General features: G+C 47.4%; 1 protein-coding gene across 1 annotated transcript; it reads right to left on the minus strand.

Annotated features, from left to right (window-relative positions):
• Positions 1-3116: 3116 nt before the first annotated feature.
• On the minus strand, positions 3117-65506 carry TPRG1 (tumor protein p63 regulated 1). The gene is made up of 6 exons (XM_063131411.1): positions 65419-65506; positions 50491-50700; positions 48240-48331; positions 42818-42994; positions 14237-14390; positions 3117-3322 (listed from the first exon to the last, which is right to left on the minus strand). The coding sequence occupies exons 2-6, from the start codon at positions 50689-50691 to the stop codon at positions 3128-3130; spliced, it is 819 nt and encodes a 272-aa protein (XP_062987481.1). The 5' UTR covers positions 50692-50700; positions 65419-65506; the 3' UTR covers positions 3117-3127.
• Positions 65507-144179: the final 78673 nt, after the last annotated feature.

The raw sequence follows: 144179 nt of genomic DNA on the forward strand, positions 1-144179 counted from the left end.
TCCAACTCTGCTATTCTGTGATTCTATGGTTCTATGATTCTTCCCAAATTAAGGGCAATTGCTGTTGTTTTTTACTACCACCCCCACACTTCTTATTAAGAAACCCAGGTCCCACCCTTGAATTCAAATTTCCCTCTTGGGACAGCGTCCTTGGAGCAAAGGACAAACAAGTGAAACTCACGGGACTATGAGAATTCACAACCCATGAGTTGTGTAAATTTACAGTTAACAATGGTTTGAGGATATTTGGGGACTTGAGTCGTGTTATCATTAACAACAAATAATGGCTTCACACGGCCATCGTCCAATATGAGGCCGTCAAGTGATCGCTCCAACGTAGCTTGCGTGTGTGTGTCTTAACTTGGCCACATCATGATTGTGCAAGTCAAAAAACAGTCTTCCCCAAGCGTGGTCCAGTTCCACCTGCAGGGATGAGATGGGGAAAATTATCACTCGCCTAACAAAAAGAAAGAAAGGAAAAGCACCCTTAATGCATGTATATGTTTCTGATTTGAATAATTGTCTCAAGGAATCATCATATTTAGCAGAGCACTTAATACAAGAGGCTCTAAGGTCAACATCGTTTAATGGCATTGACTCTTCTGCACACATTTTTATGCCTCCAAACTCCAATTTTAGGGCCAAAGGCAAGTGATCACTCTTCTGGGCGACACTCAACCCAAAAGTCAGACACCATAGTTAACAGATTGTAAGAGATCATAATATAGTCAATAGTAGATACTCCAAAATTAGATAAAAATGTAAATTCTCCAGGACTGCTTAATGCATGTAGGAAAAAAACTATATATGAACTACTTTTCTACGTGCAGAGAAAGGGCATGTCTACATCGGGCGATATCCCTGGGATTGTCCCTTTGCATCCACATGACGCAGAGGGGATCCCAGGAGCAGGGAGGAATCATCTCTCCATTTCCCCAGGATATTGCCATACCCTTTCTTCGTGGCTTTTCCTGTGGTCCTGGGACAATCCTGAGGATCGCGAGTGGTGTGGCTGGCCACCCTGGCTTCTTCCCTCTTCCCCATGAGTAGCGGGGGGTCATCACTCGATCCTCCCAGAGTGCAGGACATGAAATAATGGGCTCAAGTTACAGGAAGCCAGTTTCCGGCTGGACATCAGGAAAAACTTCCTGACTGTTAGAGCAGTACAACAATGGAACCAGTTACCTAGGGAGGTTGTGGGCTCTCCCGCACTTGAGGCCTTCAAGAGGCAGCTGGACAACCCTCTGTCAGGGATGCTTTAGGGTGGATTCCTGCATTGAGCAGGGATTTGGACTCGATGGCCTTGTAGGCCCCTTCCAACTCCGCTATTCTATGATTCTATGATTCTATGACATGAGGGAAGGAGACGGGATGGGAAGAGTCCTGGGCCATTGGGGGGGAGCAGAGTCTTTTTCTTCTTCTTTTACTTACTTTTTCACTGGAGCACAGGTGCACTCCAGCTCCTGTATTCTTAAAAAAAAAAAAAAAAAGGCAGGCGCGACGTCCTCCTCCCTCCCTGGATGTCACACGCTGCATGTGAATGCAGGGGGAGGATCTCGTGATCAGCATATCATGAGATCCTCCCCGCTCCCTCCCAGGACGTCGGGAGGTGTAGACATGCCCAAAGGTTCAAACAGGCAACTCTAAACTCAAGGTAGCCTGATGTGGTGAAGTTCAAGAAAAGTTTTACTTACTACATATGCTTGGCTGGACCTAGAACTGATTCCATATTCCTTTTAGTATACCAGAGTGTTTTCGGGGGGGGGGGGGGGATTTGCAGAAACAGAGAAATTTACGATTTCAAGTGAACTTGAAATTGACTGGAAAATCATTCTGTGAGCCCCTGCAGAAGGAATGGCAGCGGCCCAGCTTCATCATAGGCACCATTCATGTCAGCCGGGGAGTATCAGTGTTGCCATCATGTTTATTTGCATGACGGATTTCCAAACGACGCATAAAAGCACTGAGCCTAAGTGGTTCATTCCTTCATATCTCTTAAATCAAGGGAACCTGTGGCCCTGCTATAACACCCCTCACCCCTGACCTTTGCTAATGGGAGTTGGAATCTGACAACTAGCTTTATCACACCTGTGTTATACTGTGCAATCACTGCGAATTGCGTACAAAGGACTCCGAAGTTTTCCAGCTTCTAATCTGCTTTGATTGTGAAGTACTCCCATGCATCCTGCTTTAATTGTGTTATAAAGGCAAAAGAATTTATCTATTTTGCTACTAGTTTAGGAGTGAATATTTTGTTGTTCTCCGAGTGGCCACTGGGGGCGCAGGAGCAGAATTTGATATGTTTAAAGAAAATTAAACAAGTGCTTACATCTGCGTACGTTTTAAAGATAAAGACATCAAAATTGGCACAGTAATAGATATTAAGGAGGGCTTTAAGCATACCAAATTTGAATCGGATTGGGTGATCTGTTGATTTTTTAATGATTTTTTTACATTTCCCCCCTTAAACCCATTTCCTGGTATGCAAAGGATCTTAGGAGTGCTGCCGCCTGGGGTGTGATTTAGCTAACAACAACAACAATGGCGACAGCTTAGCGCTGTAGGGGATAATTCGAGGGAAACAGGTACGTGGGATGAAGCTAAACATCTGCAGGTTCCTCCACACCTGCCTTCAACCCTCAGAAAGAGGTCTGGCCAATCATAGAATCATAGAATAGCAGAGTTGGAAGGGTCCTCTTAAGGCCATCGAGCCCAACCCCCTGCTCAATGCAGGAATCCACCCTAAAGCATCCCTGACAGATGGTTGTCCAGTTGGCTCTTGAAGGCCTCTAGTGTGAGAGAGCCTCTGGGAGGATCGAGACGAGATCCTGGCCCTCGCCTGGGTGACAACCATCCAAGTATTTGAAGAATGCTATCACGTCTCCCCTCCATCTTCTCTTCTCCAGGCTAAACAGGCCCAGTTCTTTCTGTCTCTCTTCATAGGGCTTTGTTTCCAGACCCCTGATCATCCTGGTTGCCCTCAAGGAGGTGCAGGGAGCCTCTCGGCCATGAATTAATATGCCTCCATCCTGTTTAGCAAGATTTCAAGCTCTGTGTGTGTCTGTGTGTGTGGGGAGAGTGGAGAAACAAATCACACACACCCCAAAAGACCCCATCATGCCATACTTCAAAAGCCAAAACTCCCCCGAGCGAGGGAATAACCCAGCTTGTTTCGGTTGCCGAGGAAAGACATCAGCCCCGTGTAGGTCTGGATAGGGATGGGCTCGTTCACCACCGCAACTCCGTTGGTTTTGCCAGACGCAGGAGCCTTCCTTTGGGCGTTCTGAACAGCTTGCACCAACTGAGCCATGAACGTGGGTATCTGGAGGAGAGCAAGAGCAGCGATCAGCCAGAGTAGCCTTCCCCCCCACCCGCCGCCACCACCACCACCAACACCGAAGCAAAGGACAGGTTTGTGATTACTTTAGCATCAAGTCGCATCATTCATTATTATGCACGTCACCCTTTCCCAACTTGGCGCTGTCCAGATGCATTAGGTTACAACTTCCATCACCCACCAGGACCTCGCTGACCTCCTGTTCGAACTGTATTTTAGCGCCTTAACCCCCCCCCCCCCGATGAGATTCCCAAAACGGTGCGGAACACCGTAGTGCTTCTTCAGCGCAAGGAACCTGAGCAGGGTTGGAATTCTTGGGGAACCACTTTGGGAAATGGGGAGCAGGAGGCCCAAAAAAGGGAGAGTGTTTCCCCCCCCCTCCTCTGGTTCTCAAGGGTTAGAGGATGCCCACCTCCCACGGTATAAATTACGCCGGGAGGAATGGTGAAATCCAGCCAGCTGCTTGGAGCCGTCTGTGCGTCACACGCGCTCCACGACCAGACGAGGAAAAGAAAATAACAACCTGTCTCGGAGAGCTAGCACATGCTTGACCATCCACAGCAAATAACACCGGTAACCGAATCCCTGTAATCTCTCTGCTGGTGGCTAGGAACTGGCCTCTTTCTCTTGTCCAAAGCACCCTTTCTTTCCCCTCCCCAAAAAACATTACTCCCTCCCCCACTTGAAATACAACACAGAGACTCAGGAGGGGAGGGGGGATTTAAAGATTTTTTCATTCCAGTTCTGGGGGTCTCAAGAGTTGCCAGAAGCTCTCGAGATCCATTTCTTACACATGCGAAAGATGCCAGCACTTTATGTACCCGTTCAGAGATCAGGGATTAAAAGCAGTCCCGGGAGTGACTTCTAACACACCGAGGCGTTCTCAGAATGCCAGGAACACAAAAGGGTTGTGTTACACCACAGGCAGACGGACAGACCCCGGGGAATGCTGCCAAGATCTCGAGGATAAACAGAGAGAGACACAAACCGGGCAGAAGAGGTTGGATTGTCTTTTGATGGAGACAGAGCAAAGTTGCTCACAAATAAACTACTATTAAGGTTGCCTCTTCACATACACAGAAAAAGATCCCCACAAAGTCTAAATGGAAATTGCAAATGTGGGGACCTCTAAACAAATAATACTGTATGCCTGACACTAGAGATATTTTCACATGTGAGTCTTAAAGATGCTTGTATTTAAATCAAACTGTACAGCAAAGATACATTCTGCATTGAAATTATACGTTCAAGTTCTTAAAGAAAAAGAAAGAAGGACCCTTGGTCTGATCCAGCATGGCACTTCTTATTAGGGATGTGCACGGACCCCCCCATCCTCTTCGCGGCCGATCCGCAAATTGTTTACCTGGTCCTGTGGCGGCAGCGGCAGGGCCAGGTAAACCCCCCTCCCTCCTCTCCCTTACCTCCATCTGTCCGCAGACTCGCGGCTGCTTCAACGGAGCCCGAGAACTCAAACAGTCCTCAGGCTCCATTGAAGCAGCCATGGCACCGCGGACGGATGCAGGTAAGACCCCCCTCCCCCTTGCCCCCTTACCTGGCTCTGCCGCTGTCACCCCCCACAGGCGGCCGCGACAGCAGCAGGGCCAAGTAAACCCCCCTTACCTTTTTTGCGGAGCTCCGGATTGAGGCGAAGGATCTGCCTTCACCTCGATCCGCTCTGCAACGCTCCGTGGCTCCCCCGATCCTCTTCGCCTCCGCCTTAAGCGGAGGCGAAGCCCCCGATCCACTCCTGCTTCTCCGGTCCGAGGAGAAGCGGAGCACATCCCTACTTCTTATGTTCTTATGTTCTGATCTATGCGGGACACTTAGCTCCTATCTCACATTTGTGACGTGCCCAGAGAGCTTCGGCTGTCGGGTGGTATAGAAATGCAATAAATAAATAAATACCCCTTGAGGGAAGGGCTGTAGCTCAGTGGAATAAGAGCCCCTTTTCTACCTGCAGAAGGTCCCGGGTTCAATCCTCAGTAGCGTCTCCAGGGGGCTACCTAGACGGACTGAAAGCCCCAAGCTGGGTGCATGGTGGCGCTGCGTAAGTTATATGATGCGGCATTGTGACAGTCACCTCGCACCCATCGCGGGGCTTTCCCGCGAAGATGCGCCCTCCCCTAACTGTGACGCGAGTACGGCACATCCGCCGTCTGTCCTTGCTCCGACGTTGCAGCGGAGGCATTCAGGTGGATGGTGACCCCTGATTGGTTGCTGTCTTCCTGGGCAGAAGGGTAAGGAAAAACCCTGCCTGGCGCCCTGTAGAGACACTGACAATACTGAGCCAATACCTTCCTCTTCCCAATCTCCTGGGCCCTCTTCTTAACCCTCAGGCTGCCTCACAAAACCACTCCTGCCTCTAAAGCCTTTGTGAGGTTTTAATCCCAGCAGCCACTTTCCCTTCCCTCACAGAAGATGGACTGCAAACATTCTGAAAGGTTTGCTCCCTGAGCAGCTAGAAGGCCATGAACCTCCTGTGACCAGCTGGACCTATTGGAATCAGAGGCTTCACTGCCACACGTACAATGCAATGTCAGGCCAATAAATGCCAGAGGGACCCTGCACAAGCAACAGACATTCACAAATGCAAAACCGCGTGGAAAGGTGTGAACAAATTGGCCAACGCGTCCCGCGAATGAGAAAGTAGGTCACCCTTTTAATATATGCTGTCATCACAGAGACGTCATGGATTCATCATTGGCAGATGCAAATCTTTGGAGACAGGTGTGTCGACAGATTATCCTGAATGGAACTTGGGATTTTCCTCAGCAATGCCAGCCACCAGGATATGAGGCAGGCAGACGCACTCCAGAATGTAGAGAGTGCTTTGAATTTCAGCCCCCACGTTGCCTCTTCACAGCCCACAGTTCCAGTCACATCCTGCTCTCTGCCTTTTCAGCACATTCCCCCAACTCCTACATCCTATGAGCCTTGGCGCCTGAACCCTTCCTTCTCTCAGTCCTCTTCATCCTCCAATCCTCCTTTTCCATGTCTTTATTCTCTCATGTTTTCCTTCTCTTAAGCCTCTGTTCTGTCTAAGCCCCTCGTCTATACAATGGGATTGATCCTCATTAAATATAAACCTCATTTTTCATTGATTAGAATATAGCTAAAGAGCGTCACACGGCAGCGGCAACAGCGATTTATGTATTGAATTTTTTTTGTATTGTAGTTATAAATGCGCACATGCGCATTTACGCACATACGAAGCTACGGAGGAGAGAGGAGCGAAGCTATAAATTGTATATGCGGAGCTCTGCAGATTCATATGTAGACGGGGCAGACAAACTGGGAGCAGGGGGGGAAGGAACAAGGCAGCAGAGGGGAAGGAACAAGGCAGCAGAGGACAGGAACAAGGCAGCAGAACATGCCTCCTTCGTCTGGCTGCCCGTTTTCCCCTTTCTTTTTGTGAACCGCCCAGAAAGCTTCGCATATTGGGCGGTACAGAAATGCAATAAATATATAAATACAGAAATAAATTTGTTTTAAGAAGCTTTCTCCGCAGAGCTCCGCAGAGAGACTTCAAACTAAAATCAACGCGAACAAACGAGGTAGCCGATGGGTGCGAAATCAGGAAATCGGCCAATCACATTGTTCTACCCTCAAAGCTCCATCCACATGTCAAAATCCAATTTAACTCCTCCAAAGACACATAGCCATAACACGGTGCAAACTCGGACGTGATCTAAAAGTCGCGGTAAATTGTGAATGTGATGATGCGCATTATTGGGTTAAAAACCCGGTAGTGCAGCGAGTGGACGGCTGCGTCATGTAACCTAAAATGCGAATATACGCATTTAGATTGGGGTAAACAAGGTGTATAGACAAGCCCCCAGCATAGAATGGATCTCTTAAAGAACTTGGAGGACACTTTTGAAACACACACACACACACACACACACACACACACACACACACACATGCGCCTTCAGATACTTTCTAAATCACAGAAAGGAAGGACAGAGGGCCTTCCTAGACGAGGGTTTAGCCTGGTGCGAGGCCCGGGCTCTCTGCTGTGCATGCAGATGACGCACAGGGGATCCCGGGGTCAGGCCGGGGTAAACCCTCCCTTGAACCGGGATAACCGGATCCACTTGTGGCCCAATTTTTCTGCAGCCCCGGGATGGTCTAGCTGGTTCCGCAGCTTTTCCCGGCTGCTTGTTTACTCACAAGTAGCCGGGAGAAGCCGAGCGCTGTGCCCATCGGGCCGGGGGTGAGCAAATCGTGGGGTGGGGGAAGTGATGGGGGCCAGGGGGGAAAGAGCGGACCCGGCAGGAGAGATGGGGGGAAGAGCGGAGCCAGGGTGGGGAGATCATGGCCGAGGTGGTGGTGGAGGGGGCATCGGGCATGGCGAGCAGGGGCGGCGAGCGGACGGGCGAGCTGAGGGGGAGAGCAAGCGAGCGGGGGGTAAGTGGGGGAGCATCAGACATTGTGGGGGGAATCGGGGGCAAGGGGGAGTGGGGAACCCTTTATTTTTTAAAAAAACTTACCTTTTTGTTGGTGCGCCCCTATGCACATGGCCCCTTTAACTGTTTTTAAAAAATGGAGGACACGACAGGGCTTTCCTTTCCCCGTCGCGTCTGACGTCTGGATAGGCGTGACGGCCCGTGCTAATTGTAGCACCGCGCCTGAAGGCTGGATTCAAAGGTAGGTTTAGCAAGGCCCAGAGACAGATCTCCTTTGGAGTAGTGAGTTCTGAACCAAGGGCCTCGCCACTTGTCCTGTGCAGACACCTCAGATCTCACTGATCAGAATCCAGTTTACTTTCTTTGAAATGAGCCTCCAAATTCACCTTGAAGTTTCGCTTTAGGTGGAAATCCGGTGGTTGTTCTACTCTTGACCACAGGCAGTTATGAGTCACAGCCTGGGCATGAGCCAAAGCCACCCACCGAGTTGTCATTTCAAGGCCTCGTTAATGGGTAAAACTCCGAGCCGCGCCGGATCCTGCCTGGAACTGGGGAAGGCTGCCATGACCGAAGGAGTGGGGCACCTTTCCCACCCCAAGGGCCGAGTAAGCTATAGGCAAGCAGGATGGTGAGCGCATGCTAGCGGCGGGGAGAGACACAGCCCAGGGTGGGTGTGGCTAGGAAACAGTCATGGAGGTGTCTACGCGATGCCGCTCTGGCTGCTCGTTCCCTCTAAAGCCTGCAACATTGCAGCCGGTGGGCCAGAATGCCAGATCTCGAGGGCAGGAGGGAGCAAGGGCTTTTCAGCTAACCCGCAGCACAGCATGGCCATTTGGCTCATCAAGCCCACTCCCTGCCTTCCTGTGTTTCCAGTGACCTGCCCTGGACCTTGATCCATCCCCGGGAACAGCCCCAGCTTGAAACTGAAGCAAGGTCACCACTGACGGATGGAGGAGAGAAGGTGATGACCTCGGAGCAAAGGGAAAAAGCCACAGTAAGTTGGCAACTTTTAAAGTGCGCAGTTTCAGGGGGAAAGCCTGTGGCGGCTATGAGTTGGGGGCTGCATTGTATTAACAACGCAGCACCGCTGCACAGCCTCCATCAGGGATACAGGGCATATCAGCCCTTTCTGCACCTAAGGGTTATCCCAGGAAAATGGAGGGATCATCCCTGCCTCCACCTGGGATCCCCTGTGTGGCATTTGGATACACAGGAACGATCCTGAGATGATCCCGGGATATAGGGCTGGTGTAGACATGCCCACGGTGACAAAAATTAGGGAATAGGCACATGGGGGGGGGCAGGAGGAATGCTGTGGAGCAGAAATGGAGAGACGTGGGCCATAACTCAACGGTTGACCACCTCCTTTGCTTGCACATGGTCTCAGGTTCAATCCCTGGCATCTTTAAATAGGTCTAGGAAGGAATCATACCTGGAACCCTGGAGAGCCGCTTACAGTCAGTGTCAACAGTACTAGGCTAGGAGGACCCATTGTGTGACTCAGTATGACAGCTTCCTATGATGCTCAGGGCCTTGCTAGACCTACCTGATAATCTGGTGGGGAGTAGGGGCGATGCCGCACTACAGCTAGCGCGGCCCGTCGCACTTTTCTACACGTAACACGCGACGGGGTAAGGGAAAGCCCCATCGCGTTCTCCATTTTTTTTTGGACTTAAAGGGCCATGTGCGCAGGAGCGCCCCAACAGAAAAGGAAGTCTGGTTTTTTTTAAAAAATAAAGGGTTCCCCGCTCCCCCTGCCCCTGATTTCCCCCCCCCCCGCAATGTCTGATGCCCCCCTGCCCGCTCGCTCATCCGTCCTCCCCCCCGCTCGCCATGTCCAGCCCCCGCTCGCTCGTCTGTCCCCGCTCACCATGTCCGGCCCCTGCTCGCTCGCCCGTCCCCGCTCACCATGTCCGGCCCCCCGCTCGCTCGCCCGTCCCTGCTCGCCATGTCCATCCCCTGCCCACTCGCCCGTCCCTGCTCGCCATGCCCACCCGATCACCCACCTGCCATGTCCAATGCCCCCTCCGCGCCCCCCATCTGTGATCTCCCCACCCTGGCTCCGCTCTTCCCCCCCATCTCTCCTGCCGGGTCCGCTCTTTCCCCCGGCCCCATCTCCCCCACCCTGTGATCCCCCCCTGGCCCGATGGGCACAGCGCTCCTACGGAGTGCTGTGCCCAGTGCGTGGCTTCTCCCGGCTACTTGCGAGTAAGTGAGCAGCCGGGGAAAGCCACGGAAGTCGCTAGACCTTCCGCAGCCCCGGCCTCAGCCTGGGGCTGCGGAAAAGCCGGGCCATAACCGCGTCCGCTTATCCCAGGTCAATGGAGAACTTAGCCCAGCCTGACCCCGGAATCCCCTGTGCGTCATCTGGATGCACAGGAGGGAGACCGGGCCTCACACCGGGCTAAGTCCTCGTCTATCAATGGCCTCAGTATGACAATGCAGATAAAGACAGCCGCTTGCTTGCACATGGCTCCAGTGTGCCTGCCTGGAGCCTTTTCACACACACCATGCGCAAACCCCTGTCTCTCACATGTCGATGCTACGTGTTCCACTGGTGGACGAGACAAGGGTATAGGGAGGATTTGTTAGGCACAGGGAACTCTCTGAGACCAGCTGGGCCTGTTCAAAAGGACAGACTCCAAATGAACCAGAATGGAATCAGACAGTTGATGCTCAGCATTTCAAAATAGTGGGCAGAGCAGCTTTTGAACTGAAAGCTGAGTAGGGATGAGAGACCTTGTCGAGGCTTTCAGCTTTCTTGGCTTTCTTGTAGATCGCAAGCTGAATATGAGCCAACAGTGCGATATGGCTGCAAGAAAGGCCAATGCAATTTTGGGCAGCATTAATAGAAGTATAGCTTCCAAATCACATGAGGTACTGGCTCCTCTCTATTCGGCCCTGGTTAGGCCTCATCTAGAGTATTGTGTCCAGTTCTGGGCTCCACAATTCAAGAAGGACGCAGACAAGCTGGAGTGTGTTCAGAGGAGGGCAACCAGGATGATCAGGGGTCTGGAAACAAAGCCCTATGAAGAGAGACTGAAAGAACTGGGCATGTTTAGCCTGGAGAAGAGAAGATGGAGGGGAGACATGAGAGCACTCTTCAAATACTTAAAAGGTTGTCACACAGAGGAGGGCCAGGATCTCTTCTCGATCCTCCCAGAGTGCAGGACATGGAATAACAGGCTCAAGTTACAGGAAGCCAGATTCTGGCTAGACATCAGGAAAAACTTCCCTACTGTTAGAGCGGTATGACAATGGAGCCAGTTACCTAGGGAGGTTGTGGGCTCTCCCACACAAGAGGCCTTCAAGAGACAGCTGGACAACCCTCTGTCAGGGATGCTTTAGGGTGGATTCCTGCATTGAGCAGGGGGTTGGATTCAATGGCCTTGTAGGCCCCTTCCAACTCTGCTGTTCTATGATTCTATGATTCATTGCTCATCTCACCTTGTTTTCCCTTCCGGAGATGAGCATCTTTTCTTTCTCCCCCACCCAACAGGAAAAGTGCACATTTTTGAAGGTGGGGGGGAGGGAAGGATTAGGTAGCAGGTAATTTGGGAAATCCATCCCCTCTGCTAGAGATCTCGGAGTATCACTGAAAGTTACAGTTAAACTATGTTATTCTCTACCACAGGATGTGGTGATGGCCACCAATTTGGATGGCTTTAAAAGGGGGTTGGATCAATTCCTGGAGGAGGAGAAGGCTCTCAATGGCTACTAGTCCTGATCGTTGTGCGCTGTCTTCAGTATCTGAGGCAGTCAGCCTGTGTGCACTGGTTGCTGGGGAACATGGGTGGGAGGGTGCTGTTGCACCATGTCCTGCTTTGTTGGTCCCTGGCCGATGGCTGCTTGGCCACTGTGTGAACCGAGTGCTGGACTAGATGGACTCTTGGTCTGATCCAGCATCAGGGCTCTTGTTATGCATTTTACGAGTTATTAAAAAGAGTAGCTCTTCAAGTTAATGGAAATAAAAAGTTTGGGGACAATCTCACAAGCCGGGAGCTCCAATGAGATTCATCTATTCGTCTCCCAAGGAGCACTGCCCATAATCTACCTCCCAGCTTGCCCTTAAATTCTGCTAGATCCTTAACAGTTGCTTCATCACTTGAAGCACAGATGCCATTTCATTCTTTCTGAATCGGATGTTTTGTTGGAAATCACTTGTGCGAAAAATCCATCCCTTCCCGTTAAAGCAAATGAAACTCTTCTCCTTCCCCCACCAAGACACCTCACACCACCACTACTATATACAAACAGGGCCCCACCCTCCAATGTTCTCCGGAGCTCAATGAAAGGGCTTTGAGACGAACGAACGGATGAACGAATGAAGGGACGGACGGGCGGACAACACCCTCTCTTGCTCAGATTGTATTTTCCACAAGGGGATCCAGTTACTAACATTTTTATAAACAGGAGGGCAGATGGGAAGATAATCTGGGGAGGAGAGAATATTGTTTATGACCTGAATAAGTGTGGTTTGAAATCCTCAGCTGCGGAATTCATGCTTCACTGCACAGGGAGAGGAAAAGCACTTACTGCTCACTTCCTGTTTACATTAAAGGATAAGGAATCAGTATTGAATAATCTCAGTTTTACACCATGATACTTGCCTGATACTGAGCACCAATCCTGCTGGCCCCTCCATCTCCACCACAATTCTCCATTTTTGAATTTTTTTGGGGGTGGGGTGGGGGGAGTGGGGGGGTTGTCATATGTGTGTGTGTGTGTGTGAGTGTGTGCGTGCGTGCCCCTTTCTACACCATTGTTTTCCCCCGGGGTCGTCCCAGGGTAGTCCCTGTGTGTCCAAATGCTGCCCAGGGAATCCTGAGGTCAAGTAGAGATGAACCCGGGGAAACCCCGGGGAAATGGAAAACGGGTATTTTCCAGGTTTTCTGTGCTCCTGGGACCATCCTGGGACCACGGGAGATGCATGGGTGCTTGCCCCTGCTTCGTCCTGCTTCCTCACAAATAAACACGAGGAGGTGGGAAATGGGCACAGAGCACAGAGCTCTTCAGATGCACCGTGCGCATCGGGGGGTTGGGGGGCGGAGTCGGGTGTTTGGTTTTTTTAAAAGTTCAGTTTTTGTTGGAAGCACAATTGTGCTCATCTCCCGTTTCTTTTTTTAAAAAAATGGTGGGTGCAACAGCATCCCTCTTTCCTCCTGGGATGTTGCGTGTTGTGTGTGAATCCAGGGGGAGGATCTCATGAGCAGAATATTGCGAGATCCTCCCCACTCCCTCCTGGAAGGCCAGGAGGTGTATAAAGGGCCTGTGTCTTCTCTGCCCTGGATTTAACTACAGGCCAAAAGGATGGCCATGTGTCTGCTTTTACAGAAGACAGTCCTCTATTTGAAGGGGTCCTTTATTCATTCATTCATTCATTCATTCATTCATTCATTCCAAAAACAGAAGCTCTCTGGGCAGTTGTAAAGATTAAAAACCATGAAAAAATATATTATACATAGTATGAAAACTCATTTACATATAAGCATACACAGAAAACACACACACACAGAGACACGCAAATATCTAAATATTTGCGTTTCATTAAGGAAGATCGAAGATGAGAGATGTCTGTTACCAGGAAATCTGGCCCCTTTTGCACTCACTGGAGTTCCATGACATGCCTGACTTGGGAATTTTTTGCTTTGTGTATGCGTGTGTGCGTGCTGTATTTGCACAAAAATTTGCATTGCTTGAGGTTTCACTCCCTCTGAAAGATCAGGTTCATAGTCTGGGGGTACTCTTAGATCCATCACTGTCACCTCTCCTGGATAGGGATATTTTGGGCACAGTGGTACAGGCACCAGTAATCTCAAAACTGGATTACCAGAAGCTGGAGCTAGTGCAAAATGCAGCAGCTCAGCGGTTATCGGGAACTGCCCCTTTTCAGCACGCAACTCCTTTGCTAAAGGAACTGCACTGGCTGCCTATTCACTACTGGGTCATGTTTAAGGTTTTGGTACCAGTGTACAAAGCACGAAACAACTTGGGACCAGTCTGCCTTCTCCTTTACCAATCTGCCCGGTCACTGAAGCCATCATCAGAGGGCGCATGGTCTGACTGGAGTCTACCTGGAGAAGAGCCTTCCGTGTGGCGGCCCCCTTCCTATGGAACTCTTTGCCTCTGGATGTCAGGCAAGCACCAACACTGTAGTTTTTGGCACCTCCTGAAACCAACTCTTTGGCACTTAGTTTTTTTAAAAAAGTATAACTATAATATTGAGTTTTATTCTTTTCATCTTTGTATCATTTTATCTTTCATGGTTCACCTCTCCAGAATCTGTTTAGATGTGGAGTGGTATACAGATGTTGTAAATAATAAATAAATAAACCCAGGCGATAAGCCCAAAGTCCATTGGTATAACCAAATTAATATCTTTCTTTGGGGTAACCATGGGGTTTTTAAAAAACGTTTATGTATACCTTCCTACTCTGCCAGCATCCAACATCCGACCATCGTCTTTTTAATTTGCCCTCCTAGAGCCTACCTGACAGATGGTGCTCAGCCGCTGGCTGATGTTCTTCACTGGATGTTCTGTGAACGTTGTGTAAGGAACATCCGTGGACCAGGGATTCCATCGTGACAAGAAATTTGGCTCTCGCTGTTCATCCCAGAAGATACGCAGGCCTTCTCCTTCTCTCCTAGAAAGCAAAACATTTTGAGAGGTGAGAGATTTTGGGGGGGCAGCCAGCCACAGGTAGGGATTCTGCTGGTGAAACATGGACCCAAGGGGTGTGGGACTGCAGAGAAGCCATGAAATGAGGACAGGGCCTTTTTGGTGGTGGCCCCCAGACTATGGAATGATCTCCCTGATGAGGCTTGCCTGGCGCCAACGTGGCTATATTTCTGGCGCCAGGTTAAGACTTTCCTCTTTGCTCAGGCATATGGCAGCACATCTTAATCACCCACATGTTTAGTTTTTACAGCTTTTAATGCTTTATGTGTGTATGTTCTGTGTTTTAGAATTTTAAATTTTGTATACTTGTTTTTATCTTAATTGTTTTAGAATTTCTGTAAACCGCCCAGAGAGTCCTTGCTATGGGGGCGGTATATAAGTGTAATAAATAATAATAATAATAATAATAATAATAATGAGGAGGAGGAGGAGGAGGAGGAGGAGGAGGAGGAGGAGGAGGAGGAAATGGAATTTGGGCAGAAATGCCCCACAGATGGCAGAAGGCGATAGCCTCGGGTCCCAGGCCAGTCATGTTGTGAGCCCATTGGGGAACATGTCCACCTCTTGACGGAGGTTCTGTGCAAGACGCCTTCACTCACTGCTCTACTTCAGAGCTGCACCAGTAAAGAGGAGTTGCAGGAGGGAGCAGAGTAAGGGTGGCCTTGTGTCCTCTTTTATAGAGGGACAGGCGTCTATTTGAAGGGCAGCCAGGGGACCAACCTCTGTTTTGATGGTGTCCTCTGCAGCTCGGCTGTTGTCTGGAGCTGCCCCTTTCCAGCATGTAACTTCTCTGCTGAGGGAGCTGCACTGGCTGCCTATTCGCTACCAGGCCAGGTTTAAGGTTCTTGTACTTGTGTACGAAGCCCTAAACAACTTGGGACCAGGATACCTGAGAGAGCGCCTTCTCCCTTACCAACCTGCCCGGTCACTGAGGTCATCCGAGGGCCTGCTCCTGGTGGTTCCACATAGACCCATCCTCCGATTGGAATCCACCAGAGGAAGAGCCTTCAGCGTGGTGGCCCCCCTCCTGTGGAATTCCCTGCCTCTGGAGGTCAGGCAGGCGCCAACTTTGTATTCCTTTTGGCGCCTCCTGAAAACCTCATTGTTCCAGGAAGACTTTCCTGAATGACCACCCACGGTTCACTTTTTATTTTGCTTCTTTTAAAATCTATTTTAAGGTGTTTTACTCTGCTTTCAATTTTATTTCATCTTGTACACCGCTCCGAAATTTTGAGTGGGGAGTGGTATATAAATATTATAAAATAAATAAATAAATAAATAAATACATAAATAAAATAAAGGGCTGTCCAGTTCAAGTCCAGTTTAAAGAGAACGAGCCATCAGATGGAAGAGCTAGAGGGCTTTGAAGCTGCCCACCCACAGCATCTCGACAACAGACTGAGCAAGCAAGGCACATAGGTCACCTGCTGGTCACACGATGGTGAGAGATGCTATATTTCTATTTACAGCTGGCTAAGGAATGCTGGGAGTTGTGGGATCCCCCCCCTATATAAATGTGCATAGAATTGCGCCCTTATGTGCAACATATGCCAATCATTGTCCCCTTTTTCACAAGCATCCATCCTGCTTCTATTACCCTTCCCACAAAATGCAGATGAGTTGGCTACTCTGCAAAATTACATTCATCGTCACCATCTTCACCATCCATGCAGGATAGAGTAGGAGCCCTCCGCTCCCACCCAGGTAATGTATGTCCATGGTGGCTAGGGACAATAGGAAGACCCCGGGATGTTCAGCTCTCTTGGAGGCACCACAAATACATGGGAGAATTGGAGCGCCCCATCTCTGCTAAGTGGAGACCCACCCACCCCAATCCATGTAAGGATGTGCACAGCAAGGTTGGACGTATCATGAAGCTGTCAGTGACATTACTGGGCCACACTGGGAGAACCTGAAGGTCCCACATCCAAGCATTTCGTAGGACTCTCAAAATGGGCCCAAAAAGAGATCTTCCCCAAACTGACAGCTGGACCCACGCCAGGCACCATCTTGAGATGAAGGAGCTGTGAAGTCACAAGTAGTAATTGGATAAACTGGATATGTGAGCTGTTCGTGTTACCCCTATGGAGTAGATGGTTTAGAGCAGTACGACAATGGGACCAGTGGCCTAGGGAGGTGGTGGGCTCTCCCACACTAGAGGCCTTCAAGAGGCAGCTGGACAACCATCTGTCAGGGATGCTTTAGGGTGGATTCCTGCATTGAGCAGGGGGTTGGGCTCGATGGCCTTGTAGGCCCCTTCCAACTCTGCTATTCTATGATTCTATGATTCCTTCTCTAGTGGGGCTCTAGAAAAGAAACAACTAAAAAGGAGAACCAGTTGTTCCGCTGAAAGCTTCATGTTAGAAGATTGCTATTTAATTATGGGCTCTTATCACCTTGTATAAGGTAAATTGAACTGTTAATTGTGTACAGTAGAATTTCAAGGGGATGAGGAATCATATTTTTGCATCCCTGATATTTGTCCTAATTATATTATTGCAAGGCTAATATTTTGAACTCCGATGTTGAGTTACTGATTGGAGATTGTCCTGTGAAATTAAAGTTAAGAAAAATCTGCAAAAGAGACTTCTGAAATACTCCGTGCCTGGAGATACAGAACCACGTAAGGCTGGGTTATAAGCAAGAGATACGTATTTTTTAGGGGTGTGCACGGACCCCCCACTCCGCTTCACTTTAAGACCCGCCATTTTCAGATCGGCCCGCTCCGCCCCGCCCCCACTCCGCCTGTGCCCACTCCGCTCCGCTCGGAGCTCCGGATCCGGATCGGAGCTCCGGTCCCCCTCCATGGGGGGGTTACCGGGCCCTGCCGCCATCGCCGCCCATGCGATAAGGAGGAAGGGGGCCTTACTTGCCTCCGTCCGTGGTCCGTCGCCGTCTTCAATTGAGCCCGTGGTTCCACCAGGACTTCCTGCTGGAACCACGGGCTCAATTGGAGACGCTGACGGACCGCGGACGGAGGCAGGTAAGGGAGAGGAGGGCGGGGGGGTTACCGGGCCCTGCTGCCGTCGCCGCATGGGCGACAGCGACAGCGGCAGGGCCCGGTAAACCCCACTTACCTTTCCGGCGGAGCTCCGGATCGAGGCGAAGGATCCGCCTTCACCTCGATCCTCTTCGCCACGCTCCGCCGGCCCCCCAATCCTCTTCGCCTCCGCCTTAAGGGCAGGCGAAGCCCCCCGCTCCGCTACTGCTTCTCCGGTCCGATTAGAAGCGGAGCACATCCCTAGTATTTTTCGCTTGTTTGTTTGCACATGGAAGGACAATTTGTGGCACATTTCTGTGAACTGATGTTTACTAAAGACATATTTTGTTCAAGTTATTATTATTTTTTGCAAGTTTATTCTACTTAAGCCCCATAGAACCCACACGAGTAGAAGTTACACTGGCATTTGAGAAGACATTATAGCACTTACAATTTTAAAGGAACCAGGATCAATTGTTGGTTTAAAGTGTTTATTGTGGGGGGGGGGGAGAGATTGCCTATTTTTAATAAAATAAAATAAAATGTATTGGTAGGTACACTTTGAAAACAATTGCTGCTGCTTTTTACATTTTCTCTTTAGGACATTCTAATCTTTAAAAAGAGACAGATTAGATGTATAGTTGGGACACACACACGCAAAAAGATCAGGTTTCTCTTTTCAAATATAATTACTGAAAGCCTCCTAAACACTTCTGCTCTGGGTGCCAAAACTCTGGCTTGAGTTGGTATTGTCTGTGAAAATTAAATAAATCCCTACTTCTCCCTCCCTGCAGTGATCACATAAACACACGACTCCCCCGTGGCAGGGTCCCAACTTCTAAAACAGGGAAAGCAAAGGCATTGCAGGGACAAAGAATGTTCAAGGGCCGGCTTTTCTGTTCAGAAAGCACCTGGCTCTAGAGAGAGATGAAAAACAAAACGGGGAGGGGAGACAGAGAGAAAGGGAGAATGAGAGAGCGTCTCCGGCATTCTTGCTAGCTACCAATATGGAGCATTTCAGGGACATGTCTACACCATGCCTTATCCCAAGGATCGCTCCGGGATCATCCCTGTGCATCCACATGACGCACAGGGGATCCCAGGGTCAGGAAGGGATGATCCCTCCATTTCCCCGGGATAACCGGGATGGCTTTTAGCCCGATTTTCCCCGCTGTCTCGGGATCGTCCCGAGACCACGGGAGGTGTGGGCAGCCGTCCCGGTTTCGTCCCGGCTCCTCATGAGTAAACGTGAGGAGCTGGGAACCCGGCACAGAGCACTTCAGGCGCTCCGTGCCCATTGGAGGTGGGGAGGGAAGCGGGAGCGGGGTTTGGGGGTTGTTGTTTTCACCTTGTAATTCTCCCTGGAGGGCGAGGGCGCGCGTTTGTTTTAAAAATGGCCATCGTGATGGGTGTGATGCCCGTCCACATGGGACGTTGCGCGGCCCATGTGGACAGAGGGGGAGGATCTTGTGATTAGCATATCAAGAGGTCCTCCCCCTTCCCTCCTCTGGTGTAGACATGCCCCAAGACTCAAGCCACACTCCTTTGGTATGATCTGCAGTTTATCCCAAGTCGGTGCTCTCTAGGTATGTTGGACTATAACCCCCATCCCTCCCAAATAATGGGAACTGTTTTCCATCACATCTAGAGGACACCAGGTTGGGGTACAACAGGGATGAAGAAATATTAGGCCCTTTCTAGACCGTGGATATTCCCTGGGGTCGTCCCTGTGCGTTCAAATGACGCACAGGGGGCAGGCAGGGATGACCCTTCCATTTCCCCAGGATAACCGAGACCTTGGTGATCCCAATTTTACCCACAGTCCCAGGACGATACCGAGGACCGAGGATGGTTTGAGCACCTGTCCTGGCTTCTTCCCTCCTCCCCGCGTGTAGCAGGAGTCGGCAAAGGGAAGGAGCCGGGCCGGGATTGTCCAGGGACATCGAAGAGGGGGAGTAGGGTTGGGGGTTTTCTTGATTTTTAGTTTTTTTTACTCGTGTTTTGAAGGAGCGCAATTGTGCTCCCGGCTCCTCTCTCTCTCTCTCTCTCTCTCTCTTTTTTTTTAAATGGCGGGTGTGAATGGGTGTGATGTCCCTCTTCCCTTCCAGGATGTCGTGCTTCTGTTTGGATGCCCAGGGAAGATCGGTGAAGCAAGTAAAACTGTGATCCTCCCTCCTGCTACACCCTTAGGTGTAGAGAGGGCCTTAAAAGACCTGCATGCTGGATTTGGCCCACGGGCCTGAGGTTCAACACTCTTGCTAAAGGTACCTTGAACTGGGCCTAGAAGTGAAAAGGCAACCAATGTAGGCCTTTTAAGACTGGAGTCATGTGCCTCATGCATGGTATCTGTGGCAGAAAAAGGCCTCGTCTACACCAGGCCGGATATAGCACTATGAAAGCAGTATGAAAGTGGTATATCAAAGGCAGGAGCCACACGACTGCTTGGTAGCAGTATTGAAGTGCACTGACAACCGTTGGGGCCCATTGACACGTACCCATATACCGCTTTCATACCGATATATCCCGCTTGGTGTGGCTCCTGTCTTTTATATACTGTTTTCATACCACTTTCATAGTGCTATATCCTGCTTGGTGTAGATTAGGCCCAAGGATCTTTCTACATGAATCACAGTTCAGTGGTGGAGCACAAGCTTCGGATATGCCTTACGCCTGGAACGCTCTTCCAGAACATTTGAGAACTACAAGTTCAATCGCAGCTTTTAAAGCTCAGCTAAAAACTTTTCTTTTTCCTAAAGCTTTTAAAACTTGATTTTGTTCTGACTTTTATACTGCCTGTTTGGTGCATTCTCTTCCCCTCCTTATTGTTTTATTATGATTTTATTAGAACGTAAGCCTATGCGGCAGGGTCTTGCTATTTATTGTTTTACTCTGTACAGCACCATGTACATTGATGGTGCTATATAAATAAATAAATAAATAAATAAATAAATAAATAAATAAATAATAATAATAATATGGAAAGACGTTGTTGCTTGTGGGTTGCCCAGGGGCAGCTGCTCGGTCGCTGTGTGAACAAAATGCAGGACTAGATGGACTCCTGGGGCTTTGCTAGACCTACCCTAAAATCTGGTGGTGAGGAGGGGCTAGAAGTAGCGCGGGCTGTCACTCCTTTCCACACATTAGATGCGACGGGGTAAAGGAAAGCCCCGTCCCGTCTTCCATTTTGTTCGAGCCTTAAAGGGCTGGGTGCACAGGAGTGCACCAGCGGCAAAGGTACGTTTTTTAAAAATTAAAAACAGGGTGTGACGTTACACCCCACAAGTCAGTTCCCAAATGTGTGTCTGCGGTTTGTAAGTCTGTGGGTTTTAGAATGTTGGCCTGAGTGGGCGGAGTTAGAATGTCTTGGGAGGGGGAGGAGTCATATATAAGGGAAGGACGGAGGGGATTGAGGGGGACTTTTTAGGTCCTCTTAGAGCAGCCTTCCTCAACCTGGGGCACTCCAGATGTGTTGGACTACAACTCCCAGAATGCCCCAGGCTGGCTGGGGAATTCTGGGAGTTGTAGTCCAACACATCTGGAGTGCCCCAGGTTGAGGAAGGCTGTCTTAGAGTCTTTAGTGCTCCCTGTGTTTAGAGTACTTAAGTTCTGGGAAATTTGAGGGTCAGTGTAGAGAGTGGTGTCTTTAGGGTGTGGTGTGCACATAGCGGAAGTATATTAATCAATACTGATAATAAAGAACGTTCAAGAGTGATTGTATGAGAAAAAGGAAAGCGCGTATGTGAATGAGTGGAAGGATTGTATGACAGGTTTCAAAAAGGTTTTTAAATGGTTTATTTGAAACAAAGCTTGTGTACTTTTGAAAATAAATTTTGATTGTTTTGTTTTTAAACTACCACAAAAATCCCACGTGTCTGTTTGGCATTTATCATCTGAAGTTTACTTATTTAACACCCACTCTGACAACCATTCACCTCAGCAGCTATAACTCACAGTGTTTTATTTTATATATATTAAAATCCTTCTCCATTTAAACCCCTTTCTCCACATAGTTTGGAGGAAGGTGGGTTTTGCCCCTTGCCTCAGGCGTATCAAGCGGTGGTGCTTGGCTTGAGCAGGGAGTAGCTGCGGCCGGGCTTGGTGTTCAGAGCCTGTGTCGTGGCACAGGGTTCCCCGCCCCCGATTTCCCCACCCTGGCCATGACTCCGCCCCCCTGCAATCTCCAGTTCCCCCCTCATGATCTCTGATTCCCCCCCATCCCCCATGGCTCCGATTCCCCCCCCCCAATCTCCCCCCCGTCCTGATGGCTGCAGCACTACTGTGGAGCGCTGCACGCCATCCACCACTTTTCCCGGCTACTCGCGAGTAATTGCAGTAGCCAGGAAAATCGGCAGACCGGTCTACACGCCTGCGGTCTCAGCCCAAGACTGTGGGAAATACCGGGCCACAAACGGTGCAGGTTACCCCGAGGCCAGGGAGGTTTGACCCCTGCCTGAGCCTGGGATCCCCTGTGCGTCATCTGGACACACAGGGACGAGCCCGGGCCTCGCACCGGGCTAACCCCTCATCTAGGAAAGGCCCTGGTCTGACCCAGCTGGGCTCTTCTTGCGTTCTTAGGGCCTTAAAGTCTACCGCCTCCCCTCCCCACCTAAATCCACCCAAGTTCACTTCCTCATCTCTTCAGGCCGCAGGACTGGAAAGCGCTCTGGCTGCTTTCTTGGGAGTCACACAGCTGGGGCAAATCTACACAGAGTCTTCGGGGCGCCTGGAGTGCGCTTGCAGTGTGCCCCGAAATCAATGATGTAGACAGTACCTTAAGCGTTCCAAAAAGAGGAGGAGGAGGAGGAGGAGGAGGAGGAGGAGGAGGAGGAGGAGGAGGAGGCCCCACATCGCCCCTCGCGGGGACGGGGTGAAGAGTTGCCGGGCCCGGCGGCTTTGCCGGGGAATCGGCTGCGTCCTTGGCGCCGCCCACCTGCCCGCCGGCCTCCTGTTGCTGGCGAAAGAGCCACCCGGGTCATAGAGCTCGGCGGAAGAAACCGGCGGCGGCTTCTTCCGCCGAGCTCTCCGACCCGGGTGGGCCCGGGTGGCTCTTTCGCTGGCAACAGGAGGCCGGCGGGCAGGTGGCCGGCGCCAAGGACGCAGCTGATTCCCCGGCAAAGCCGCCGGGCCCGGCAACTCTTCACCCCGTCCCCGCGAGGGGCGATGCGGGGCCGCCTCCTCCTCCTCCTCCGCCGCCTCTTCTTGGAACGCTTAAGGTACTGTCTACATCATCGATTTCGGGGCGCACTGCAGGCGCACTCCAGGTGTCCCGAAGTCTCTGTAGATTTTCCCCTGGTCAGTATGGACCCTACTGGGCTAGATAGACCAATGGCCTGGCTCAGCAGTTAGGGCATTGCATGGGATCAGCCACTAAGCTCTGTCCTCTCAGGACCTGAACTCAAGACCTTTGACGTTGACACCACAACAGAGGCATGAACAGATGCCACGGAGAGTAATAATGCCCCACAGAAGAGAACTCATGCAACTGGAAATTAAAGTGGAATAGACACATCAGAGAAACAGGGTTACCAAGGACACATTTCTTTCTCTGCTTTCTCTCTCTCGCCAGAGATCCTTCCTTCGTGAGTCATCCCTAATAATAATAATAATAATAATAATAATAATAATAATAATAATAATTTATTTCTTACCCGCCTCTCCACTTGGATCAAAGCGGGGAACAACAGTGAATATAAAACACATAAAAAGCTGATCAAAAACATAGTATACATGATTCAAACATCCTTAAAACATCCTAAAAACATCCTAAAATCCCACTGGATAGGCCTGCCGGAATAGACCAGTCTTTATTGCTTTTTTAAATGCTAAAAGACTGTCAAGTTGACGAATCTCCATGTTCTGCATAATATTGCTGCAAACATTTATTCCCAGCCTAGAGCTACCAGAGGCCCAAGGAAGCTACCGGAGGCCCAAGGAAGCAGTCCCGCTGACGAAGGAAGGCCAACCATGGCTTCCATCCTCTTTGTCTACTTGAGTCTCTCCTCCTCCTCCTCCTCCTCCTCTCAAACCTCAGAGAGCGAATTAAAAACGTAGCCCGAGGCGGCACGCCAAGATTTACAAGGAAACACAGACACTTGTTCTTGCTCAGGAGGCTGGGCGTGTAAGTACACCAAAGAGAAAAGGAGAGCAAACAGGGAGGCAGAGTAGAAATTGACACAGGGCAGGCCTTTGAAAAGACAGAGGAACGGAAAGCCCCAGCCCCTTTTTGTCAGAGAAAAACACAAAAACACAAAGGGCTGTCCCCGCAAGACAGACCTCTGCTCTCCACACTTGTTTATGTACTGGTGACACAAAGGAAGGGGAAAGTTGGCACCTTGGTGGGCAAAGGAGTACTGGTGGGTTTTGCTGATCGAATGACATCAGGTGGCGCTTTTTCCATAATGGCAAGCCAGTCCCCTTAGACGCTGGCACCGACTCAGGCAAAAAGAGGTGTGCTTTCCCCCTTCTTTTCTGAGCATGTTTACCCTTCTCTCCATGGCCTCAAGCCGTTCCAAAACCCAAAAGCAGGTGCTGCCTTTATACGTTCCAGGGAGTCACCTGGCTCCCAACCAAAACCTTCCCCAAAGCATTGGGCTCAACAAGGTTAACTGTTTGTTCTTGGTTCTGCACTTGGAAAACAAAATGGCCAAACTCGTAGGACCACGCTCCGCCCTGCACCGCCTGCGTCAAGGCAAGAGCTGCTGGCAAAACTGGCAAAGGAGCTCAGCCATGTTGCTGTTGTAGAATACTGGGGAACCTGAAATATGCTTCTCTATGTCCCAGAAGCTCCACAATCAGGATTTCCACGTGCGCACTGCGTATGGAAAAGCAACAACAAGCTACTTGGGAGTGTAATCATCCATGGACATATTACATTTTAATAGGGATTCTAATCCCAGAATCCAAAAAGTGAAATCCACAGAATTGGGATCAGCACTAAATGCCGCAATTACAGTTTTCATGGTTTTGACTTGAGTCTCTTTTGGTTAATAAGTGCTATTTCTTAAATTTTGCTTGCTTCTCTCCCACCCCACCCCCACCCCCACCCCCCTTTTCTCATGCAGAGATTCCACCTTCTGGGGCGATAAAACTCTCAGAGATGCTACAGAGGTTCCACCCGCCAAGCGACGCAGCCAGAAAAAATGATAATTACAGTGCTTAGTGGCCCAGTTTACAAGGCAACATAAGTACCATCACAAAATCAAAGTGGGAAATGAAGAGAGAGCTTTACTAGCGACTTAGTGAGATGTTATTCATGCTTTTGAAGAGTGTATTTTCCTCCCTCAGAGAGAGAGAGAGACAAAGCTAGAATTAATGAAGCCCGGGGGACTCACAAGCCCCACGTATCCTGGGCAGGCCTAACTTCCCCTCCACAACCTCCCTCCCCTCCTACTACTGGAACTGACTCCGCCTCCATCTAAGTGTTGGGTCGATAATCCGAGGATACGCTCTCCATTCTCCATATTCATACATGCCAACAACTAGAAACATTGGTCTTAGCCATCCACAGGAGCCCAATGGGCTAAAACATGGTCTACAAAGGCATAGTTGGAAGCGGGTTGTTATCCCAGCTCCCCAGATCTCTTCTCTAGAAATCCCCATTTCTTTTTAGGTAGGGAACAAGTATCTCATAGAATCATAGAATAGCAGAGTTGGAAGGGGCCTACGAGGCCATCGAGTCCAACCCCCTGCTCAATGCAGGAATCCACCCTAAAGCATCCCTGACAGATGGTTGTCCAGCTGCCCCTTGAAGGCCCCCAGTGTGGCACAGCCCACCACCTCCCTAGGTAACTGATTCCATTGTTGTACTGCTCCAACAGTCAGGAAGTTTTTCCTGATGTCCAGCTGGAATCTGGCTTCCTGCAACTTGAGCCCGTTATCCTGTGTCCTGCACTCTGGGATGATTGAGAAGAGATCCCGGCCCTCCTCTGTGTGACAACCTTTTAAGTATTTGAAGAGTGCTATCATGTCTCCCCTCCATCTTCTCTTCTCCAGGCTAAACATGCCCAGTTCTTTCAGTCTCTTTTCCTAGGGCTTTGTTTCCAGACCCCTGATCATCCTGGTTGCCCTCCTCTGAACACGCTCCAGCTTGTCTGCATCCTTCTTGAAGTGTGGAACCCAGAACTGGACACAATACTCTAGATGAGGCCTAACCAGGGCCGAATAGAGAGGAACCAGTACCTCACGCGATTTGGAAGCTATACTTCTATTAATGCAGCCCAAAATAGCATTTGCCTTTCTTGCAGCCATATTGCACTGTTGCCTCATATTCAGCTTGCGACAATTCCAAGATCCTTCTTGTTTGTAGTATTGCTGTGCCAAGTATCCCCCATCTTGTAACTGTGCTTTTGGTTTCTATTTCCTAAATGTAGAACTTGGCATTTATCCCTATTAAATTTCATCCTGTTGTTTTCAGCCCAGCACTCCAGCCTATCAAGATCCCTTTGAAGTTTGTTTCTGTCTACTAGGGTATTAGCTATCCCACCCAATTTGGTGTCATCTGCAAATTTGATAAGCGTTCCCTGCATCCCAATAGCTTCGGCTATTGGGCGGTATAAAAATGTAATAAATAAATAAATAAATAAATAAATAAATCCTTTCATTTGTGCATCCTCAACATAGTTATGGGGAAACCGACAACTAGCTTGGGCCTGACTGTGGCCATAGCTAGACCTAAGGTTTATCCCTGGATCTTCCAGGGGTCAAACCTGTCCATCTAGGTGACACACAGGGGATCCAGTGCTCAGGCAGGGGCGAACCCTGGATGATCCCAGGATAAACCTTAGGTCTAGCTGTGGCCTGTGTCTAGGTAACTCTCCAAGTTTGATGTTCCCTCTCCTAATGAGGAGCCATGAGCATAATTGCTGCCATGGGCTCTGTTGCTACTGATGCTGTTGTCAACCCTAAAGGCAGCACTGCAGACAATGCCCTGCTGGTGCTCGTGATAATCCCGTCAGGATTTTCGAGTCTCTCCTTTGTCTCTTAATTACTCACATGATTTCAGGAGATAAATCACTTAGGGAAAGCATTTCAGGCTGGGGGAGCGCGGTGGGGGGGGGGGCAGCGGTTGCTGAGTATCTTGTGCTTAGCATATGTATATTCCTATGACTCCAAGATACTTTAGGAGGCTATTCTAACATGCAACGATAAACAAACAAACAAATGAATATCAACAGCTATGATTAACATGGCTTTGCTAGATTATTGGGGAGGGAATTCTAGAGTTCTAAGACCATGAAGAATCGTTCTGTGGCTGATGTCTCTCTGTGTTTGTGTGTATTTGCTATCTGGCCATTGTACAAGACCAGGATTGTTCAAATAAGGCACTCATTAGCAATCTTAGCAAATCTCCCCCATTCTGTTGCCCTATTGTTGCATGGGTTTACTGTTGCCCTCATTCCCTTCTGTTTCTTTCCAATTGGACTTGGAAAGGGGTTGTGGGCTCTTCTACCACACTAGAGGCCTTCAAGAGGCAGCTGGACAACCATCTGTCAGGGATGCTTTAGGGTGGCTTCCTGCATTGAGCAGGGGGTTGGACTCGATGGCCTTGTAGGCCCCTTCCAACTCTGCTATTCTATGATTCTATGATTCATTGCTCATCTCACCTTGTTTTCCCTACCAGAGATGAGCATCTTTTCTTTCTCCCCCACCCAACAGGAAAAGTGCACATTTTTGAAGGTGGGGGGGAGGGAAGGTTGTTGGTTGTTTTATTATGGTTTTAATTTTTGTGAACCGCCCAGAGAGCTTCAGCTATTGGGCGGTATAAAAATGTAATAAATAAATAAATAAATAGTTTCAAATACAGCAAGACTTGAAGAGGGCTTTGCGGAAGACAGCCACTTCTCTATGCAGAAGTTCCCAAGCACAACGCATAGCATCTCCAGTTCAACGGGGATTTTAGGTCCTGGGGTTGAGAAAGCCCCTCCCCATTTTGTAGCTGGTCTAGCCTTCCTCAAACTGCTGCCTTCTTCCATATGTTGGACTGCAACTCCCAGTATCCCCCTGCCTGACCCAGCAGCAGAGAGCTTCCCCATGTGCAAGAGGCATGGAGCGTGCTGAAAGGTTGCCCAATAACAACTCTGCCAAAGCTGCCCGGGCATCTTTCGCAAGCCCTGTGCGGTTGGAGGGAGGGGCCTTCCGCAGGGGTGGGGCGGAGAGGGTTAGAAGGGCTGATTGTCAGATCCCCACCTGATTAAAACACCACAGCAGCAACGATGACAGCTTCCCCCTCCAGGCTGAGCTGGCCAGAGCTCAGGCCATTTGCATTGAGGCAAAAGGCCACCTCCTGCACCAGGTGGGGGGGATGCCCGTGCCCCCTGCCCAGTATAAAGGGAAGAGACGTGTAGTCAGACGTCCCGGGGGGACGGATTTGACATTTCTTCTGCCTGGGCTGGGTTGCTAGGAACACACCAATCCCCTGAAGGCACAGAATGCACACCCTCAATAATCAACGTGACTCATGTGCTGCCTGGAACAGCATGGAGGGTATTTAACTAGATCATCGTTTGAGATCTTGGTTTGGAGTTTTTTTATTCCTTGTTTTTAATTTGCAATCAGGAAGAAGAAGAAGAAGAAGAAGAAGAAGAAGAAGAAGAAGAAGAAGAAGAAGAAGAAGAAGAAGAAGAAGAAGACCCTATGCGGCAGGGTCTTGCTATTTACTGTTTTACTCTGTACAGCACCATGTACATTGATGGTGCTATATAAATAAATAAATAATAATAATAATAATAATGAAGATACCATCCATCCAGCACCAACCCACAAAATTGGCTCCCAAATGTGTTTTCCCTTTCAATGTGACATCAGCTCCCTCCGCTTGGAGATTTACGTTGACTTGACAATCAAGACCAAACATGCTTAGAAGGGCACAGCCAATCCAGAACTGCCCAGCTCCACCTACACCCCCCCCCCCCGCCAGTGCCACAACTAACAGAAGAGCAGATCCTTGGATCATCATAAAGTTGGATCATCATCAAATGCTGCCCTCTCCCCCTTCCCACGAACTCCGGCTCCTTCGTCACCCACCACCCCTGCAACAAAACACCGATCAAAAATGTCCTAAGCAAAGAGACCACCTCAAGGGAGCCCTGGCATTGATTGACAGTAAGGTAGAGAGGAAGTTTGGCTACAGCTGACGTGGAAACACACAGCGTTTTGGAGAATTGAGATCTCTCCCTTTCCCTCTCTCTCTCTTTTAGGACATGTCTCAAACCTCTCGCAGACAAGATTCACTACTGGTTTGCTTACTGCATAAGAGAGACTCTAGGGCCACAGCTAGACCTAAGGTTTATCCTGGGATCATCCGGGGTTCACCCCTGCTTGAGCACTGGATCCCCAGTGTGTCACCTAGATGAACAGGTTTGACCCCTGGACGATCCAGGGATAAACCTTAGGTCTAGCTATGGCCTGGGTCCATCTAGCCCAGTATTGCTGACACTGAGGGAAGTTCTACACCATGCCTATATCCCAGGGTAGGCCTTGGATCGTCCCTGGGGCAACCCAGGACTAGCAAGGACTTATCCTGGGATATCAGGAACTGTGGAAAATCTGACTTTTCTGTGGTTCCAGGACCATCCCACAGAGGTGGCCGTGTGGCCTCTGCTCCCGGGTTGTCCTGTCCTCCCCGTGAGTAGCGGGGACCATAAAATTAGCATGGAGCTGCACGGCGGCAGTCCGTGCCCATTGGGAGTGGGGGCTGGGGAGCAGGGTCGAGGGATTTTTTCTTACCTTTTGCAGTGGAGTGCAAGTGAGCTCCTCTCGTTGTTGTTGTTGTTGTTGTTGTTGTTGTTTTTAAAAATGGCGGCCGCAACATCCTTCTGGGATGTCACCCGGCCATCTAGACAACCAGGAAGGATCACAGCCGGTAAGTCTGCGAACCTCCCCCCTACACCTTTGTGGTGTAGACATAGAATCATAGAATCATAGAATAGCAGAGCTGGAAGGGGCCTACAAGGACATGGAGTCCAACCCCCTGCTCAATGCAGGAATCCACCCTAAAGCATCCCTGACAGACGGTTGTCCAGCTGCCTCTTTAATGGCTCTAGTGTGGGAAAGCCCACAACCTCCCTAACTGGTTCCATTGTCGTACTGCTCTAACAGTCAGGAAGTTTTTCCTGATGTCCAGCCGGAATCTGGCTTCCTTTAACTTGAGCCCGTTATTCCGTGTCCTGCACTCTGGGAGGATTGAGAAGAGATCCTGGCCCTCCTCTGTGTGACAACCTTTTAAGTATTTGAAGAGTGCTCTCATGTCTCCCTGACTGGCAGAAAGGGCTATCCAGGGTTTCATGCAGGAAGTTTCTTTTCCCAAACTCTACCTGAAGATGCCACTTCTCTTCTGAATATGTGAACATATTAGGGATGTATGAGACTTTAAATTTTGCTCGCAAAATGCCCCATTCAAAGGTCTGGATGCGAGCACAAGAATGTGTCTGCCAAAAATATCGGTAGATTGTCAAAAAGGTGCAGATGTTCCTCTCGTCCCTGATTCCTAGTTTGATTTGTGCACATTTCCTAATTTTTGGGGAGATTTGCTCTGTAGATTGAATCAGCCCTTTCTTTAGTCTATGGGTCAAAAAAGTTGCGCAAATTAGAAAATTTGCTGCAATTTGGGAGACTTGTGCAAATTGCCTGCTGCTGCTCAGTTCGTGCTGGTTTCCTGTGCTCAGAGTGAGCAACAATCACAAATTTATTTATTTATTTCATTTCATTTCTATACTGCCCAATAGCCGAAGCTCTCTGCAAATGGGAATCAGGCACAAAACAAGCAGTGAGACAATCTAAAATCAGACTGTTGTCCTGGCAAACCTAGCAAAGACTACTCTGCCTGTACGGGCATTGGCGGCCTGTACGTTTCCAAGCCCAATTCAAGGTGCTGAATTTAACCTATAAGGCCTTACATGGCTCGGGACGGCAATGCCTGATGGAATGACTCTCACGACCTGAACATACCTGGACACTACAATCAATAGCTGGGGGCAACCTTCAAGTGCCACCTCCGAAGGTGGCTCGGAAGGTGACAACAAAGGAGAGGGCCTTCTCAGTGGTGGCCCCCTGACTGCAGAATGAGCTCTGAGCTCCCCACTGAGGCCTGCCTGGTGCTGGCATTGTCATCTTTCCAGCGCCAGGCACCCCCTACTCCCAAGCATTTAATGGTATATGATGCAGCATTTATATTTCCTGTTGTTGAAAAGGTCTATTAGGAAAAACTTTGTTTATTTTAATGGTTTTTTTTAGGTGTTTACATTATTTTAATTTTTCTATGTTCTATTTCTTTAATGTTGTATTTTGCATTTTAATGAATTGTTGTAAACAACCCAGAGAACTTCAGCTATGGGACGGTATAGAAAATATACTTGGACTGGCAGCAGGTGACAAGGTCAGAAGTGGCCATCGTGTAATCATCCAGATTACATCTAGGAAATAGAAACCAAATGCACAGTTACAAGATGGGGGATACTTGGCTCAGCAATACTACGAACGAGAAGGATCTTGGAATGGTTGTAGATCGCAAGCTGAATATGAGCCAACAGTGCGATATGGCTGCAAGAAAGGCAAATGCTATTTTGGGCTGCATTAATAGAAGTATAGCTTCCAAATCACGTGAGGTCCTGGTTCCTCTCTATTCGGCCCTGGTTAGGCCTCATCTAGAGTATTGCGTCCAGTTCTGGGCTCCACAATTCAAGAAGGATGCAGACAAGCTGGAGCGTGTTCAGAGGAGGGCAACTAGGATGATCAGGGGTCTGGAAACAAAGCCCTATGAAGAGAGACTGAAAGAACTGGGCATGTTTAGCCTGGAGAAGAGAAGATGGAGGGGAGACATGAGAGCACTCTTCAAATACTTAAAAGGTTGCCACACAGAGGAGGGACAGGATCTCTTCTCGATCATCCCAGAGTGCTGAACACGGAATAACGGGCTCAAGTTACAGGAAGCCAGATTCCAGCTGCACATCAGGAAAAACTTCCTGACTGTTAGAGCAGTATGACAATGGAACCAGTTACCTAGGGAGGTTGTGGGCTCTCCCACACTGGAGGCATTCAAAAGGCAGCTGGACAGCCATCTGTCAGGGATGCTTTAGGGTGGATTCCTGCATTGAGCAGGGGGTTGGACTTGATGGCCTTATAGGCCCCTTCCAACTCTACTATTCTACGATTCTATGATTCTATGAGATGTCGTTGGACTGCACCTCCAATCCTCCCTCACCATTGGCTCTGCCTGTTAGGACTGCTGGCGATTGCATTCCAACAATTTCTGGAGGACCACATCTGGCTCTAAGGTCTCGGGCAGAATGTGGTCTTCCCCAGCCCTGCTCCCTGGGCTGCTTTTGATGAGAGTATCTGGGGACTGAAGCTGGGGGTGCCCGGGGGACAAAAGCATCTGCTCTACCACACAGCTGTGTCCCCTTCCCAGTCCTTAGGGGACAGAAAATAGGGTTCAATCTGAAGGTTGCCACCCTCCTCGACTGCAGCCATCTTCAACTTGGTGTCCTCCAGATGTGTTGGACTGCAGCTCCCATAATCCCCAGCCAGGCATCAGTCCAGCTGGCTGGGGCAGTCTGGGAGTTGCAGTCCAACACATCTAGAGGGCGCCAGGTTCAGGAAGGCTTGGGGCATGCAGGCGAGGACTCTTGGGTTTTACATTCGGGATTCCGGTGGGTGGCTGCGTAAAGGCAACCTTACAGGATTGGGTTGCCTAAGGATAGGAATCCTGCAGCCCTTCCAACATGCAGAAGGATCCCAGCCAGCAAATGCTACCCAGGTTTAGAATTTATACTCTCCGTCTCTGGAGTGAATATTTAGAGCCGTACAATCCTCAAGGGCAAATCAAGGGGGAACGGGTTGGACGCGCTGCGTGGAAGGAAGCCTCTCGAGCACCATCAGTCTCTACCAGGGGAGTTCCCCTTTGGGACATCCATCCCAACTCTCTCCAGAGGAAAGGGCGCCACCTGCTGAATAAGGGAGTGAAACTCAGCAGTGGCAACAAGAAGCTGCCTTGCCAAACGGCCTGTCCAAAAATCAGATTGGGAGGCTCACCCAGCTCTTCCTTAAGCACATGAGCTCATGGCCCCGTGGTGTAATGGCTCTTCTGAAATACCATTGCATCATCCGTGGAATAATGGGTGGGACCAAACTCCCCCTACCTTTTGACTTGCAAACCAATCCAATTACTTTTAATAGCTAATTCTCAATTTTCATAGGCGATTCCCATTCGTGATCTGCCTGCGGCAAACACTCTTTTGCCAAGGCGGCGGGCGTTTCCCTCTCAGCTACGACACAGAAAACAGCCAATTCCCCGGCTCCGATACCCAGGTAGAGACCTCTCCTCCTTCGGAGAGTGGTCCAAAACTCTGCCACAACATCCGCAGCATTGCAACTAGGGATGTGCTCCGCTTCTCCTCGGACCGGAGAAGCAGGAGCGGATCGGGGGGCTTCGCCTCCGCTTAAGGAGGAGGCGAAGACGATTGGGGGAGCCGTGCAGCATTGCGGAGCGGATCGAGGTGAAGGCGGATCCTTCGCCTCGATCCGGAGCTCTGCAAAAAAGGTAAGGGGGTTTTACTTGGCCCTACCACTGTTGCTGTCGCCTGTGCGGCGACGGCGGCAGAGCCAGGTAAGGGGGCAAGGGGGAGGGGGGTCTTACCTGCATCCATCCGCGGTCCCACGGCTGCTTCAACAGAGCCCGAAGACTCGGCTCCGTTGAAGCAGCCTTGGGTCCGCGGATGGATGGAGGTAAGGGAGAGGAGGGAGGGGGGTTTACCTGGCCCTGCCACCACTGCCGCCGCCTGTGCAGCGACGGTGGCAGAGCCAGGTAAGGGGGAGGGGGTCTTACCTGCGCCCGTCGCGGCCCATCCCACCTTCACTAGAGCCCGCGGCTCAACCAGGAAGTGTAGGCCGCAATCGGGGCCTTCAGTTCCTGGTAGAGCCGCGGGCTCTAGTGAAGCTGGGATGGGCTGCGACGGACACAGGTAAGGGGGAGGAGGGAGGGGTGGCTTACCTGGCACCACTCCCCGCCACTACAGAGCTCTGATTTGGATCCGGAGCTCAGCAGTGGAGCGGAGCGGTCCCTAGGCAGATCGAGGCGGGGCGGAGCGGGCCCAATCCGCAATTTGCGGAGCGGGCCCAATCCGCAATTTGCGGATCGGGCGTGAAGAGGATCGGGGGTCCGTGCACACCCCTAATTGCAACTGAGGGCAGAGCTGGGACAGAGACAAAAACCCATTCTCCTGATTCAAGCCCCAGGTGATAAAACTGAACCTGTTGATGAATTCTAACTCAGCAGTCTCTCGTCCTAATCTCTGGCCGTTTTTAGTGAGCCACTGTGCGCTACTTAGGGCAACCTGGTTTGTCTCTATGAAAAATGGACACAAATCTCAAATCAGAGATGGCAATATTCAAAAATGGGTGGGAGAACTTCCGTCTGCTAAGATACTCTGTACAGACCTTAAAGTGGCCATCATGGAGCAAAGAAACTTCAAAGAGAGTGTAGAGCGAGAGACGGCAGAGTTAGAATTCATCAACTGGTTTAATTCTACCACCAGAGGCTTGAATCAGGATGAAGGTGTTGTTGTTGCTTAAATCAAAATGCATTCAGTTTCCTTCGGATTCATTCTTTACAGTTCCTCCACACCACCACCACCACCACCATCACCATATGTACTGCACATAAACCTGAAACTCTCCATAATACCCTATGTATTTGATGGAAGCAGTCTATAGTCCATGAAAGTCTTTAAGGTGACGCAAGACACTTTGATAAATTACTCTAACTGGTTATGTAGGCCTTACCTGGCCAGGAGGCGTGGAAATCAGGACAGGTTCTTTGCTGTGGCACTTTGATGGTGCGGCTAGTGAAAACAGGTCCTATTTTAGCTCTTCAGCTTGCTCTAGTGATCTTGTGGTGGTAACTCCAAGGCAGAAGACACCAAGAAACACAAGATGTTGGAGGACAGAGCTGTGAGTCATGAAGGCTGCCCTGCACTCCCTGGGGATGATGGGAGCAGGGCTGGTGCTACCATAGAGGCCACTCAGGCGGCATTGTTGGCTGTGAGCTGGACCCTGCACCCGCCCAGCCGAAGCGAAGCCAGGGACACTGGGGTGGGGTGGGGGGCTCCACGTTCGGACTTCCACCCAGAAGCCACCCTCCCAGAGCCGCTCTAGCTGCCCGGAAGCCGCTCTCCCAGAGCCGGGAGGCCAGCGTCACCAGAAGAAGAAAAAGCACGTGGCAAACTCGACCCTGGCCCAAGCCAGCCTCTGCCTTACTCCCGAGGAAAGGGCACCAGGTCGCCTCGCCTCTCTCCTCAAACAGGCCGCGATGTCCAGGCAGGCGGGCAAACGGGACTCCCTCTCCCTTACCCCAGGAAAGCGAGGGACTTGTGGACTCCTCGCAAGGCAAACTCTCCTGCTTCCGGATCTTGCGCGCGTGGATCAACGGGACTTGCATCCGAGAAAGCCTTGCACCAGGAAGCACCAGTGCAGCCCGATCCACCTATGCCTCCTTACTCGGAGGCTTTATTCCCCCGAGTAAACGTGCGGAGGGGATTGGGACGCCAGGCTGCATAGCGGGTTGCGTTCACATGGAAGTAAGTCCCGGTGAATTCCAGACGGCTCGGTCCCAAATCGAAGTGAGCCAGTCCCAGCTCTCCACTCGGCACACGCGTTCGGACTTCCGCGCAATTTTGGGGGGGGGAGGGGCAAGTAGCTTGACTTGCCTAGGGCGCAAAATAGTCTGGCACCGGCCCTGGATGGGTGTTGCAGTCCAACACATCTGTGAGGCACCAGGTTGGGCAAAGCTGCCATGCCATCTAATGACACCCATTGTCATGACCAAGAAAGGCCAAACAAGGACAGTTCAGTGCATCCATGGCCTAGATCACATCTGAACCCAGGTCTTCTATAGCAAGGAGGTCCAGGTCTCAAAGTCACCAGTTAGAAAGGTGACTTTTAGACCTCTCCGTTTTGAGCCCATTTCAAAGGCAGAAGAGGTCAGGCGAAGGCCACCCTCCAAGATGAGGTGAAGTGTTTAAATAAGCTAATCTCCCCTACCACACTCCAGGCAGGTGTGCAAAACGGAACACTTCCTGTACCTGATACAGACCGGGTGCCCTTCGTTCCCTCTCGCCTTAGCACAACACGGCCACAACCATTCCACCAGCTTGGCCTCAGTCCTCGAGAGCCAGCGTGGGCATGTCCCGAGGAAAGTCAACAACGACAGACCGGTTTTTGGCACAAGATGGGCAGAGCTGTTGGGGAAATATGACCTTTCACAAACTGCCTTTGGATCTGTCACTAACCTCCGGCTCTCCTTCCCATCTAGCAAAGGGAGCAAGAGTTGTATGGCATCACAGTCCGACTATTTTGTAGCGTGCGCGGGAGGGAAAAGGAGGCTTTGTGGAGCCTCCAGGTCCAGGGGCAGTATGCCAGCAATGCTGGCAGCAGTGCAGGAGAGCAGCTTTCCCATTGCAGCTCCAAGCTTGTGGAGTTCTCTGCCCTGGGAGATCAGACTGGCCTGCTCCCTCATGGCGGCATTTAAGATGCCCTTATTTTGCTGTGCTGATGGCCTGGTTGACTCTGAAATTGACTAGGCAGAATCACTTGAGCAGGGGGTTGGACTCGATGGCCTTATAGGTCCCTTCCAACTCTACTATTCTATGATTCTATGACTTATAACTTATTTTGTCACAGGATCAATTGCTGTGATATTTGTGTGTGTGTGTGTTTAAGTTTATGTAAGACAAGCTGGAGGAGCTTCAGAGGAGGGCAGCCAGGATGATCAGGGGTCTGGAAACAAAGCCCTGTGAAGAGAGACTGAAAGAACTGGGCATGTTTAGCCTGGAGAAGAGAAGATGGAGGGGAGACATGAGAACACTCTTCAAATACTTAAAAGGTTGTCACACAGAGGAGGGCCAGGATCTCTTCTTGACCATCCCAGAGTGCAGGACGCGGAATCATGGGCTCAGCTTACAGGAAGCTAGACTCCGGTGGGATATTAGGAAAAAATTCCTGACTGTTAGAGCAGCACGAAAATGGAACCAATTCCCTAGGGAGGTTGTGGGCTCCCCCACCCTAGAGGCCTTCAAGAGGCAGCTGGACAACCCTCTGTCAGGGATGCTTTAAGGTGGATTCCTGCATTGAGCAGGGGGTTGGACTCGATGGCCTTGTAGGGCCAACTCTACTATTCTATGATTTTATTGCCTTTTCAAACTTATATTCTTATTAACAGTTTTGAGTGGCTCCTTATAATCTAGAAATTGCTCCCGCGCTCAGTTCAAGGTGACTGGGGCCACAGCTAGACCTAAGGTTTATCTTGGGATCATCCAGGGTTCGCCCCTGCCTGAGCACTGGATCCCTGTTTGTCACCTAGATGAACAGGTTTGACCCCTGGACAATCCAGGGATAAACCTTAGGTCTAGCTATGGCCTGGGAGTTCATAGCTGGAGATGGACCTCTCTTACGTCCTACCTTTGGGTTCTCCAATGGGGTGCCCATCTCAGCACCCATATTCCTAGGGACACTTCCCTTGGCACCCAGCAGTCTCTTTGCTGCTCCTGATTTTTAACTTATTTTTTAAGATTTTTTTATTTTATTTTTAAAAAAGTTCAATTTTAATTCTTTTTTTTTAAAATTGAAAATTCTAGCTGGGAATTTGGCATCCTGCAAAGCAAAGTGCTTTCCTTCATTTCCATCTTTATTTTGAGTTCAAAATGATGTTTTGGAGATCATACACACACACACACACACACATCCCATAGGCATGCACAATGTGCACCCAGGGAATTTTATTTATTTATTTATTTATTTATTTATGGTGAACTCAATCATAAAGGACATTATTTTTTATTCATTTATTTCTTAAGCACTATAGACACTGATGCCCTACTATGCGTTCAGCTTGCCAGACCATGGGAGGCCCATTGCAGGTGAAGGGAGGATTGAGGAGACACTGGCCGGAGGAGGGTCTTACGGGGTGATATTAACCTTCAGGACCCCTTCCTCCTGACCTCTTTAAACATCGCTCCCGGCAGGCAGTTCTCCCAGAAGAACAATTCCTTTTTGCTCTTGCTCCCGGAAACAACAGTGTTCTCTCTCTCGGCCTCATCTAGAGTATTGCATCCAGTTCTGGGCTCCACAATTCAAGAAGGACGCAGACAAGCTGGAGCGTGTTCAGAGGAGGGCAACCAGGATGATCAGGGGTCTGGAAATAAAGCCCTATGAAGAGAGACTGAAAGAACTGGGCATGTTTAGCCTGGAGAAGAGAAGATGGAGGGGAGACATGATAGCACTCTTCAAATACTTGAAAGGTTGTCACACAGAGGAGCGCCAGGATCTCTTCTCGATCCTCCCAGAGTGCAGGACACGGAATAATGGGCTCAAGTTAAAGGAAGCCAGATTCCGGCTGGACATCAGGAAAAACTTCGTGACTGTTAGAGCAGTACGACAATGGAACCAGTTACCTAGGGAGGTGGTGGGCTCTCTCACCCTAGAGGCCTTCAAGAGGCAGCTGGACAAGCATCTGTCAGGGATGCTTTAGGGTGGATTCCTGCATTGAGCAGGGGGTTGGACTCAATGGCCTTGTAGGCCCCTTCCAACTCTGCTATTCTATGATTCTATGATTCTCTCAGAGGCAGTTGTTCTTTGGTACGGTGATGGAGCAACTGGAGGGCAGCCGGAGGACTGTTCCTGCTGCATCTGGATCTCCGTCTGGATCCCTACTCAACACCCCCCCTCAATTTGGCACTTATTGCTTGAGACATTAGGGTGTGCCTGGGCACACCCGGCACACCCCTTCCACATGCCTATGGACCCCCATCCCTCTGCCTTCTACTTAGGATTCTTGGGCAAGTATCTTCCAATCTTTTTCTTTTTAGTTTCACCAGTTTGCCTTTTGGGAAAAGGGTGATTTGTGACTGTGCCCACTGCAGCAGTCATTTTATGAATGGGCAAGTCCCCCCCCCCACACAGTGGCCATTTTGTGAGAGTGCCCACACCATTTTTTCAAAATCCCAAATGTGATTACAAACGCAAAAAGTTTGGGGAGCCCTGTTTTCCTGTGTATTACTCAAAGCAGAGTACACGGGTCCCCTGATGGTGGTCTCCCACCCACGCACACGCCAGGCCCAAACCTACTTAGCTTCAGCAAAGTTGTTGCATTGTGCGCCTTCGAACCAAGTCCTGAGAACAGGAGCCCTTGTGGTTGCTGAGGAATCTCACTCCCCTGCTGTAGGAAGAGCTCAGAGCTTGGAGAGGTTGACATGTTTCCACTTCTCCAAGAGCTGTGATGGGTGTTGGTAGGGCCTGATCCAGGTTTTGTGGGTCCTTGGGCAAGACACACTCAGTGGGCCCTCTCCCCCAGTGAGTCTCCCTTGTCACCACCATTGTCGGGGATTTATGCCCTGCCCTTGGGATCTCCAATGGCGTGCCCATCTCAGCACCAATATTCCTGCGGAGACTTCTTATGGCCCCCAGCAGGCTCTTTGCCAGTCCTGATTTTTCTCTGATCTCTTACCATTTTTTATTTGTGTGGGCTCTCGCCATGTGCTCAACCATGTCTCCCCTTGGTGCCACCTCTGGGCCTTGAATTCCAAAAACTGGGATGAGAGATTCCTTGGCTTTTGAGAAGACGTCTGTTCTCAGGGGAGATGTCAACATACATTTTGTACCTATAAGGTCACACACACACACACACACACACACACACACACACACAGTCTTCTGTGCTCTCTCACCCAAAGGAAACTGGACTCTATAGTGCTACCCATGGAACGCACCACTGCTCAGGAGAATGGTGGGTGTGTTCCATCCTCAACTGATCTCCCACAACAGCAAACCAGGAAGAGTTCGAACTCTGCCCCAGCCATTAAAATATCCCCTCACCTGGTACTCTCCAGTTGTGTCGGACTGCAACTCCCATCATTCCCGACCACAATGGCCCCGGTGGGGAAGTCTGGGTTAGGCAATTGCTGAAGCCGGCCCCTCTTCCACTCCTGGTCCCACTCATAGGAACTGGATGTACTGAGTCAGACCTCTGGTCTATCAAGCCCACTGTTGATGACACACTGACGGGAAGCCATGGCTCTCCAGGGTTCTGGGTAAGATTCTTTCCTCGCCCTACCTGGAGATGCCGCTGAGGATTGAACCTGGAAGGGCTCAATCACACTGAACCCCAGCTTCTCCCCCATCTTGGGAAAGTGAGACATTTCTTGAGGGTAACTCTTCGGAGGACCCTGCACACTTTGCCTCTATGTGCTGCCAGACCCACAAAACCAGGTGCTACCATCAATCTTGTTTGCCTTTCCATAGCCACAAGACTCTTGGTGGCTTTGGGTTGTTGTGATGGATTTATTTATTTATTTATTTATTTATTGCATTCCTATACCGCCCAATAGCCGAAGCTCTCACACAGCCACTCCACTAGAGAGCAGGCGCTGTTTCGTATCCCAGTCCAGCTGCCAAGCAGCGTGGTTCAGAGAGGAGACTCCCCACATGAACACCATTGAAATTGGGGACCCTCTGCGTGTGGGTCTGCTGAATCCCTGTTTGCAATCCAGGCGAAGGATTGTAGCGAGATACATAAAAATACATAAAAATCTAAGGCAGTCTGGCCTTTAAAAGGAAGAAGGAGGAGGAGGAGGAGGAGGAGGAGGAGGAGGAGGAGGAGGAGGAAGAAGAAGAAGAAGAAGAAGAAGAAGAAGAAGAAGAAGAAGAAGAAGAAGAAGAAGAAGAAGAAGAAGAGGGGGAGGAGGAGGAGGAGGAGGAGGAGGAGGAGGAAGAAGAAGAAGAAGAAGAAGAAGAAGAAGAAGAGGAAGAGGAGGAGGAGGAAGAAGAAGAAGAAGAAGAAGAAGAGGGGAGGAGGGAGGAGGTGGAGGAGGAGGAGGAAGAAGAAGAAGAAGAGGGGGAGGAAGAAGAGGAGGATGAGGAGGAGGAAGAGGAGGAGGAGGAGGAGGAGGGACACAAAAGCATGAGGTCCTGGATGTTGGAAACAAACACAAGGAAGGTTCTTCAACGATTGGAATGTGAGATGTGTTCAAACTTGTCAGCCCCATTCACATGCAGCCATTCAGAAGATCCTTAGTAATTATTTTCTTAAGGAGCGTGTATTATGATTTAGAGAGAGAGAGAGAGACAGAGACAGAGACAGAGAGACAGAGAGAGAGTCTTGTGATACCTCAAACAGGATATAATTACTGCAGATAAATCCAGAAAACATTGGGAATGGAATCTGGGAGAGGCTACCCAACCGCCTGGGAACCCTCAGGCCTCCTGGCTCGCTGGACTCACTGGAGCATAACAGAGGGCCACTTTAACAAGGGGCAGGTGGGCCAAAGCACCATGACACACACACCCCACGCACACACTAAACCCCATTGTCACAGAGGCTGTTTACGCGCACACCCATTTTCCACACTCTAAGACTGGCAATTAAGGGGCCAAATGGCATCACTCGGGGGGGGGGAGGTGTCAGATTTTGTTGAAGGGCCCCCAGTTGCTGCCCCCTGTACAGTGGCTGATCCTGCCAGGACATTCGCCTTGTCCTCATGGTTAAGCCCAGGGCTTAAGAGCCGAATCTCAGAATTGAGGGTCTCTTGCAGAGCTGCAAGCAGCCTTACCGTTCACACCTGCACACACCCACACCCCAGCTGCTAACATCAGAAAGCCAACGCCAGGCCTGCAGAACTGAACGTGGCAGCCACAGCAACAGGTGAGCCAAGGGAGAGAACCGATGTTTAGTGCTGAGCTTCTTTTAGCTCGAGGGCTGGATTCGATTTCAGGGAAGCCCTCGGAGGCCACATTCCAGCGGCTGACAGGGCCAATGACAAAATGAGTACGGCCATAAATACAAAAAATGCCAGCCCCTCTTAGCTGAAAGCACTTATTACTAGGCCTTAGGGGCGGCATTTCACATGTTTACAATGGGGGAAAACAGGAAATGCCAGAAGGCCACGAAGAATCAGCAGTTGGAGGAGAAGGTAGTGGCCTCCTGGGGCTGGATTAAGGCCCCACATGGGCCGGGTTTGGCTTGCGGGCCTGAGGTTCAACACCCTTGGGTAGACCTTCCAATCCATCCATCCATCCATCAATTTATCTCTCCATTGTATCCAAAGTGCTTTGACCAGCACACAAGAGATTACCTAGGGAAGCCATGGCAAGACAGCAGGTTCAGGTTCAGTTTCCAAAGTGGATATTGCAGCTCCGCAAGTATGAACCCACGTCCCAAATGCACCTTCTGTTGGACGCCATCGCATTTACTTGTCTATAGAACTACAGCTGTCTCTCTGTGTGCACATGCAATTAGGAACGGGGATGCATTTCCAAAACCAAAAAGAGTTTCCATGTATATATTGCATGAGACGAAGTTGTGAGGGTGTGAAAGCAGAAGGTCCCTTTGTTTCTGCGGAACACGTTGGGAATAGCACTAAGTTTAAACCATTTTATGCCAACAGGAGCCCAATGAGATAGGCTAGACTTCTCCCCCAAACTCTGAGTCAACAAGCCCTCTTTGTATGCCACCCACCTCTTCTAGATTTAAGCATTCTTCTTTCTTCTAGAATCATAGAATAGCAGAGTTAGAAGGGGCCTACAAGGCCATTGAGTCCAACCCCCTGCTCAATGCAGGAATCCACCCTAAAGCATCCCTGACAGATGCTTGTCCAGCTGCCTCTTGAAGGCCTTTAGTGTGGGAGAGCCCACAACCTCATCAGGCAACTGATTCCATTGTCGTACTGCTCTAACAGTCAGGAAGTTTTTCCTGATGTCCAGCTGGAATCTGGCTTCCTTTAACTTGAGCCCGTTATTCCGTGTCCTGCACTCTGGGAGGATCGAGAAGAGATCCTGGCTCTCCTCTGTGTGACAACCTTTTAAGTATTTGAAGAGTGCTCTCATGTCTCCCCTCAATCTTCTCTTCTCCAAGCTAAACATGCCCAGTTCTTTCTAGTCAGTTGGACCCTGATGCTGCATCCACCCTCAGGGACAGGTTGATTTGACTTCATCTGGAGATACCTGGGAGAAGCATAGAGAAGGAGAGAAAATGCTTTTTGCTGGCCCAATGGGTCATGTGAATATGGGACAGACAGTGACAGCACCATGAGGGATCTTATGCAAAGAATCTGGTTTCTTGCACTCATCATTCATTATGATATACTCTTGATAGCAGCCCACAATATATTTAGCTTTCACTCCATGAAAGAACATCTGAATTGCATTGCTAGCTCAGAGCAAGTTCCATCTAATCCAGCATTCTACTACTTTCCAAAAGTAGCCAGTTTGATGCCTCTGGATACAGGCAGGGTATGAAGGTACCCATGTCACTTGTCCCCACCATCTAGCACTCAGAGATAGACTGCCCCAAGGCATGGAGGTTCATGCACCAGAAGCAGGTTGATACCACCACAATCCTCCATCAGAAACATGCAGCAACCATGTCTCACCTGTCCAATGACTTCTCTGGAAAGGAGAAGGAACCCTGGCAGATGCGGTCGATGTAATTCAGGGGGATTCTCTGCAGCTGAAGGCACTTTAACATGATGAAGTCATATTTGCAGACCAAGATGGCGGAGTCTGTGATCACAACCACACGCTCCTTCTCGTTGTTCCAATGGTCGATCCTGCAATGGGGCAGGGAGAGGTCACTCAGAGGTCAGAACTTTGGCAGGCCAAGGCAAGAATGGGCTGGACATGGGCTGGAGATCTCGGAAGGGTGAGTAAGAATTGCATCTCATGTCATGTTCTGTGACAATTTACTAACATTCACGAACTTCATGATATTCGGCATGGAAAGGATTTGAAACTTTAAAAACTTGAAACGTGGGAGAAAGTGACAGGTCGATCCAACCAGGCCCAGTGATTCGAAGGCTTCATTCTTCAAAGTCTGTGTATTCAATGACTATTCATGTGTTCTTAGGCGCTGCTACTAAATCAGAAGAGCCAGAATTGTGCTAGATGGGCGAATGCTCCAACTCGGTATAATACCAGATGTTTGGTCGCTTTCCAGGCTTTGTAAAAACCATCCCTTTCCACACCTGCTTTTAAGCTGATATACTGTGAAAGACCTTTCATTCCAAGGCAATCAACATTTTCAACCACATCTGTTCAGCTATGCTAGATTATTTATTTGTTTTTATCTTATAAAGGATTTTATGGCACAAAGAGGTGGGGACCTGAATACCAATTTGATATGAACATAAGGACAAAAGACGAGCCCTACTGGATCAGACCAAAGGCCTATACAGTCTGCATCCCCTGCTACCTAAATGGTTATTTAGAGATGCCAGGAGTTGAACCTGGAAAACGTCTGCAGTCTAAGCTGGTGCTCTACAACTATGGATACATAAAGTTCCTTTAAGAGCATAAGAGCCAGGCTGGATCAGACCAAAGGCCTTGCTAGACCAGGGTTTACTCTGGTCTGATACCCGGGCTTACTCCTGTGTGTCCAGGTGATGCACAGGGGATCCCGGGGTCAGGCAGGGGTCAACCCTCCCTTGCCCCGGGTTAACGGGCTCCACTTTTTGCCCGGTATTTCCGCAGTCCCAGGCTGAGTCCAGGACCGCAGAAGGTCTAGCCCATTCCGCAGCTTTTTCCAGCTACGTGGCTTACTCATGTATAGCCGGGAGAAGCCGTGCACAGGGCAGGGGGGGGGGGGAGATCGCGGCCAGGGGGGGAGATCGCAGCCACGGGGAGTGGGGAAACCTTTTAAAAAAAACTTAGCTTTGGCGCTCCTGCGCACCCGGCCCTTTAAAAAAATATATGGTGGACACGATGGGGCTTTCCTTTAGCCTGTCGCATCTGACGTGTGGATTAGAACGACAGCCCGCGGTCGCCCGTCCACACACCCCGATTTTAAGGCAGGTCCAGCAAAGCCCCAAAGGCCTTGCTAATCTAGCCTTCACAAAGTGGTCAACTAGCTGCCCACAGGAAACCCACCAGCAGGACATGAACACAACAGCACCCTCCCACCCATGTTCCCCAGCAACTGGTGCTCATAGGCACACTGCCTCTGATACTGGCGCCATCAGGACTAGTAGCCATTGATAGCCTTCTCCTTCAGGAATTTGTCTTAATACATTTTAGGTATATTAGGGTGACCCTATGAAAAGGAGGACCGGGCTCCTGTATCTTTAACAGTTGTACTGAAAAGGGAATTTCAGCAGGTGTCATTTGTATATATGGGGAACCTGGTGAAATTCCCTCTTCATCACAACAGTTAAAGCTGCAGGTGCCCTGCCCTCTTTTAAATCTGGTCACTCTAGTATAGCTCCTGCACCTTTAACTGTTGTGATGAAGAGGGAATTTCACCAGGTTCTCCATATATACAAATGACACCTGCTGAAATTCCCTTTTTCTATGCAACTGTTAAAGATACAGGAGCCCTGTCCTCCTTTTTATATGGTCACCTTAGGTATATACTATGAGGGTGACCATAGGAAAAGGAGGACAGGGCTCCTGTATCTTTAACAGTTGCATAGAAAGGGAGATTTCAGCAGGTGTCATTTGTATAAGTGGAGAACCTGATGAAATTCTGTCTTCATCACAACAGTTAAAGCTGCAGGAGCTATTCTAGAGTGACCAGATTTAAAAGAGGGCAGGGCACCTGCAGCTTTAACTGTTGTGATGAAGAGGGAATTTCACCAGGTTCTCCATATATACAAATGACACCTGCTGAAATTCCCTTTTTCTATGCAACTGTTAAAGATACAGGAGCCCTGTCCTCCTTTTTATATGGTCACCTTAGGTATATACTATGAGGGTGACCATAGGAAAAGGAGGACAGGGCTCCTGTATCTTTAACAGTTGCATAGATAGGGAGATTTCAGCAGGTGTCATTTGTATAAGTGGAGAACCTGATGAAATTCTGTCTTCATCACAACAGTTAAAGCTGCAGGAGCTATTCTAGAGTGACCAGATTTAAAAGAGGGCAGGGCACCTGCAGCTTTAACTGTTGTGATGAAGAGGGAATTTCACCAGGTTCTCCATATATACAAATGACACCTGCTGAAATTCCCTTTTTCTATGCAACTGTTAAAGATACAGGAGCCCTGTCCTCCTTTTTATATGGTCACCTTAGGTATATACTATGAGGGTGACCATAGGAAAAGGAGGACAGGGCTCCTGTATCTTTAACAGTTGCATAGATAGGGAGATTTCAGCAGGTGTCATTTGTATAAGTGGAGAACCTGATGAAATTCTGTCTTCATCACAACAGTTAAAGCTGCAGGAGCTATTCTAGAGTGACCAGATTTAAAAGAGGGCAGGGCACCTGCAGCTTTAACTGTTGTGATGAAGAGGGAATTTCACCAGGTTCTCCATATATACAAATGACACCTGCTGAAATTCCCTTTTTCTATGCAACTGTTAAAGATACAGGAGCCCTGTCCTCCTTTTTATATGGTCACCTTAGGTATATACTATGAGGGTGACCATAGGAAAAGGAGGACAGGGCTCCTGTATCTTTAACAGTTGCATAGATAGGGAGATTTCAGCAGGTGTCATTTGTATAAGTGGAGAACCTGATGAAATTCTGTCTTCATCACAACAGTTAAAGCTGCAGGAGCTATTCTAGAGTGACCAGATTTAAAAGAGGGCAGGGCACCTGCAGCTTTAACTGTTGTGATGAAGAGGGAATTTCACCAGGTTCTCCATATATACAAATGACACCTGCTGAAATTCCCTTTTTCTATGCAACTGTTAAAGATACAGGAGCCCTGTCCTCCTTTTTATATGGTCACCTTAGGTATATACTATGAGGGTGACCATAGGAAAAGGAGGACAGGGCTCCTGTATCTTTAACAGTTGCATAGATAGGGAGATTTCAGCAGGTGTCATTTGTATAAGTGGAGAACCTGATGAAATTCTGTCTTCATCACAACAGTTAAAGCTGCAGGAGCTATTCTAGAGTGACCAGATTTAAAAGAGGGCAGGGCACCTGCAGCTTTAACTGTTGTGATGAAGAGGGAATTTCACCAGGTTCTCCATATATACAAATGACACCTGCTGAAATTCCCTTTTTCTATGCAACTGTTAAAGATACAGGAGCCCTGTCCTCCTTTTTATATGGTCACCTTAGGTATATACTATGAGGGTGACCATAGGAAAAGGAGGACAGGGCTCCTGTATCTTTAACAGTTGCATAGATAGGGAGATTTCAGCAGGTGTCATTTGTATAAGTGGAGAACCTGATGAAATTCTGTCTTCATCACAACAGTTAAAGCTGCAGGAGCTATTCTAGAGTGACCAGATTTAAAAGAGGGCAGGGCACCTGCAGCTTTAACTGTTGTGATGAAGAGGGAATTTCACCAGGTTCTCCATATATACAAATGACACCTGCTGTAATTTCCTTTTCAATACCCTTGGTTTCTAATTCCATGGCACAATTCACCATGTAAGCACTAGGTGGCAATGCAGAGCGAGAGAGAGAGAGAGAGAGAGAACACAAACCTATTATCAGGTTTTACACTCAGGATCTGCTGCCCATTTTATATCTCTACGACTGTTTGACATTTGTGTGGTTTATAATTAAATGCTCCGCAGAGAAAACAACAGTTGCTTAGGTGTTCCTTGCAACTGTTGCTCCACATTGCCTCGAGGACTTGTTTCCTGTAGAAAGGCAATTTTAATTAAAAACAACAAAAATCAGTAATAACAACTGCACAATATTGAGGTGTTTTGCAGGTACCTTAAGAAGTTTATAGAGTTGGGAGGGATATTATTATTATTATTATTATTATTATTATTATTATTATTATTTCTAAAGCAACATCATCTTATAAGGCCCTCTGCATAGTAACAGCAGTAAGAACAGCAGCTTCCCTGAAGAACTTAAGATCTAAATTTAGACAAGTGTGGCAGAGGGAAAGATACCAAATGGAAGAAGAAAGATGAAAATGGAACAAAGAATGACGTAGAGGCTATACTGAGTAGTCAAATGCAGTGACCCAGAGGATCGCATAGTTTCTATACAACAGTCTCAGCCTCAAGGAGCACGCAAGCTAAATTTAGACTCATCTATACCTGGTGTGTGTGCGTGTGTGCGCGCTTGCGTGCGCAGAGGTGTAACTTAGGGCTTATTTAAAATGGTGCCCCCAAATTCTTTTCCACAGCCATGTACTTGAATTACATACCATGGCACTGCAGCCCTTTCTAACTCCATCACTAATACTTTTTTTGAAAGCCTGTGGAAGAATTAGATGTATTGTGATGCTTACAATGGAACCAGTGACCTAGGGAGGTTGTGGGCTCTCCCACACTAGAGGCCTTCAAGAGGCAGCTGGACAAGCATCTGTCAGGGATGCTTTAGGGGGGATTCCTGCATTGAGCAGGGGGTTGGTCTCAATGGCCTTGTAGGCCCCTTCCAACTCTGCTATTCTATGATTCTATAAGCATGGGGGTGGGGAGAGTGTGGAGTTGGGTTTATTTATTTATTTATTACATTTCTATACCGCCCAATAGCCGAAGCTCTCTGTCAGCAACACCCCTACAAATCCCTTTACCCACCATGGTGAGCCAAAAAACCTCGGGAATTCTGAGCAAAATGGCTGGAGGGGTGGTGGTTTGGGAAGAGGGAATTCCAAATTGATTCTCTGGCAAAGCTGCAAAGACAGGATAAGGCTGGTCAAAGAGGAAGTACAGCCGGTGAAGATCAGAGTCCTGAACGTCTGACCCAGCCTGGCTGTTACTGGTCAAACTGGGAATAGTCTAGTTGGTTGGCAGCTCTGGATACAGTAGGTAAAAATCTGCAAATGTTAGTATAGGGGAAACAGTTATTGATTGATTGATTGCATTTCTATACCGCCCAATAGCCGGAGCTCTCTGGGCGGTTCACAAAAATTTAACAAGAAAATTCCCAGGGGTGCTTACTCAGTCAATAACCAGAAGCTGTGGGCTGTTTCTCCCATGTTTACAACCACATGGACTTTCAGATCATCCATGGCTTGGTCAAAGGCTCCAGGCTGAAAAAATAAGGGAAGCGAAGATGAGAAGGGGGAGAGGTAGAGGAAAAGAATGCAAAAGCGAAGAACAGGTCCTCCCCTTTTCTTGGAGCCAACCCGTGCCCCACTTTTCCCCTCCCTCATACCGCTACTGCCATTTAACCAGCCCTGGCTGCCCACTGTGAAGAATATCGGTAAGAATGTGGCAGCATATCGGTAAGAATGTGCAAACGATTGATGTTTGAGATGGCCAGGATACTTCAAACATCCTCTCAGCCTTCGCCTCAGGGCTGACCCTTGTCCGTGTTTGCGATCGCTGCGCACTGAGCACGAATAGGACACTTGCGCAAATCAAACAACCGATAGAATGGGAGATTTACACGAGTTTCCCTAAATGTGTGCACGTTTCCTAATTTGCAGAACTTTCCTGCATAGGCTAAAGCAGGGCTGATGAAGTATACAGGGGGGAAAAATGTGGAAATCAAACTGGGAACTGGGAACAAGATGGACACAAATATGTGTTCGAACGTTTGTGGATATTTTTAGCCGACCTGCTCTTGCATTCACAGCTTCAAATGGGGCAGGAAGTTCTCACACACATCCCTATATAAAGGGACAGCCCCGATCCAGGACTCCAGAGCCAGCATGCTGCTTCCGTCCCTAGCTGAGACCCATCATTCCTCCTTTATCACGAAGCAGGCCAAATGACCTCTGCTAAAATCTTGCTACTGTGCTTTTAGAAGTTGGAGAAGTCTGGTCTATCTTTATGGAACTTGGGTTGACCACATTTGAACCAAGTGTTGCCTCCTGCTCCAACGGCCAGCCAACAGGTTTTGACATCTGAGGCAGTGTATCTCACCTCCCTTAATAATATAATGATAATAAGTTATATACCAATTTGCTGCCTTTTCATGAGACCCCAGATTAGCTGCCTTAGGCAGCCACCTTGCTCTGCCTAACGGTAGAGCTGGCCTTGACTTCTTATCTTCTTAAGCAGGAATACAAACTCAGGAGCACTTAACACCAAATGAGTCATGTCTTAACTTCACAAAGATTGTGTGTCTCTGCATTCTGGCTTTGTAAATTTATTTATTTATTTATTTATTACATTTCTATACCGCCCAATAGCCAAAGCTCTCTGGGCGGTTCACAATTTAAAACACACTGGTGGATCATGAGTAGGGTGACCATATGAAAAGGAGGAGTAGGGCTCCTGTATCTTTAACAGTCAGGGCTGGTGCTACCATAGAGGCCACTCAGGCAGCTGCCTAGAGCGCCAAGGTAAGGGGGGTGCCAAATGCCGTGCCCAGAAGCCGCTCTCCCACAGCGGCTCTGAGAGGGCGGCTTCCAGGCATGCAGTTCCGAAGCCGCACGCATGCCCCAGCACCCTGGCTTCGCTTCAGCTGGGCGCCCACCCAGCCGAAGCGAAGCCCCGCCCGCCCACTCCAGTGTCCTGGCTTCGCTTTGGCTGGGTGGACGCCCAGCCGAAGCGAAGCCAAGATGATGGGGTGGTGGCGGTGGTGGTGGCTTTGGAATGGTGTGCCCGGAATTCGCTCTCCCAGAGCGGCTTCCGCCTGGGCGCGCTGTTCTGAAGCCGTTCCCCCCACCCCAGCATCCTGGCTTCGCTTCGGCTGGGCGGGCAAAATGGCGCCCTGCACCTAGGTACACTGGGGTGTGCGTGGGGGGGGGGGGTGAAAGCAGCTCACCTGCCTAGGGTGCAAAATAGCCTGGCACCGGCCCTGTTAACAGTTGCATAGAAAAGGGAATTTCAGCAGGTGTCCTTTGTATATATGGAGAACCTGGTGAAATGCCCTCTTCATCACAACAGTTAAAGTGCAGGAGCGATACCAAAATGACCAGATTTAAAAGAGGGCAGGGCACCTGCAGCTTTAACTGTTGTGATGAAGAGGGAATTTCACCAGGTGCTGCCTGCATACAAATGACACCTGCTGAAATGTCCTTTTCAATACAACTGTTAAAGATACAGGAGCCCTGTCTTCCTTTTCATAGGGTCACCCTAATCATGAGTAGACTGGTCCCAAAGAAGAGGAGACCATGCCAAACAGGAGGCATAGCATGATCCCTGAATCAGCAGCCTCTAGAGCTGCAACCATTTCACCTTTCTCTTCTCTGCCTTGTTTTGCTCAAACCGGACTCTCAATGCCATTGGCTGGACTCACCCTTGAGACAAAATACTTCCTTGAGTCATACGGGTCAGCATAACGTCGCGGGTAGAGAATGCTCTTGGAAGCAGATGATGGAGCATTGGTGGCTGTTGGTTCTGCAGGATTTTCAGCACCGCGATTCCCTTTGTCTCTCTCTTCCACATCCTTTTGCATCTCTACAGTCTGGAACTCCTGGTCATTTCCAACATCTGACATTCTGACAGCCTTAAAGCCAAACAAAAGCAGCCCAAATGGTTAACCCGGTTGCCTTGCCTGCCTCCACTTATTCATCTATAAGCTTTATGTGTGAGAGACTGAGGCCACAGCTAGACCTAAGGTTTCTCCTGGGATCATCCAGGGTTCGCCCCTGCCTGAGCACTGGATCTCCTGTGTGTCACCTAGATGAACAGGTTTGACCCCTGGACGGTCCAGGGGTAAACCTAAGGTCTAGCTATGGCCTGAATGTGTATGTTATGCAAGGATGTGTATGATTGTATGGATATGTATGCAGTCTGATATGTATCAGTCCTGGGCCCAGTGCTCTTCAACATTTTGATTAATGATTTGGACGAGGAGGTGCAGGGAACGCTGATCAAATTTGCAAATGACACAAAATTGGGTGGGATAGCTAATACCCTGGAAGACAGAAACAAACTTCAAAGTGATCTTGATAGGCTGGAGTGCTGGGCTGAAAACAACAGAATGAAATTTAATAGGGATAAATGCAAAGTTCTACATTTAGGAAATAGAAACCAAAGGCACAGTTACAAGATGGGGGACACTTGGCTCAGCAATACTACAAACGAGAAGGATCTTGGAATTGTTGTAGATCGCAAGCTGAATATGAGCCAACAGTGTGATACGGCTGCAAGAAAGGCAAATGCTGTTTTGGGCTGCGTTAATAGAAGTATAGCTTCCAAATCCGTGAGGTACTGGTTCCTCTCTATTTGGCTCTGGTTAGGCCTCATCTAGAGTATTGCGTCCAGTTCTGGGCTCCACAATTCAAGAAGGATGCAGACAAGCTGGAGCGTGTTCAGAGGAGGGCAACTAGGATGATCAGGGGTCTGGAAACAAAGCCCTATGAAGAGAGACTGAAAGAACTGGGCATGTTTAGCCTGGAGAAGAGAAGACTGAGGGGAGACACGATACCACTCTACAAATACTTGAAAGGTTGTCACAGAGAGGAGGGCCAGGACCTCTTCTCAATCAGCCCAGAGTGCGGGACACAGAATCATGGGCTCAAGTGACAGGAAGCCAGATTCCGTCAGGACAGCAAGAAAAAGTTCCAGACTGTTAGATCAGTACGACAATGGAACCAATGTCTCATGGAGGTCGTGGGCTCTTCCACATTAGAGGCCTTCAAGAGGCAGCTGGACAACCATCTGTCAGGGATGCTTTAGGGTGGATTCCTGCATTGAGCATGGGGGTGGACTCAATGGCCCTATAGGCCCCTTCCAATTCAACTATTCTATGATTCTATGACCAGTGGCATAGTGGCGGCAGGGGCTCTGTGGGTTGAAGCACCTGGCCTTTTTGGTTTGCAGGGATGATGACACCATCTGCCACCCTCCTCGGACTTTGCTGTTCCCTCTGAGCTTAGCTGCAGTCCTCATAGTAGCTGGAGGAGAGGGGGAGAATGGATTTTCCCAGTAATTACATATCGTTTCCTCTTGTAATTAATGTGAAGTCTTTGGGGGGAGGCTAGATCTGGAATGGACAGTTAAGACCTGTTTTCTTTGCAAAAGACCATCTCCTGCTGGAGATGAAAATGGGTAGAAAACAGGTTTGTAGATACGGATCAACACAGTTGCCTGGATTTTTGGGTTCTTCTTGGGGGGCGTGGCTATGAAGACTGTCATGAGGAGTACCTGCACTTCAACATTTTCCAGAACACCACTGCAGATGTCATCATAATTGCCGCTAATAAAAAAAAAGTATTGGTGTTTCTCTCCTACGAGCCTTCGCTCACTACATCACTGGTTACACGTTTGTAACCAGATAAAACTCTTGGCTGTATAAGTTCCAACATTGTTCAGCAATTTCAGTTGAAAAAATGAGAGTGGTTCAACCAAATGAAATGACTGTGCCCTTTGTATCTCTTCGTATCTTTTGCATTTATTTGATAACAATTAAGCCATAAAATTGTTCCAACCCTGTGCCTGTCACACAAATGCTTAAAAAGAAGAAGTATACGTTATCATAATAGAATAAAATGGCTTGGAACTTTTAATGTTTATAACCACAGGGATATGTTTCTATGTATACAGCAGCTTTTAGAATTGAAGCATCTTCAGAGGAGACATGATAGAGGTGTACTAAACTATGTTCAGTAGGGCTGTGCACGGACCCCCCCAATTCGCTTCGGATCCTGATTCAGACCTTCTGAATTCAGCCCGATTCGCTTCTAATCGCTTTGGACCTGTTCTAACTTGCTTCGGATCTGTTTCTGGGTCCTCCAAATCACCCTGCCTTGGATTTGGGATTTGGCAATACGCAGCCCTAATATTCAGTACTCCTTTTTCAAAGTACTCCCCAGTTTGAGAACTTCTCAAACTGCGGAGAGGCAACGAGTGGGGTACTGCAGGGTTAAGTCCTGGGCCCAGTGCTCTTCAACATTTTTATTAATGATTTGGACGAGGAGGTGCCGGGAACACTTATCAGATTTGCAGATGACACAAAATTGGGTGGGATAGTTAATACCCTGGAAGACAGAAACAAACTTCAAAGTGATCTTGATAGGCTGGAGTGCTGGGCTGAAAACAACAGGATGAAATTTAATAGGGATAAATGCCAAGTTCTACATTTAGGAAATAGAAACCAAATGCACAGTTACAAGATGGGGGATACTTGGCTCAGCAATACTACAAAAGAGAAGGATCTTGGAATTGTTGTAGACTGCAAGCTGAATATGAGCCAACAGTGCGATATGGCTGCAAGAAAGGCAAATGCTATTTTGGGCTGCATTCATAGAAGTATAGCTTCCAAATCATGTGAGGTACTGGTTCCTCTCTATTCGGCCCTGGTTAGGCCTCATCTAGAGTATTGCGTCCAGTTCTGGGCTCCACAATTCAAGAAGGACGCAGACAAGCTGGAGCGTGTTCAGAGGAGGGCAACTAGGATGATCAGGGGTCTGGAAACAAAGCCCTATGAAGAGAGACTGAAAGAACTGGGCATGTTTAGCCTGGAGAAGAGAAGATTGAGGGGAGACCTGATAGCACTCTTCAAATACTTAAAGGGTTGTCATATGGAGGAGGGCCAGGATCTCTTCTCAATCCTCCCAGAGTGCAGGACACGGAATAACGGGGTCAAGTTAAAAGAAGCCAGATTCCAGCTGGACATCAGGAAAAACTTCCTGACTGTTAGAGCAGTACGACAATGGAATCAGTTACCTAGGGAGGTTGTGGGCTCTCCCACACTAGAGGCCTTCAAGAGGCAGCTGGACAACCCTCTGTCAGGGATGCTTTAGGGTGGATTCCTGCATTGAGCAGGGGGTTGGACTCGATGGCCTTGTAGGCCCCTTCCGGCTCTGCTATTCTGTGATTCTATGATTCTATGAATGTGCAAACCATTATAACAGAGGGAGACCCAGCATACCCAATGCCCAGAGCTAAGGCTTAGCGACAATTCAAGCCATTTTCTTCTCTCCCAATTAGTGATGGCAGTAAAGTTCTGGATACACATTTCCCCAGGTTGTTCTGGTTTATCAAAATTCATCTCCCCAATTTCTCAGCTACGTTCTCAAGCTGAGAACATGTAGGCTCACTTTTTCTCATATTCTCAGGTGAGTTGGAGAAATTCTGAAGAAGGTCTTTCAGGGGTGAAGAATCTACATTTTTAGCACAGAGTAGCAGTCAGAGGCTTCTCTTCCTTCTCTTCCTTTCTTTTCAACTATTTCCAATCCTTGTTTTTATTTAAACAGTTTTTGCCACTGGTTTCCCATGGTGGCAGTGACACCCCACCTCCCAACATAATGTTTTAAAAAGTTCAAAGATTCCTGCTTGTCCCTCAGTTTTGTTTTTAAACTTTTCCAGACGTCAACACGCGACGGGGCAAGGGAAAGCCCCGTCGCGTGCTCCACGTTTTCCCCCTTAAAGGGCCATGTGCGCAGGAGCGCACCGCCGAAACAGGTAAGTCTTTTTTAAAAATAATAAAGGGTTCCCCGCTCCCCCTGATTCCCCCCCGACGATGTCTGATGCACCCCCGTCCTCCCCCCGTCCGCGATGGCTGTCCCCGTCCCCGTTCTTCTCCCCCCATCCCCGATGCCCGCGCCCGTTCTTCTCCCCCCCCGTTCACCAGGCCCATCCCCGATGCACGTGCCCGCTCGTGCCTGCTCGCCAGCTCCCCCGTCTCCGATGCCCGTCCTTCTACCTCCCCTCTCTCCTGCTGGGTCCGGTCTTTCCCCCGGCCCCCATCTCCTCCCCCTGTGATCTCCCCTGGCCCGATGGGCACAGCGCTCCTATGGAGTGCTGTGCCCAGTCCGTGGCTTCTCCTGGCTACTCGCGAGTAAGCGAGTAGCTGGAAAAAGCCCCGGATCCTGCTACACCTTCCACAGCCCCGGGTCCGCTTATCCCGGGTCAAGGGAGGACTTAGCCTGGCCTGACCCCGGAATCCCCTGTGCGTCATCTGGATGCACAGGAGGGAGACCGGGCCTCACACCGTGCTAACTCCTCATCTAGCAATGGCCATAGAATAGCAGAGTTGGAAGGGGCCTACAAGGCCACGAGTCCAACCCCCTGCTCAATGCAGGAATCCACCCTACAGCATCCCTGACAGATGGTTGTCCAGCTGCTTCTTGAATGAGATTGCACAGGGATTATTTGAGAGAGTGGTTTTGGAGTATTGTGGATGAAAGAACATATATTGATAGAGCCATTTAAGAGTTACTTTATTATTCAGCAACTTATTATTGTAATTAATAAAGCTGTATTTGTTTATAAAGTTCTATGCCTACTGCTTGTGACTGTGTAGGGGGAAAAGGTTATAAAATAAAGTCTGAGTGTCCTCACAGATAGAGGACTGGGTATGGCTTGGGTTGGGCCTGGTGGCAGCAAAACCATGGGGGGGGGCAGATCTACACTAAGCAGGATATAATATTTTGAAAACAGTTTGAAAACTATATCTGGAGTTTGTCCTGGGCCCCAACAGATAGGTGACCCTATGGAAAGGAGGACAGGGCTCATGTATCTTTAACAGTTGTGTAGAAAAGGGAATTTCAGCAGGTGTCTTTTGTACGCATGCAACACCTGGTGAAGCCAAGAGAGCTTCAGCTGTGGGGCGGTATATAAATGTAATAAATAAATAAATAAATAAATAAATAAATAAATAGATTCCCTCTGCATCACAACAGTTTCAGCTGCAGGAGCTATACTAGAGTGATCAGATACAAAAGAGGGCAGAGCTCCTGCAGCTTGAACTGTTGTGATGAAGAAGGAATTTCAGCAGGTGCTGCATGCATACACATGGCACCTGCTGAAATTCCCTTTTCTATGCAACTGTTAAAGATACAGGAAACAAAGCCCTATGAAGAGAGACTGAAAGAACTGGGCATGTTTAGCCTGGAGAAGAGAAGATTGAGGGGAGACATGAGAGCACTCTTCAAATACTTCAAAGGTTGTCGCACAGAGGAGGGCCAGGATCTCTTCTCCATCATCCCAGAGTGCAGGACACGGAATAACGGGCTCAAGTGAGAGGAAGCCAGATTCTGGCTGGACATCAGGAAAAACTTCCTGACTGTTAGAGCAGTACGACAATGGAACCAGTTAGGGAGGTTGTGGGCTTTCCCACACTAGAGCCATTCAAGAGGCAGCTGGACAACCGTCTGTCAGGGATGCTTTAGGGTGGATTCCTGCATTGAGCAGGGGGTTGGACTCGATGGCCTTATAGGCCCCTTCCAACTCTACTATTCTATGATTCTAGGAGCCCTGTCCTCCTTTTCAGAGGGTCACAGTTGTCACTACTGTTATAAAGCATTTTAAAGCAGCAGTGTAGATAGATCCTGCCAAGGTGGTTCCTGCTTGGGGTGGGAAAGGCCTTAGAGAAAGGGAATTCTCACTGAGGGAAGACGGGAAGGCCACCATGCCCCCTTCCATCCCATGAACAAAGGCTGATTGGACTGAGTGCTGAATCTTTCTTCAACACTGGCCATAGGCCAACATCTCCCACCGCACCTGAAGACATCAGGCTAGCTCAGGGGTCAGAAGGCGGGCCATGAGGCCCACAACGCTCTCCTCTAGCATGTTGTGGCCACCTCCCAGCACCCTCCCGCCTGAGGTGACTACCTCGCTCTGCCTAATGGTAGGGCCAGCCCTGAGAGACTTCAGCAAAAGTGGCAGTGGTGAGGGAGAGCTGAAAGCTCTCTGCAAAGGGAACCAGGGACGTTTGCATCCCTGGCAGAGCGCGCCTTGGATCTTCATGGTGCCAGGACAAGCCAGGGGTGTGGAAGAGAATGGGGCAATGGCTTGGCAGCTCATGGCGGCAGCTGGGGGGTGGGAGCATTTAGGAACCTCTTTGTGCCTTCCATGATGTCATTATAATACTTGTATTTTATATTATGGTTTTATACTATTGTTCTGTTTTGAATTGTCTTAAATTTGTAAACCGCCCAGAGAGCTTCGGCTATTGGGCAATAGAGAAATACAATAAATAAATAAATAAATAAATAAATAAATAAATAAATAAATATAAATTAGAAGCACAACGGGGGGTGCAGAATTCAGAACTGGGTTTGGAAAAGCAGTGCTCTTTTTCCTCCAATATTTTAAGGGTGGAGAGGGAAGCTCAGATTATTTTGCTAATTTATGACATTTCCATGCCCCCCCCGCCGCCCCCCCCCCCCAATAGCCAAAGCTCTCTGGGCAGTTCACAACAAATTAAAACCATAAAGTGCAGCCCGATGAAACATAGCATCAAACTTTTTTTAAAGTTTAAAACCACAGGATAAAAAACAAACCAAACTAAAAACTAGCAGCCCTGTAACAATTTAAGAATACAAATGGCAGATTTAAAAACAACAAGACCTAGAAGTCCATAATGCCTGGGAGAATAAGAAGGCCTTCTCCAGGTGCCAAAAATACCACGAGGAAGGTACAAAACGGGGCTCTCTTGAGCGGCCGGGGGAGTGGGGGGTGGGATTCCACAACCAGTGTACCACGATGGAAAATCCAATATCTGTGAGCTCAGGTGGGTACACCTGTCACTACTCCCGACATTAGGTGTGGCTCCTCTCTCTGCTGCATTTCCCATGAAGCTTTAGACCTGCAAACAAATTCGCAGCAACGCCAGTCAACAATCTCCTGGCCTCAGTCCAGTTCACTTCGGGGCTGTTTTCTTTTATCTGCCCCCAGCTAGGCTGGCTGAGGAGTTTGATAATATGGCGGAAGCATATCTGCCCGTGTGCCATGAACTCCTCACTCCCTGATGCACTGCAAATCAAACAAAGCAGTCTTTTTCAGCTCCTACCCTGTTTGAAACTAAACTGTTTGCCAGTTAGTAGCACAGGTTACATATAGATAGGCACAAACTCACTGGGAGAAAGTGACAATGGCCCCATTCAGAAGACACCTTAAACCATGGCTTCAACCATGGTGGTTATGCCAGAAAGCCGAGCTGTATTCAGAAGACACCTTAAACCACGGCTTTAACCATGGTGAATAAAGCAAAAAGCCTTATTCGACGTGGTTAAAGTTGTGGTTTAATTTATTTATTTATTTATTTATTACATTTCTATACCGCCCAATAGCCGGAGCTCTCTGGGCGGTTCACAAAAATTAAAAACATCAAAGTATAAAACAACAGTATGAAAGCATACTATAAAATACAATGTAAAAGCTCAACCAGATAAAAACAGCAGCAATGCAAAATTTAAGGTGTCTTCTGAACACAGCCTGGCTTTCTGGTTTAACCAACATGGTTAAAGCCATGGTTTAAGGCGTCTTCTGAACACAGCCTGGCTTTCTGGCTTAACCAACATGGTTAAAGCCATGGTTTAAGGCGTCTTCTGAACACAGCCTGGCTTTCTGGCTTAACCAACATGGTTAAAGCCATGGTTTAAGGCGTCTTCTGAACACAGCCTGGCTTTCTGGCTTAACCAACATGGTTAAAGCCATGGTTTAAGGCGTCTTCTGAACGGGCCCAAAGTATTAGATGGATATTAGTGCACTTAACCTTCTACCTCCTGATTTATTGTATAAGAGCCAGCTTTATGTAATGGCTGGTTCTTTTAAATGTGCATTCCGCTGTTCAAGTGCATCAAAAGCAGTTGCACGGTCTCAATTCCAGTTCCTGTCCCAGAATACCACTGCTTGTTTATTTCAACAGCCTTATTCACGTGATCAACCACTTAATGTGCTGCAATTACTCATTGGCTTCTAGGCTACAGGAGACTAAATCACCATCCTGTGAATTCCACGTTGCTGCAGTCCAGTCCTGTCACCCAGCTGTAGATTTTCCTCTTTGCATTTTGGCTTTTTCAACAATGCATCTAGTCCTCATGGGCCTGAAATTTAGCAACCTGTGAAAAGGCCTCGTGAAGATTTCAGAAGCCTGGGCCACAGCTAGACCTTAGGTTTATCCTGGGATCATCCAGGGTTCGCCCCTGCCTGAGCACTGGATCCCCTGTGTGTCACCTAGATGAACAGGTTTGACCCCTGGACGATCCAGGGATAAACCTTAGGTCTAGCTATGGCCCTGGTGACAGGCTGAGCAGGGTTTAGCCAAGGGTGGTGGCGAGGCTATTGCACTGCCCATTGATTCAAGACACATCTTGACCAAAATTTATGGAATGTTTGTTTCCCCACTGCCTATTCGGTTTATAAAAATCTGCTTGTTCTTGCTTCAGGGCACATGACTCTGACTAAAGCCAAACAAATGTAAGACAGTAACACCTCCATTTTTAATCTCATTTCAAGGCCACACCTGCTTTGCATGCAGAAGGGCCCAGGTTCAATCCCAGGTAGGTACTAGGTGATGGGGGTAAACACCCTTCCCTGCTCAGGACCCCTGGAGCACGGCAACCAGTCAGAGCAAAGAATACTGGTCTAGACCGTCCAATGGCCTGACTCGATGTAAGGCAGCTTCATGTATCTTATAATTGGGCACACTTGAGAACACAGCAAGGCACACAGAGAGGGGTGAACTTAATCCTTTTCTGTGAGCACACCTGAAACAGGGACCACGTGGGGAATGAAATTTAGAACCTCAGGTGTCCTTGATCATCATCTACAAGCCCTTCGTTGGCAAGATTTTTAGTTGGGTTTCATCCCTGGGAAGATGATTATTCCTGGGGCAAGTCAGGAGCTTCCACCCCAGTGGTTATTGGCTGAAGTTACACCTTTTGAACAGGGATCCCTCCCTATCCATTGTGGTCACTTTGGCACAGTGACAAGGTATTCTGCCCCTGCTCTAGAGTGCTGTCACCTTCCCTATGATTCTACACACACAAACACACACACACACACACACACACACACACACACACTCCATAGTCGAGTCTTGGCATTGAAAATTAGGGCTTTGCTTCGCTTCGGAGTATAGAAGCGATAGCGAGGTGGCCTGATTCGCCTCCGACAAAGGCGGAGACGAAGCAAGTGGGGGGGCTGCGGATCGAAGTGAAGGGGATCGAGACCAAGCGGATCCTTCACCTCGATCCAGAGCTCTGAAAAAAAGGTAAGTGGGGGCTTACCTGGCGCTGCTGCAGTCTGTGCGGCAACGGCGGCAGAGCCAGGTAAGGGGGCAGAGGGGAGGGGGGCTTACCTGCCTCTGTTGCAGTCCGGCGGCGGCTTCAACTGAGGCTGAGGCTCAAACCGGAAGACCAGGCCGCAACCGTGGTCTGCTCCTGTTCAGGGCAACTTCAAGCCCCCACCACCACCATTGCTCTCCCTTCATGTGGTTTTTCGACTATAAACCAAACGTGTCCTGGACTGCCCTTGAAAGAGAAGACTGCCCTCCGATAGCTCTTCATACAAAGGACAGTCCTTTGTAAAGTAGGACACCTGCCCTGGCCACCCTATCTGCCTCACCATTGCAGACGGCAGCTTCATTCTGGGCGGTCCAACCCGGCCAGGTGAGTGTCCTTAATTTGGATCCCGCATTACTGCCCCTCTGTGGCGCTCTCTGTCTGACGCAGCCCCCCGCCTGCCTGCCTGCCTGCCTGCCTGCCCGCCCGCCACCCCCATTCCGTGCATTCTTAAGGAGATCACCTTCAGTAAATAACTTGACTCATCCTGAGAAAGGGAGCAAGCTTTCCTGGCATCGCTCTGCGGACTGTTGCTGCAAAGTCACGCTGACCTCCGCCTGCAGGTTCTCCTGGCAATTGCTGGGACCCTGGAGGGGGGGTGGGACCACTTAGCAATATTGCCTAGGGAGGAAGGAGAGCAACATTTTGCTCCCATTAGCTAATATTCAATGCACAGGACGTCCCAGGCTTGGCAAGACAGAGCTCCTGACAAGGCGATCCTGCCTCCCTCTCATGAAAGTAGGTAGAATTCCAGAAAAGAAGGCCTGCTGCACCTTTGGGTTCGGGTGAGCCTGGCCATCAAAGTGCAGCTACAGGTAGGGGCTAAGAGACCCAAGGATTCTCCCCTCCCTGCTCTGCCCTGCCTCAATGCATCCTGCACAACAGCTGATAGGTAGGAGGGGTCTGAAGGCTCCTGGGTCACAAACCCACCCCCTTGGGTCCTGATTGGCCCAGGGAGAGGGATAAAAGCCCGGGGCGGGGGGGGTCAATCCAGCAGCTACATGTGCAGCCCCGATGATGAAATCTGTCAAAGGGGGAATTCTAAGCATTGCAACTTCTCATGGAAGTAGGTGTGAAAAGCTGCATTTCTTGGAATGAGCCTCTTTTATACAACTATTACATTAAATGTATGGATTGTATTACGATTTATTTATTTATTTATTTATTGCATTTGTATACTGCCCCATAGCCGATGCTCGCTGGGTGGTTTAATCCTGCAGGTGATAGGGGGCGTACAGGGACCCAATCTTTAATCCTCACAACTATGCTGTGAGGTCAGTTAGGCAGAGAGAGACAGCATCGTGGCTACATGGCGCTTTGAACCCGGGCCTCGGAGTCTCCCCACACCTAGTCCAACACCCCACACGCTTCACCCCACTGGCTTGGGAGCCACCCCTGTTGTCCTCCTTTTCAGCTGGACCCCCTAACTCTTCTCCCCACTCCTCCACCCGTACAGTCGTAACTCTGCTCTGGAAAATTTGAACACAGTATTGGATGAATCTGTCAATTTCACTTTATCTCACTGTCCCCCACATCATAACTTTGGCTCATCCTGAATTTTGAGATATTTTCTTTTAAATGTTGGCATGAAAATCCATGCATTACGGTGCTTATTATTATTATTATCATTAGTAGTAATAGTAGTAGTAGTAGTATTGCACCATCAATGTACATGGTGCTGTACATAGTAAAAGAATAAAACAGCAACACCCTGCCACATAGGCTTACATTCTAATAAAATCGTAATAAAACAATAACAAACGGAAGAGAATACACCAAATAGGCTCAGGGGACAATAAAACTAACAGTGTGAAAGTAAGATCAAAGACAAGTTCTAAAAGCTGTAGGAAAAGAAAGTAAGAAAAGTTTTCAACTGAGCTTTAAAAACAGCCATTGAAGTCGTGTTCTGCAAATGCTCTGGAAGAGAATTCCAGGCATGAGGGACAGCGAGAGAAAATGGACGGAGCCGAGCAAAAGAAATAGAGGCCCTTGGGCGGGTCAGAGACATGGCATTCAATGAGCGAAGAGCATGAGCAGGGCAATAGTGTGAAATAAGAGAAGAAAGATAGGAAGGAGCTAAACTGTGAGAAGCTGTGAAAGTCAACAGGAGAAGCTTATATTGGACTCTGAGGTGAATTGGAAGCCAATGAACAGATTTCAGAAGTGGAGTAACGTGGTCAGAGCGGCGAGCCAAGAAGATGATCTTAGCAGCAGAGTGGTGGACAGAAACCCACGAACTGGTGTAAGAAGAAGGAAGGCCGGTCAGATTTTTGTGAACCGCCCAGAGAGCTTCAGCTATTGGGCGGTATAGAAATGTAATAAATAAATAAATAAGTAAATAAATAAATAAATAAATAAATAAATAAATAAATAAATATGTTACAATAGTTCAGCCGGGAAATAAAGTAATTTTGCGTTGCTGCTGTTTTTATCTGGTTGAGCTTTTATATTGTATTTTATATTATGGTTTTATACTGTTGTTTTATACTTTGAATGGTAGGGTGACCATATGAAAAGGAGGACAGGGCTCTTGTATCTTTAACTGTAATGGAGAAAAGGGAATTTCAGCAGGTGTCAATTGAAGAGGGTGAAATTCTCTCTTCAGCAACACAGTTAAAGCTGCAGAAACCCTGCCCTCTTTTGTATCTGGCCACTCTACTATAGCTAGTGTAGCTTTAACTGTTGTGATGAAGAGGGAATTTCACCCACTTCAATTGACACCTGCTGAAATTCCCTTTTCTACATTACTGTTAAACATACAGGAGCCCTGTCCTCCTTTTCGGATGGTCACCCTAAATGGTTTTAATTTTTGTGAACCGCCCAGAGAGCTCCAGCTATTGGGCGGTATAGAAATGCAATAAATATAAATAAATAAATAAATAAATAAATAAGCATGAACATAATAGTCCAGCTGGGAAATAACCAAAGCATGTATAGTGTTCCTAAATACACGCCCATCTGTGTGCATTTTTGCCTAATATACACATATACACATAATAGACACAACCCTGTTTCCTTATATAATGAATTTTTGAACATTATTTTCACTGCATTTGAATGGCCTTGTTCAGAAGACACCTTATAAGGCTTTTTGCCTTATTCAGCGTGGTTAAAAGCCGTGGTTTAAGGTGTCTTCTGAACAGGGCCAATGTATTTTCGCATTTTGGTAAGCCTTGTTTAAACTGGAGAACTCTGTTGTAAAAATTTAGAGAAGTGCAATTTCAGATAATGGAGCTTTATTTGCTGACATGGTGTTTCAAAAGTTCAAAATTAGGTAAGTTTGCATTAAAATGTGAACCGAACGAATTTCTCCCCCACCGCTATTCACACATCCCTAGTCATGAGCTCCGAGGAGCACAAGGTGCCAGGTGTCATGACTCTGATACCTCAGGCATAATGGGTGGAGACTGTAGACAATCATGGAGTATGAGGTCTTCATACCTTAACATAATAAGAGTAGGACCAAAGTGTCCTGTGAGCAGGTGTATGGAGAGAAGCATTTTTAGGGAGCATCAAAATGGTGGCCACGTTGAAATCAGTTGTTGATTCCATGCTTTGGACTCCAATGTCATCATCACTCGCACAAAGTTTAGGGCAGCAAGGTTATACTTTGGGACACGACCAAGACCTGTTCACTGCCAGCCTGCAAGCCTAGTAATGCCAGTTTTGAGAACTAGCTACAGCTTCTGCTGTAAAGAATCCAAAAGTGACCCAATCCTCTCTCAGAGGATATGTCACCCCGCAAACTGGAAACATCTTCACATGAATTGGAAATAGACAACAGCAATGGAGTAGGCTGTGAGCAGAATGGAGCCATTTTAGACCCAGGATCCCAAGCTGTCAAGCCTGTACCTTTGTTCTTAAAATAGAAGAAGAAGAAGAAGAAGAAGAAGAAGAAGAAGAAGAAGAAGAAGAAGAAGAAGAAGAGAGCTGGTGCTCCAAACTGGTTGGACCGGGAAGACCCATGTTCAAAACCCCACGTACAACCCAAAACCTTATTTCCATAGCGTGGCCATTTTCGAATTACCCCCAAAGAGGACATGTATCACCAAGAAAGAGGACACCAATTTGCATTTGCTAATTTTTATGTGTCGATATAAATATATAGGAATAATTATAATTTTAAAAGAAATAGAAATACACAAATAAAGTACATCTCACCCCCAAACTGTTTTTAACAGTGCATACTATGTTTTTAATCAGTATTTTATGTATTTTATGCTTGCTGTTGTTCCCTGCCTCAATCCAATCGGAGAGGCGGGTAAGAAATATTATTATTATTATTATTATTATTATTATTATTATTATTATTATTATTACTATTATTATTATTATCTCACCATAGTGTGGCTATTATAGCCAGGTGACCTATGTGCTAACTGTTTTAATTGCTTTTACTGCTTTTAAATTATATATTGTTTTAACTTGGTTCATGGTTTAATTTGTTTGTAGCTGTGTATATTTATTGTTTTATACTGTATGCTTTTATCTGTACGCCGCCCTGAGATCTTAATGATATAGAGCGGGATACAAATGTTTTAAATAAATAAATAACTGTTCATGGGCAACTCCAAGGCCTGGGCTCTGCTCTCTCTCCTTATGGTACTTTGAATTTAAATCAAACACACATTGGACTGCCCGTCAAACAGAGGACTGCCCTCTGTAAAAGAGGACACATGGCCACCGTAGCATTTGTATCCAGCTTGGTCTAACCAAATTACTCGGCACAACACATTTAAGTCTGAAGACGAGCTCTAGGAACGCAAAAGCTTGCTCATTACTTTCCGGCATTTTCCTCGACCCTAAGAAAGGTATTACCCTGCTATAGCTTTGGTGTTGTTGTTGTTTTCTCTTATGGAACAAGAGAACTGCAGAGAAAATCTTCACGTAACCTCATGGTGTGCCTTCTGTGTAACTCACTGCCTTTCAACTTAACCTACCTCACTGGGTTGTTGTGAGGGGAAAAGAAAAATAACCCCATTATTAATAAATATATCATGGGGGGGGGGGGGAATCCACGTAGTGACAGCTGTTCCAGGAGCAGAGCAAAGACTGCAGTGCTTTGGAAATACGTCTCTTACTCCTACACACACACACAGAGAGAAATACACTTCCTTCTTCCCCTACAAATATTGTGTCAGTTTCTCCCTGCTATAGGAGACGTCCCTGCAGAACAATCTCACGTACAAGGGGGTCCAGGCGGCCCTTACCTGTCTCAGGTGTACTTGAGTAGATTCTTTGCCAGCCCTTAGCACAGCGCTGACCCCCACACAGCCAGATAAAGGCTCAGGTTACCTGGCCAAACAGCACTGTCTGGTCCGGAAGGCTGGATGAGGAAGTGCAGAGACTTGCTGGGAACAGGTGAGCTTGGCGGTTACCTCCCAGCCAGGTGCCGGAGTGGGGGTGGGGAGGAGTGTTTGCCTTCCTCGCCCTGCTGTTGAAGGCTCTGCAGATGTGAAAGTACTTACTGACAGCTGGTGTGCATCACGGTTCATAAGTGGAAAAGGTGGAACCCGCGTCAGTCGCCACCTCTTTGCAGTTGGCAGGGTGGACCTCTGCAGCAACACAAGGCAACGCCCCATTTTTAGGGAGTTAACGTGTGGTTGTGTGTACATTTCTACGGGTCCTCTAAGCAAGTGCAACTGTGCAATATTACTTCCGCCCCTCGCATAGAGCAGGCAGCTAAAATCAGGGACGGCTCCCTAGTTTCGGAGGGCCTCCACCGGCCGCCTCTCTCAGTGAATCGATCTGATTAATTCCTGCACTGAGCAGGGGGTTGGACTTGATGGCCTTTTAGGCCCCTTCCAACTCTACTCTTTTATGGTTCTATGTCACCAGCTCTTATTGCTCCTTTTTTTCATTGCTCCTCCTTGCTTCTTTGACAGGCAGAAAGCCAGTGACCAAGGATGATGTAGCCTAGGGTGACCCTATGAAAAGGAGGACAGGGCTCCTGTATCTTTAACACTTTCATTGAAAAAGGAATTTCAGCCGGTGTCATTTGTATATAGGGAGAACCTAGTGAATTTCCCTCTTTATCACAACATTTAAAGCTGCAGGTGCCCTGCCCTCTTTTGAATCTGGTCACTCTAGTATAGCTCCTGCACCTTCAACTGTTGTGATGAAGAGTGAATTTCACCAGGTTTCCGCTCTGACCATGTCACTCCACTTCTGAAATCTCTTCATTGGCTCCCAATTCACTCCAGAATCCAATATAAACTTCTCCTGTTGACCTTCAAAGCTTTTCACGGTCTAGCTCCTGCCTATCTCTCCTCTCTCATCTCACACTATTGCCCTGCTCGTGCTCTCCGCTCCTCTGATGCCATGCTTCTCGCCTGCCCAAGGACCTCCACTTCCCTTACTCGGCTTCGTCCTTTTTCTTCTGCTGCCCCTTACGCCTGGAACGCTCTTCCAGAACACTTGAGAACTACCAACTCAATCACAGCTTTTAAAACTCAGCTAAAAACTTTTCTTTTCCCTATAGCTTTTAAATACTGAGTTTGTTCTGACTCTATACTGTTAGCTTCACCCTACCTGGTGCCTGTTTACACTTCCCTGTGCCTGTTTGCATTCTCTTTCCCTCCTTATTGTTTACTACAACTTTATTAGATTGTAAGCCTATGCGGCAGGGTCTTGCTATTTACTGTGTATAATCTGTACAGCACCATGTACATTGATGGTGCTATATAAATAATAATAATAATAATAATAATAATAATAATAATAATAATAATATATACAAATGACACCTCCTGCTGAAATTCCCTTTTCTATGCAACTGTTAATGATACAGGAGCCCTGTCCTCCTTTTCATATGGTCACCCTAATGTAGCCATCTGCTGCTGCTGCTGCTACTGCTGTTCCTTCTCTCTCTCTCACACCCACACCCCCACACCCACACACCCATTGTCTCAACCAGAGGAGGAGGCAGGTGAATAAGGGTTTGATGTGCAGCAATTAGGAGGTGATAAGGACAACACACTGCTCGTTTTTGCACAATAGACTTACGTTACAGGCACAGGAGCAGTCCAGGCCCATTTTTATGGCTAGTTGGCAATCCTAAACTAGAAGCAATGAACTGTTACCTTCTCCTAAGCATAAGATTCACAGCTTCCGTGATTGTCAAGCGCTCACCTGGGTGACCTGTTCTTTAGGAAGTGAGCGTCTTCACACTCAAATGTGTACAGAGACCCTTGGGTGTGAACTGCTGATGGGGGCATCAAGGCTGTTGAGATACATTCACAACAAATACAGAGGTGAAACTTGATACACCTGCAGCCTAATCCAAAATGCTTTGATTACGAGTGAAGTAATTTATCAAAGTGACCACTTTTAGTGTTGATTAGGGAGGCCATATGAAAAGGAGGGCAGGGCTCCTGCATCTTTAACACTTCTAGAGAAAAGGGGATTTCAGCATATGTCCTTTGTATGCATGCAGCGCCTGGTGAAATTCCCGCTTCATCACGACCGTTAAAGCTGCAGGAGCCCTGCCCTCTTTTGTATTTGGACATGCTAGGCAGGGCTCCTGCAGCTTTAACTGTTGTCATGAAGAGGGAATTTCACCAGGCACTGCATGCATACAAAGGACATATGCTGAAATCCCCTTTTCTCTAGAAGTGTTAAAATGCAGGAGCCCTGACCTCCTTTTTATATTGTATTTTGTATTTGTGTTTTTAAATTGTTGGTTGTTTTATTATGCTCTTCATGGTTTTAATTTTTGTAGGGTGACCATATGAAAAGGAGGACAGGGCTCTTGTATCTTTAACTGTAATGGAGAAAAGGGAATTTCAGCAGGTGTCAATTGAAGAGGGTGAAATTCTCTCTTCAGCAACACAGTTAAAGCTGCAGAAACCCTGCCCTCTTTCGTATCTGGCCACTCTACTATAGCTAGTGTAGCTTTAACTGTTGTGATGAAGAGGGAATTTCACCCTCTTCAATTGACACCTGCTGCAATTCCCTTTTCTACATTACTGTTAAACATACAGGAGCCCTGTCCTCCTTTTCGTATGGTCACCCTAAATTTTTGTGAACTGCCCAGAGAGCTTCGGCTATTGGGTGGTATAGAAATGAAATGAAATGAAATGAAATAAATAAATAAATAAATAAATTGTCTATGTAACTGTTAAAGCTACAGGAGCCCTGTCCTCCTTTTCATAGGGTCACCCTAGTGTTGATTTATTCACCATAATTATTCTATTTAGTCATATGCTCAGTGCAGTCCCCCCCCCCGACACACAAAAGCAAGAATAACTTAAAAAAAAATTCAAATGCAAATGCAAACAAACAACCTGTTCTCATCTCTCCCTGGAAACTCACGTATGCTTTCCTGCAGGGAGAGCTGTGGGATTTGTGAATGGACTTGGGTTTACTTTTTGCTTCTAAAGTCCCCAGTTTATCCAGTAGATGGCAGCAGATGGCTGCCTGTCTGTAGGCCATATTGGATCTGCAAGAGAACTCTTTTATGTTGATCCTCTTTCATTCTTTCTTTTTTAAAAGTTTTTGAACAGGGCCATATTAGCCATGCCCTAAACCCTTTCCCATTTAGACCCACTGGGCTTCTGGGTTGCAGTTTCTTCTCCATCGCTTCTGGAGTTTTTGTCTTCTTCCCTGCTTGACCAGCCATATCCAACAGAAAAGGTTGTCCGTCAGTATTTAGGACAGCCCTCCCCAAACTTGTCCTTTCCAGATGTGCAGAACTCCTGCTCCCAGCCAAGCATTGTGGAAGGAACTGGGCCTGTTTAGCCTGGAGAAGAGAAGATGGAGGGGAGACATGAGAGCACTCTTCAAATACTTCAAAGGTTGTCACACAGAGGAGGGCCAGGATCTCTTCTCGATCCTCCCAGAGTGCAGGACACGGAATAATGGGCTCAAGTTAAAGGAAGCCAGATTCCAGCTGGACATCAGGAAAAACTTCCTGACTGTTAGAGCAGTACGACAATGGAATCAGTTTACCTAGGGAGGTGGTGGGCTCTCCCACACTCAAGGCCTTCAAGAGGCAGCTGGACAACCCTCTGTCAGGGATGCTTTAGGGTGGGTTGAGCAGGGGGTTGGACTTGATGGCCTTGTAGGCCCCTTCCAACTCTGCTATTCTGTGATTCTATAAGGCTGATTTGGATGTTTCCAAAAGGAAACCTGTTGCCAGAAATGTGAAGGATATTGACAGGCTCCTGGCCCGGAAATGCCAAGTTGCCAATGAAAGGAAAGCACAATTTGAGAGTTATTCAGGGTTGGCTATCAGGAATTTGCTGAGAGGAAACCCATTAAAGACAAGTTTAAGGATGTAGGAGAATTTTGTTTCTGCTTGCCCTGTTTGCAATCTGAGCATGAGGACAAGAATATATCCGCTGAAAATGTTCGCAAATCACCCAATATGCTCACATTTGAATCGTCAAATGTAACGATTCCCCATTCAATTTTTGCAATTGTTGAAATTTGCACAAATTCGAGAGGGTTTTGCACAATTATAGGCAATATTGGATCTGCAAGAGAACTCTTCTACGTTGATCCTCTCTTCCCAGGGAAGCTAGACTGGGGCCACAGCTAGACCTAAGATTTATCCTGGGATCATCCAGGGTTCGCCCCTGCCTGAGCACTGGATCCCCTGTGTGTCACCTAGATGAACAGGTTTGACCCCTGGACGATCCAGGGATAAACCTTAGGTCTAGCTATGGCCTGGCTCGCTCCTTGATGTGGTTTTGGAGGCAGGCAAAAGCTGTTTTGTTCCAGCAGGCCTTTGGCAAATAATCTGGACCTCCGCCTATGCCTAGGACTCTTAAAATTGTTATGTATTTTAAATGTTTTAAATGTTTTAATATTGAAACCTATTTAATTATATTTTTAACTTTTGTATATTTCTGTTTATAGGTTTTAACTGTATATGTTTCAATTTTGTAAAGCCCCCTTGAGACCCAGCATTAGGCAAAAGGCAGGATGCAAATAAATAATAATAATAATAATAATAATAATAATAATAATAATAATAATTTTTCTGTTTGATCGAGGTCTATTTTGTACATTTTCCCGATCTGTGCAAAATGAGCAGCAATCACAAATGTGCACATAAATTGGTGCCTTCTTGACATGTGGTTGGACTACAGCTCCCATAATCCCCAGTCAGCATGGGCCAACTTCCCTCATCCCCAGTGAGTATGGTTGATGCTAGACAACCCTATGTTTTGACTCAAAATGAGTCAGCTTCATAAGCTCATATCCATGAGACATGAGGTAGCCAGGCTGCTTTCATGAATGAATTGCTGCTGGCAATGAGAAAGCTAGCTAACAGCTCTCCTGTTGCGGCCATAAATCTCTCTCCTCATCCAAACTTATGGCCCAACATTGGAGAGGTGATGTCTTTGAGGCGTGCGGAGCATTGGTCTGATACAATTGATGGGTTCCACAGCTCATTCCATAATCAAGAATACGCTGTTCATGAAGCTGCAACCCCCTACACGCTGACCGGAGAGTAATTCAGGTCACATCTGAGCCAGCGAGACTTACCTCTGAGAAGACCTGCATTGGACTGCGCCCGCAAAATCTACCAGGTCATGGGAAGGAGACAAGGAGGGCAGGATCTGAGCCAGTTCATTATGATCAAGTAGGGGGAAGTTGGAAGCTGATCTCACTACTTATTCTACTATTCTGCTTCGTTTGCCAAAAGGCCTTGTTCCCAGTGCAAAGGCAGAAAGCCAACATTTATACATAAAGGCTTGAGAGATAACTGTAGGTTAAACAGGGTGAAATATGTTGTGTTCTGTGTGTGTGTGTGTGTGTGTGTGTGTGTGTGTGTGTGTGCGTGCGTGTGTTGGGGGCTACCCCCTTCAGGTTTCCCCCCCCCTTAAGGACATTTGGTACTTCTGCAAACCTTGTAGTTTCCTCAATCCTGCTAATACTTTTCTTCCTTGCACTTCCTTCTTGATGGATTAGGGGCCTGGAAACAAAGCCCTATGAAGAGAGACTGAAAGAACTGGGCATGTTTAGCCTGGAGAAGAGGAGATGGAGGGGAGACACAATAGCACTCTTCAAATACTTAAAAGGTTGTCACACAGAGGAGGGCCAGGACCTCTTCTCGATCCTCCCAGAGTGCAGGACACGGAATAACGGGCTCAAGTTAAAGGAAGCCAGATTCCAGCTGGACATCAGGAAAAACTTCCTGACTGTTAGAGCAGTACGACAATGGAACCAGTTACCTAGGGAGGTTGTGGGCTCTCCCACACTAGAGGCCTTCAAGAGGCAGCTGGACAACCACCTGTCAGGGATGCTTTAGGGTGGATTCCTGCCTTGAGCAGGGGGTTGGACTCGATGGCCTTGTAGGCCCCTTCCAACTCTGCTATTCTATGATTCTATCTGAATTGGGTTTTTGGTTTGTTTTCTTTCCTATTCATAGGTTATTTATTGTATTATTTAACTCTCTCTCTCTCTCTCTCTCTCTCTCTCTCTCTCTCTCTCTCTCTCTCTCTCTCTCTCTCAATCTCAGGCCATTTCTACACCAGCACAAAAATCCGGGCTGGTCCCAGCCGAGTCCCTGCACGTCCAAATGACGCACAGGGACTCCCAGGAGCAAGGAGGGATGAGAATGGGTTTTCCCAAGGGAAAAAAGAATCCCTGGGGAAAGTTGATTCTTCCCGCGGACTTGGGATCGCCCCGAGACCGCAGGGTGTGTGGCCGCCCATCCTGGCTTCTTCCCTCCTCCTCTTGAGTAGCCGGGATCTGTAGAGGGAAGGAACTGGGCCGGGAGGAATTGGGGCGGGGGAGCAGGCTCAGGGCTTTTTTTTTTTTTTTTTCAAAAAAAAAGAACACTTACGTTTCATTGGAGCGCATGTGCGCTCATCTCTTTTTTAAAAAAAATGGCGGGCATGAGACCCTCCTTCCTCCTGGGATGTTGCACCCATATTTGGACTAAGGGGAAGATCTCACGATCAGGATATCATGAGATCCTCCCCCCTCCCTCCCTCTACTCCAGTATGTTGTAGAAAGGGCCTCAGTCTCAATCTCAGGCCGTTGCTAGATGAGGCATTAGCCCAGTGTGAGGCCCGGTCTCCCTGCTGTGCATTCAGGTGATGCACAGGGGATCCCGGGGTCAGGCCGGGCTAAGTCCTCCCTTGATCCGGGATAACGGGATCCGCTTATGGCCCAGCTTTTCCGCAGCTACTTCCATTGCTTTTCCCGGCTGCTCGTTTACTCGCGAGTAGCCGGGAGAAGCTGCGGACTGGGCACAGTATTCCATAGGAGCGCTGTGCCCATCAGGCCAGGGTGGGGGGAATCATGGGGGGGGGGGGAGATGGAGGCCGGGGGAAACAGCGGACCCAGCAGGAGGAGGGAAGAAGAACGGGGACAGGACCTACCCGGACCTTAAGATCATCTACAGGGGCCCTTCTCCGTGAGCCCCTGCCAAAGGAAGTGAGGCAGGTGGCTACTAGGAGGAGGGCTTTCTCCGCTGTGGCACCCCGGCTGTGGAATGAGCTCCCCAGAGAGGTCCGCCTGGCGCCTACACTGTATTCCTTTCGTCGCCAGCTGAAGACCTTTTTATTCACTCAGTATTTTAACACTTAATTTTAACTTAAATTTAAATTATACTGTTTTAACTCTGTATTTTAACCTTATATCAATTTTGGTTTTATCCTGGTTGTGCTTTTTATATTGTATTTTGTATTTGTATTTTTAACTTGTTGGTTGTTTTATGATGGTTTTAATTTTTGTGAACCGCCCAGAGAGCTTCGGCTATTGGGCGGTATAAAAATGTAATAAATAAATAAATAATGGCGGACAGGGGACGGGCATGGCAAGCGGGGACAGGGGACAGGCATGGCGGACAGGGGAAGAAGAACGGGGACGGGGGACAGGCATGGCGAGCGGGGGGAGGATGAGCGAGCGAGCAAGCAGGGGGGCATCAGGCATTGTGGGGGGGAAATCAGGGGCAGGGGGAGCGGGGAACCCTTTCTTTTTTTTAAAAAAAAGGACTTACCTTTCTGTTGGTGCACTTCTGTGCACATGGCCCTTTAAGATCCAAAACAAATGGCTGATGCGATAGGGCTTCCCCTTACCCCGTCGCGTGTTACGTCTAGAAAAGGGCAACAGCGCGTGTTAGCTGCAGCGCACCGTCGCTCCTACTCCCCACCGGATTATCTGGTAGGTCTAGCACGGCCCTCAATCTCAATCTCTCTTTATCCACAGTTTCTGCAAAGATTTTCACCATATCATCGCATCGCATTGCATTTATTATATTTCTATACCGCCCCATAGCCGAAGCACTCTGGGTGGTTCATAAAAATTAAAAACCATTAAAATACATCATGGAAGTATAAAACCATTCACATAAGGACATGAATCAGGTAGCAGACACCACCACAACATGTATCTAAAACAATTTAAAACAATCTAGGGCCAGACCTACACTAAGCAGGATATAACACTTTGAAAATGTTTTGAAGACTGTATAGGGAGCATGTCCTGGTCCTCAACAGTTGTCACTACTGTTATAAACCGTTTTAAAGCAGTAGTGCAGATCCTGCCTAGGACTTGATCAAAAAGACACATTATATGCTGCCAAATGCCTGAGAAATGAGGATAGTTTTAACCTGGCTCAGAAAAGATCAGGGTTGGTGCCAGGCGAGCCTCATCAGGGAGATCATTCCAGTCTGGGAGCCACCACCGAAAAGGCCCTGTCCCTCGTTGTCACACTCCGAGCCTCTCTCGGAGTAGGCACCCAGAGGAGCACCTTAGATGTTGAGCGTAGGTGCGGGTAAGTTCATGTTGGGAGAGGCGTTCCGTCAGGTATTGTGGTCCCAAGCCGTGTAAGGCTTTATAGGTCAAAACCAGCACCTTGAATTGGGCTCGGAAATGTATAGGTAGCCAGTGCAAGATGGCTGGACTATCTTGTCCCTGTTATTGGCCTTGCAGCCACATTTTGCACAAGTTGCAGCTTCTGAACCATCTTCAAAGGCAGCCCCATGTAGAACGCATTGCAGTAATCTAATTTGGAGGTTATGAAAGCACAGACAACTGAAGCCAGGTTATCCCTGTTCAGGTAGGGACATAGCTGGGCCACCAATCGAAATCGGTAGCAGGCAATCTGTACCACTGAGGGCTCCTGAGCCTCAAGTGACAGAGATGATTCCAGGAGAACCCCCAAGCTACGAACCTGCTCCTTCAGGGAGAGTGCAACCCCATCCAGAACAGGTTGATCACCCTCCATCCGGTCAGCAGAACCACCCACTAGCAGCATCTCACAGTCTTGTCCGGATTGAGTTTCAGTTCATTAGCCTTCATCCAGTCCATTGCTGCAGCCAGGCACTGATTCAGCACATCCACACAGTCTGTAAGCAAGGACCTGTGGGCCTAAAAACATGTCTTTTGTACACCATAGAGTGCAAAATGCTAATAAATGGGGCCCTGCAACAGAATATTGCACTATGCCATTCAGAGTCACAGTCCCGCATTAATGTGGATTATTATTATTTTAAATGTTCCACATAAAACAAAACAAAGGGGGAGCAAGAACTCTGGTCTTTGCTGTTACCTTGTGTGTGGCTGGGGGCGGGGGTGTTATGTGATGGGTAGGGTGAATATACTTGTGCCCAATATTAGCTACATGAAAATCTAGGGTCCTTCCGATAATTTCTATGGGCAACTCTCACTTCTGTCTCTAGGGCCATTTAAAATGGCTTGTCAATATGAACCAGGAAGTGAACTATCCAGACAATGGTTCTTTCTATCCTTTATATATATCTATGTGTCTTAGCGTTCCAATTCCAATCTTCCAACCACTCCATTGTATTGCCTCCTTCCTCCTGGCTGTCAGTTTCATTTCCTTCTCACTCAGCATTCTGTGCTGTTGAGTTATTATAAGGCTGATTGGGGGGGGGGAGGAGCTTTGCTCCTTTGAGGCATTCCCCCACCCCAACTCGCTGCATAATTTTTTGGTATTCTGTAAATCTTGTTATTCTGCTGACCGGATTTGGTGGTTCCTCTCACTTGGGCACCAGCAGGGAAAGAATCAAATCTGCTATAGGTCCATATGACCACTGTTCCACAAATCTGGAACCAGTCTGAGAAAGCCAGGATGAGGCCAACTTGTTCTTGCGCAGTGTTGGAACTCAGGCCTTAGCTAGACCTACCTGAAAGTCCGGGGGAGAGGAGGGGAGACCTTGTGTTGGGATTAACGCAAGATCTCGCTCTGTTTACATGTAAGCCACGATGACCTCAAGAAGAGAGGCGTCATGCCTGGCATTTTAAAAATTATTTTTTAAAGGGAGAGGAGCGCACGAATGGTCGTGCGCAAAGGTAAGTGATTTTTTTAAAAAATATTTCATTTCCCCGCTCCCTCCACCCTAACCCCGTTGTGCGGGTTCTGTGCGCAGCTCGCGGCTCCGTGTGAGTAATCGTGCGGAGCCGGGTAAACCCACGGAAACGGGCTCAGCCCGAGACCGCAGAAAAAGCGGGCCCAAAGTGTAGGACTGCATGATCCCTCCCGGATCCCGGGATGAACCCTCCCTGATCCCGGGATCACCTGTGCGTCATGTGGATGCACAGGGACGATCTTGGGGTTCGCCCCAGGATATAGCCTGGTCTAGCTAAGGCCTCAGAGCCAGCCACCTGAGGAGGCTCCTTGGGGTGGGGCATAGAAGGGAAGGCACCACCAAGATGAGATTTAAAAGTTTGAACCACATCTATGTGGTTCAAGCCCTATGAAGAGAGACTGAAAGAACTGGGCATGTTTAGCCTGGAGAAGAGAAGATTGAGGGGAGACATGAGAGCACTCTTCAAATATTTAAAAGGTTGTCACACAGAGGAGGGCCAGGATCTCTTCTCGATCCTCCCAGAGTGCAGGACACGGAATAACGGGCTCAAGTTACAGGAAGCCAGATTCCAGCTGGACATCAGGAAAAAATTCCTGACTGTTAGAGCAGTACAACGATGGAACCAGTTATCTAGGGAGATTGTGGGCTCTCCCACACTAGAGGCCTTCAAGAGGCAGCTGGACAACCACCTGTCAGGGATGCTTTAGGGTGGATTCCTGCCTTGAGCAGGGGCTTGGACTCGATGGCCTTGTAGGCCCCTTCCAACTCTGCTATTCTATGATTCTATGATTCTATGATCTTTGAACCGAGCCAAAAGGTTAACCGTCACCCTTTCTTAGCTCGCCCCTGAGAGCAGAAGCAAGCCCGTCAAATGCAGTGGCAACTGTAGCAGAGCACCATCTGTCCCAGCCCTCTCCATAAGCCTGAAGCGCACGAGGACACTGGATTCCAGCCAGGCTCTGTGCGCATGTGTTTGCTTTGGCAAAGATCTGGGGCATTTTAGCTGATTGCTTTGCAGAGAGCACCATTCTTAAATAATGATATTGTCCCCCCCCCCCCCGCTACCCTGCCCACAAATAGCCGAGTGACACTTTAGAAAATAAAAAAAAGGAACGGGACACAAAAGGCGGCGTTTGCAATTGCCGATGTCTTGCTCTTCAAGATGCTTCTTCCCAGCAACCGCTGTCAAGAGAACACGCAAATGCGCTTTCCTCTCGTAATGACACATCAGGAGTGGCTGGGTGGAGTGGCCTGGAGTACCCTGGATGTTCTAGCTCACCGTTGTGCGGGAGACAGAGTGTTCCCTTCTGAGCAAATTGCTTTCTTCCAGGAGATGGGAGGCCGGAACGGCCACTGTTCACATCCCCTGGCCCGGCTTTGACGAGCAATTGTAGGCTCTGGGCTAGAGCTTTTGTTTGTAATCGCACAGGGAAGCACTTTGTCCCCATTAAACTAAGGCGGGATTTAATTTCACAGGTTGTTTTTCATTACAGCTCTCTGTCCTAACTCTCTCCAGTTGCAAGCATCTCCGAGGGAGGGCTTGGAAGAACTTGAACCAACAACGGAGAGCTATCCAGGACAACCTTCCAAATTTCTAAGCCTTTTTTTTTTTCCTGCTCAAGCACATTGGTAATAATTGTTTGTTATGGCTGCAACAAACCCAACTGTAAATCTGAAAGGAAGACAAACACTTTCCAGGAAAAGGGGGGGGGGAACCTGTGTTTGTGTGAGGAAGAAACTTCTTCAAAGATCACTATTCCTTTTTAGGAATAGTTCTTTCTGCATTGATTAAAAACAACCATGAAGCATCACTGATCAGCAAATGTGACATTTCCTGCTTAGAAGGCCATCGAGTCCAACCCCCTGCTCAATGCAGGAATCCACCCTAAAGCATCCCTGATGGATGGTTGTCCAGCTGCTTCTTGAAGGCCTCTAGTGTGGGAGAGCCCACAACCTCCCTAGGTCACTGGTTCCATTGTCGTACTGCTCTAACAGTCAGGAAGTTTTTCCTGATGTCCAGCCGGAATCTGGCTTCCTGTCACTTGAGCCCGTTATTCCATGTCCTGCACTCTGGGAGGATCGAGAAGAGATCCTGGCCCTCCTCTGGGTGACAACCTTTCAAGTATTTGAAGAGTGCTATCATGTCTCCCCTCCATCTTCTCTTCTCCAGGCTAAACATGCCCAGTTCTTTCAGTCTCTCTTCATAGGGCTTTGTTTCCAGACCCCTGATCATCCTGGTTGCCCTCCTCCAAACAGCAGTGCAAACACACACACACACACATTGGTTTGACAGCTGAGTGTACCATTTCGGGGGGGGGGGAGGGGAATCATTCTTTTTGCTTCTTTTGAAAAAAAATAGGACAATTTCAAAACATTCCCCAGGGAAACAAGCATATGAAGCAAATGAAGCAAGCTCTGTGTGGAAGAGATTGAAGTAGAAATTGGCTATAATAGAGAGGCACCAGCTCAGCTGTGATTGAGGAAGGCCATTTCCTACTCACCTGTGATTTGTCTGCCTTAATCAGCGTCACCGCTGCCACCAAGGAGATGACATTTCCTACCTGCTAATGGAACTGCAACAGGTATTCAGCAGGTATCTGTGACATTTACAAAGAATAACTAGAGACCTGCAAAGGTTTGCTTGGAGAGTTTACACTGGTTGCTTAACTCAAGGTAATAGCTATCAAATTTAACTTCTTCAACGCTGTGTGAATCTCATTGCCTCTATAGGGGGGATGCAAGCCCTGGGCCAAATCTGGCCAGCCTGGGGTCCCAATTCAGTAGGGTGACCCTATGAAAAGGAGGACCGGGCTCCTGTATCTTTAACAGTTGCATAGAAAAGGGAATTTCAGCAGGGGTCACTTGTATATATGGGGAACCTGTTGAAATTCCCTCTTCATCACAACAGTTAAAGCTGCAGCAGCAATACTAGAGTGACCAGATTTAAAAGAGGGCAGGGCACCTGCAGCTTTAACTGTTGTGATGAAGAGGGAATTTCACCAGGTTCCCCATATATACAAATTACACCTGCTGAAATTCCCTTTTCAATACAACTGTTAAAGATACAGGAGCCCTGTCCTCCTTTTCATAGGGTCACCCTACCCGATAGCCTCGTCTTGTTCCCTTTTGCTTCCCCTGACCCTTTATTTTTTATTATTTATTTATTAATTAATTATATTTCTATACCGCTCAACAGCTGGAGCTCTCTGGGCGGTTCACAAAAATTAAAAAACATTCAAAGTATAAAACAACCATATAAAACCATAATATAAAATGCGATATAAAAGCTCAACCAGATAAAAACAGCAGCAATGCAAAATTACAAATTTAAAACACTAAGTTAAAATTTATTTATAGACTGTTAAAATGCTGGGAGAATAAAAAGGTCTTCACCTGGCGTCTAAAGGCATATAATGTAGGTGCCAAGCGAACCTCCTTAGGAAGCTCATTCCACAGCTGGGGTGCCACAGCAGAGAAGGCCCTGCTCCTCCTGTTAGCCACCTGCCTCACTTCCTTTGGCAGGGGCTTGCGGAAAGGGACCCCTGAGGATGACCTTAGGTACATATGTGAGGAGACGTTCTTTCAGATAGCCTGACCCCAAGTCGTTTAGGGCTTTTAATGTTAATACCAGCACTTTGAATCGGGCCCGGACCTGGACTGGCAGCCAAGGAAGCTGGAAAAGGACTGGCATGATGTGGTCTCGCCGGCCAGTTCCTGTTAGTAACCCGTGCTGCCCTGTTTTGTACCAGCTGAAGTTTCCAGACCGTTTTCAAAGGCAGCCCCACGTATAACGCATTGCAGTAATCCAAACGAGAGGCTATCAGAGCATGGATAACTGTAGCTAGGCTATCCCCGTCCAGATAATTTCCCTAATTGCTGGTTGTTTGATAGTTTCCAAAGTTTTGCACAGTTTTGTTCCCCATGTGAAAAGGTTGAAATGCCTCTCCTAAGGCTTAAGTGATTGGCAGTAAGACCTTTAGGCTAGAAAATGCTGGTATTTTGGGTATTTTGGACCCATTCATTTCGCCTTTCTTCCCACTCGCTTTTGCCTTCTGTACTGCCCACTCCTGGAATGCAGCCTATGAACATTTCTCCCAAATTGAATTCATCCCATGGGATGAACGATGTCCATTACCCCCTGCTCTATGGACATTAACCCCATGACATTATAACCGCTGAACTGACACGTTGATCCACGACCCATATATAGAGAGAGGTATTTAGTAGCAGTAAGTAAATATGATACCCATAGTTTAAGACTGCATTGGCATAGAGAATTGGAGTGCAAGAAGAAAGTGCAAAAGCTGGGTTGCAGTTACATTGATGGTGCTATATAAATAAATAATAATAATAATAATAATAATAATAATAATAATAATAATAAAAAAAAAACAAGATTATGGCAACCAGCTTGATTGATAACTGGCAAATAGAGGGAGAAAACGTGGAGGCAGTGACAGACTTTGTATTTCTGGGCGCAAAGATTACTGCAGACGCTGACTGCAGCCAGGAAATCAGAAGACGTTTACTTCTTGGGAGGAGAGCAATGACAAATCTTGATCAAATAGTTCAGAGCAGAGACACCACACTGACAACAAAGGTCCGCATAGTTAAAGCAATGGTATTCCCCGTAGTAACCTATGGCTGCGAGAGCTGGACCATAAGGAAAGCTGAGCGAAGGAAGATAGATGCTTTTGAACTGTGGTGTTGGAGGAAAATCCTGAGAGTGCCGTGGACTGCAAGAAGATCAAACCAGTCCATGCTCCAGGAAATAAAGCCAGACTGCTCACTTGAGGGAATGATACTAAAGGCAAAACTGAAGTACTTTGGCCACATAATGAGAAGACAGGACACCCTGGAGAAGAGGCTGATGCTAGGGAAAGTGGAAGGCAAAAGGAAGAGGGGCCGACCAAGGGCAAGATGGAGGGATGATATTCTGGAGGTGACGGACTCGACCTTGGGGGAGCTAGGGGTGGCAACGGCCGACAGAAAGCTCTGGCGTGGGCTGGTCCATGGAGTCACGAAGAGTCGGAAGCGACTGAACGGATAAACAACAACAATCTTGCCTAACCAATGGGTGGTTGCCCTAGCATCTGTATCTGAAGCTTCTATGGCTCTCAGGTTACGTCTTAGTCAGTAAAAAAAAAAAAAAATGTTTCGGATTTATTGGACTCCACAACGCCTTTTAAATAAGGGTTTGTCTAACTTGCACAATTGTTGGAGATGTAATACATCTAATGCTTCTTTAACTCATATGTTTTGGCAATGCCCCGGAGTCGCCCGTTTTGGGGAGGAGGTCATAATAAGGATGAACTTTGTACTGAAACAATCTATAATATGGAACAATGTCCATGTCCTCCTAAATTACCTACCGGCTTCTTGGAAGTTAGCGCATGGTCAGCGCAGGTGGATCTTCAGAGCCCTTATGACAGCCAAAAGACCTATACTATCACACTGGAAGTACAAGTTCACACCACCCATAATGCAATGGATCGAGGATCTAATAACACTATCAACTTTTGAACGGGTGTTATATGGATGCAACTTGAAAGGGGATAAATGCACGGATATCTGGTCCGCTTTTATTGAAACCTATGTATAACTCCCCCCCCTTTTTTTATGAATGGTACACATGATGGAAAATGTCGATAATCCTATATACGTAATGTTTTTGTTTTCACATTGTATTTTCTGTTCTATTTTGTTGATATTCACAATGAAATAAAATATATGAACATTTGTGTATCCCTGGATTTCCTTTATAAGTAATAGCAGCAAGAGCGGTGGTGACCCCAATCAGGACTGTGGCGTAGGAGGAAAGGAACTCATAGAATCATAGAATCATAGTAGAGTTGGAAGGGGCCTACAAGGCCATCGAGTCCAACCCCCTGCTCAATGCAGGAATCCACCCTAAAGCATCCCTGACAGATGGTTGTCCAGCTGCCTCTTGAAGGCCTCTAGTGTGGGAGAGCCCACAACCTCCCTAGGGAACTGATTCCATTTTCGTACTGCTCTAACAGTCAGGAAGTTTTTCCTGATGTCCAGCTGGATTCTGGATTCCTTTAACTTGAGCCCGTTATTCCGTGTCCTGCACTCTGGGAGGATAGAGAAGAGATCCTGGCCCTCCTCTGTGTGGCAACCTTTCAAGTATTTGAAGAGTGCTATCCGGTCTCCCCTCCATCTTCTCTTCTCCAGGCTAAACATGCCCAGTTCTTTCAGTCTCTCTTCATAGGGCTTTGTTTCCAGACCCCTGATCATCCTGGTTGCCCTCCTCTGAACACGCTCCAGCTTGTCTGCGTCCTTCTTGAATTGTGGAGCCCAGAACTGGACACAATACTCTAGATGAGGCCAAACCAGGGCCGAATAGAGAGGAACCAGTACCTCATGCGATTTGGAAGCTATACTTCTGTTAATGCAGCCCAAAATAGCATTTGCCTTTCTTGCAGCCATATCGCACTGTTGGCTCATATTCAGCTTGTGATCTACAACAATTCCCCTGTGTGTCGTGTGGCTGTACAGGGATGATCCCAGGACAATCCCGGGACAAAAAGGCAAATATAGAAACAGCCTTAGGCCACAGCTAGACCTAAGGTTTATCCTGGGATCATCCAGGGTTCGCCCCTGCCTGAGCACTGGATCCCCTGTGTGAACAGGTTTGACCCCTGGATGATCCAGGGATAAACCTTAGGTCTAGCTATGGCCTGAGTCTATTCTCTCCCATGATCTGGACACTGTGCTTCTGTTGACCCAACTTATGATTGCATTCATATTTTTACCTGCTGCATTGCACTCCTGGCTCATGGTCACCTTGTGATCCTTTCCACATGTCCTAAGCCAGGCCTTGCCTTTGGCTTGGCAAATGTCTTTGATCAAATGCCTTTGCTTTTTTCTTTTTGGTTCCTAAATGCAAGACTTGACACCTCTCTTGAATTTCTCTCTCTGTAGTTTGCTGCCCTGGTTGCACTGACATCTGGTGGCGCTTCCTATTATTTCTATATCCCAGAAAAGGCCAACCTTTGAATGTCCCAGTGGCAAATTGCTTGGAAAAGTTGAGCAAGACGGGAACATCTTTGTCATATCTCCAAAAACTGAGTCCTACATGTGGGATTTTCATGTAATACCTGGAACTAGGAAATCCCAGCAGTTGGGCAACTTTCAATTTAGAAATGGGTGGAACTGGGGTAGAGTCAAGAGCCAGAGATGGGAGCAGGTCAGAGGGGAAGAGGCAGGGGGAGGAGCTGAGTTAGTCATGTAGAATCATAGAGAATCATGGAATCATAGAATAGTAGAGTTGGAAGGGACCTACAAGGCCATCCAGTCCAACCCTCTGCTCAATGCAGGAATCCACCCTAAAGCATCCCTGACAGAGGGTTGTCCAGCTGCCTCTTGAAGGCCTCTAGTGTGGGAGAGCCCACAACCTCCCTAGGGAACTGGTTCCGTTATCGTACTGCTCTAACAGTCAGTTTTTCCTGATGTCCAGCCGGAATCTGGCTTCCTGTAACTACAGCCCATTATTCTGTGTCCTGCCCTCTGGCAACTTCTAGAGCAGGGGTGTTAAACCTCAGGCCCAGGGTCCAAATCTGGCCTGTCTGGAGTTCAAATCCATTGGCCCCTTCCCCTAATTGCTGTCACCTTGGTGGTTTCCCAGCCTATGTTTCCCCCATGCAAAAAGGTTGAAAGTCCTCTCCTGAGGATTAGTGACTGTCCGTAAGCCCCGCCTCCTTTTGCCTTTGACTCCGCCCACCACTGGAATGCAGGCCCTGAGAGCTTCTCCAAAACTGAGTTCAGCCCCATGACTGAAAGAGATGCAACCTCCACCGCCCCTGATTTTTTTGAGCCTTTTGGCCGGGTCGAGGGGGTGAGGAAGGAATCACCTGTTTAGGAAGCCCGCGCATGCACTCTGCAGCCTGCCATGGAGGAGCGGATGAATAGTCAGCTGGAGCAGAACTCCTCCAGATGGATGGGTAGTGAGCAGTTCCAGATTATGCCATGTCAAAAATATGGTGATGGCTTTCACTCCAAATATTCTGGAACACGCCCAGAGGCCAGAAGACCAAACCAGCTGGATTCCCTAAAGGCCACATTCCACCTAGGAAGTGCTTTTGGTCCCTTAAATGTACAGAGGCTGAGCAAAATCCCACAGGTGCAGCTTCTCCTGCTGAGTCCTGCCATGAAGGGGTAGAGCTTTGAGTTGGTAATAGCTTCAGCTATTGGGCGGTATAGAAATGCAATAATCAATCAAAATCAATCAATTTTGCAGTCTATTCATAGAATCATAGAATAGCAGAGTTGGAAGGGGCCTACCAGGCCATCGAGTCCAACCCCCTGCTCAATGCAGGAATCCACCCTAAAGCTTCCCTGACAGAGGGTTGTCCAGCTGCCTCTTGAAGGCCTCTAGTGTGGGAGAGCCCACAACCTCCCTAGGTCACTGGTTCCATTGTCGTACTGCTCTAACAGTCAGGAAGTTTTTCCTGATGTCCAGCCGGAATCTGGCTTCCTTTAACTTGAGCCCGTTATTCCGTGTCCTGCACTCTGGCAGGATCGAGAAGAGATCTTGGCCCTCTTCTATGTGACAACCTTTCAAGTATTCTGGATCAGGCTCATTAAGCATATGAAAAGGAGGCCAGGGCTCCTGTATCTTTAAAAGTTGTACAGAAAGGGGAATTTCAGCAGGGGTCCTTTGTATGCATGCAGCACCTGGTGAAGTTTCTTCTTCATCACAACAGTTCAAGCTGAAGCCCTGCCCTCTTTTGTATCTGGTCAAGAGGGCAGGGCTCCTGCAGCTTGAACTGTTGTGATGAAGAGGAAATTTTCCCAGGTGCTGCCTGCATAAAAATGACCCCTGCTGAAATTCCCTTTTCTCTACAAATGTTAGGTACAGGAGCCCTGTCCTCCTTTTTTATATGGTCACCCTACAAAAAGCATAGGGACCTGGATAAAGCTGGTTTCTAGATACAGGATTATAATGCACAGTTTTAGGATGGATTTAGGATTTTTTTTAAGGATGTTTTTAACAATGTATATTATGTTTCAGTTCAGTTTTTTGTATTTTATCATTTATTGTTGGCGGGTAAGAAATAAAATTATTATTATTTATTATTATTATTATTATTATTATTATTATTATTGTTCTTTCTTTCTTCCTTCTACACAGAAATCATATTCCAAAAGATAAGGGGGGAAAGGAACCTGCAGCTAAGCCTTGCAGTGCAGAGGTCTAGATTCTCCTGGTCAACTCTTGGTCATGAACCTGATGGCCAGTAGAAGCATCCAAAATGGTCCATTTTGCTTTCCTTCCCGAATCTCAAGGCCTGCCCTTGCACCCCCTGAGACCTATGCCTGGTGCGCCCTGCTGCCAGACTGTTCCGTTCCACGCCACCTCGACTGCTTTTGTTCTTAATTTCCTCAGACTGAAAGGCCTCCGGTGGACAAGTCAGAAAATAACCACAAAAATAAATAGGATCGTATTTTTGACCATCCCTACCGAGAAGTAGCACTGTGCCAAATGTTCCTCAGTTTCAGTTTACTGGGTCAAAAATAGCAGCTTTGGAGGAGTGGAAATTTCCCCCGAATAGCTTTGAGATTAGCTTTCCCCGACCGACGTTGGGCTGAAACTCCCATAATTCCTTGCCAGCATGAGATGAGAGCAGGGAAGGCAGCTTATGCGAACAGAAAACATTGTCCTAAAATTTTGCAAACACACCCGCCGCTTTTCAGCCACAACAGCAACTTTCAAAAGGGGAGGCATTTGCAGAACAAATTAACAAAGTAGAACAATTTCAAAAACATTCGCCCCCGGGGGAAACGCACGCACGAAGCCGGTGCCACGTGGAAGAAATCTGGGGAGATGTTCCATCTAATAAAAGAGATGAATGCCAGCCGGTGAAGCGGGAGGGGCAATTTTCTCCTCACCTGCAATTTGTCTGCCTTCATCAGTGTCATCGCCCCCACCAAGGAGATGACATTTCCTACCAGCTTGTTAAAGTTGCATTAGCAGGTATTTTTAACATTTACAAGAAGTAACTGGAGACCTGCAAAGGTTTGGCTGCTTCGTGCGAGTTGGCCGCGTGGCTCCGTCCCCTCGGTACGAGCAGATTCAGTCCGACTCCGTGGGCTGCTTTGCACACAGTACCCCGGTGCCTCCAAAGCTCCCTTGCCTGTCCATGTGGCCTCTTCTGCTCTGAAATATCCCTGGATTTCTCTTTTTCTTCTTGGCTGTTCCTCTCCTCAATTTTAAGAATGATCAAAGCTCTTCCCACACCTTGGGATGGTTTGGGGTTTATTTTGTTAGCCAGGTGGTAATCGCAAGAACCTGCTCCTACTGAACCCCCCTCAGCTGGGATGAGGAAGGTTTTCTCCAGTTATTGGGTGTACTCCGTGAGAATAGGTAGACATCCAGCTAAGCCTCCACCCTTCACCGGCTAGTGCTTGGCCTCTCCTGAACTCACGTCTTCCTTTTCGGACTTGATAACGGCCCTGTTCAGAAGACACCTTAAACTATGGCTTTAACAGCGGTAAATAAGGCAAAAAGCTTTATTCGCCGTGGTTAAAGCCGTGGTTTAAGGTGTCTTCTGAACGGGGCCAACATGTAATCAAACAGTCTAGGCTACATGGGGCGAGAAAAAGCTAGGGTGACCCTATGAAAAGGAGGACAGGGCTCCCGTATCTTTAACAGTTGCGTAGAAAAGGGAATTTCAGCAGGTGTCATTTGTATATATGGAGAACCTGATGAAATTCTGTCTTCATCACAACAGTTAAAGCTGCAGGAGCTATACTAGAGTGACCAGATTTAAAAGAGGGCAGGGCACCTGCATCTTTAACCGTTGTGATGAAGAGGGAATTTCACTAGGTTCCCCATATATACAAATGACACCTGCTGAAATCCCCTTTCCAATACAACTGTTAAAGATACAGGAGCCCTGTCCTCCTTTTCATAGGGTCACCTTAAAAAAGCAAACAACTCCTCTTTTGCGTTTGGTCAGAAATCAACCACCAGTTCCCAATTTAAGAAGCGAAGATTAGGATCTACACTACTGCTTTAAAATGGTTTATAACAGTAGTGACAACGATTGGGGCCCAGGACACACTCTATATAAAGTTTTCAAAACATTTTAAAAGTGTTGTATCTTGCTTGGTGTAGCTCTGGTATGCATTTCAGCTTTTCTCAGTGTCTGACATTAAGATTTGGTCTCGACGTTTCTCCCATTCGCCCATTGGAAATAGGCTGGTGGCAGTTGCTAACAAATTAGACAGTTTGTAACGTCCTCTACTTGGAAGATGATTTGGAAACTTCAGCTACTGCACAAAGTGCTGCCTGATTGTTGATGGGGTGAGTTGGCACAAGCGTATCACACCTATTTTGGAAGGACCACACGGGATACCAGTTAATTTCTGAGGCTCTGTTCAAAGTGATGATTTTGAATGATAAATCCCTACATGTTCTAGATCAGTCTTCCCCAACCTGGTTGTTAGATCAATGTTCTTTTCACCCAAGGACGAGATCCAAACAGCCCTTAAGCACGACTCCACCATTCCAACGACAGAGGGTTCAAAAGCGCTTTATTGATTAGTAATCAAGGCCTGGTCTCTTCAAAGGGAGCAATCAGACAAAAGACATAGGGAATATGGTACAGTATTAAAGCTTTCAAGGGGCAGGGCCCAGTAGCAGCATTAACCAATCAGAACATAACACTGAGGCATAGTTAATTATGCTAAACAGTCCTGTAAACAATACCTTTGGCCTGACAGTAAGTTACAGAGAGTTAACTTCAACACAGACAGCTGGAGCCAGGACTCTTGTTTATATTAGTAATCAAGGATGCAAGGACGCACACAAGGAGACATTCTCATACAGTGCATTATGACATTTTGCTTGGTGTGCAATGGATACTATACAGTTTCCTGTTAAAAATGGAGGTGGTTCTGCTAACAATTCCCCCCCTTTTAAAGCAATACAAAACTCAAGCTTGCTAGCTTCTTTTAGATCCTCTGTGGCTAAGGCTTCACAATACAAATACATTTGCTGGTGGATTACAGACTTTGCAAGACTTTTCATAAAAGACAAAATACAGGGAAGGCAAAAAGCGAGGATAAACAAAAATCATTACAATGGAACAAAATACAATGCAAGAAATCCCTCTTTTAACTACTCTATATTGGATAACTAATACTCTGGAAGACAGAAACAAACTTCAAAGTGATCTTGATAGACTGGAGTGCTGGGCTGAAAACAACAGAATGAAACTTAATAGGAATAAATGCCAAGTTCTACATTTAGGGAATAGAAACTAAATACACAGTTACAAGATGGGGGACACTTGGCTCAGCAATACTACAAACGAGAATTGTTGTAGATCACAAGCTGAATATGAGCCAATAGCACAATATGGCTGCAAGAAAGGCAAATGCTATTTTGGGCTGCATTAAGAGAAGTATAGCTTCCAAATCACGTGAGGTACTGGTTCTTCTCTATTCAGTCCTGGTTAGGCCTCACCTAGAGTATTGTGTCTAGTTCTGGGCTCCACAATTCAAGAAGGACGCAAACAAGCTGGAGCGTGTTCAGAAGAGGGCAACCAGGATGATCAGAGGTCTAGAAACAAAGTCCTATGAAGAGAGACTGAAAGAACTGGGCATGTTTAGCCTGGAGAAGAGAAGATTGAGGGGAGACATGATAGCACTCTTCAAATACTTAAAAGGTTGTCACACAGAGGAGGGCCAGGATCTCTTCTCAGAATGCAAGACACGGAATAACGGACTCAAGTTAAAAGAAGCCAGATTCCGGCTGGACATCAGGAAAAACTTCCTAACTGTTAGAGCAGTGCAACAGTGGAATCAGTTACCTAGGGAGGTTGTGGGCTCTCCCACACTAGAGGCATTCAAGAGGCAGCTGGACAACTAACTGTCAGGGATGCTTTAGGGTGGATTCCTGCACTGAGCAGGGGGTTGGACTTGATGGTCTTGTAGGCCCCTTCCAACTCTGCTATTCTTTGTTAACTTTCATTTACAACTACCGTAGGGCTCTAAAAGTCCTTGGGTAGAATCATAATATGTGTACACAATTCTTTAATTATCTTATATTTTGGCTTGTGTGGTGATCACAAGCTTTTGCAAGGAAGATAAGCGTTTGCAAAGAACATTTGGCAATTGTGGAACGAAGCCAAGTTACTTATGAGTGGTAAAAGGCACAAATCCTTTCTTAAAAACATTTGCTATGACAATTAAAGAAACACTTGGAACCTACTAAAGTAAGAATTATCAAAATTACAACTACACAATCTTCACACACATGTAAGATAACTTTAGTGTCTTTTAAATGTTGGGTTGAGTACCTAGGTTGCTCCGTGCTGGTTTTTTCGCCTATGTTGCTGGTGGCTTCCGGTGCACCAGAAGGCAGATGAACTTTGCTTTGCCTGTGTCCTTCTGGCACAGGGGAGGCTTTATTTTAGAACAATGTGTCCATTTATCTGTCTATAATAATTTCACTTACAACTTACAAGTACAAAGCAGCAAGGGCTTTCTCAATCCTGGGGTCCTACTTTAAGCAGGTAGGCTGGAATAGGCAGGGTTCTTCTAACGACAATCTCTGGAAAGGTGCAGGTAACGATGGAGCTGGAAAAGAGAAAACTGCAGGGCAATTACATATTCTTGGAATAAAACATTTCCCAATTCCTATTTAATTCTTTCTTGTTCCCCCACTAAAAACTGAGAGGAAAAGCCAAACATTAGCTCAAAATGAAACAATTTAAGACCTTTTTCTGATTTTAACAATGCAATTGGAAATACATCCACCCATTTCAAGGAAATTTCTAATTTGCTAGGGTCTCTTTTCAGGGTCCTATTAACTCTATCTGCCTACCAGACTGGAATCTTCATGAGATGCCAGCCTACTTTTAGGACAAAAGTGCCATGTTCTACACTACCTAAGAAGTAAAATAGCTTTCTAGATCTGATTCTATGGTTTCAGGCAAGAAAACCTGAACAAAAACAAGTAGGTGTTCAAAAAAACTTTTTACATTTCAACAAAGTCAATCTGGATTCTTAAAAAAAGATAACAAGTCCATGTCTGCAGAGGCTTTTCTTTTGATGCATTTACAAATGAAGCCAGTAAAAACAATTCACTGTGCATTTATATTCTTTGGCTGATTCAGGGAGGTCATGACAGGGAGGTCATGATGATTCTTGGCACATCAGGGGTAACAAATCCCATCTTTCTGGGTTCTCGAAAACTTAGAGTTATTGTGCTAATTCCAAGTCTTCTTTTTCATAAGGTGGATTCAAATACTGAGAAATGGGCTAGCTCCAATTATGGCAGCTCGCTTGTAGACAAATTAGCCAATTCTTTTGGCAACATCAGGGCTTTTAACAGATCAACTGTTAATTCTCCATGGGTCACTGCTCCATGGGCAGTCACAAATCTTCTTTCTTTCCAAATCTGTCCATGTGATATTTTGAATCAGTAAATATAGTCCTTTGCCTGAAACAAGCATCAGGGCTTCTGTGCATACTACGAGTTCAGCTGCTTGTTGTACAATTGTAGCTGGATCCATCAGTAAACAACTCGAGGTCATCATATAGGTCTGGGCGAAGTTTGGTGCCAAGTTGCAAGACTTCAAGGCATTCATGCTCTGGAACTTCTTTTCTTTGTAGTTCAGGTATCAACGTGGCAGGATTCAATGAGGCAAGCCTTGGGTCCACGAGGAGGTTGATCTCATATCTGGACTGGCAGGCAGGGTTCAGGTGTTAGCTTCTGCCACTGTACTCCACTGGTCTGTGCCACGTTTTTGGCACAGCACACTTGAGGCTGGTAGGGCAAACATAGTGATGCAAGCTGGAGTTTTTAATTGCTTTAATCATTTCACAAGTCCATTTTTAAAAAGCAATAGTTGTATTCTTCTTCTGGCTTCTAATTTCAAAGGATACTGATGCAAGAACACAGGGGTGCTTTTAGGCTTCAATTGTAGTTGCATTTAGGGCTCAGGCTCAGGGCTCAAAGCATTTCAAAAGTTCTATTAGGCCAAAGTTAGAATATCTCTGCCCCCCCCAAAAAAGAACCACTGGGCAATTTTCAGAACACAACGTTCAAAACACACACAAAAATATAGCAATTCAGTATTTCCAATCTTCATCAGCAGAGGATGCAAGATTGTCCATTCACTAACTTTTTCAAGGCAGGGCTTCTTCACCCCCCTTTTCCTTCTGGTCAAAAACCATGCCACGTACACTAACCTTCAAACACTTTCCTTTTTCTTCTTTTTCTACATTTCAACTTCTCATCTTCTTCTATTCACATACACTTTCAAATCAACTTCACTTCAAATCAACATCTTTTCAAAACAACCAAAACAACCTTTTTAAAAGTCTTTCAAACTATCTCTTCTGCACAGCCTTTTCTCTCTCTCTCTCTCTCTCTCTTTTTCAGACATTTCTCTTATCCACTTTTAACAACATACTTTTTCTTTCTCTCATCTTGGCAAAACGGTTGGCAACAAGGACTTGAGCTTTTCAACTCAGGCAGTGAATCTTCAAAGCTATGGAAGACATTTCTTCTGTGAAAATGGGGTTCTAATTATCTGAGGTTTGTGAAAGAGAAAATACACAAAGTCTTCAAAATCTAAAACAAAAACTTTTCACTGCTTATCTCTAGCTGCTAAGCATAGGAGAAGCAAAAAACACTAGGGAGGAGAAGGAAAACAAAAACTTCAAATTTCTTTCACTTGGGCCGGGTGGAAAACACAAACTGACAATTTTTTCCTTTCACTTTAACACAACACCAACTTTTCTGTAATTCTAAAGGGCGATCCTTTGAGAGGTACATTTACTCAATTACATTTCTATGTTTGCAAATTGATTCCAATGATACAGCTGAAATTAACTTTGGATCACAATCTAACATAAAAAAGACATTCATTCACAGTCACAAACATTTTTAACTCATTGTTACACTGTTACAGTTTCAAAATCTCAATTTCAATTTCAATGAAAGCTTTCCCAAAGACAACAACCCCAATGGGCTCGGGGACTCTTTTCCAATACTGACTATAAGCTTCCCATTTCTGAGGTCAATTGTGAACACCCACTCCCTCCATTTCCCGTCAGGGTCCATGGGATTAAAGGTTTCACTCACCAAATAGCCGTCTCCCGTCTTCGCCCTTTCTAATCACGTCTGATTGCAAATTGTTGTTGCCTGTTCCCTTCCATCTGTCGGGTGGAGTCGATTTTGTAACCTTGGCTCGAATGGTCCCGTCAATTCGGTCTCCATGTCTGCACAGTGCATGTTAACCTACTTGAGGCAAGAGAAATCTCTCTTGGCGATCGCTTCTCAATCTAGGCTCCACTGGCAGGCATGAATCCGTCTTGGGGTAGATCCGAGTCACGGCACCATTTGTTAGATCAATGTTCTTTTCACCCAAGGACGAGATCCAAACAGCCCTTAAGCACGACTCCACCATTCCAACGACAGAGGGTTCAAAAGCGCTTTATTGATTAGTAATCAAGGCCTGGTCTCTTCAAAGGGAGCAATCAGACAAAAGACATAGGGAATATGGTACAGTATTAAAGCTTTCAAGGGGCAGGGCCCAGTAGCAGCATTAACCAATCAGAACATAACACTGAGGCATAGTTAATTATGCTAAACAGTCCTGTAAACAATACCTTTGGCCTGACAGTAAGTTACAGAGAGTTAACTTCAACACAGACAGCTGGAGCCAGGACTCTTGTTTATATTAGTAATCAAGGATGCAAGGACGCACACAAGGAGACATTCTCATACAGGGCATTATGACATTTTGCTTGGTGTGCAATGGATACTATACAGTTTCCTGTTAAAAATGGAGGTGGTTCTGCTAACATGGTGACCTCCAGATGTTTTGGACTACAAATCCCAGCATTCCTGACCATTGGTCATGTTGGCTGGAGCTGATGGAAGCTGAAATCCAAAACATCTGGATGGCATCTGGTTGGGGAAGGCTCCTCCAGATCCTGATTACCTCAAGGCCCATCTTACTGCTCTGAGACTGCCACTGAAATCTCACTCAAAGTACCATCTGCTATGGATGCCAGATTCACTTCCACAGAAAATAGGGCTGCCTCTGGATTGCTGTCCTCTCTGTTATTGGATCTAGAGGCAGGCAAAGATATGATGCTTGCAGGAGCTAAAGCTTCTGGAGGTTTTCTTTCATTATGCTATTTAATTTCTTTAGTTGCTTTACTTTATTTCCTTTTCCTTTTAGTCCAAATCAGACCAGTGTGCAAAAGGCCTCTCAAAATTCTTCATCGTATTTGTAGGCAGAGAAATGGGTGTGTTGACATTCCCACCAAAGATGAATATAACTGCCAGGAACTGAGCAACCACGCCAACAGAGTGGGGATATATTGCCACTAATGTGGTGCAGTCTTGTTGTTTATTCGTTCAGTCGCTTCCGACTCTTTGTGACTTCGTGGACCAGCCCACGTCAGAGCTTTCTGTCGGCTGTCGCCACCCCTAGCTCCCCCAAGGTCAAGTCTGTCACCTCCAGAATATCATCCCTCCATCTTGCCCTTGCCCTTCCTCTTCCTTTTGCCTTCCACTTTCCCTAGCATCAGCCTCTTCTCCAGGGTGTCCTGTCTTCTCATTACGTGGCCAAAGTACTTCAGTTTTGCCTTTAATACCATTCCCTCAAGTGGGCAGTCTGGCTTTATTTCCTGGAGTATGGACTGGTTTGATCTTCTTGCAGTCCAAGGCACTCTCAGAATTTTCCTCCAACACCACAGTTCAAAAGCATCTATCTTCCTTCGCTCAGCTTTCCTTATGGTCCAGCTCTCGCAGCCATAGGTTACTACGGGGAATACCATTGCTTTAACTATGCGGACCTTTGTTGTCAGTGTGGTGCCTCTGCTCTGAACTATTTGATCAAGATTTGTCATTGCTCTCCTCCTAAGAGAGCAATGACAAAAGAAGTAAACGTCTTCTGATTTCCTGGCTGCCGTCAGCGTCTGCAGTAATCTTTGCGCCCACAAATACAAAGTCTGTCACTGCCTCTACGTTTTCTCCCTCTATTTGCCAGTTATCAATAAAGCTGGTTGCCATGATCTTGGTTTTTTGGAGGTTTAACTGCAACCCAGCTTTTGCACTTTCTTCTTTCACCTTTGTCATAAGGCTCCTCAGCTCCTCCTCGCTTTCAGCCATCAAAGTGGTGTCATCTGCATATCTGAGATTGTTAATGTTTCTTCCTGCGATTTAAACTCCAGCCTTGGATTCGTCAAGCCCAGCACGTCGCATGATGTGTTCTGCATACAAGTTGAATAGGTAAGGTGAGAGTATACAGCCCTGCCGTACTCCTTTCCCAATCTTAAACCAGTCCGTTGTTCCGTGGTCTGTTCTTACTGTTGCTACTTGTTCGTTATACAGATTCCTCAGGAGGCAGACAAGATGACTTGGTATCCCCATACCACCAGGAACTTGCCACAGTTTGTTATGATCCACACAGTCAAAGGCTTTAGAACAGTCAATAAAACAGAAATGGATGTTTTTCTGGAACTCCCTGGCTTTCTCCATTATCCAGCGGATATTGGCAATTTGGTCTCTAGTTCCTCTGCCTTTTCTAAACCCAGCTTGTACATCTGGCAATTCTCGCTCCATGAATTTCTGGAGTCTACCTTGCAGGATCTTGAGCATTACCTTACTGGCATGTGAAATAAGTGCCACTGTGTGAGTGATTTTTAGAGTGAGCTCTTTAAATTTTGCTAATATTGTTTTATAGGATGCTGATTGCAATAAGCTTTTCCATTTACCTTCAGTGAAACTGGTGCACAGATCATATTCCCAAATCACTTTTAACCCTCCCTTATCTGGAAATTGGCAATTCAACATCATGTGATATATATCAGAAGCTCCCCCTTTAACCTTTCTAGAATAAGTCAGGCAAGCTTTCTCAAATATAGTAAGTGAACGTGGAATGTTACGGAATTGATATAGAGCATTTAGAAAAGAGACTATTTGCATTTTTTGGAGCCAGGTACAAGGGAGTGGGCTCAGTTTTGCCTCTGATTGTTGCATTGATATGATTTTTCCTTAAAACTGGTAGGACTTCTTCACATTTATTAATATGAATCCTGGCGAACCTAGACCCTCAATGACTCAGGAATCCTTTTGGTCAGAGGTTCCTGCATCTTTTTCTGTAGCAAGTGCTTATTGAAGGAATGAACTGGGAATTGCAGCAGGTGTCACTTGTATATATGGGGAACCTGGTGAAATTCCCTCTTCATCACAACAGTTCAAGCTGCAGGAGCCATGCAAAGTGACCAGATACAAAAGAGAGCAGGGCTCCTGCAGCTTGAACTGTTGTGATGAAGAGGGGATTTCACCGGGTGCTGCCTGCATACAAATGACGCCTGATGAAATTCCCTTTTCTATTCAACTGTTAAAGTTACAGGAGCCCTATCTTCCTTTTCATAGGGTCACCCTAGATTTCAACAAATATTTATTTATTTACTTATTGCATTTCTATACCGCCCAATAGCCGAAGCTCTCTGGGCGGTTTACAAAATTAAGACAATTCAAGTATAAAACAACAGTATAAAACCATAACATAAAATGCAATATAAAAAGCACAACCAAGATAAAAACAGCAGCAATGCAAAAATACAAATTTGAAATACAAATTTAAAACAGCAAATTCAATTTTTTTTATCTGGTTGAGCTTTTATATTGTATTTCATATTATGGTTTTTATACTGTTGTTTTATACTTTGAATGTTTCTAAATTTTGTGAACCGCCCAGAGAGCTCTGGCTATTGGGCGGTATAGAAATGTAATAAATAAATAAATAAATAAAATTTATAGACTGTTAAAATATCTCTCCGGGTGGAGAAATTCCCAACAGTTTCTCACAGGTAGGACTCACCATTGGCAGGGGTTGTAGAGTACCTCCTTCCTTCCTTCCTTCTTTTTGTTAGGTTTTGGGATTATTGGGGTTGAAACAGCATCAACTCTGTTGGTGGGCTGACCCTCATTTTTTTTATCCATTACAACGCAGGGGTGTGTATGTGTAGTGGTGGTGGTGGTAGTGTTGTGACTAGGGCCAGATCAACACCAAGCAGAATATAACACTTTGAAAACGGTTTGAAAAATGTATCTGGAGTGTGTCCTGGGCCTGAACAGTTGCCAAAACCATTATAAACCATTATTAGGGTGACCAACTGTCAGGATTTCCCCGGATTTGTCCTGGTTTTTGTTCTTTCCATGGTGTCAGGGGGGATTTTCTATAATTTTCAATAATGTCCTGGAATGACACACCTTCCTCTTTAAGGCTGCCATTAGCATGACAGGAGGGAATGACATGCTTTCTTGAGGCACATCATTCCCCCACCCCGAGCTCCACTTGAGGTCTTAAAGGGGAAAGTGGGTCATTCGTAGATGTTATAGAAAAGGCCCCGATTGGAGTGGATGGTGGTGGTGCGGAATGAAATCCTTTCCCCTCCTCCACTCCAATTGGGTTCTTTAAGGTGGCGGGGGAATAACGTACTTTCTGCAGGACTCAGAAAGCTGCTTCCCCACACGCACACTAGGTGTCCTCTTTTTTGGTTTCCCAAATATGGTCACCCTAACCATTATAAACCACTAGTGTAGATCCTGCCCAACTCTAGAGAAGAGATGGCGCTACTACTGAGCCAAAGCCTGTGCTCCGGTTTTCTGAAATTGGAGTTTTCTTCCCTCATGTTTTCTTCCATTGTTCTTCGTTCTCAGGGTGTTTTATCATTTATTTTCGTGGTGTTTTTCAAGCGGCTGAGGGGGTTGTGTGTTTCTTTTCTATCTATGTCACATCCCTCTGTTGCTCTACAGATTCCTGGGCTGCCTGTGCTTCCTGATCTGGAAAATCCTGATGGGAGGAATTACCTCATGACGCTTTCCCCTGTGCTTTAATTGAAAGGAGGGGAGTCGAGGCAAAGCCTCCAAATCGCGTGAGGTCCTGGTTCCTCTCTATTCGGCCCTGGTTAGGCCTCATGTAGAGTATTGTGTCCAGTCCTGGGCTCCACAATTTAAGGATGATGCAGACAAGTTGGAGCGTGTTCAGAGGAGGGCAACCAGGATGATCAGGGGTCAGGAAACAAAGCCCTATGAAGAGAGACTGAAAGAACTGGGCATGTTTAGCCTGGAGAAGAGAACATTGAGGGGAGACATAGAATAGCAGAGCCGGAAGGGGCCTACAAGGCCATCAAGTCCAACCCCCTGCTCAATGCAGGAATCCACCCTGAAGCATGCCTGACAGATGGTTGTCCAGCTGCCTCTTGAAGGCCTTTAGTGTGGGAGAGCCCTCCTTAGGTAACTGATTCCATTGTCGTACTGCTCTAACAGTCAGGAAATTTTTCCTGATGTCCAGCTGGAATCTGGCTTCCTTTAACTTGAGCACGTTATTCCGTGTCCTGCATTCTGGGAGGATCGAGAAGAGATCCTGGCCCTCCTCTGTGTGACAACCTTTTAAGTATTTGAAGAGTGCTATCACGTCTCCCCTCAGTCTTCTCTTCTCCAGGCTAAACATGCCCAGTTCTTTCAGTCTCTCTTCATAGGGCTTTGTTTCCAGACCCCTGATCATCCTGGTTGCCCTCCTCTGAACACGCTCCAGCTTGTCTGCGTCCTTCTTGATCTGTGGAGCCCAGAACTGGATGCAATACTCTAGATGAGGCCTAACCAGGGCCGAATAGAGAGGAACCAGTACCTCACGTGATTTGGAAGCTATACTTCTATTAATGCAGCCCAGAATAGCATTTGCCTTTCTTGCAGCCATATCGCACTGTTGGCTCCTATTCAGCTTGTGATCTACAACAATTCCAAGATCCTTCTCGTTTGTGGTATTGCTGAGCCAAGTATCCGGCGTCTTGTAACTGTGCATTTGGTTTCTATTTCCTAAATGTAGAACTTGGCATTTATCCCTATTAAATTTCATTAAATTTTCAGCCCAGCACTCCAGCCTATCAAGACCACTTTGAAGTTTGTTTCTGTCTTCCAGGGTGTTAGCTATTCCACCCAATTTTGTGTCCTTTTGTTCCCCCTATCATCTACCCCTAACCCATGGATCTACCATCTGCATCCCGTTTTGTGCAACATGGCGCACACTTTCACCCATTTTGGAAAATTATAGATGTCCAATGGCGCATTACGGGATTGTTGCGCTGATGGAGCGTGAGAAAGCCGCTCTTGACAGTGGCTGACTAACGGAGAGTAATGGCCACTGTCCACGCTTCAGCAAGAGAAATGGGTGTTGACAACCAATGAGGCGTGAAGGGATCTCTTCTTCCTTGACAGATTGAAAACCACAAAGGCTACCATAAGGAATGGATTACCTGCCTGCCCAGTGACCTTCTGGCGGTTCTTTCTGGGTTAGTCCTGGAAACAAAGAGAGGAAAAGGTCTGACCATGTCCTAGATTATCATAAGAACATAAGAAGAGCCAGACTGGATCAGAGCCAGGGTTTATCTAGTTTATCTGCATTCAAGAGGCAGCTGGACAACCATCTGTCAGGGATGCTTTAGGGTGGATTCCTGCATTGAGCAGGGGGTTGGACTCGATGGCCTTGTAGGCCCCTTCCAACTCTGTTATTCTATGATTCTATGATTCTAGTCCAGCGTTCTGTTCACACTGTGGCCAACCAGCTGTCGACCAGGGACCCGCAAAGCAGGAAACGATGCAACAGTATGCTCTCACCCATGTTCCCCAGCAACTGGTGTATATAGGCCTAGTGTATATCACCTGGGGAATGGTGCATATGTGTGTGCACGTATACATCACATAAATCCCTTACTCTCCGCAGAGGGATGGATAATAATATCTCTTGAATGCCTACTGAACCCTGGTATAGGGTGGCCAGCGGAATGACAAAGGACAGCCCTCTTTCGAAGCGCTGTCAATGGACAGTTCTCTATTTGAAGCTGTCCTCTATTGAAAGGGCTGTCCAGTCCAAGTCCAGCTTAAAGATAGAGGGCCATAGCAAGGGAGAGCAGCACTGAAGTTGTCCATCTGCATGAAGCATCAGGACAACAGACAGAATAGCAGGTTCACCTGGACTCCCTCTTCCTCATTAGGGTGAGATGTACTGTATTTCTATTTAAGCAGCAGCACTGACCAGCGAGCTGTTTTGACGATTTATGACCCAGCCATCAACGTGCCCTTCACTCCTCAAGGTTGAAGGACAGTGGCGTTCTCTCCCTCCGCCCCCCGCATGACGGATATCCAAGCAGGCAGTGGACTCCAGGGCGCTTCTCCCCCCTCATGACTCGCCAGCACAGGAGCGTGTGTTTCCCTTTTGTGGCCATGCCACGCTGACCCTGGGATGGCGGCATGAGGTGACCCGCTGGAAAAGGGATACACGATTTTTTTCAGAGCAACATCAAAATGAAGGCCTTGACCTATTTCAGACATTAAAGATTCTGCGCGCCCCCGGCAAAGAGCAAGGCTGTTAACCTCAGAGCCTTGGCTGGAATCCAGCTCTTATAATTAAATGGGCTGGTTGATTGTAAGGCACGTTGCCTCTTGTTTAAGGTCATGTTTTCCCACTTGTTGTCCTCTTCTCAGAAGATGAATCCACCTCCTTCGCCAGTTCTTCGTCTGGTGCTGCATTTAAAGAGATGGTTGGAAATCTCTTCCCTCGGCCCTCTTGACTCTGCCCCATTCACCCATGGCAAAATGGTGGTACCAACATCGGATGGTATTGAAATTGGGCAGGAATGACATTTGCTGATGAAGGCAAAACACCACATGGGCTGTCTGGTGTAGATCTCAGAGGCGCTTCAGACTCAGCCCCACTTTCATTCCTTGGCAGCCACGAAATTTGAGGGGCAGGTTCTCTCAGGAGCATGTTCAGAGGAGGGCAGCCAGGATGATCAGGGGTCTGGAAACAAAGCCCTATGAAGAGAGACTGAAAGAACTGGGCCTGTTTAGCCTGGAGAAGAGAAGATTGAGGGGAGACATGAGAGCACTCTTCAAATACTTAAAAGGTTGTCACACAGAGGAGGGCCAGGATCTCTTCTCGATCCTCCCAGAGGGCAGGACACGGAATAACGGGCTCAAGTTAAAGGAAGCCAGATTCCAGCTGGACATCAGGAAAAACTTCCTGACTGTTAGAGCAGTACGACAATGGAATCAGTGACCTAGGGAGGTTGTGGGTTCTCCCACACTGGAGGCCTTCAAGAGGCAGCTGGACAACCCTCTGTCAGGGACGCTTTAGGGTGGATTCCTGCCTTGAGCAGGGGGTTGGACTCGATGGCCTTGTAGGCCCCTTCCAACTCTGCTATTCTATGATTCTATGACTGTTGGCTCCACAGTGGTTGTGATGCATTTGTTTTCGGGGTAGTGAGTGTGTGTTCTTCAACCTGCTTCCACCACACTTTAAATGTTACATCTCTCTCTTCCCCTTTAGTACTGTCTGAGTTTTGCACAAATACTGTTTCGTGGCTCCCCTCTTCCGCCAGCCCCCCTGCAAAGAAAACTTCTCTAAGTGGTAAGATGATTCTTGGGTTGTTGTTCTTTTCTTTTCTTTTTTTTACGCTGTTCAGTTCCCCACCAATAAAAAGACGGCTGGTGACTTCTGGCATTTTTGTAATATCGATTTACAAGTGGGAGGGTCATAAAAAAAATTGGCTTGTTGACTTTGCAGCTGTCCCTTTTTCGTTCCGTTCCACCCACCTACCCCTCTTTTACTATAAATTAAATAGAACATTTTAACATTTTATTTTAAACATTGATTAGGCTGGCACAGACTGTTCCTTGTCATAGAAGTTTGTTATGATGCGCCCGTTCTCTGTATTCGAAAACAATACACTCCACGCCCAGATGGGATTTTGAAATGGACTCCTACAGATACAAAAGAAGATGCACAGAGAGGCAGCGTGGAGGATGGGGGGACACAGGGACAGGGGGGCACCGGCTCAAGGCCTGGATGGTGGCCTCCGTGTCTTGGGATCCAGCCTATGGTTTCCCTCCTCACCCTCTTGCACAACGCAGGAGGGGGGGAGCAGGTTACAGAAACAATGCCAGTGTGTGCAAAGGGGACCCTTTGCCCAAGCCTAAATGCTGTATTCAAAGTGCTGGTATTGACATTTAAAGCCCTAAACGGTTTGGGGCCAGGTTATTTGAAGGAACGCCTCCTCCCATATGCACCTGCCCGGACCTTAAGATCATCTACAGGGGCCCTTCTCTGTGAGCCCCTGCCAAAGGAAGTGAGGCAGGTGGCTACTAGGAGGAGGGCCTTCTCTGCTGTGGCACCCTGGCTGTGGAAAGAGCTCCCCAGAGAGGTCCGCCTGGCGCCTACACTGTACTCCTTTCGTTGCCACCTGTAGACCTTTTTATTCTCTCAGTATTTTAACACTTAATTTTAACTAAAATTTAAATTTTACTGTTCTAACTCTGTATTTTAATCTTATATCAATTTTGCTGTGTGGTTTTACCTGGTTGTGCTTTTGATACTGTATTTTGTATTTGTGCTTTTAACCTGTTGGTTGTTTTATTAAGGTTTAATTTTTGTGAACCGCCCAGAGAGCTTCGGCTATTGGGTGGTATAAAAATGTAATAAATGAATGAAAATAAATAAATAAATAAATTTTGGGTGTGAAGGAGAATCAGGGGTGGGGGTGGAGGGACGCAGAAGACAAGTAAGAGAGAGAGAGAGAATGGGAGAAAAAGAAAGGGGAAGAGAAAAAGGGGGAGAAAGGAGAGTGAAAACGAGAGAGGGAGAGAGAGAGAGAGAGAGAGAACTGGAGAACGAGAAAGAAAGAAAGAAAGAAAGAAAGAAAGAAAGAAAGAAAGAAAGAAAGAAAGAAAGAAAAGAAAGAAAGAGTGAAGGGGTGTCAGAGAGAAATGATTTGCCCAGCCTGGGGCCTGCCTTGATGAGGGTTTGCTCCAGGGTTGATCCTCAGTGACGGCAGGTCATGTATGTGGTGTGGTGTAGTGTGTAGTGGTTAGAGTGTTGGACTGGGAGTTGGACTGGAAGCCCACTGGGTGACTTTGGGCCAGTCACAGCCTCTCAGCCCAGCCTACCTCACAGGGTTGTTGTTGTGAGGATAAAATGGAGAGGAGGAGGATTATGGGTTCCTTGAAGGAAAAATGGCAGGATATAAATGCAATAATAAATAAAATATATGATGCAGCTGCACTCCCGGAGCCGTCCTGAGACGTTCCCTTGAAGCTGCGGATTTAAAAAGTTGGCGACTTACCAGGACTTTTTGCTGTGAGCAAGGCGCCGATGCAGCTCTGCTGTCAGTCGCCTTGCTCTGGATGCGCAGCAGAGGCGGGTCCTGGCCCATGGCAACCCCTGATTGGTTGCCCTCGGCTGGGGGAAGGGGCTGGCCAGCGAGGCGGGGAGCTTGGCATTGACAGATTAACAAAATAAATTTTAAAATTTTTAAAAAATGAAGCAGGGAGTGGGCGGACAAACAAGCTGGCCGGCTTCTGAGCCGGCTAAGTGCCTTCACAGGCCAGTGGAGCAGCATCATTTAATAAAGGGGGTGGGGGGTGGGGAGAGAGAAATAAACAACCTGGATCCAGTGGGGCTTACCGGAACATGGAGGAGTGGGGAGGGTGGGGTCGGGCAAGCCAGCCGGGTGGTAAACCAGCTACATGCCTCTGCGGGCCAGCCAGAAGTGCAATTTCACTCCGGTTGGTGGCCCAGCTACGCCCCTCTCTGGACAGGGATAACCTGGCTTCAGTTGTCCATGCTCTGGTAACCTCCAAATTAGATTACTGCAATGGCCTCTACGTGGGGCTGCCTTTGAAGACAGTTCGGAAGCTGCAGCTTGTGCAAAATGCAACAGCTAGCAGGGCCGGTGCCAGACTATTTTGCACCCTAGGCAGGTGAGCTGCTTTCACCACCACCACCCCAGCGTACCTGGGCGCGGGACGCCATCTCTCCCGCCCAGCTAAAGCGAAGCCAGGATGCCAGGGCGGGTGGGCGGCTTCGGAATGTCGCGCCCAGGCGGAAGCTGTTCTGAGAGAGCGACCTCCGGGTGCGCCGTTCCGAAGCTACCCACCCGCCCCGGCATCCTGGCTTCGCTTCGGCTGGGCGCCCTAGCCGAAGCGAAGCCAGAACGCTGGGGCGGGTGGGCGGCTTCAGAACGGCGCCCCCCGAAGCCGCCCTCTCAGAGCCACTGTGGGAGAGCGGCTTCCGGGTGCAGTTCGACGCCCCCCTTACCTTGGTGTTCTAGGCGGCCGCCTGAGTGGCCTCTATGGTAGCGCCGGCCCTGACGGCTAGATTTATAACCCAGACCAGAAGGTTCGAACATATAACACCGATTCTGGCCCACTTGCATTGGCTGCCTGTACGTTTCTGAGCCCAATTCAAGGTGCTGGTTTTGACCTATAAGGCCCTACATGGCTTGGGACCACAATACCTGATGGAATGCCTCTCCCGACATGAACCTCCCCGTACACTGCGCTCAACATCTAAGGTCCTCCTCCGGGTGCCTACTCTGAGGGAAGCTCGGAGGGCGGCAACAAGGGAGAGGGCCTTCTCAGTGGTGGCCCCCCAATTATGGAATGACCTCCCCAATAAGGGTTGCCTGGCGCCAACACTGTTATCTTTTCGGCTCTGTGGTTCTTTCAGTTTAAGTTTGGTTCTTGATTTTGTGTTTTAATATTTTCTCTTGTTATGCTGTTTTGTAGGGATGTGCAAATCAGCAACGCTCGCTGAAGTTCTCCACATTCGATCTCGAAGCTCGTCTGACTTGAATCCAAATCAGATGGTTAGCTTTGTTCGTTTCCTTCTTTTATCGTGAAAATCTGTGCTACTTTTTGTGTATTCTCCCAAATGCATGTCGTTGAACACATTCCTTTTGAACCACAAATCACACTGCAAGCTCACAAACGCAATGACTTCAACCACAGATGGTGTTCCGAGTCTGTGTTCACTCCGGAAAATGTGAACTGCGCACATCCTGATGAAAAACAATCTGAAATGATTTTAAGAACATAAGAACATCAGAAATGCCCTGATGCTGGATCAGACCAAGGGTGCATCTAGTCCAGCACTCTGTTCACACAGTAGACAACCAGCTGTCGACCAGGGACCAACAAAGCAGGACTCAGTGCAACAGCACCCTCCCGCCCATGTTCCCCAGCAACTGGTGCACACAGGCTTACTGCCTCGGATGCTGGAGATAGCACACAACCATCAGAGCTAGTAGCCATTGATAGCCTTCTCCTCCAGGAAGTTACCCAACCCACTTTTGAAGCCATCCAGATTGGTGGCCATCACTACATCCTGTGGTAGTGAGTTCTATGATTTAACTCTGCGCTGTGTGAAGAAATACTTCCTTTTATTTGTTCTGGATCTCCCACCCATCAGCTTCATGGGATGTCCCCTTGTTCTAATATTTTGAGAAAGGGAGAAAAATGCCTCCCTCTCCGCATTCTCCACACCAGGCATAATTTTGTACACCTCTATCATATCTGCCCTCAGCCTCCTTTTTCCCAAGCTAAACAATCCCAGTTGATGTCACCTTCTCTCGTAGGGGAGATGCTCCAGCGCCTTAACCATTTGAGTTGCCCTTTTCTACACTTTTTCTAACTCTTTAATTTCCTTTTTTAGGTGTGGTGACCAGAACTGGACACAGTATTCCAGCTGTGGCCGGACCATAGATTTGTATAAGGGCAGTACGATCCTGGCCGTTTTATTCTCAATTCCTTTCCTTATAATGCCTAACATGGAGTTTGCCTTCTTTACAGCGGCCGCACACTGGGTGGACGTTTTCATCGAGCTGTCCACCACAATCCCAAGCTCTCTTTCTTGGTCGGTCACCGCCAGTTCCGTTCCCATTAAGTTATACTTGAAGTTGGGTTTTTTTGCCCCAACGTGCAACACCTTACACTTGCTAACATTGAACCACTTCTGACATTTGGACGCCCACCCTCCCAGCTTGGAGAGATCCCTTTGAAGCATTGTGACACTGCTTCCCACGTTTATCATCGCAAATTGCTCAGAAATGTTGAGGACCATCCTATAGTGTCCCACTGCCTCTACTAGCTGACGCTTCTCGCTCTCCTAGCAGAAGCATTAGAAACCTAAACATGGCTCTAAAGTTGGTCAGCGGTGCCACAATCAATAGCGATGACATAAGGCAGATGTCAGTCCCTGTGAAATCCTTGCCAAGTGATTCATAAGGATAGAAGAACACAGCGCCAGGCGGAATGAGGACACTCTCCTCACTGCGCAAGTGAAGCAGTGAACCTCAGCGACGTGCAACCGAAAGAATGAGCTGATGTTCCTTAAGAACACAGAGAGACAATTCTAGCACAAGAAGGGATTTCAAAGTCACTCTAAAGGGCTGTTGTTGCAGGGCAATTCTGACCTTCAGAAAGAGCTGCAAAAAAACAACAACCCAACCCCATATATTTTGTGAAACGGCATTTACAAAAAGTCCTGTCACCAGGGCAGGATCTACACTACTGCTTTAAAATGCTTTAAAGTGCTTTATAACAGTTTTGACCACTGTTGGGGCCCAGGACACACTCCATATACAGTTTTCAAAACTGTTATGAAGCGTTTTAAAGCAGTAGTGTAGCTCCGGCCCGAATTGTGTTCTGGGCCTTTTTGCTGCAGTGAGTAGAAACTGACTATTTTATTTCATGTTGGTGAGCTTTATTATGTGGTAAGTGACTTTACGACATGGACAAACAAGTTTTTAAAAAATCAACTGAACTTTGAAAAAAACTAAAGATATGTTTTTGTTAAGGGGAAATCACCATTTCCCTACAAGAAGCTAATTATTTATAGCCAGGAAACGAGTCTCCAACACATGTATTCACACTGTCCCTAACCAGTGCGCCTATTCCCAGTAGAGAGAGATATTGTAAATATGGTGCAGCCAGGATACAAGCACTTATTGGCTAGTGTCCATAACACTTATTAGTGTTCTAATAAGTCATATGGCCTTGTTGTTGTTTATTCATTCAGTCGCTTCCAACTCTTCGTGACTTCATGGACCAGCCCACGCCAGAGCTTTCTGTCGGCTGTCGCCACCCCTAGCTCCCCCAAGGTCAAGTCTGTCACCTCCAGAATATCATCCATCCATCTTGCCCTTGGTCGGCCCCTATTCCTTTTGCCTTCCACTTTCCCTAGCATCAGCCTCTTCTCCAGGATATCCTGTCTTCTCATTATGTGGCCAAAGTACTTCAGTTTTGCCTTTAGTATCATTCCCTCAAGTGAGCAGTCTGGCTTTATTTCCTGGAGTATGGACTGGTTTGATCTTCTTGCAGTCCAAGGCGCTCTCAGAATTTTCCTCCAACACGACAGTTCAAAAGCATCTATCTTCCTTCGCTCAGCTTTCCTTATGGTCCAGCTCTCGCAGCCATAGGTTACTACGGGGAATGCCATTGCTTTAACTATGCGGACCTTTGTTGTCAGTGTGGTGTCTCTGCTCTGAACTATTTTATTGAGATTTGTCATTGCTCTCCTCCCAAGAAGAAACATCTTCTGATTTCCTGGCTGCAGTCAGCGTCTGCAGTAATCTTTGTGCCCAGAAATACAAAGTCTGTCACTGCCTCCGCGTTTTCTCCCTCTATTTGCCAGTTATCAATCAAGCTGGTTGCCATAATCTTGGTTTTTTTGAGGTTTAACTGCAACCCAGTTTTTGCAAGTTTACATTTTTATTTTTTTATTTTTTTATTGTTCTATTTTCTTGACAGCCGACAGAAAGCTCTGGCGTGGGCTGGTCCATGAAGTCACAAAGAGTAGGAAGCAACTGAACGAATAAAAAGCAACAATTTTCTTGTTAATTTGCTTGATGGCCCACCCTAGCCCAAACGCATGGGCTGGGTAACACTACGTTAAAATCAATCAATCAGGGTCTTGCGTCAGTAAAAGGGTTTCTACTGCATTGCTCCCAAACCCTGGAACGCATGCCCTTTGGCGTCGCTACTGGCCCACACTCTGTCTTTGCTCAGGAAAGGAGTCCAGGCACATCTTTTTCACTTGGCTTTTAAAACTGTTGTTATACTTACTGTGGCTTTTTCCAGGTTTTTGTTTCTACTTTGCTATCTTTTTATTTAGTTACGGTTTTCATGTTCTGAAATTTCTGTGAACTGCCTTGAATCATAGAATCATAGAATAGCAGAGTTGGAAGGGGCCTAAAAGGCCATCTAGTACAACCCCCTGCTCCATGCAGGAATCCACTCTAAAGCATCCCTGACCGATGGTTGTCCAGCTGCCTCTTGAAGGCCTCTAGGGTGGGAGAGCTCACAACCTCCCTAGGGAACTGATTCCATTGTCGTACTGCTCTAACAGTCAGGAAGGTTTCCCTGATGTCCAGCCGGAATCTGGCTTCCTTTAACTTGAGCCTGTTATTCCATGACCTGCACTATGGGAGGATCGAGAAGAGATCCTGGCCCTCCTCTGTGTGACCACCTTTCCAGTATTTGAAGAGTGCTCTCATGTCTCCCCTCCATCTTCTCTTCTCCAGGCTAAACATGCCCAGTTCTTTCAGTCTCTCTTCATAGGGCTTTGTTTCCAGACCCCTGATCATCCTGGCTGCCCTCCTCTGAACACGCTCCAGCTTGTCTGCGTCCTTCTTGAATTGTGGAGCCCAGAACTGGACGCAATACTCTAGATGAGGCCTAACCAGGGCCGAATAGAGAGGAACCATTGGAAGCTATACTTCTATTAATGCAGCCCAAAATAGCATTTGCCTTTCTTGCAGCCATATCGCACTGTTGGCTCATATTCAGCTTGCGATCTACAACAATTCCAAGATCCTTCTCATTTGTAGTATTGCTGAGTAGGTATCAGAAAGACAGTATCAAAATACAATACACGAATAAATGAATAAATACAAAATAAACCAAGCAAGGGGACGAATTTAAGATAAGTGAGAGCATCAGGATCCAGGGCTCTGGGGTTGTGCTGCAGCGTGTGCTTCCTTGCAATTTGAACTCTGGCACGTCCTCTATATTTGATGAGATTCTTTTAGCTGCTGCTAAAAGATTTCCATGGTTATTCCAAGAGACTGGCAAAGAAACCCAGCCATTAGAATCCACTCTGGCAATCCCTCCGAGGGAAAAACACACACCGCAGATTGGCCTCAGATGAATGCAGGGATGGTGGAAGAAAGGGACCTGCAACCTGATCGCATGGACCTGCCCTTTTCCATCCCAGATGTGTCTTTTAGCTACATAGAATCACAGAACAGCAGAGTTGGAAGGGGCCTACAAGGCCATTGAGTCCAACCCCCTGCTCAATGCAGGAATCCACCCTAAAGCATCCCTGACAGAGGGTTGTCCATCAAACTCCCTTTCTAGATGCCACAAACAGCAATGTGATGGTGTCCAACATATCTATGAGTGCTGCTGAGCACAGGACTGGGCAGGCATGGGGCTACCTGGGCAGGGTTCAGGACCACCACCAGGCTGGATTTGGCCCTCGCGGTTGGAGTTCCCCTCCCTTGGGCCAGGCTGAGTTAAAAACTCACGCAAAGTAATTCAGAACTGAAAACCTACGGAGAAGGTTAGGCAGAGAGGAGGACAGGCATCCCTAGTTACGAGTTGTGCAGGCCAGAGTTAAGGAGTAATGTATTTTCTATGTTGCACTTCTTAAAAATGCACCGCTGTTCGTTATGCTGATTATACCTGGAGTCATGATGATGAATTGCCATTCGGTGCCTTCCTTCCTTCCTTCCTTCCTTCCTTCCTTCCTTCCTTCCTTCCACGTTCTGGCCCTTGGAACAAAAGCAAAGAGGGCGAAGGGGCCGGTGACAGCGAGAGACCCCCCTCCTCATCCCTCTTCCTTTTGGGGGCAGCCAAAGAAGGGGACCGGATGGCATCGTTCTGCCCTGTGGGTCTGAGTTCTCAACGCCCCGTCGCCTGCCAAACCACCCGAGGCCTCGCAGTTCCTCTGGATGGAGAAGCAGGAGGAGGACAGCGGCCCGTTTCTCTGGAGAGCTTATTACTCTGCGTGTGTTCCGGGCTGTTGCCTCAGGGGCCATGTCATAAATTAGTCCCTCCGCGCAGCTACCTAATTTAGTGATCTCACCAGAGGGCTGTCACTTCATTCAGAGTTTAGAAACAGCAACCAGCCGGCTTGGAAAATCTGAGCCCATTCTCGCTTGCCGTGGCCTCTGTAAGCCACATGTTCATCAGAGGGTGGAAGCAGAGCGGTTGGGCTACTTGGAAGGGTAACCATGACGTGGGATGTTGTGTTCCTCAAGCAGGGAAGGAGTCCAGGCTCCAGAAGACATCTGGATGTCTTCTTTTCCCTCTTTCCCTTTCCTTCCTTTGTCCACCTCCCTTGATTCTTTTAGATCCATCATTGTCACTTGAGGCTCAGGTGACCTCAGTGGCACGGAGTGCCTTTTATAAACTCCGGTTGGTGGCCCAGCTATGCCCCTATCTGGACAGGGATAACCTGGCTTCAGTTGTCCATGCTCTGGTAACCTCCAAGTTAGATTACTGCAATGCACTCTACGTAGGGCTGCCTTTGAAGACGGTTCGGAAGCTGCAGCTCGTGCAAAATGCAGCGGCCAGATTGATTTCGGGAACCAAAAGGTTCGAGCATATAAGACCCACTCTGGTCTGCTCGCACTGGCTGCCTGTATGGCCATAGCTAGACCTAAGGTTTATCCCTGGATTGTCCAGGGGTCAAACCTGTTCATCTAGGTGACATACAAGGGATCCAGTGGTCAGGCAGGGGCGAACCCTGGATAATCCCAGGATAAACCTTAGGTCTAGCTGTGGCCTATGTTTCCGAGCCCAATTCAAGGTGCTGGTTTTGACCTATACAGCCTTACACGGCTTGGGACCACAATACCTGACGCAACGCCTCTCCCAACATGAATATACCCGGTCACTACGTTCAGCATCTAAGTTCCTCCTCCGGGTGCCTTCTCCGAGAGAGGCTCGGAGTGTGGCAACGAGGGACAGGGCCTTTTCGGTGGTGGCTCCCAGACTATGGAACGATCTCCCTGACGAGGCTCACCTGGCACCAACGCTGCTATCTTTCCGGCGCCAGGTTAAGACTTTCCTCTTTGCCCAGGCATGTGGTGGCACATCTTAATCACCCACGTTTAGTTTTTTTAATGGTTTTTAATGCTTTATGTGTGTATGTGCTGTGTTTTAGATTTTAAAATTTTGTATACTTGTTTTTATCTCAATTTTAGAATTTCTGTAAACCGCCCAGAGAGCCCTGGCTATGGGAGCGGTATATAAGTGCAATAAATAAATAAATAAATAGATTCTACCTCCCCACCCCTTTCAGACAAACATAGACGACCCTAGTTCCTTGCGGCAAGAAGCAGCATTTTTTGTGGTCCGTTTGTCAGTCAGCCACCCCAGTCAAATCTCCACCGGCAGGACCTCCAGGGTTGACTATGCTGTGATGGAGGCAACGTCCCGCATCCACTGGAGAGTCGCGATGGTGGACCTGCATGTGGGAATCACCCTAAAGCTTACGTTCTTGTGGGATGAATTAGGCTGCAGGCGCTCAGTTCAGATGTGAAGTGGCCCAGCCCACCCCTGTCTCTGGGCTTCCAGAGAGCCACTGTCATATGGTGCACAAGCCTTCTGCTTCCCCAAACCCCGGCCATGAACACCCCTTCTCCCAACCGCGACAGAGTGGATTTTCTTACAGAGCAAGTAGTCATTTGATTGCTTTGACAAATTGCACATCATCGCATGGCTGGATCTCCTGCATTTCCGAGCACACCACGACTCTGGGATGTGTCTGGTGTTTGGACAACTCATCCCGCTTGCAGGGGGGGCGGGGGAAATGGCCATCGCCACATGATTAATCATGGTGAGTAACTTGGATTATCATGAGAATGGAACAGTGCCTGAGTGCTTCTTGGGTTAAATGGCTGTTTAAGTGAATGAAAACACTTCTTCCCCCTGTCCCTCCCCAGTTACATATTGATTTACTATGTTTTTATTTTGCCCATTAGCTGAAGCTCTCTGGGCAGTTTTCTTCTTTTTTCTTCCCAGGGTCCCATCTGGACAAGCAGGAGGACAATGGGATTTGGGTGTGCCCCGTCTTACAGCGCCCTGATCTGTGATGGTAGCAGCCGTCACCATAGCTACCCGTTCGCTCTTTTTTGCTTTCTCCCTGTGGAATAACTGCAGTCTCCCTGGTACCTAAATGATCCAATCAGGGAGTATCCAGGAGTATTGACCTTTTGCATCTTCCATTCATAGGCATGCGCAGCATATTTCATTAGGGTGTGTTATTTTTTTAAATGAACATTTATTGAATTCTCAATCATAAAGGGCATTTATTTATTCTTTTTATTTTATTTTAATACTTTTATTATTTTTCGACATGGGAATGGGAAACAATACAGAAAACATCTGTCAGGGATGCTTTAGGGTGGATTCCTGCATTGAGGAGGGGGTTGGACTCGATGGCCTTGTAGGCCCCTTCCAACTCTGCTATCCTATGATTCTATGATTCTATGATACATCACTTCACAAACAAGACATCTATTTTTTAAAAAAAACCACATAAAGAAGAAAGTGCAAAAGCTGGGTTGCAGTTAAACTTCAAAAAACCCAAGATTTTTGCAACCAGCTTGATTGATAACTGGCAAATAGAGGGAGAAAACGTGGAGGCAGTGACAGACTTTGTATTTCCGGGCGCAAAGATTACTGCAGACGCTGACTGCAGCCAGGAAATCAGAAGACGTTTACTTCTTGGGAGGAGAGCAATGACAAATCTTGATCAAATAGTTCAGAGCAGAGACACCACACTGACAACAAAGGCCCGCATAGTTAAAGCAATGGTGTTCCCCGTAGTAACCTATGGCTGCGAGAGCTGGACCATAAGGAAGGCTGAGCGAAGGAAGATAGATGCTTTTGAACTGTGGTGTTGGAGGAGAATTCTGAGTGCCTTGGACTGCAAGAAGATCAAACCAGTCCATGCTCCAGGAAATAAAGCCAGAAGCCATGTTACTCCGCTTCTGAAATCTCTTCATTGGCTTCCAATTCACTTCAGAATCCAACATAAACTTCTCCTGTTAACCTTCAAAGCTTTTCACGGTCTAGCTCCTTCCTATCTCTCCTCCCTCATCTCACACTATTGCCCCGTTCGTGCTCTTCGCTCCTCTGATGCCATGTTTCTCGCCTGCCCAAGGGCCTCTACTTCCCTTGCTCGGCTTCGTCCATTTTCTTCCGCTGCCCCTTACGCCTGGAACGCTCTTCCAGAACATTTGAGAACTACAAGTTCTATCGCAGCTTTTAAAGCTCAACTAAAAACTTTTCTTTTTCCTAAAGCTTTTAAAACATGATGTTGTGCGGACTTTATACTGTTAGTTTTACCCAACCCTGTACCTGCTTACCCTACCCTGTGCCTGTTGGCATTCTCTTCCCCTCCTTATTGTTTTACTACGATTTTATTAGATTGTAAGCCTATGCGGCAGGGCCTTGCTATTTACTGTTTTACTCTGTACAGCACCATGTACATTGATGGTGCTATATAAATAAATAAATAAATAATAATAATAATAATAATAATAATAATAATAATAATAATACTGCTCACTTGAGGGAATGGTATTAAAGGCAAAACTGAAGTACTTTGGCCACATAATGAGAAGACAGGATACCCTGGAGAAGAGGCTGATGCTAGGGAAAGTGGAAGGCAAAAGGAAGAGGGGCCGACCAAGGGCAAGATGGAGGGATGATATTCTGGAGGTGACAGACTTGACTTTGGGGGAGCTAGGGGTGGCGACAGCCGACAGAAAGCTCTGGCGTGGGCTGGTCCATGAAGTCATGAAGAGTCGGAAGTGACTGAACGGATAAACGACAAACATAAGGCTATACTCCATTTGAAGCAATCTTCATGTCAATTATTATTATTTAGCCAGCTCAGGATTACATAAAAATGAAAAGGCCACGAGAAAACAACAACAGCACAAGTTATATGTAGAACTCACAAAGAAACAAATCATTCTTTTGCAGTTCTTGTATATACTCTATCAAAGGTTTCCAGTCCGTTGCAAATGAAGTTATTGATTTTTCTCTTAGTAACGCCGTTAATTTCACCATCTCCGCCAACTCCAACACATTGAGAAGCCATTCTTCCGTTGTTGGTACTTGGTTCCCCCACCCACCCCAGTATTGTAATCTCGCAGCTGTTATCATATATTGGAATAACAGTCCTTTTTCCTTTAATTGATCATCCATAAGTCCAAGCAAAAATACTTCTGGTTTCATTTTTTCATCTTTTTTTAAAAAAATAAAAATAAAATTGCATTAATGAATGAATTTTAACCCAGTAAGTTTTTGCTTTTTTTACAAGACCACCACATGTGGTAAAATGTTCCTTCTTGTCCTCCAGTTTTCCAACGGAACATTTATTTTTTATTCATTTATTTATTAAGCACTGTAGACCCTGATGCCCTGCCCCACGTCCAGCTTGCCTGACCAAGGAAGGGGCATTGCAGGTGGTGGTGGGGAATGAGGAGATGCTTCTCAAGACCCCAGCATTGGTGGGGCTTTGTGGTGACACTGGTTGTTGGAAAGTCAAGGTGATATTAGTCTTCGGGGACGGGGGCACCTCCTGGCCTATTTGAAATGTGGCTCCCGGCAGAGTGATTCTGGGAGTAATGGCATGCTGGGGTGGGGGGAGGCAGCAGAGTAGCCATTTCCGCTGCATCTGGATCCCCCTCTGCATCCCTACTCAATGGCACCTTCAATTCACCGCTTATTGCTTGAGACATTAGGGTGTGCCTGGGCACATCCGGCACACCCCTTGTGCACAGCTATGCTTCCATTTCAGGATTCTTGCCTGACTGCTTGGTGGTTCAGAGTTCCTTATCACAGAATCATAGAATCATAGAATAGCAGAGTTGGAAGGGGCCTACAAGGCCATCGAGTCCAACCCCTGCTCAATGCAGGAATCCACCCTAAAGCATCCCTGACAGATGCTTGTCCAGCTGCCTCTTGAATGCCTCTAGTGTGGGAGAGGCCACAACCTCCCTAGGTAACTGGTTCCATTGTGGTACTGCTCTAACAGTCAGGAAGTTTTTCCTGATGAACAGCCGGAATCTGGCTTCCTGTAACTTGAGCACATTATACCATGTCTTGCACTCTGGGATGATCAAGAAGAGATCCTGGCCCTCCTCTGTGTGACAACCATCAGAGCTTGGCTGGTCCTTTAAACATAGCGATGTGAAAGAAAACTGTTTCCATTCATTTTTATTGCACTTGTATACCACCCGAATAGCCGAAGTTCTCTGGGCGGTTCACATAAGATAAAAACACTTTGATCAGGGTTTTTGATCACGGTTTACCCAGTTTGCATCTCTCAGACTGAAAACAGACTCAAACGCAATCTGCAGTCGGTCTATACATTTCTGAGCTTGCAGCGTGATTTCCAGATGCCCCAAAATGCATTCGACAGCATGCATACGTGTGCATGGCAAATGTGTGTACAAAGAGGTTTTAATCAATGAGAGAATAACACGTACTGTTCAAAGAAGTACATAATTGATGTACGCATTTGGGAAAGTTTGCAATATGTGAAAAGAACAGGGTGGGGAAGCAACTTCGCAATATGATACAGACATGAGATAGAACGAGCTTCAAGGAGAAATTTGGAGAATGACGTGTTTTGCTTGTGGGCACGTCCCTCCGTCAGCATGGCTAGCTAAACAGCACTTGCGCTTCCACTCACATCACATGCTGGGTCACTTCTTGGGCGGGTGCCGGGACTGGTGCTCAGCTGGTGGCTACTAGGAGCAGGGCCTTCTCTGCTGTGACACCCCGGCTGTGGAACGAGCTCCCCAGAGAGGTCCGCCTGGCGCCTATACTCTATTATTTTCATTGCCAGCTGAAGACCTTTTTATTCTCTCAGTATTTTAACACCTTAATTTGAACTTTGCTGTTTTAATTCTGTATTTTAATCCTATATCAATTTCTGCTGTGTGGTTTTTATCTCGGTTGTGCTTTTTATATTGTATTTTGTATTTGGGTTTTTAGATTGTTGGATGTTTTATTATGTTCTTAATGGTTTTAATTTTTGTGAACCGCCCAGAGAGCTTCGGCTATTGGGCGGTATAAAAATGTAATTAATTATGTAAATAATTTTTATTATTTACATTATAAATATAAATAATAAAAATCACATTATTCTTATATAAATGTAATGTAATTTATATAAGAATTAAATAAATAAATAAATAAATAAATAATCTAGTCCAGAAGTAGGCATCACAGCAGACAGAAAATGTAACATTTTTAAACGGTTTTTAATGCTTTATGCGTGTATGTTTTGTGTTTTAGAATTTTAAATTTTGTATACTCGTTTTAATCTTAATTTTAGAATTTCTGTAAACCGCCCAGAGAGCCCTGGCTATGGGAGCAGTATATAAGTGAAATAAATAAATAAATAAATAAATAAATCATCATCAGAAGTGGTTCCTGCCCGGGAGATGCCTGATGGATCAAGGCACCTTGAGTGACAGAGTTGACCACATAGGAGCATGGGAAGCTGTGTTACACTCAGCCAGATCCTTGGTCCATCTAGCCCAGTATTGTTGACGCTGACTGGCAGCTGTGGTTCTCCAGGGTTCCAGACAGGATTCCTTCTTTGCCCTACCTGGAGATGGTGCCAAGGATTGAACAGGGGACCTTCTGTGGTTCTCCAGGGTTCTCCAGGGTTCTCCAGGGTTCTCCAGCTGTGGTTCTCCAGGGTTCCAGACAGGATTCCTTCTTTGCCCTACCTGGAGATGGTGCCAAGGATTGAACAGGGGACCTTCTGTGGTTCTCCAGGGTTCTCCAGGGTTCTCCAGGGTTCTCCAGCTGTGGTTCTCCAGGGTTCCAGACAGGATTCCTTCTTTGCCCTACCTGGAGATGGTGCCGAGGATTGAACAGGGGACCTTCTGCACGCAACCCAGCTGCTCCACCTCTGCGCCAGGACCCCACCTACAACCGAGTTCCTCAGGCATCGAAACGGTAGGGTTTGCACATGGATTGGCGCGCTGCTGTCGTCGAAAGGTCTCGCACGGGCAAGGAAAACCGCTTGCAAAATACGAGCGGGCAATTCCTCAACGCTTCAAGCCTTTGCTCTCAGAAGCTAGGCAATTTGTACGCGTTTTGTCAAACGTTTTGGAGAGCTCGGGCTTAATGGATGCGGGGAGTATCGAGTGCCTGCAGCTTCATCAGTGAGCACCATGTTCTGGCAGCAACACCGTTTTCATTAATAAATCAGGGCTGAGGCTGGAGGACGCGGCGTGCTCTTCCGAGGGGGAGAACGGCTGGCGGCCGACAGTCACTTGACGCCGTGCCAGGAATTCTACATCTGCCGTCGTCTGCTCAGCGGTCTTGCCCACAGCCCTGCCTCCTCCTTGCCCTGTTTCACCAGTGGCCTGCTGGATCTCCTCCTCCTTCCACCCTTGAAGCTGTTCTGAAAAGGTAATAACCACCTGAGGAGTAAACCCAAGCTCCTGCAGAGGGGATCCCTTTCCAGAGAATCCGGTCTGGCTCCTTCAGCAACCAAAAGCATGACTGGCCGGACTTTCTGCCACGCGGCAGCCAAGGAAACTCGGAAATACGTAAATATAGAACGATAAGACATTTCTGAAGGCATTCCATTTTCAACTCAGGGTGCAATCCTGTGCGTGTTTAGACAGAAAGAAGTCCTGAAACTCCCAGCATTCCCAGCTGACTAAGGACTGCTGGGAGTTTTCTCCCTGTCGAAACATGCATAGGATCATACCCTTAGAGAATCATAGAATCATAGAATAGCAGAGTTGGAAGGGGCCTACAAGGCCATCGAGTCCAACCCCCTGCTCAATGCAGGAATCCACCCTAAAGCATCCCTGACAGACGGTTGTCCAGCGGCTTCTTGAAGGCCTCTAGTGTGGGAGAGCCCACAACCTCCCTAGGGAACTGGTTCCATTGTCATACTGCTCTAACCGTCAGGAAGTTTTTCCTGATGTCCAGCTGGAATCTGGCTTCCTTTAACTTGAGCCCATTATTCTGTGTCCTGCACTCTGGGAGGATCGAGAAGAGATCCTGGCCCTCCTCTTTGTGACAACCTTTTAAGTATTTGAAGAGTGCTCTCATGTCTCCCCTCCATCTTCTCTTCTCCAGGCTAAACATGCCCAGTTCTTTCAGTCTCTCTTCATAGGGCTTTGTTTCCAGACCCCTGATCATCCTGGTTGCCCTCCTCTGAACACGCTCCAGCTTGTCTGCGTCCTTCTTGAATTGTGGAGCCCAGAACTGGAAGCAATACTCTAGATGAGGAAGTTCCAAAATAAAACAGAAAACATTCCAACCCAACTAAAAAAAAAGGATAAAACATTTCTTAACATTACCCATCACCATTCTGAGGCTGTTTTCCACAAAATAAATATCCGCTGCTTTGTATTTAAGTTGATAGGGGCAATGAGAGTTGGGCCATAGCTAGACCTAAGGTTTATCCCTGGATCATCCAGGGGTCAAACCTGTTCATCTAAGTGCCACACAGGGGATCCAGTACTCAGGCAGGGGCGAACCCTGGATGATCCTAGGATAAACCTTAGGTCTAGCTGTGGCCTTGGTCTTATGATTAATGGTTACTGGTCATGTTGTCGGTGCGCCATCTTCAAAGGCAGTCTGCCAACTCCAAATACCATGGGAACATCGGCAGCTGCTGTATACTGAGTCAGACCATTCGTCCATCTAGCCCAGTATTGTTGACACTGACGGGCAGCAGCGGCTCTCCTGGGTTTCAGGCAGTTTTTCCCCCCCGCAGGGGATTGATCCTGGGACCCTCTGCACGCAAAGAAGGTGCTCCACCCACTGAGCTAAGCTTCAACCTTTGGGGAGCAGGAACGGAAGAAGGTTATTGACTTCATGTCCTGCTTGTGGTCCTAGGCGTGTGCAGCTCATTTTAGTAGGGTGGGCACCTTAAAGGCCCTGATTGGTGCAGTGGGGTGTGAGAAAGTGCGCTCCAGGGTGTTAAGTGTAACACACTAATTAAGTGTGTTAATTAGCATGGCGGGGGGGGGGAATACACACTTTCTGGAGGCCCTGGAAAGTGCGCTTGCCCCTCCTTCGCTCCAATTGGAGCAGGGGGGGGAGAAAGCGGAGGCGGCCCTAGGAAATTAGGGTGTGCCTGGGCTCACCTTGCACACCCCGTGCTCACGCCTACGCTTGTGGTCTTCCCAGATGTATTGTTGTCGAGGAAATGTGTGAATGGGCTGTTTTGTCTGTGCCCACCCTGTTTTGATGCAAGCCCTTTCTATTAGAAATTAAGTTCTATAGCAATTTGACCCAAACTGTAACTGAAAATATATTGAGCAACACTTGCTCAACCAACAAGAAGTGTTGACGCATTAGTCAGAGTGTGAGCCTCCCAGCGAGGACAGGAAGAGTAGTAACCACAAAGGAACAGATATTCCAGGATTGCAATACCCATCTATGTATTGTTTTTCTAGTCTTAGAATTATCTGCGCTCTGCACATGCATAAAGGCCTTGTCTATCATTGGTTACTGTATTGCAAAACTGTATTATGATTGGTTCATTATATGAGGAAGTTCTGTTGTTGCTTCTGAGGATGTTACCCTATAAGTAGCTTAGCTTTGCCTGCAACTAGTGGGCAGTCCTTCAGATCCTCTAGGGCAGCCTTCCTCAACCTGGGGCGCTCCAGATGTGTTGGACTACAACTCCCAGAATGCACGTCATTCTGGGAGTTGTAGTCCAACACATCTGGAGCGCCCCAGGTTGAGGAAGGCTGCCCTAGGGTTTGCCACCTTGCAGCACTGCAGGCTGCTTGTAATAAAACTTTTCCAAGATGAGAGAAATGGTGTCTTGAGAGTCTTTGACCGCCACTCAGCGAACCAAGGAAACCTGCCCTTTCGGGTTCCTCCACAATTGTGTTGGCCACAGTTAGAAACAAAATGCTGGATTGGTTGATCCAGCAAAGCCCTTCATGAGTTCTTCCCGCAGTGCATAAATTTCCTTTTGCAATCCCTCACACGCACACCTGAGATATGGCCAAGCAACAGCGTGTGTTCCATGACAAACAGCGGATGTCCCCATGTTAACACTTCTCACCTCCTCCTGAGGTCTAGATGTGCCGTGGAAGTCCATGCCCTTTGGCTTTACTCACTTTAATCCTTAAGGATGCAGTCAGTGGCCTTAGGTAGACCTACCTCATAGTCCGCAATGGAGGAGGGAATTAACGCAAGATCCCTCCTCCGTTTACATGTGAGGCACGACGACCTCAGGAGGAGAGGTGTCGCGCCCGCCATTTTTAAATTTTTTGCTCGTGTGCTAAAGCTAAGTTTTTTTAAAATTTAAAGTACTTTTCCTGCTCCCCCCCCCCACTACCCCTGATGGGTGAGCTGCTCCTGAGGAGCGCTGAGCCCCGTGTGTGGCCCTCGCGCAGAGCCGAGTCAAAACGCGGCAAGGGGCCACACTTTCTGCGGTTGAGACCACAGAAAAAAGCAGGCCCAAAGGGGAGGGCGAGATCCCGGGGCAAGGGAGGAATGATCCCTCCCTGATCCCGGGATCCAGGGATCCCGGGATCAGGGAGGGATCATTCCTCCCTTGCATCATGTGGTTGCACAGGGACAATTCTGAGGGTTCACCCCAGGATTTCACCCAGTCTAGCTAAGGCCAGTGAGTGGGGGCAACTTGCTTGTGACAGAAGTTATTCTTGCTTCACCAAGTTGCCCAAATTGAGTCTTGTCCCCACAGGCTGCACCAGCAAACTCCAATAATTCTGGAAGTGTATTACAGTACTCCCGTCATCAGGTGGCAACAAAGAAGGTAGACCTGCATCTACTGGTAGATCGCTGGGTGATTTGAAGTAGACGGGCAAGGGTTAATGGCTCCCATGTCTGACTGCTTAGCAAGGTGTCCAGGAGAGGCTGTAGCTCAGGGATTGGGCCCCAGCCTTGCATTCAGACAGTCCCAGGTTCAATCCCGGGCATCGCTACGTAGGGTTGGGAAAGGGGGGGGAAACTGCCTGAAGTAGTGGACAGCCATTGCTGCCAGTCAGTGTTGACAATACTGGGCTAGATGGACCAGTGTTCTGACTCAGTATAAGGCAACTTTCTACGGTAGTTTCGTAACAATTTTTTTTTCGTTGAGTCGCTTCCGACTCTTCGTGACTCCATGGACCAGCCCACGCCAGAGCTTTCTGTCGGCCGTCGCCACCCCCAGCTCCCCGAAGGTCTTCCTAACAATAGCAGCAACAAAATGCTGATTTAAAGAAAGCTCAGGGTATATCCCCACTGTGGATTCTTGTGTGGAAGCATTGTGAGCTCTATTCCGTTCCGATACCCAAAACAATCCCTGGGCTTAGCATCCTTTAATTCCAAGTGTATATCTTTTTCATGAGGCTCCAGTTGGTGGATCTTGGGGACTTAATAAATAACCAACTGCCCAACACAATTGAAGGCTCACCCAACCCATGAACCAGGGTCCTTCTCAGTGATGTATCCTGAGTTTCCTTTCTTTCCAAGAATACCGCGACTAACAGCCACCACCATTTGGTGTCTTATTTTCTCTTTCTAGTACTTTACGCTTCATTTTAGATTTCCGGGCCACGATCTCTTCTCGATCCTCCCAGAGTGCAGGACACGGAATAACGGGCTCAAGTTAAAGGAAGCCAGATTCCAGCTGGACATCAGGAAAAACTTCCTGACTGCTAGAGCAGTACGACAACGGAACCAGTGACCTAGGGAGGTGGTGGGCTCTCCCACCCTAGAGTAGGGTGACCATATGAAAAGGAGGACAGGGCTCCTGTATCTTTAACAGTTGTATTGAAAAGGGAATTTCAGCAGGTATTATTTGTATATATGGGGAACCTGGTGAAATTTCCTCTTCATCACAACAGTTAAAGCTGCAGGTGCCCTGCCTTCTTTTAAATCTGGTCATAATATAACTGCAGTATAGCTCCTGCAGCTTTAACTGTTGCAATGAGGAGGAAATTTCACCAGGTGCAACATGCATACAAATGACACCTGCTGAAATTCCCTTTTCTATGGAACTGTTAAAGATACAGGAGCCCTGTCCTCCTTTTCATATGGTCACCCTACCCTAGAGGCCTTCAAGAGGCAGCTGGACAACCCTCTGTCAGGGATGCTTTAGGGTGGATTCTTGCATTGAGCAGGGGGTTGGACTAGATGGCCTTGTAGGCCCCTTCCAACTCTGCTATTCTATGATTCTATGATTCTGCGAAAAGCCAGTTGTGCATGGTCTAGGCCAGATCTACACCAAGCAGAATATGACACTTTGAAAACATTTTGAAAACTGTATCTGGAGTGTGTCCTGGACTTCAGGGGTTTCTTAAAGCAAATTTACCAACTGCACAAATGCCCTGTCAGACATGCCCCTTGCCCCCACCCAAGCCAAACACATTATTTCGCTTTCATGACTGGACAGATCATCACCGACACTAGAAGCTTAAACTTAAAGACAGATTGACAAGGCTGAACGGATACCCAGGAAGGACGGCAGACCAAGAGAAGTACACCACTGGTGGTCACCTACAGCCCCCAATTGAAACCACTGCAACAGACCATCGGTGAACTCCAACCCATCACCAGCACAGACACTGCTCTCTCACAAGCCTTGGGAGGCAGACCTGTCCTGGCCTACAGACAACCTCCCAACCTGAAGCTGATGCTAACCAGCAACAGGACACAGAGGGATCAGACCATGCAATAGACCCAAGGGCCAACTCTGCCCCCATATCAATTCAGGCAACTCTGTCACAGGACCCAACAACATCAGTCACAACGTCAAGGGCTCTTTCACCTGCATCCTTATATAATTTGTGTTCCATGCCATCCCTGACTTTGTCCATTGTTAAGTTCTTAATAAACACATACACATAATACATAACACGTGTCTTATTTTTTCACCCCTTTTTCAACTGCACATTATCAGTTTTTCAACTGCACATTTTTTCCCCAACTGCACATTTTGTGCCCAACTGCACATAACTCACTGCCAAAGGAAGTGAGGCAGGTGGCTACTAGGAGGAGGGTCTTCTCCGCTGTGGCACCCCGGCTGTGGAATGAGCTCCCCAGAGAGGTCCGCCTGCCGCCTACTCTGTACTCCTTTCGTCACCAGCTGAAGACCTTTTTATTCTCTCAGTATTTTAACACTTAATTTTAACTTATACTTAAATTATACTGTTTTAACTCTGTATTTTAACCTTATATCAATTTTGCTGCGTGGTTTTATCCTGGTTGTGCTTTTTATACTGTATTTTGTATTTGTGTTTTTAACCTGTTGGTTGTTTTATTATGGTTTTAATTTTTGTGAAACGCCCAGAGAGCTTCGGCTATTGGGTGGTATAAAAATGTAATAAATAAATAAATAAAAAAATGTAATAAATAAATAAATAAATAAATAAAAAACACTGCTGGGCCCCAACAGTTGTCACTACTGTTATAAACCATTTTTAATCAGTAGTGTAGATCCTGCCCTGATTTCACGGTGCAGGAGCAGTTTCATAGAATCATAGAACAGTAGAGTTGGAAGGTGCCTCTAAGGCCATTGAGTCCAACCCGCTGCTCAATGCAGGGATCCACCCTAAAGCATCCCTGACAGATGGCTGTCCAGCTGCCTCTTGAAGGCCTCTAGTGTGGGAGAGCCCACGACCTCCCTAGGTAACTGGTTCCATTGTTGTACTGCTCTAACAGTCAGGAAGTTTGTCCCACCCTACCATTGATAATTGAGGGGTGGGGGAAAGTGGCCATTGGAGAGGGCTTCTGTGAAGCCAAGAATGTTTCAAGATGCTTCAGCCGAGAAGGAATCTTCAGATATTCCTTGAATTTCACTCTAGGCGAAGTCTGCTGACAACAGAGGCACATGTAAGACTCCTCCTTCACACCCTCCAGCCCTATATGCACAAGATAACTTGCTAGTCACTGAAAGCGTGACGGCCTCCTTCACAATCCCCCAGCTGCTTTTGACTAGCGTTTTGCAGGACGGCAAAACTGATGGCAGCTCTATGCTGCTCCGAATAATTCTTGTAACCTTTATCCAGGTTTGGGCCAGCAGAGGGTGCTACGTATGCGGCGTTTACACAACCGATTGGGGAAAAAGAAAGAGAAAAAGAGAAGACCACAGAAACAGCAGTGTGGCTAACAGCTTGATGAAAAGTTTTGCCGGGCCAGTTCTGAACTGGCCCCGGCACATTTGGCCAGGCACTTTTCACTGGGCTCCCTCAAACGCCCTCTCCCGTTGCCTGTTTATCCCGCGGAGACGGCCATCTATCATCTCGAACCTGGCACAAGTTTTTGCTCCACTTGCTGGATCAGTATTAGACCATGGCTGCCTTAAGTGACACCATGACCTACTTTCCACATCTCCCGGAGCGCTGCAGTGGTAGCAGCATGCACACAGCCTCCGCACAGCTTTTAGGTGACTTGTAATAGGGCCTTTTTCAAAAATTCATGGCTCTTTGCAAGAGGTTACTCAAGGTAAGGCTGGTGCAGTGGACTGCCAAAATATGCCAGCAAAGAGAGGAGGAGGAGAGAGAGGAAAAAATACCAGGCCTGGTGTTTTTCGAAAAGCGAAGCCGCTCGCGAAGGCAGTAAACAGCGATGCCGTTTGCCAAGCATCAGAAATGCGGCTCAGCCCAGCCAGCGGCCCGTCGCCATCCAGGCAAGCCAGATCAACAGCGTAAAACGAAGAAACATCACATCATGTGTGTTGTTCCTCCAGTGACCCCTTATTTACCAGGAAACGTCTCTATTTCGGGGCACTTCTCCTTAGTCAGCTCCTGCCTCTGCTTTGCACGCGCCCCCTCCCTCCGGCAGGGGTTCAGGACCTCGTCCGGCCTCGGTTCTATTTTGGAGAAGGCCACAGGGTTTGCCTTACGCTTTGGGGCAGGACGGCAGGCGAAAGGGCCAGAACCAACCTCAAAAACGCCACCATATTTCAGCTTAAAGCTCTTAGCACTGGTAACTAAGCCATGGGGGAGGCATTTCAGCCTTTCAGGATGGGTGTGGGTGCGTGGGACTGCACCCAAACTGGGGAGCCACCAAACGTATAGTTGGGGGGGGGGAGGGCTCAGGCCAGGGAATGGAAGCATGGCCTTCTGGGAAAACCTGGAGGTGGGATTGGGATCCCCAGAGCTCTGTATTCTCCCCACAAGGTCATGGTTCTGCACCCCTGCCCAAGAATCCTCCAGGTTCTCTAGAAGTTAAATACCTTGTCATGTTTTGGGATACAGATGGCCTCAGATGGTAGCACCTGCCTGCTACTGGTCTTGATGGCTATAAGCTACCTGCAGTACCACAGGCAGTAAGCCTATTCTCATCAGTTGCTGGGGAACATAGATAGGAGGGTGCTTTTGCACTCATGTCCTGCTTGTGGGTTCCCTGTGGGCAGTTGGTTGGCCACTGTGTGAACAGAAGGCTGGTCTAGATGAACCCTTGGTCTGATCCAGACCAGGGCTTATCCTTTACACAATACACAACAAGGACTCAACTCATCAAAAGCTGCCTGATATGGAGCCAGACCCTTGATCCATGTAGCCCAGTATTGTTGACTCTGACTGGCAGCAACGGCTCTCCAGGCCTTCAGGCAGGAGTTCTAACAACCCTACCTTGAGATGCTGGGGTTGAACATAGAATCATAGAATCACAGAATCGTAGAGTTGGAAGGGGCCTCTAAGGCCATCGAATCCAACCCCTGCTCAATGCAGGAATCCACCCTAAAGCATCCCTGACAGAGGGTTGTCCAGCTGCCTCTTGAAGGCCTCTAGTGTGGGAGAAGAGCCCACCACCTCCCTAGGTCACTGGTTCCATTGTCGTACTGCTCTAACAGTCAGGAGGTTTTTCCTGATATCCAGCTAGAATATGGCTTCCTTTAACTTGAACCCGTTATTCTGTGTCCTGCACTCTGGGAGGATCGAGAAGAGATCCTGGCCCTCCTCTGTGTGACAACCTTTTAAGTATTTGAAGAATGCTATCCTGTCTCCCCTCCATCTTCAGAGTGTTTTGCACTCTGGGATGATTGAGAATCATAGAACAGCAGAGTTGGAAGGGGCCTACAAGGCCATGGAGTCCAACCCCCTGCTCAATGCAGGAATCCACCCCAAAGGATACCTGACAGGTGGTTGTCCAGCTGCCACTAGAGGCCTTCAAGAGGCAGCTGGACAACCATCTGTCAGGGATGCTTGCAACACTTCTGCATGCCGAGCAGGGACCCTACCATGGGGCAACGATTCATCATCTGTCCAGGTTATCTTCGGCCCGTCCAATTCATGCACGTGTCACCAACTCTTCAAGATTTGTTACCTCATCGAGTCTTGAACAATTAAATGCAATTAGAAAATAAACATTGTTTTGTTGTTGGTTCATTTGTTTGTTTTCAATTGAAATGCACACGCCCTGAGACTAATGCCCGATGCCGGAACACATTAACTTATCTATGTTGAACAGACAAGACTGATAAGGATTTAAACATTAGCAGTCCGATGGGTTATGGGACGGCCAAGAGGCTATGGAAGTTCACGTAAGTCCAGTTGATAGTGAGTTGGAGCTGAAACATGAGGGATGATTGGGTTTTGCAAGTTAAAAGTGTTTATCATGCCTGGTAGATAAGATAAGGCCAGTCAGCATTCAACAATTTTATCTTGTGTTTCATATGACTGGATGTATGTGTGTGTGTGTGCACACACAAACACACAAACACAAACACAAACACACACACACACACACACTTAATTAACCTAACCATATGGCACCTGTATGCAGCACCCCATAACCGTCTGAGCTTCAGTGACATCACAGAATGTTCATAAACATTCCAACTGCTCAGAAGTAAACTGACAGGCATAGAACATGAGCAAACAGGTTCCCTGAGAGAAGTGTTTCGAAAAGCACAGAATTTTTATTTTATTTTTAGGCAATATCTTTCGAAGGCGTGGATGTTTTTTGTGAGCAAATGCTTGGATTGTGGCTGCGAATGAAAGATTTTGGGCTCCTGGTTGACTCTCCATAACGCCAATGGAAGGCGTGAAATGCATCCTGGGAGTTCAGACCTCTCCTCTGCCTAGGGACTCCACCATGCCTCAGGCTGACTCTTTGGCCTGAAGATGCTTCTTTCCAATGGTTGCAGCAGCCACCAAACACCATTGTGAGCTTTTGGGGGTAAAAAAAACCAGGTTTTCAACAGAAGCCTTGTTGGCTTTCTTTCGAAGTGGTTTGGCTGCTTGGCGAAAGTTTGTTTCCACAGCTCGCTCAAGCAGGAAGGCACGGTGGATTCTTGCCTCGAGTCTGGGTCACAGTGACCTTCTTGACAGGGGCGGGGGGCTCCGTGCTCTGTACAGTATTTTAAATAAATATTTTGTGGCCTCCAGGATGGCTTGTGTAAAAACCAGAAGCTTAGCAATGTTACCAAATCTCTCGAGCCTCGGCAAACGGCCACGCAGCGAAACACGTTCCAGAATGACTGTACAAACAAACAAATCCAAACCCATGACATTTTATAGCTCGCTAGGGCAGCAGACTGGTACATCTTTCTCCACTTGTGTGTGTGTATATATATAAAAGAGCAGCTTTCCCCTCTGAAAGAGGGAGCACATCTCTCTCCACGGCTCCGTGGGGCTCCTCAGAGGGGCATTGATTGCATCATGTCAGGAGATGCTGCCATCAGAGACACCAGTCGCAACCCAGAAATCTGCTGGAAGCAGCTTCTGCTTCTGCTTCTTCTTCTTCTTCTTCTTCTTCTTCTTCTTCTTCTTCTTCTTCTTCTTCTTCTTCTTCTTCTTCTTCTTCTTCTCCTTCTCCTCCTCCTCCTCCTCTTCTTCATTTCTGGCTTGTGGGTTTGAACTGGCCTTCAGCATACATAGATGTGCTGCGCTGCAGCCACAATGACTTGGGATGTTACAATTCCAAGATCCTTCTCATTTGTAGTATTGCTGAGCCAAGTATCCCCCATCTTGTAACTGTGCATTTGGTTTCTATTTCCTAAATGTAGAACTTGGCATTTATCCCTATTAAATCTCATTCTGTTGTTTTCAGCCCAGCGCTCCAGCCTATCAAGATCTCTTTGAAGTTTGTTTCTGTCTTCCAGGGTATTAGCTATCCTACCCAATTTTGTGTCATCTGCAAATTTGATCAGCATTCCCTGCACCTCCTCGTCCAAATCATTAATCAAAATGTTGAAGAGCACTGGGCCCAGGACTGATACATATCAGACTGCATACATATCCATACAATCATACACATCCTTGCATAACATTACTGATGAAGGTAGACAGGCATCAGTGAAAAACAAATACTCAACAGAGATCCAGTGATATTCATTGGCCACGAACAAAGGCCCGGCCAAACAGGGAGTTTGGTGCTGACATGCCAGTAAAATTGGTGCCAGGTGTCGCTCTTTCATTAAACATTAATGAAAATGTTGAAGAGCACTGGGCCCAGGACTGAGCCCTGCGGCACCCCACTCGTTGCCTCTCCCCAGTTTGAGAAGGTTCCATTGATAAATACTCTTTGAGTCCGATTCTGTAGCCAACTGTGGATCCACCTAATAGTTGTTCCTTCTAGCCCACTTTTAGCTAGCTTGTTAATCAGAATGTCTTGTGGTACTTTGTCAAAAGCTTTGCTGAAGTCAAGATATATGACGTCCACAGCATTCCCACAGTCCACAAGGGAGGTTATCCTATTAAAAAATGAGATCTAATTAGTCTGATAGGATTTGTTCCTGACAAATCCATGTTGGCTTCTAGTAATCACTGCATTGATTTCAAGGTGTTTACAGATTGACTTCTTTATAATCTGCTCCAGAATTTTCCCAGGGATGTATGTCAGACTGACTGGTCTGTAGTTCCCAGGTTCCTCCTTTTTGCCCATTTTGAAGATAGGGACAACGTTAGCCCTCCTCCAGTCGTCCGGCACCTCACCCGTCTTCCATGATTTTGCAAAGATAATAGACAAAGGTTCTGAGAGTTCTTCCGCTAGCTCCTTCATTACTCCATAACATACATGCACAAATAGAAGTTTAAAGAGTTACTTGTGATTAACAAGTACAAAAACATGTCATGGACATGAGAGAATATAAACAAGGGAAGACGTATAAATGTTGTATTAAACTATGATTCTGGACTGTGTACACCATTTCCACCTTTGTCAGTAACACACATTTTTAATTTACAAATGTTCAGAAATCACCAGAACATAGACATATAGGCTTGGTATGCGAGTTCTAATCCCCGTGGTAGACTGTTTGCTGAAATACAAACAAATAAATGGATGTTGGTAAACATTAAGCTCCATTATAATTCCTATGGGATTTACCCTTTATAAAAGTGATAAGCAAACCCTACCAAGCCTATACGTCTATGTTATGGTGAATTCTTAACTTTTGTAAATTGAAAACGTGTATTACTGATGAAGGTAGACAGGCATCAGTGAAAAACAAATACTCAACAGAGATCCAGTGATATTCATTGGCCACGAACAAAGGCCCGGCTAAACAGAGAGTTTGGTGCTGACATGCCAGTAAAATTGGTGCCAGGTGTCGCTCTTGGGGAGTGGCATCCTAGAATCAGGGTGTCACGACAGAGAAGGTCCTGCCTCATGCCAATCATAGAATCATAGAATAGCAGAGTTGGAAGGGGCCTACAAGGCCATCGAGTCCAACCCCCTGCTCAATGCAGGAATCCACCCTAAAGCATCCCTGACAGAGGGTTGTCCAGCTGCCTCTTGAAGGCCTCTAGTGTGGGAGAGCCCACCACCTCCCTAGGTAACCTGTTCCATTGTCGTACTGCTCTAACAGTCAGGAAGTTTTTCCTGATGTCCAGCTGGAATCTGGCTTCCTGTAACTTGAGCCCGTTATTCCGTATCCTGCACTCTGGGAGGATCGAGAAGAGATCCTGGCCCTCCTCTGTGTGACTTCCCCTAATGGTGAGAAGAGACGGACATCTCCCCCAGATTTAAGGGCATGGCAGGCCCATACAAAGGAAGGAGCTGTTCCTTCTGATACCTGGGTCTCAGGTCTTTTAGGGCTTTGTAGGTCAATACCAGGAACTAGAATTTGGTCCAGACACAACAGGCAACCAGCTCTTTCAGGATCAGTATGGCATCGTTCTGAACAGCATCCAGGCAGCAGCATTCTGCACCAAATGCAATTGCTTGGTCATCTCGATGAAGCAATGCCATGGTTCTAGTGAAATCTTCAATTAAAAAAACATCAGAATCCGGTGATGACATCTTAAAAGACTAACACATGTATTGTGGCATGTATGGTAGCATGACGTGTCTAGGAAAGTTGGCATGCAGACCTGACAAAAGTGCTCTACACATTCGTGATAGCTCTTCTGCCCTGCTCAAACGAGGAAGGCTTTTGAAAGCACGTATCCGTCTGTACCCACCCTTCCAAAGGACTCATTTCCCCCTGCTTGGGGGAGGGACAGAGATGGGCCAGGGCCTCCCCCATCCAGACCGGGAAGGCCTGGGATCCAATTTTGCAGCTTGGAAGAATGATAGTTTGAAAAATGAAACTGAAATGTTGAAGCTCTCTTTTTAAATTTATTAAAGACATGTGTTGAGTGTATCTAAGAACATACACAAGGAGAGCGCTGTTGCTGGATCAGAACAAGGGTCTATCTAGTCCAGCATTCTGTTCATACAGTGGCTGACCAGTTGTCGACTGGGAACCCCCAAGTGGGACCCTTCCGCCCACGCGCCCCAGCAACTGGTGTACATAAGCTTGCTATGGAACTCACTACCACAAGACGTAGTGATGGCCACCAATCTGGATGGCTCTGGATACTGTTGTTTTTATACTGTTTTTATGTGTGTGTGTGTGTGTGTGTGTGTGTGTGTGTGTGTGTGTGTGTGTTTAAATTGTATACTTTTAATGTTTACTATTTTTAAATGTTGTAAACCGCCCAGAGAGCTTCGGCTGTGGGGCGGTATATAAATGTAATTAAATAAATAAATAAATAAATAAATAAAAGGGGGTTGGATAAATTCCTGGAGGAGAAGGCTATCAAGGGCTACTAGCCCTGACGGTTGTGTGCTATCTCCAGTATTCGAGGCAATAAACCTGTGTGCACCAGTTGCTGGGGAACATGGGCGGGAGGGTGCTATTGCACCATGTCTTGCTTGTTCCTCCCTGGCCGATGGCTGGTTGGACCCTTGGTCTGATCCAGCCTCAGGGCTCTTCTTATGGAGGCAAGAAATGCGTTGGCGACCCTTGAAACCATCTGCGAGAAACCAAACAAGGTCAGATGACCCTCACTTCCTCCAGTTGCTGTCGCCCAGGCCTCATCCCACAGCTGCCTGGCTGCCTTTCCTGGCATGCCACGACCGGTCTTCTCGCTCGCTTGCCCGCCAGATATTTGGTGGCTCGTTCCGAACTTGGCTGTGCCAGACGAGGCCAACGAACTAACCGAAAACTCTCTTCCCTTTTCCACTCTCTTGTTACTCGGTGCAAAACAGTCCAAGCAGGGATGTCAACAGCTTTGCCCCATTGAGAGGAAGAAGAAACGAAAGAGACGACTCTAACTTTGATTCAATCTAACTTTGAATCAATCCAAGGAAGGGTAGACTTCCTTTTAGCCCTATGCAAAAAATCATTACGTACCGTGCAATCTGTACACTGCGAAAAAGGGCCCTGCGGATCACCCCATAGAGCCCCAGGCTCACAGGCCACGATGCAATGCGTTCCAGCCAACACGACTGGAGGCACGCAGGAGGAGCATAGAATCATAGAATAGCAGAGTTGGCAGGGGCCTACAAGGCCATCGAGTCTAACCCCCTGCTCAATGCAGGAATCCACCCTACAGCATCCCTGACAGATGGTTGGTTGTCCAGCTGCCCCTTGAAGGCCTCTAGTGTGGGAGAGCCCACCACCTCCCTAGGTAACTGATTCCATTGTCGTACTGCTCTAACAGTCAGGAAGTTTTTCCTGATGTCCAGCTGGAATCTGGCTTCCTTTAACTTGAACCCATTATTCCGTGTCCTGCACTCTGGGAGGATCGAGAAGAGATCCTGGCCTTCCTCTGTGTGACAACCTTTTAAGTATTTGAAGAATGCTATCCTGTCTCCCCTCCATCTTCTCTTCTCCAGGCTAAACATGCCCAGTTCTTTCAGTCTCTCCTCATAGGGCTTTGTTTCCAGACCCCTGATCATCCTGGCTTCCCTCTTCTGAACACGCTCCAGCTTGTCTGCATCCTTCTTGAATTGTGGAGCCCAGAACTGGACGCAATACTCTAGATGAGGCCAAACCAGGGCCGAATAGAGGGGAACCAGTAACGTGATTTGGAAGCTATCCTTCTATTAATGCAGCCCAAAATAGCATTTGCCTTTCTTGCAGCCATATCGCACTGTTGGCTCATATTCAGCTTGTGATCTACAACAATTCCAAGAGCAGGGGCTCCCATTAATTTCTTTCTTTCTTTCTTTCTTTCTTTCTTTCTTTCTTTCTTTCTTTCTTTCTTTCTATTATTTCTTGGCTGCCTTTCAGGAAAGACGCCCCTGCAAGGAGGCTTACAACATCAGTTACCCAACTGTGTCCCTAACTCATTAAACACACACTCCAAATTTATTTATTTATTTCGTTGCGTTTATACCCCGCCTTCCCCCCCACCCCGGCCAAGGAACCCAAGGTGGCATCAATAATTCTCCTCCTCTCCTTTTTATCCTCACAACAACAGGCCTGTGAGGTAGGAAGGGCTGAGAGTCTGTGACTGTCCTCTTTTTCCCCTCTTTTTTGCTGATGCATTTTCTCTTTTTTGGTGATCACGAAGGCTCTTTCTACACCATACCGGTGTAGAGGGAGGGAGCGGGGACGATCTCACGATATCCTGATTGTGAGATCCTCCTCATAGTCCATATGTGGGCACGACATCCCAGGAGGAAGGAGGATGTGCCCACCAATTTTTTTTCAAGGAGATGAGTGCACGTGCGCTCCAGCGAAAAGTGAGTGTTTGTCTTTTTAAAAAAATCCCTGACCCCACTCCCGGCCACCCCCAATTCCTCCCGGCCTGGTTCCTTCGCTCTACTTGCAGGGAGGAGGGAAGAAGCTTGGACGATTCCAAGACCGCAGGAAGAAACGGGTTTTCTCATCCCTCCTTCCTCCTGGGAGTCCCTGTGCGTCATCTGAATGCACAGGGACTCAGCCATGAACAGCCCGCATTTTCGGGCTGGTGTAGAAACGGCCAATTTGACCACCCTAGGTGTTTCCTCTTATACCATCCTGCCAGTGTGTTAAGAACTTCAGATGAGGCCTTTTTCTGAGTACTGTCACTTAGTGAAGTGTAGAAAAGGAGAAGACCTTTTCAGTGGTGGCTCCCGGACTCTGCAACATTGACATTCAATTGGCGTCAACTTTACAATCCTTTCGGTGCCTGGTCAGGGCATTTTTGTTTATACAGGCATTCTTAAATTGGCTTCGTAGCCTCTGTCGTCATGATTAGTTTTATGGTCCTGTTGCCTCTTAGTTGTATTGCGTTAAAAGGGGTGATGTGATATGTTGTGTGGTTTTTATCGTGTTGCGTTTTTTATTACTGTACACCATCCTGGAGTCCATCCAGGTGAAAGGTAGTCTGAAGGTTCTTAATACAGATAAATATTAGGGGTGTGCACGGACCCCCCGCTCCGCTTCACTTGCAGATCCGCCATTTTCGGATCGGGCCGCTCCGCCCCGCCCCCGCTCCGCCCACTTCCGCTCCGCTCCGCCCGGAGCTCCGGATCCGGATCCGGAGCTCCGTTTCCCCCCCCATAGGCTTGCATTGAAAGCTAAAAAATTATACAACTTTTTTTCTGTTCAAGTTAGAAACCTCATGTTTGGCACCATGACACCTCATGGGGATATACACACGCACGCCAAGTTTCAAAGCAATCCCATCATCCCCTGATTTTTGGCAAATTTTTGAAAATCGGGCACCCCACACACAACATCCCTGCGAGGTGTGTTAAAAAACACGGGGAAAAGCCCGTTCAGATGAAGAAAGAGAAGTTTCCCAGAATCCCAAGTTACCTGTTTTGCCTATGCCCTCCTCCAACTTTGGGATCATCATGACCGGGAGCTGACTCTGCCCCTCAGCCCTTTGAAAAAGGTATTTTTCCCGCCGATTTTTTAAAAACTTCTAGCCCGCGACCCGTACGATGCAGAAAGTTGAGAGTGGTCTCAAAATGACCCCCATCCACGACTCTCTGTGCACAAGAATTTTCAGAATGATAGCTTAAACCCCCCCCCAGTTATCCCCGATTCTTTCCCTCAATGCAATCCTATGGGCGAAAAGCCGAAAACGCCGTTTGAGCCGCGCGGTTCACCCGATTTTCACAAAAATATAGCCCGCGACCCGTACGATGCAGAAAGTTGAGAGTGGTCTCAAAATGACCCCCATCCACGACTCTCTGTGCACAAGAATTTTCAGAATGATAGCTTAAACCCCCCCCCCAGTTATCCCCGATTCTTTCCCTCAATGCAATCCTATGGGCGAAAAGCCGAAAACGCAGTTTGAGCCGCGCGGTTGACCCGATTTTCACAAAAATATAGCCCGCGACCCGTACGATGCAGAAAGTTGAGAGTGGTCTCAAAATGACCCCCATCCACGACTCTCTGTGCACAAGAATTTTCAGAATGATAGCTTAAACCCCCCCCAGTTATCCCCGATTCTTTCCCTCAATGCAATCCTATGGGCGAAAAGCCGAAAATGCAGTTTGAGCCGCGCGGTTGACCCGATTTTCACAAAAATATAGCCCGTGACCCGTACGATGCAGAGAGGTGAGAGTGGTCTCAAAATGACCCCCATCCACGACTCTCTGTGCACAAGAATTTTCAGAATGATAGCTTCAAAAACAACGTAGTTATGCGCGATTATTTGCCGCAATGCAATCCTATGGCGAAATGTTTTCAAGATGGCGACCGGAGCGCTCCGCCTGAACTCGGAGCTCCGAAAAATGGCCGCTTCTCTTCGCCTTGCTTCTAGGGGGTCCGCGGTCCGCTCCTACTCCGCCTCTGGGTAAGGCGGAGCAGGCCAATCCGCTACTGCTTCTACGCTCCTAATCGGAGCGGAGCACATCCCTAATAAATATCCTCAGCTCTGTTTGCAAGGGACAAACATTTAAGGATCCTTGAATCCATCTGGGATGGGTGTGTGGGGATGTTCCTGAGTCAAAAGCACTTGGCAGACAATCATTTCAATGTGGTGTAGTGGTTAGAGTATTGGACTGGGAGTCGGGAAATCCAGGTTCTAGTCCCCACTTGGCCATGGAAACCCACTGGGTGACTTTGGGCCAGTCACAAAGCCTTACTAGACCTACCTGGGAATCCGTGCTCGAGGAGCAGCCGTCGCTCCAATCCATATGTCAGACGCGACGGGCTGCAGGAAAGCCCTGTCACGTCCTCCATTTTGTTACTTGCGAGCCCCTGCCAAAGGAAGTGAGGCAGGTGGCTACCAGGAGGAGGGCCTTCTCTGCTGTGGCACCCCGGCTGTGGAATGAGCTACCCAGAGAGGTTCACTTGGCTCCTACACTGTACTCCTTCCATTGCGCTTTTTATACTGTATTTCGTAATTGTGTTTTAAACTGTTGGGTGTTTTACTGTGGTTTTAATTTTTGTGAACCGCCCAGAGAGCTTCGGCTATTGGGCGGTATAAAAATGTAATAAATAAATAAATAAATAATAAATAATAAGCTGAAGACCTTTTTATTCTCCCAGCATTTTAACAGTCTATAAATAAATTTTAACTTGGTGTTTTAAATTCGTAATTTTGCATTGCTGCTGTTTTGATCTGGTTGAGCTTTTATACTGTAATTTATATTATGGTTTTATATTGTTGTTTTATACTTTGAATGGTTTTAATTTTTGTGAACCGCCCAGAGAGCTTTGGCTATTGGGCGGTATAGAAATGTAATAAATAAATAAATAAAATAAATAAACTTCCTTAAATGGCCGAGTGTGCAGGAGTGCACCATTGGCAAAGGTAGGTGTGTTGTTGTTGTTTTAAAAAATAAAGGGTTCCCTGCTCCCCCTGCCCCCGATTTCGCCCCCTGGCTGTGATTTCGCCCCCTGTCCACCCACAATCTCCAATACCCCCCATCCCCCGCAATCTCCGATTCCCCCCCATCCCCCCCCCCGGCTCCGTTTCCCCCCCATCTCCCCACCCTGCCCTGATAGCCGCAGTGCTTCTGCGTACCGCCCGCCACTTTTCCCAGCTACTAGCGAGTACATGCAGTAGTCGGGAAAAGCGGCGGAACGGCCTACACGCCCGCTGCTGGAAATACTGGGCCACAACTGGTGCCGGTTATCCCTGGCCAAGGGAGGGTTACCCCTGCCTGAGCCTGGGATCCCCTGTGCGTCATCTGGATGCACAGGGGCCGGGCCGGGGCTCACACCGGGCTACTCCATCATCTATCAAGGCTCACAGACTCTCAGCCTAGCCTACCTCACAGGGTTGCTGTGAGGATAAAATGGAGAAGAGGAGGATTATGTATGCTGCCTTGTATTTCTTAAGAAGAAAAAAGGTGGGATATAAATGTAATAAATAAATAAAAAAGAGGAGGGTGGTTTGCACAACATTTGCATACAATCATTTATATGTACTGGTGCCAATTTAGAAATAACTATTATAAGTTAAATAGGAATCCCAGACATCTCAACAGAATGCAGAAGTCTCTGACTAATGGACTCATGTGCCTTGCTCACCCTGCTGTCCGGATGGTAAAGGTAAAGGACCTCTGTACAATTGGATGCCTGACCAACCTACTTTTCACCCTCTAAGAAGTAAGTCACTTAATCCACCATCCCCTAGATCCCCTGCAAAGGGCCTTTATTATTAAAATGCTCCGTTTCTTTAAATGCAACAAACTTGATTTCTACAGGGCCAATTCTACGATTTCTACAATGAGAGGAACCAAACTAAAACCTCTGCTAGAACTGAGCTAAATTTGGGGTAGAAGAGAACCTTTCCAGATTCTCTTTTCATTTCTTCTTCTGTGCAACCACAAAGTTCTCTCTTCACCCGCTGTTCGCTGCTCCTTTTCGCCTGCTCTAACCACTATATAATTGTTTATATAACAGAACCTTGCAACCCGAGCCGACGCGGTTTTTTTTTTAACTTAGGAGCGCGAGTCCCTCTGAACTTGCTTCCAGCGACAGCTCTAACTCCAAACGATGCGGACTGCATGGCTTGCAATTATGTCATCAGTTTTTTTTCCCTTTATTTAATGACAGCCACCAAAGCGTTTCTGGGGAATATCAAAGAAGGCGTAGCAGCCAAGACTGACAACTCCCATTTTATTCCATTTGAAAATGTAATCATTGTCTCTCCTCCTTCCATCGCTTATAACATTTACAGCCGCAAATGTTATGGGATTGCAGCTTTACAACAAGAACTGTCACACAGATTTATTTCGCCGTGCCGGTACAATGGAAGCCACACATAGACTCAGTCTCGTCTCCACCGACCTCAGATGCGCATCCTTTATATCAGCCATCTAAATCCGGGGTGGGTGGGTGTTTCCAGTTCTGTGGGGGGAAAGGGGAACACCCTGTTGCCCTCTGCTGCTGGCAGAATTTGCCACTGGAATTGCCATAGTGGTAACTGGATACTGGGCGAAGGAGTGAGGAATGTTGGTGCAGTGTGGGAAGGGAACAGATAGCAGGAGAGGAAGATCCAGAAAAGAGAGCTCCTGTCTCCTGGTCAAATTGAGGGGAGACATGATAGCACTCTTGAGGGGAGACATATTTTATTTATTTCATTTTATTTATTACATTTCTATACCGCCCAATAGCCAGAGCTCTCTGGGTGGTTCACAGACATGAGAGCACTCTTCAAATACTTGAAAGGTTGTCACACAGAGGAGGGCCAGGATCTCTTCTCGGTCCTCCCAGAGTGCAGGACACGGAATAACGGGCTCAAGTTAAAGGAAGCCAGATTCCGGCTGGACATCAGGAAAAACTTCCTGACTGTTAGAGCAGTACGACAATGGAACCAGTGACCTAGGGAGGTTGTGGGCTCTCCCACACTAGAGGCCTTCAAGAGGCAGCTGGACAACCCTCTGTCAGGGATGCTGTAGGGTGGATTCCTGCATTGAGCAGGGGGTTGGACTCGATGGCCTTGTAGGCCCCTTCCAACTCTGCTATTCTGTGATTCTATGATTCTAAATTTGTTTATCTCTCCAGAAATGAATCTGAGCCTCATTAGAACTATAAAAGAATACTGAAAACGGACGGGTCAGACCAATAGGCCTTCTAGACTACCATCTGGTTTCCGATCGTGTTCATCCAAGTGTTTCTGGAAAGCTGGAACAGCAGAGCATGAAGGCAGAGTATTGGACTAGGGTGACCCTATGGAAAGGAGGACCGGGCTCCTGTATCTTTAACAGTTGTATTGAAAAGGGAATTTCAGCAAATGTTGTTTGTATATATGGAGAACCTGGTGAAATTTCCTCTTCATCACAACATTTAAAGCAGCAGGTGCCCTGCCCTCTTTTAAATCTGGTCACTCTGGTAGAACTTCTGCACCTTTAACTGTTGTGATGAAGAGGGAATTTCACCCATATATACAAATGACACTTGCTGAAACTCCCTTTTCAATACAACTGTTAAAGATACAGGAGCCCTGTCCTCCTTTTCATAGGTGCAAGTGCAAAAGCAAGGAAAACCCCGTGGGGTCACCCCAATTGAACTCTCCCCTGGTGCTTGTTTTGCCAACAGCTCGACTTCCAAGCTAGACTGCCTCTGAACACTGAAGCTCCATTTACCTATTCTGGCTGTTATCTGTTCATACATCATGTGGATTTTCCTAACCTTTTTAATGCCAACTTTTTGAAGCTCTAAAGGTATGCTGCCCTCTTTCCCTCTCTCCCTCCTAAAAAGGGTCCTGCTGGATCGGACCAAAAGTCTATAGTGGTCAAACACATTTTGCTGTCTAAGGCAAAGAACAAGACGGGGGCCCCTCCCATCCTGTGTACAAACGCCAACTGGACTGGTAGTCACATTGTTCTTCAATACTGGTGATGGGCCCGTGGAAGACAGCTAGACTAAGCTAGACTGAAGGCTTCTGTCTAGCTTAGGGACACACAGATCTCTCTTACAGCACTCTTCTTCCATATCCCAGCATTTGCCACTCTGTCTAATGGTAGAGCCGGCCCCACCAGATGCTTCCAGGAAGCATGGCTTGATGGCCTTCTGCTACGCAGAGGCCTACTGTCGGCCTCTGGCGTATAGATGATATCCTGCCATCATAATTAAGAGCCATTCATAGACCTATTATTTGTCAATTTATTTAAAAACATTTCTTATGTGATAGTTAATTCCACACATATATTTAAAAAATGTTATGATTACAGTAGAGTCAGCCTGCATTAAAAGTGCACAAGTTGTAAGCCTGAGGTCAGGACTTGCAACATTATTAATTGTTGTAATTCTGTGAGGCTTTGGGGGCCGAAGAACAGGATAAAAATATTGTAAATAAATAAGAAGGCCAATTGAACTCTGCAGGGACTTACTTCCGAGGAAGATCGCATGAGCTGGCACTGAGGCATTGCTAGGCTAGGGTGACCATATGAAAAGGAGGACAGGGCTCCTGTATCTTTAACAGTTGTATTGAAAAGGGAATTTCAGCAGGTGTCATTTGTATATGTGGAGAACCTGGGGAAATTTCCTCTTCTTCACAACAGTTAAAGCTGCAGGAGCCCTGCCCTCTTTTAAATCTGGTCACTCTAGTATAGCTCCTGCACCTTTAACTGTTGTGATGAAGATGGAATTTCATCAGGTTCTCCATATATACAAATGACACCTGCTGAAATCCCCTTTTCTATACAACTGTTAAAGATACAGGAGCCCTGTCCTCCTTTTCATATGGTCACCCTATGCTAGGCCCTTAAAAGATTCAGAGCCCGGGAACACAGGACACATATCTGCAAATGCTAATTTTAAAAATGCTAATTTATACATGATAGCACTCTTCAAGGACTTGAAAGATTATCACACAGAGGAGGGCCAGAATCTCTTCTCGATCCTCCCAGAATGCAGGACATGGGATAACGGGCGGAAGTTAAAGGAAGCCAGATTCCAGCTGGACATCAGGAAAAACTTCCTGACTGTTAGAGCAGTACGACAATGGAATCAGTTACCTAGGGAGGTTGTGGGCTCTCCCACACTAGAGGCCTTCAAGAGGCAGCTGGACAACCATCTGTCAGGGATGCTTTAGGGTGGATTCCTGCATTGAGCAGGGGGTTGGACTCGATGGCCTTCTAAGCAGGAAATGTCACAGTGATCAGTGATGCTTCATGGTTGTTTTTAATCAATGCAGAAAGAACTATTCCTGCTCTAGAAGTTGCCAGAGTGCAGGACACAGAATAATGGGCTGTAGTTACAGGAAGCCAGATTCCGGCTGGACATCAGGAAAAACTTCCTGACTGTTAGAGCAGTACGATAATGGAACCAGTTACCTAGGGAGGTTGTGGGCTCTCCCACACTAGAGGCCTTCAAGATGCAGCTGGACAACCATCTGTCAGGGATGCTTTAAGGTGGATTCCTGCACTGAGCAGGGGTTGGACTCGATGGCCTTGTAGGCCCCTTCCAACTCTGCTATTCTATGATTTTGCAGTAGATATAATATAATAATCTCCTTAGCTTTATCCAGAACAGGCCAACTAGCCTGGCTATATCAACCCATCCTGATGTTTTATTTAAAGGCTACAATTCCAAGTGCATTTACCAGGAAGAAGAGCCCACAAAAGTAGCGTACAATATTTTCATACTGCAGGATCCAGATGTTTCAATTCTGGCTGGCAGTGAAAAACTGTCTGCCAGAATTATATATATCAAAATAATAATAATACCCAACCCTTTTTCTTTGCAAGCAAGTAGCACATTGCATGGCAAAAGCATTAATTTGCAATAATCCCCGTTTAGAAATGTAAACTTTCAATACACTCCAAGGCTGGCCACCTAACTCAGCAAATGTGAACATTATGTCAACATGGCAGGCGTACAGACCAAAACCATGTGTTTTGACAGACAGATGGGACTGATTATTTTCCTACCGTCCCGGGACAGCGTTTATTGGTGCTGATGGCTTTAAAGCTCAACTTCATCTGACCCTCTCCCATATTTATGGTGAACAGCACCAACAACCACGTGTTCTGTACACAGAATAGAGGAATGGGAGCAGCCAAGGTGTTAGTATCATATGAGATTTGGCTCTTCCAAACTGAGATGGAAGCCAGGATAAAGGGCTTCTCTAAGCGAGCTATTTCTAGCATGCTTGAGACTGGCCACTCACGAAAGTTTCCAGGTGGATTACATGATAAACAAACAGGACATAGAATCATAGAATAGCAGAGCTGGAAGGGGCCTACAAGGCCATCGAGTCCAACCCCCTGCTCAATGCAGGAATCCACCCTAAAGCATCCCTGACAGATGGTTGTCCAGCTGCCTCTTGAAGGCCTCTAGTGTGGGAGAGCCCACCACCTCCCTAGGGAACTGGTTCCATTGTCATACTGCTCTAACAGTCAGGAAGTTTTTCCTGATGTCCAGCCAGAATCTGGCTTCCTTTAACTTGAGCCCATTATTCCATGTCCTGCACTCTGGGAGGATCGAGAAGAGGTCCTGGCCCTCCTCTGTGTGACAACCTTTCAAGTATTTGAAGAGTGCTCTCATGACTCCCCTCCATCTTCTCTTTTCCAGGCTAAACATGCCCAGTTCTTTCAGTCTCTCTTCTGTGGTCACCCTCTCTCCTGTGGTCACCCTCCACACACACCCGCTTATTCCATTTTTAAAATATCAGAGATAAGCTGGAATAAACCTCTAAAGGTGCGAAATCGGCACTGTGTAAAGCTGACCTTAAACTTGCTGAAGAGGGACTTTCCCTGCTATCAGACGGAGAGGAGGATAAAATGACACCCACCCACATCCCTGCAACAACGGGAGGCGGATCTGGCTTACTCTCAAGTAAGGGAGACCCCCTCATTATGCTAGATTAGAGTTGTGCTTGTAATTGTTTTTCATTTTGTTCTTCTTTCTGTTAATTTGGGCTGGTAGTTCCCTATGTGTCTACTCAGAAGTAAGTCCTGTTGTGTTCAATGAGAATTGCCAGGATAAAGGGTTGCAGACCTACAGCACATGACTCCCTGCTCCCGATCCTTTGCACACATCCCAAGCAGGGAGGGACAGAGGGAAGCGCTCCCTCGAAACATGTCTGTTGTTTAAAGGAGCCCCGGAAAACAACCAGGGCCATTTCTACACCTGCCTTTTCCCCCGGAATCATCCCTGTGCATCCAAATGACACACAGAGGATCCCAGGAGCAGGCAGCGAGGACCCCTCCATTTTCCTGGGATAACCCTTAGGTGTAGAAAAGGCCCAGATCTTCTCTTCTCACCACTCTGCTCCCATGTAATCCAACTCATATATATCATGCCAAAGAACCAGGAAGCACAACAGCCCTCGATAAACAACTGGATTTCTCTCAATGTAGAGATGCTCAAAAACAGGAGGACATGGCGACTAGGGTGACCGTATAGAAAGGAGGACCGGGCTCCTGTATCTTTAACAGTTGTATTGAAAAGGGAATTTAAGCAGGTGCTATTTGTATATACGGAGAACCTGGTGAAATCCCTTCTTCATCACCACAGTTAAAGCTGCCCTCTTTTGTATTTGGGCACTCTAGGGCAGAGCTCCTGCAGGTTTTAACTGTTGTGATGAAGAGGGAATTTCACCCATGCTGAACGCATACAAATGCATTCGGCTGGGCAGGCAAGATGGCGCCCTGTGCCCAGGTACGCAGGGGTGGGTGTGGGTGTGGGTGGGTGAAAGCAGCTCATCTGCATGGCCAGGTTCCTAACATGCCACGGGCCAGGACCGGTCTTGTGGCCCTGGGGTTGGGGACCCCTGCTTTATTTATTTATTTATTACACTTATATACCGCCCCCATAGCCAGAGCTCTCTGGGCGGTTTACAGAAATTCTAAAATTGAGATAAAAACAAGTATACAAAATTTAAAAATTTAAAAACACAGAACATACACACATAAAGCATTAAAAACCGTTAAAACTGTTAGGCTACGAAAACAGTGCGTGTGGAGCGTCCCTTGGAGATTCAGCCTCAGTGTCTGAAAACATCCACGCTGGATTTCAGAATGTCAGGCCCAGGTGGGAATTTTGCTGCCAGTTGGGCCTGGAGTCGCTCACTGTTCCTAAAGAATGCTGTAGCGGTGATGAGTAGCCATGTCACCGAGATTACATCTGGTCACTGAATAAAGAATCAAGCACAAATGCTATTTTTTTGTAGGCCTATAAACTCTGACCCCCTTTCTTCACTGGTAGATGCCAAATATGCATGGCACTTCAGCCATGTAAAGATGACATCTTCCAATAAGCAATTGCAGCTCCTCATGCAATGTCACGTTTTCCTTTTCTGCAGTTTGAGAACTAAAAACCTGAAGGGCCAAATTTTCTTACATGACGTTTTGCAAAGTAAAACTTAATTAAATAAAAAAGTGTTTGGGGAGATGGATTTTGCAAGATTTAGGAGGCTGTGTCTCCACATCTCAGCGAGGGACGCACTGAAATCTAGGGCAAGAAGATAAATGGGCTTGAGATGTCTGGCAAGGGACAGGCTGCAGCTGAAAAGTTTCCACATATGGGAATCATGAACTCAGAACAACTTGGACACACAGGCGAAGCTCTAGCTACATGTGGCGATTGCAACATCCAACCCTGAAAAGCCAAGGCAGGAGGTAAAGCAAGAGGGGCAACCAGGCTTTGATTCTTCCTCGCCCTGGAATGGAGCTTGCTGTTCATTTCCTATGAATGTAATAAGGCAAACGTTGTTCCGGGGAGCTCTGGCATTCCTCAAAAGCTTATCAGGGGATTCCACACTGAAGCTCCGTGATTCTGGAGAAAGTTCTCTGGGGACCACTGACCTTTCTCTGCCTTGCTCAGCAGCTGGGAATGTTGGGGTTGTCACACACTCCGGTCATGGCCTTCCAGTCTGTTTCCGGGCACAATTCAAAGTGCTGGTTATGACCTATAAAGCCCTATATGGTTCGGGTCCAGGTTATTTGAAAGAACGTATTCTCCCTTATGAGCCTGCCCGTGCTTTGAGATCTTCTGGAGAAGCCCTTCTTTCAGTCCCACCTTCTTCACAGGCACGCTTGGTGTGAACATGGGAGAGGGCCTTCTCGGTGGTTGCTCCGGTGTTCTGGAACTCTCTTCCCGGGGAAGCTAGGCTGGCTCCTGGGGCGACACAGGCTCTGAACACCAGACCCGGCCGCGGCTACTCCCTGCTCAAGCCAAGCACCACCGCTTGATACGCCTGAGGCAAGGGATAAAAACCCCTTCCTCCAAACTATGTGGAGAAAGGGGTTTAAATTGGAGAAGGATTTTAATATATATAATAATGCGCTGTGAGTTATATCTGCTTAGGTGAATGATTGTCAGAGTGGGTGCTGAATGTGTAAACTTAAGATGATAAATGCCAAACAGACACGTGGGATTTTTGTGGTAGTTTAAAAACAAAACAATCAAAATTTATTTTTAAAAGTTCACAAGCTTTGTTTCAAATAACAACATTTAAAAACCTTTTTGAAACCTTTCATACAATCCTTCCACTCATTCACATACGCGCTTTCCTTTTTCTCACACAATCACTCTTGAACTTTCTTTATTCTCAGTATTGATTAATATACATCCACTACGTGCACACCACACTCTAAAGACACCACTCACTACCCTGACTCTCAGATTTCCCAGAACTTAAGTACCATAAACACAGAGAGCACTACAGACTCTAAGAGGACCTAACAAGTCCCTGCCGAAAAGATCTCTCCATCCTCTCAGTCCTTCCCTTATATATCACTCCTCCGCCTCCCAAGACATTCTAACTCCGCCCACTCAGGCCAACATTCTAAAAACCACAGACTTACAAACTGCAGACATACATTTGGGAACTGACTTGTGGCGTGTAACGCCATATCTCCCTCCTTGATGGGCTTTCGGAAGCAGGCTAAAACTTTTTTTGTTCCAGCAGGCCTTTGGAGAATAATCTGGCCCTCCATCTATGTTAATGTCTTATAATTTTGTTGTGTATTTTAAACGTTTATGGTTTTGTTCCCCCCCCCCCCAAGTATATTTTAAACTTTGTAAGGCCACTTTGAGGCCCAGCATTGGGCAAAAGGCGGGATACTACTACTACTACTACTACTACTACTACTACTACTAGTAATAATAACAACAACAACAACGAGGCCCAACAGGAGGGGTCACTTTATATTCTAGAATAGAGGAGTGCAGGACGTAGATCTCCAAGAGTTTGGGACTTCGACACGCAGATAGGGATATCGGAGGAATCCGTATTGGGGGTGGAGCTCACCCGTTTTTTGCCAGCTTGCCCCCGCCCCCCGCCCCCGGCCGCCACCTTGTGGATAACGGAGCTGGTTCGATCCAGCGTGCACTGAGTCAGGCAAGCGCGCGGTTCCCTGTTTTTTGTGTATGTGCAAAATCCTGACTTGTGTAACTTCGTGGCTGGGAACTTCTACAGAAATCACGATTTGTGCAAAATCACAGCTGTGAATAGCCCAATGTGTGTCAAATTGCAGGCATAAAAATTATCCTTTACGGCTGCATTTGATGCAAATTTGCACAAATGAATTTGTGCGAATCGCAGCTCGTGGATAACAACAACAACAAAAGCTCTCGCCGGTACCTGCAGACTGTCTGGCAGCTCGCCCTGCGTGCACGCCAGGGTCAGGCAACAAGTGATTGGGCTACTGCAATGCCCTCTATGTGGGGCTGCCCTTGAAGCTGCTCCGG

The sequence above is a fragment of the Elgaria multicarinata genome, chromosome 8, assembly GCF_023053635.1.
Source record: "Elgaria multicarinata webbii isolate HBS135686 ecotype San Diego chromosome 8, rElgMul1.1.pri, whole genome shotgun sequence".
Taxonomy (NCBI): domain Eukaryota; kingdom Metazoa; phylum Chordata; class Lepidosauria; order Squamata; family Anguidae; genus Elgaria; species Elgaria multicarinata.

Bases quoted from the DNA above. Each gene is read 5' to 3' on its own strand.
- TPRG1 (XM_063131411.1), bottom strand. From the start codon at position 50,691: ATGTCAGATGTTGGAAATGACCAGGAGTTCCAGACTGTAGAGATGCAA. The intron at 14,391-42,817 runs GTGAGACATGGT...TTTGCTTTCTAG, and splicing joins CCAGAGAAGTCATTGGACAG to GAGAGAAGGAGAAGGCCTGC. The intron at 3,323-14,236 runs GTAGGCTCTAGG...GCTCTCCTCCAG, and splicing joins GGCTGAGCACCATCTGTCAG to ATACCCACGTTCATGGCTCA.